The sequence below is a fragment of the Dunckerocampus dactyliophorus genome, chromosome 17 (genome assembly GCF_027744805.1).
Source record: "Dunckerocampus dactyliophorus isolate RoL2022-P2 chromosome 17, RoL_Ddac_1.1, whole genome shotgun sequence".
Classification (NCBI taxonomy): domain Eukaryota; kingdom Metazoa; phylum Chordata; class Actinopteri; order Syngnathiformes; family Syngnathidae; genus Dunckerocampus; species Dunckerocampus dactyliophorus.
In genome coordinates, this window is record NC_072835.1 from 7,157,961 (window position 1) to 7,302,139 (window position 144,179).

At 40.1% G+C, this 144,179-nt stretch overlaps 5 protein-coding genes across 14 annotated transcripts in view; 3 read left to right on the forward strand and 2 right to left on the reverse strand.

Moving 5' to 3' along the window:
- The first annotated feature begins 273 nt into the window (after positions 1-273).
- dqx1 (DEAQ box RNA-dependent ATPase 1) lies at positions 274-29,661 on the forward strand. The gene is made up of 12 exons (XM_054757477.1): positions 274-578; positions 4,332-4,732; positions 6,895-7,088; positions 10,720-11,173; positions 11,527-11,826; positions 15,311-15,410; positions 15,577-15,735; positions 18,451-18,642; positions 18,743-18,868; positions 24,119-24,309; positions 26,053-26,243; positions 28,503-29,661. The coding sequence occupies exons 2-12, from the start codon at positions 4,397-4,399 to the stop codon at positions 28,714-28,716; spliced, it is 2,457 nt and encodes an 818-aa protein (XP_054613452.1). The 5' UTR covers positions 274-578; positions 4,332-4,396; the 3' UTR covers positions 28,717-29,661.
- Positions 29,662-32,391: 2,730 nt separating this feature from the next.
- Positions 32,392-72,521, forward strand: zer1 (zyg-11 related, cell cycle regulator). 2 transcript variants are annotated; one of them, XR_008566520.1, is made up of 18 exons: positions 32,392-32,582; positions 33,380-33,583; positions 33,670-33,820; positions 39,533-39,987; positions 41,649-41,822; positions 41,904-42,018; positions 43,916-44,062; positions 44,144-44,317; positions 45,245-45,460; positions 46,057-46,098; positions 49,145-49,264; positions 49,410-49,525; positions 50,213-50,401; positions 51,846-51,943; positions 55,903-56,005; positions 64,293-64,815; positions 72,167-72,309; positions 72,388-72,521. XR_008566520.1 is itself a non-coding variant. In XM_054757187.1 (16 exons), exons 2-16 carry the CDS (start codon positions 33,417-33,419, stop codon positions 64,378-64,380), a joined length of 2,355 nt encoding a protein of 784 aa, XP_054613162.1. In that variant the 5' UTR covers positions 32,392-32,582; positions 33,380-33,416; the 3' UTR covers positions 64,381-70,442. The 2 variants fall into 2 exon arrangements, 1 of the variants encoding a protein (XP_054613162.1); XM_054757187.1 differs by lacking the exons at positions 72,167-72,309; positions 72,388-72,521 and having other exon boundaries at positions 64,293-70,442.
- Positions 72,522-78,092: 5,571 nt separating this feature from the next.
- sh3glb2b (SH3-domain GRB2-like endophilin B2b) lies at positions 78,093-113,703 on the forward strand. Of its 9 annotated transcripts, none has more exons than XM_054756465.1 (13): positions 78,093-78,264; positions 79,043-79,184; positions 81,188-81,199; positions 84,415-84,543; positions 87,368-87,501; positions 87,608-87,700; positions 92,274-92,336; positions 96,422-96,484; positions 101,304-101,327; positions 105,763-105,852; positions 106,260-106,372; positions 107,067-107,304; positions 110,034-113,703. In XM_054756465.1, exons 1-13 carry the CDS (start codon positions 78,202-78,204, stop codon positions 110,139-110,141), a joined length of 1,272 nt encoding a protein of 423 aa, XP_054612440.1. In that variant the 5' UTR covers positions 78,093-78,201; the 3' UTR covers positions 110,142-113,703. The 9 variants fall into 9 exon arrangements, with proteins under 9 accessions (XP_054612440.1, XP_054612442.1, XP_054612441.1 ...); XM_054756467.1 differs by having other exon boundaries at positions 106,260-106,360; positions 110,034-113,702; XM_054756466.1 differs by lacking the exon at positions 81,188-81,199 and having other exon boundaries at positions 110,034-113,702.
- An 886-nt stretch (positions 113,704-114,589) lies between these two features.
- Positions 114,590-140,217, reverse strand: pip5kl1 (phosphatidylinositol-4-phosphate 5-kinase-like 1). Its single transcript, XM_054756464.1, has 10 exons — positions 140,102-140,217; positions 133,765-133,965; positions 126,847-126,897; positions 126,590-126,744; positions 123,782-123,906; positions 122,487-122,521; positions 122,360-122,415; positions 119,711-119,823; positions 118,885-119,047; positions 114,590-117,799 (listed from the first exon to the last, which is right to left on the reverse strand). The coding sequence occupies exons 2-10, from the start codon at positions 133,963-133,965 to the stop codon at positions 117,370-117,372; spliced, it is 1,329 nt and encodes a 442-aa protein (XP_054612439.1). The 5' UTR covers positions 140,102-140,217; the 3' UTR covers positions 114,590-117,369.
- Positions 140,218-143,571: 3,354 nt separating this feature from the next.
- The window catches only part of dpm2 (dolichyl-phosphate mannosyltransferase subunit 2, regulatory), a 4,905-nt gene continuing 4,297 nt past the window's right edge, over positions 143,572-144,179 (reverse strand). The window contains exon 4 of the mRNA XM_054756476.1: positions 143,572-144,179. This exon is cut by the window's right edge and continues 159 nt beyond it. The gene's annotated coding sequence lies outside the window, so the exon portion shown is untranslated.

Here is a 144,179-nt window from a genome sequence, read left to right on the forward strand (position 1 = left end):
TTAATGTTATAAAATATATGTGTATATTATATAGCCAAAATTAAAGGACACCCTGATATGTACACACAGCCTCGTGAGCACGTGAACGGGGTATTTTACTGATTGTATTTATACGAATAAGAATCTTGAATAAACTTTTGTCTTATATCAGACTAAATTCTGCCTGTGAAATAAAACAGGTTCGTTTTAATTTAAAAATTCCACCAAATAAAATACCTTTTGCTTAAGGGGATTGCGCATGTTCGTCTTAGCTTTTTCCGAGGATCAGTGAACGCAACCCGGGATTTGACAGCACAAGACAGCAAACATGGCGCTTACCTGCTAGACCAACCAGGCAACATCTTCCCCGCCTTGCTGTCATCGTCAGCTGTCAGGAAGGAACCTGGCTGGGCGAGGATTAATGTTAAGTGACTGTGATCAGCTGTTGGCCTTTTTTCACCTTGCCTCGTTTTTATCGAGTTGCCCTGACTCGGAGAAAGTGGCTTATTGTACGAAGTCAAGTGAAGCGACTCAACGGCGTTGAACCGCTGTTACGGACGCAGTTTGGACTTCCTGACATCAAGCGAGATGTTAAACAGGTCGGAAATGATTTTACTTCACCTAAATATTGTAGCGTTGCTCCATATGTGTCCGTGTGTGACTGGATGACACTTTGCTTCGGATGGGGCAGTCAAAGACGAGGTGGCAGTCGTTAGTTTTTGGGACAAAGGCCAGCAAGACACGTTTGTATTTTGGTGGCTTCGTTGGCCACAGCTGTCCGAATGCAAATAAACTTTTTCCTACGTTGAGGTTTCCGCTTGAATAAAATGGTATGTAGTGCACGTAGTGTTCATCGAAAGCAGTTTACAAGAGTTCTGTCTGATGATGTTTGAAATTCCCATTATTGTTGTGGAGAGTGAAACGCACACAGATGATGACCCAGTAATGTACTCTTGATTAAACGGTGACGTCACCACTTCCGACTCTCTTGCTGGGCTTGGGTTGAGCATTTAAAGCTTCCCTCGGTGATCGTTGTCCAAACTGGTGGTGGTGATACATGCCAATTTTAGTGTCAGACCGATACCAAGCAAAGGCAACACTCAGGCAACATCGGTCGCATCTTTTAGCCGGTAAAATCAGGCCTTCAAAATAAAAGCACGACACTTTGTTCCTACCACCTGGCTGAACATTTTTTCTTCTGTCAGATGTAACAATATCAACAAAATAATATAATCTAATTTCTAATCTAGTTTGAGTAAAATAAATTGTGCAAAATAAGTAAGCAAAGGCAAAAACTACTACTGGCTGTCATACAAATTTAAAGCCCTTCTGTGGTCTAGGACTTACAAGTATTCCCTGTGTTGTTTTTTTTTGTAAACACTGTAACAATTATTTTTTTGGTTCATGCCCAAGTTTTTCCATTTATAAATTTTTAGAATTCTGTTTTTTTACCCTTTCCACTTTGCTTTCCAGCATATTGTTTGTACTTTTGTGACAGTAAATAAAATGTACCTTAATTAAATGCAAAAAAACCTTGCATTTACTGATGCAATACATCATTGGGCAATTTTTCCCAGTATTTCAGAAAGGGACGGAGCTTGGCTAACTTTTCTAATGGGATGTGAGCCTCTGCACACATTGCTACTAAATCCTCAACAAACTGTAATGCCCGTGCTTGTGGTTAAGGGAGACGCCCTTATTTTGTTTACACAATTAAACAGGATGTTGCAAACAGCGCTATTATTCTGAAGGCCGTAAGTGTGTTGTGTGTGTTGAGAATGTTTGTTGACTGTTAAGATGAGCTGGGTGCAAGAATAAATGTGCCTCTTGTCCTTGTTTCACTCAGAATTTGCACGTCAGTGGGCATCGTAAAATGCTTGGTTACATTAACGAGCATTAAAACACAACACAGCGTAAACACACTCATACAGCCTGAGTCGCACACACACAGCCGCACTAGCATGCTCTGCTAAACTAAGCCAACCCTGCTAGCTTCCATTCACGTTCCGTAAGGGGAGTTTTTCCTCAACTTTTGCTGGTGTTTCAGGTCGCCGTTTCAACATGTTTGGTTCAGGAGGGGGCGGGATAGTGTTTATGATGAGATTACGCCACGGTTGAGCAGTCCGCTGGGGAAATAGTTCCCCACACAAACATTTTTTCTCCTCATGATGACATCGTTTCATTCACATTATTAAAATTTTTGCAAGATTCCGCTTTTAACACTAGATTCTGTTAACATGGAAAATAAAACCCTACTTACAACATGCTTGGGGATATGATGGGATTTTTTTTTACACGATGGTTGCAGCTATTGAATATTTTAGTATTTGGGTATTCTACTGACAAACCCTTCAAATAATTGAGTAATCAGATAAACATTTTGCTTGGCTAAAGAGCAATAATAAAACACAAGAGAAAATAAGACATTTCACTGAATGAACGACCAATTGGTTTCATTTTTTTAGACAATTAACAGTTTTATTTCTTTAATTCACATTGTGCATAGGAACAAACTGTATTTATCCACCATGCTCAGTGAGTGCATGTATTGAACTATCATGTTGAAAATGCTATTTGTTAGCTCAGCTGTTTGCTTGGGACTACATAATGGTGCTTTGTCGGTAATGTATGCATCTGGGACTGTAATGATTTACTGGAAAAGGAGCGAAATAATAATTACTTTATTGACATTACTAAGACTAAATGACGTATTACATTATGTTGGTAGCTGTAATTTATGAACCCTAAACTTAGCCCAGCTGACTAGAAATAAGCCTAATATTTTTTGCAATATTTTGAGTTTTTGCAGTGTTCAATTTAAAATAAATACACCTACTGTAGCGGAGCACAGTAGTATATTTTATCAATCAACCAGGAGAGTGAGACACACACTTCCTTGTTCAATTACACAGAATCGTCTGCTAGAAATGACCAGCTACTGATAAGTGAGCGAAAATGTTTTATGTTTTCCATCTTTTTAACTCACAGCGCTGTCTTTGTGTAGATTTGTGTAGATGAAATAAACCCCGTATGAAGTCACATTAATCTTAAGGGCACACCATCGTAATAAACTAGTCTAATTTCTCCTATTCTTCCCTTTCGTCGCCTTGTCATTTTCTCTCGCAATCTTCAACTAAACATCACCTTTGTGTGGATGACATAAGCGTGTTGGTTATGTAATTGATGAGACTGAAGTGGCTAGGGTGAAAATCTTCAAGTTCCTTGGCACATACATCAGCGAGGACCTCACCTGGTCTCACAACACCCAAAAAGTTATCAAGAAGTCCCAAAAGAGACTGTACTTCCTGAGAACACTGAGGAATTTTTGCATGTCCACCAAAATCCTCAATTGCTTCTATAGATGCCCTATCGAAAGTGTCCTTACCGCCTCCATCACTGTTTGGTACGGTAACTGTACAACACGTGATAGGAAGGCACTCCAGTGGGTGATGAAGACCTCACAGAACATTGTTGGGGCAGCCCTCCCCTCACTACAAGACATTTATAAATCTTGAGTCCTGCGAAGAACAAACAACCTCATCAAGGATAGCACACATCCACAACACTCATTATTCACACTCCTACCGTCAGGCAGACGCTACAGGAGTTTGAAGTCCAGGACCACAAGGCTGGCAAACAGCTTTTACCCACAGGCCATCAGGCTTCTCAACAAAGCACTCACACACGCCACACGCAACACACGCACACACTCATAGCACTTTATTTATTTATTCATTGGTATTCATGTCTCTTCTGTTCTTGTTGCTTAATTTATTGGTATTAATGTTTCTTATTTTCATATTCATTTTGTTGTGTTTTCTTTCTTTTTTTGGGAGAATGAACAGAACAAGAATTTCATTACATAGCAGAACTACCTGTTTTACTATGCATATGACAATAAAACTCTTGAATCTTGAATCTTAAGTAGTTCCCAGGTACAGGGTATCAGTACCATATGGGTTCAAATGTGACATGTACCCATCCCTATACTATATAGCATTACTATGATGATGATGTGATGTCTCTGCTGGAATTCACCAGTGTGTTTATTTGCATCCTCCACCTAGACCTCCAACTCCATGGCTTCAAAGCTCATTTTTCCTTTACTCTTCGCTCACAACCTCTACCAGACACAATCACAACCACTTTTGTACTTCTATCTGCAAGCGATCATACAAGTAGTAGATCACCCGCAACACGCCCACTGATAGTATATGACATTTATACTTTGCTCACGTAACTTAGCACTGCTTATTTGGGATCTTAGTAGATCAGGCCCTGACTGTGTCTTCAGTGAAGTGAGCAATTTATGTCAGAGTTTAGGAATTGTTTTTTATGAATTCTTTCTGCAGGTAAACTCGAGCCCCTGTGTGAACCACCCTCTCGCTGGTCGAATCCTGATTCCCACCTGCTGGTGATGTCATCACCAGCAGAAAAGTCCTGCAGCACCCTGCCCTGTCCTGAGTCTGGACTTTCAGCCACAATGGACTCTTTGTCCATGTCTTCCCTCTTATCTGGGGACGCAGACAAGAACGGAGTCCAGGGAAGTGAAGGAGGCGAGGACGAGGACGGTCTGGGAGACCTAGAAGTGAACCCTTATGATGGCCTGCCTTTTTCCTCACGCTACTACACCCTGCTGCAGGAGAGGCAACGACTTCCGATATGGGCGCTCAGGCAGAATCTACTGGAGCACCTGGAGGGCCACAACATGGTGCTGATCAGTGCACCGAGTGGAGCTGGAAAAAGCACCCAGGTAAATAAATCAAATATTTGCGCTGGTACCTTTTGTTCTTAATTAGTTCCAAAAGGTCTGAGCAATTTTTCCAATAGGAGATAATGTAACTGTGTTAGGGTAACAGGACTGAGTGAAATAATGGACAGCAATCCCTCGTTTATTGCGCTTAAAGTTGGTTCCAGACCTGACTGTGATAAGTAAATTTCCGCAAAGTGTGATTTTTTTTATTTCTAAATGGAATTGTTTCATAGTTAGATCACAGAAAACCTGTTTATGACCTTTTAAATATGTTTTAAACATTATTAGAGCCCTCTAGATATGAAATAACACCCCTATAGTCACCTTTACACTCATATTACCCAATATAGTAGACATACGGTAATAACAGCAAATAAGACATAAATAAGACAGTGCTCGTTTGTGTTGCTGTAGATGTGTTCCGGTGCTAGGACATCTGAATGGGAGGTTGAACAGGAAGTGACATCGGGGGTTCAGAGTTGAGTTTTAGCTTGGGCTGGTTTACAGCCACAACAGTAGCCTGTGTTAGGGATTATTGTGTCTGCTGTGAAATCATTCAAACCTACAATAAAAGCCTTTTGTTCCGGTGATCAAGTCTAGAGCTGTCTCACCAAACATTACAGTAACATTAATTAATTAATTAACATACTGACGCCTAGTGACCAGTGTAGAATACTACATATCATCACAACATCTTTGAATGTGTCTTCTGAATGCCTTGCATTAGTATTTTACTTCATTTAGCCATTTTATCATATACAGTATCATATCTATCTATTAAACTTCCCCACAACATGATGTTGCCACCACCCACTTCATGGTGGAGATGGTGTGTTTGTGGTGATCCGCCGTGTTTAGCAAATATAGTGTCTAGTCCAGTGTTTCGTGAACCTTTCACAATCCGGAACCCCTTCAGACATTTGACCTGAAGTCATGTAACCCCTATTCTTGCACACTTAAAAAACATAATCCATAATAATCACACAATAAAACTTCTTAATTTGCTATATTTTATTAATTGTCATGATTATCCATCCATCTTCTATGCTGCTTATCCTCACTAGGGTTGCGGGTGTATGCCGGAGCCTATCCCAGCTGGAGCCTATCCCAGCTGACTTCGGGCGAGAGGCAGGGTACACCCTGGACTCTGCCAGTCAGTCGCCAGTCAATCACAGGGCACATACAGACAAACAATCATTCACAGTCAACTATGGACAATTTAGATGTCGCCAATTAACCTAACATGCATGTTTTTGGAATGTGGGAGGAAACCGGAGTAACCGGAGAAAACCCACGCACGCACAAGAACAACATGCAAACACCACACAGAGATGTCCAAACGGAGATTCAAACCCACATCTTCCTGATCTCTTGACTGTGGGGCCAACATGCTAACCACTAGGCCACTGTGTGGCCTATTATGATTAGATAATTGGTTTTTTTTTGGAAGAGTATGTCCTCAGTTGTCCCTTCATGAATGCACATACATCAGGACATGTGCAAGGCCAGTGTAATGTTCACTGACTCATATGTTATGTAGTAGCTATTTTAAAACATTCTCCCTTATGTTAGTGCGTCAAAAAACAGTGTTGGCTGATGCATGGTCAGCACAGTTTTTCGGGCCTTGCTCAAAAATCCTGTTGTTTGTATTATATTATAACTGCATGCATACTAGTGTAAAAAAGAGGGTCTCGGGTGGGTGAGATGCCACCTGGAATTTACTGGTTTAGAGTGGCCAAAGGTATAGATGGATGGGTGTGTGTGGTGGATTTATTTAAAACAAGATGTTAGTGAGGGTATACGGCATAGAAGATGGATGGATGGATAGGTGGTAAGATGTGGTGAGGAGTGATCGTTACGCTCTTTTACATAAACAACATGGCATACAAAGAATAATCAGTAAAACAATCCAACCGTTATTTGCATGAATCTGCCAAACATTGTGAGAAGATAATTAGCATTGAATTGGGGGTCCCCCAAGCGTCATGCCAGAAGTGACACGGCCTGTCTGTAGCAATACTACCTGAACTACTAGTTTTCAATCCGTAACAAGCGGTTTTACATAAGAGCTTATCAGATCCCAATGTTTAGTGTTGTATTTCTTCTTCCTCCTCTTGATGACTTCTCTCTGTCTTCTCCTCATGCTCATGTTCTGCCTCCAGGTGCCACAGTGGTGTGTGGAGTATGCTTTGTCCTATGAGTTTTGTCAGGGCCAGGTGTGCTGTTCCCAGCCCCATTCAGTGGCAGCGGTGAGTCTGGCTCTTCGTGTGGCGGATGAGATGGACCTCAGCCTGGGTCTGGAGGTGGGCTACAGGGTGGCTCATGATGACAGTTGTACACCCGACACCTTGCTCAGGTCAGGACAATGGATAATGGCCGTATAATAATCCAATTGTGCCACTATGTTATTATTATTATTATTATTACTATTAAATATCAGTCCGATGTGAGGAATTTTGACGTCATACCGATAAATCCGATAGAAATAGCTCTGATAACCGATTTATCGATTTTTCAGAACATTCCAATGAGGCAAGATCACCCGTACTGTGCTGTAGGTGTGCTAGGGCAAATCAAACGTTCCTTTTTGTCTATGTGTGACGTGTTTTGGACAAACAGTGTTGATTGACTCCTCACTGCCTCAGACACCTTGCACGCTTAGTTGAGGAACAGCCAGTCAGGACAGCTGATAGTAGAAGCACCCTCTGGTAATATACATTCAGTCCCAAACTTTCCTTTATCTGCAGTGCCGTATCAAAACAATTGTCCTCAAAATGTGCCCAAAGCAATACCAAAGAAAAGTGAACAACCTAACTCCATCTGCTGTTTCAGCAAAAGCCTGCCACACAATAAGCAGGCGTAATATAAAAAAATATGTATAACAAACAATAGAAATTCAACCAAAACGGCACCACAACAATATAAAATCCAATAAAATCCCTAGGCATTTGTGGGTGGGAGGGTTCTCGGAGAAACATCACTTCCTCCTGCTCCTCCAATTTCTTTGCGGAGACTGGTTTCAGTGACGAAAAGTGTAATAAATGGTAAATATTTTAACACTCAAGCACACATCTAACACAAGAAATATGCCTTTCAATGTTATTTTTCACTGTGAAAATAACAAGATGGAGGAGTTCGAGTACCTCGAGGTGAATGAGTGAAGGATGGAACGTGAGATCGACAGGCAAATTGGTGTGGCGTCTGCAGTGATGCGGACTCTCCATCGGTCCATTGTGGTGAAGAGGAAGCTGAGCCAAAAGGCAAAGCTCTCACTTTACCGGTCGATCTACGTTCCTACCCTCACCTATTGTCATGAGTTTTGGGTAGTGACCGACAGGACAAGATCGCAGGTGCAAGCAGCCGAAATTAGTTTTCTTCGTAGGGTGGCCCTTAGCGATAAGGTGAGAAGCAATGTCATCCAGGGAAACTTGGAGTAGAACCTCTGCTCCTCCGCACTGAGAGGAGCCAAATGAGGTGGCTCGGGCATCTGGTCAGGATGCCTCCCAGATGCCTTCCTGGGGAGGTGTGCAGGGTATGTTTGACTGGTAGGACGCCTTAGGGAAGACCCAGGACATGTTGGAGAGACTTAGTCTCTCAACTGGCCTGGGAACGCCTCAGGATCCGCCAGGAGGAGCTGGACGAAGTAGCCGGGGAGTGGGAAGTCTGGGCTTCCTTGCTTAGGCTGCTGTCCCTACGGCCAGGCCTGGGATAAGTGGTAAAAGATGAATGGATGGATGGATGGATGGATGGATAGATGGATGGATGGATGGATGGATGAAAATAGTGTTTTGTTGTCATGAGCACTTTAAGAGCATGAGATCATGTTGCACATTTTTGATTACACAAACCAAAAAGCTCTGTTTTACCTGTCCACACAAAAATGGCATTTTTGAAAGTCTCCACCCTGACCGAAGTTTTTCAAAAGATCAGTTTTTAAAGCCAAAAAGCTATGTTTGCATAGCTTGAAAACACAAAGAAAAAAATGGCTTTTTAAAATATCCGTATTGGTGCGGACATGTCCTTAGCATCAACATTTCAACTTGTTCTCCTCGTTTTACCCATTTTTGTTGTGTTTTTTTTTTTTTTTTTTGCGTTTTTACGATGTGCCAGTAAGAAAAAGAGCTGCGAGCCACACTTTTGAAAATCCTTATCAGCTGTATGTGTTGTCTTGTTTAATGGAACCAATATAGGTCACATCATTGGATGTCACCAGTTTTGTATGATAATGTCACATGATCCTTTTTGTTGTTGTTGCCGCCACACCTTGTTCTTTGTTCCCTGAACTTTGCTCAAGTTCTGCCAAGGTGGCAGTAAATGTATCCCAGCAGTCTAGCAGTAATGTGATGCCTGTAATGCCTTTTTCACTGCACTCTCAAATCATTGAACAAGTAAATGTGTCAGGATCTTTTTAACCTTTCACCTGCCAGTTCATGAGACATTTCCCTAGGAATGATATTTAGGAAGATTTTTAAGAGGTGCTCATTTTTTTGTCTCATAGAAATATTAAAGGAGCTGTTGCGACCTCTGACGTTGGCAGAGAAGCATTGCATTCTGTTACTTTCTGTTACATTCTGAGTACTTTCTGCGGTCAATACACGATGTGGACTAAGTGCAAAATATGTTTATCCAGACATAAACCCCTGCAGCAAATGGCAACTAAAATTCTGTTGTCATTTATAAAGCTGTGTGTCAAGTTGAATGCTTTAATACAAAATGTCCAAAGTGTGGCCCGCGGTTGTTGTTGTTTTTATTGGCCCGTGGCACATTCGAAAAATCAAATTTAACAACAAAAATAGAATTTTATAAAATATCAAAATATTAAGAGAAAGAAGTGAATATCTACCAAGAAAAAGTGGTAGTAATTTTAAGTATTTTTAATTAATAGTAATGTTAATTTTTAATTAAAGTTTAAGTCATATTATGAGAAACAAATAAAACAGCTAATAATTTTGGGGAAATTACGTTGCAGAAGAAGTTAGAATGTTATGAGAATGAGAAAGTCAAAATATTATGGGAATAAAGTCATAATTTCAAGAAGAAAATTTACAAGAAGAAAGTTGAAATAGCTGGGAAAAAAACCAAAACAACAAAACAGCAGAAATGGAAAAATCCACTGTAATCCATTTCACATCAATTGCAAAATATTTGTTCACTTCCTGTATTCCAAATGTTTTCTTTGCTAGTTGAAAATGCATAAAGTAATATGATTAGGTAATATAAGGTAACATAGTGTGACATGGTGATTAATCATGGTTAATTAATTTGAGAACCGTGATTAATCTGATTACAATTTTTAATCATTTGACAGCCCTAGAATAAATAATATTAAGAAAAGAAAATTGATGAAGATTAAGAAGAAAGTTGAAATATTTGGAAAATGGAAAAAAGGTGGCCTAGTGGTTATCATGTTGGCCACACAGTCAGGAAATTGGGAAGATCTAGGTTGGAATCTCCGTTGGGCATCTCTGTGTGGAGTTTGCATGTTCTCCCCGTGCGTGCGTGGGTTTTCTCCGGGTACTCCGGTTTCCTCCCACATTTCAAAAACATGCATGTTAGGTTAATTGGAGACTCAAAATTGTCCATTGGTATGAATGTGAGTGTGAATGGTTGTTTGTCTACAGTATATGTGCCCTGTGATTGGCTGGTGACCAGTCCAGGGTGTACCCCGCCTCTCACCCGAAGTCTCCAGCATAACCCTGCGATCCAAATGAGGATAAGTGGCGTAGAAGATGGATGGATGGAAAAAAAGGGGAATAGGCTTTTTCACTGAAATCACAAAGCTGAAATGCATTTTTTTTTTCTTGAAACATACAGTATATATAACTTTTTAGCACATCTAAAATATGAAAGTGGCCCTTGGTGGAATATGTTTGGACAGCCCTGACTTAATGTAAGTTTGTACGTGCGTGAATAGAGGCACAGCCTGCGTTGTATTTTCAGGGACGCTGCCAATGATGTTGAAGTTGACTTTGGTATCTTCTCCTCAGGTTTGTGAGTGACACGCTGCTGCTGGAGGAAATGATGTCAGACCCCTTGCTGCATCAGTACGGTGTTGTCGTCGTGGATGAGCTCCAGGAGCGCACGGTGGCAACTGATGTGCTGCTCGGCCTGCTGTGTGACGTCTGCCGCCAGAGGCCAGACAACTTCCGTGTGGTTCTCCTCGCTCACCTGAGTCTTGCTCCTCGGCTCGCCTCCTTCTTGGGACCCTCCGTCCCTCTCCTGTCCGTGGACAGCCTCCTCTCCAAGCCCACTACAAATGGGCAGGAAAAGCAAAGTGCGACTGAAGAGGAGAGGGACGTTACAAACCCGAAGAAAGTGGAGACGATGTACAGAGAGCTTTCACCTGGGAAGGAACCTGTGACTGCTGCCTGTCACATGGTTCTGGATCTGCATGGAAGAGGAGAGGAAGGAGATATGATGGTGTTTCTTGCCAGTGCACAGGTGCAACTTTTGCTTCATATGCTTTTACATCCGCTCATCACTGAGCAAAGCCTGTGCTGTACAGTCTTGTAGCTACTTCCATTTTAAGTCTTTTCTTGTACAGTGGAACCTTTATGGTTTTTGGTTTATATTGAAAATATGAGAAAAAATTTTGCCTCTACTCGTGTACGTTTCAAAACATTTTAAAAATGTATATTTTTATGGACGCTACAATTACTTTGTTTTTTGTCATTAGGTGATGGTCCTGATGTGTAACCCCTGCAAAAGGCAGGGATATACTGTAATACAAAAGCTTAATGAAATATTTCACTTTTACAAAGATAACATTGCTGCTTAATATTGTGTTTATGTAGGAAGTAGAGGAGTGTGTTGCCCAGCTGGAGGCAGAGGCCGTGGCTCTGAGTCCTCATTTGGGTTCTCTCAAGATTCTCCCCCTTCACGCCGGGCTGGGTGGGTTGACCCAAAGAGTGTACGAGTCCAACACCGAAGCGTCTATATCCAGGCAGAGTGACACCCCAGAAGAAACGGGCAGCTCGGCGATGGGAGTAGAAGGTCCGAAGAGAAAAGTTATCCTCACTGATGCCCTGGCGGAAGCTTCTTTCTCCGTGCCAGGCATCCGCTATGTCATAGACACAGGCCTTCAACTCAAAACTGTGAGTTTGTCAACATTTTTCACACAAGAAAACACTATGATACATTATCCATGTCCATGGTATTTATCATTTATTCATTTACTCACACCAACACTGCATCCAGCAGAGCCACCTGGCTAAATCTTGCAACCCATCGTGGCCTGCAGGCCAAAAGCTTTGCTCCCATGCCGGCTGTATGCAATACTCCTCCTACCTACAAGACAAAAACAGGGCTGTTCTTTAACGTTGGTGGGGTGCGTATGGCTGGGTAATGTCATTTAGCCTTCCACATAATTTACAGCGTTTGGTGTGCAGAGAATTTGATGACTTTGTGACATTCCTTCGCTTCCTTCTTAAGGCACAAACACAACAAACCGATCACTGTTGCTAGCTCTCACGGCAGAAACAAGCAACCCCTTCTCTGAAAACAAGCCCAACAGACAAACCACCACATTGTGAAAAAGAGGTAGCTTGTTAATTGGTATAAGTATATGCATATAGAAATGTTAGTGGTGCAATGATACACAAAATTCACGCTTCAGATACTTTAGATTCCGATGTGGCTAAAGTTCTTCCACCGCGGGCAACATACTGAAAAATGAAAGGATGCAAAGGCCACTTTTACGTTAAGAAAATGTAAAACCCATGTAGAAATACAAAGTTTTTTTTATATTTAAAGACAAAAACAGCCTGCATCTCCGTTCTGTGTTGTCAGTGGCAAAACATATTATTAGTGTGAACTTTTTCTCCTTACACCTTTTTGCTCATTTTAACTTTTTTATTGTTTTCACAAATATTTCGTCTTTCTTCTTGTACATTTTTCTTACTAGTATAATGTACGCATGGTGGCCTAGTAGTTATCATGTTGGCCACAACATGGGAAGACCTGGGTTCAAATCTCCGTTTCGGCATCTCTGTGTGGAGTTTGCATGTTTTCCCGTGCGTGCGTGGGTTTTCGCCGCGTACTCCAGTTTCCTCCAACATCCAAAAACATGCATGTTAGGTTAATTGGCGACTCTAAATTGTCCATAGGTATGAATGTGAGCCTGAATGGTTGTTTGTCTATATGTGCCCTGCGATTGGCTGGCAACCAGTCCAGGGTGTACCTCACCTCTCGAAAGTTAGCTGAGATAGGCTCCAGCATAACCCCACGACCCTAGTGGTAGAAGATGGAAGGATGGATGGATTATGACGTATATGTTTTATTAATGTAATATTTTGACATTATTATCATGACATAACTGTTACTCAACCTAATTTTCCAAAAATAGAAACGTTATTCTTTGTTTTGCTTGTTTGTCATAATATTATGCCTTAAAAAAAAACACACAAAAAACATATTTTTTTCTTTAATGTTTCATCTGTATGCTATTTTTTCTTTCCTTATTTAATCATGTGTTTAGGATGTGCCGAGAAATAAGAAAAAAAAACAGCCGCAGACCATAAATGTCCCCCGGGGTGTCCAAACCTTTTCCACCATTGGTCACAGAGTGAAAAATGACAGGATGCAAGGGCCACTGTGATATTTTGTTAAGCGTAGTATAGTATAAAGCATAGTTAAGTATAGATAGAAAAAACTGCACCTCAACTTTGTGACATAGGTAAAAAGTTGTTAATATGAGCTTCACTCTTTTTTCCATTTTTGCTGTTAGTTTTTTTAATTTTTAACTTTATTCTTAAATTATCTTTGTAAATTTTCTTTTCGTAATATTATGACTTTTATCCCATCTTTTTTTTTTAAACTTTATTCCCAACCTAACTTTATTTTATTTTGTTTGTTTCTCACACGACTCTAAATTGTCCATATGTATGAATGTGAGTGTGAATGGTTGTTTGTCTATATGTGCCCTGCCATTGGCTGGCGACCAGTCCAGGGTGTAACCCGCCTGTCGCCCGTAGTCAGCTGGGACAGGCTCCAGCATGCCCCCGCGACCCTAAAGAGGAGAAGCGGTATAGAAAATGGATGGATGGATGGATGTTTTTTTTCAATTTCTGCTGTTTTTTACATTTATTTTCCAACTATTTCAACGTTCTTGTAAATTTTCTTCTCGCAATTATGACTTTATTGCGATATTTTCAATTCATTCTCATAACATTATAACTTCTTCCGCAACCAAATTTTCCATAAATTACAACTTTATTCGTTGTTTTGTTTTTCATAATAGTACGACTTTAATTAAGTCATGTCTTTTTTCTTCAATATTTCAACTTCATGCAACTAAAATGTTTTTCTTCAAATTACAAAATTATTCATGTAAAATTTAAACTTTTTCCGTTAGATTGAAACATTTTTCTCTTAATATTTTGTGGAAAAAGTGTGGACACCCTTGCTGTCGGAACATCTCAAAAAGGATCAGTGGAAACAGGATGCACCTGATTTCATTGTTTTCTGTTAAATCTTTATAGGTCACTTAAAAAAACAACTTGTTGTTCATGTTGACATTATGTTGTATCAGAATTTTGACAAGAACTGAGGCTGGAACCAACTGACCTACCATCTGAGCCATGTCACTAAGTGTAGAATATGTGGAATGTGTTGAAAATGGTAAATGCTTTTTCACCAGGAGGGGGCGTCATTTAATTTGTGCATTGTTTGGGGGGAATTTGAAATGTTGGAAATTAAAAATGGAGACTGAATGTTGAAATGTATAAAAAGTTGAAAGATTCAGACGGGATCGAACCAGCAACCATGGGGTTGGAACACAACCACTATACCTCCTGAGTCATTTCCGCCTGCAGAATAAGTGGAATATTACAGTAATGGAAGATGATTTTCCACCAGTAGGGGGCACTAAATATATTGCCCATTCATTTCCAATGGGAAAATTGTCACAGAAAATATGAAATCCAGTAAATGTGTGAATATTTTGAAAAGTCCTGACTAGGTGTGCCACGAGACATTCATTTCACATGACGAGACGATACACGAGATCGGTTCTACAAGAATGAGCTGAGACGAGATTTTGACTTACTTACTTTTATGAAAGTACAATGAAAAATATAAAAAGTGTATGATGATAAACTGCAGTCTACTAATTTAATTTCTACTACGTTACGCCCACTGAGACAAAGACTGACTTTATGGAAAGACTGTTTTATGGGAAAAAAAACACGCCAAGGCCCTGAAACCAATGCACAGAGTGATCCGAAACAGACAGCCATGCACAAATATATTGTGGCGGCAAAATTATGCATTTTCATTTATTGTGTGTTTAATTTATTATTGTCCCAGGCCTAGGCCTACTTTTTTTCTGAATGAGTACTCTTGTCACATTTTAATCTTGTGAAATCTTGTGACACCCTTAGTCCTGAGAGATAGCCAACGTGTTCTGAATGAGCTGAGCATTTTGACACTCTTTCGGTTGAAATTAAATAAATAGATGAAAACTGGTGCAGAATTTTATGTGTGAATGCTTCTTAGCTTTCACACAATGAAGACGTTTCATTAAAAGACTGCTGTGATGAAGGCTGTTGCTTTCTTGATGTGTGAAATTTTCCACCACAGGTTTACAATCCTCAGATAAGGGCAAACTCACAGATCTTGAGGACAATCAGCAAAACACAGGCCGACATGCGAGCTCAAAGAGTGAATAGCCACCTACCTGGTAGGTCAAAGGCTACGGCTGCACAGCACAATGTAGCATTTCCGTGGTTTTGAAATAATTGGAACTGTCTTTGGAAAGTTTCAGATTGGGCAAATTCATCGGCTGTGTGAGTATTAGAATCACCTTTGTCATTACAGTTTTCTTTGTTTTCCTGGTTGTCCTGTAGGGCTGTGTGTGCACCTGTACCCCCAGTCTCTGTATGACGATGGATTGGGGGCAGCTCATTGTCCACGGGTCATGGAGGAAAATCTCAGCCACTTGGTCCTGTTGCTCAAGAGGCTGGACATTGCTGACATGGGACAATGCAAGTTCTTGGACAGACCAGGTATTTTTATACAACACAAAAATACTAAGCTTGTGTGGTAACATGTGATTATATGGAAACAACACTCCAGTTCCTTCTTCTGGGTTCAAGAGAACACAGTCAACACACCCAGTTTAGAAGGACAAGAGATCAGCGGTGTCCGAAGTGCGGCCCGCGGCCATTTGTGGCCTGTTGCTGTTTTTTTAATGGCCTACTGCACATTTAAATACAGAATTTAACAAGAAAAAACAGCAAATGGAAAAATCCGCAATAATTTTACAATAATAAAGTTAAAATATTAAGAGAAAAAAGTTGTAATCCAATGAGAAAAAGTTCAAATTTCACAAGAATGTTATATATTATATATATTGTATGTATATATATATTGTATGGTGTATTATGAAGAAAAATAAAATAAACGTTTTGTAGCAAAGTTGAAATATTACAGAAGAAAGAGCTTATTTTTTGAAGATAATAATATATGATATGAAAAACAAGCAAACAACATAGTTGTAATTTTTTGGAAATTAGGTTGCAGGAAACATTGTAATGTCACGAAAATAAAGTCACAATGTTATGGGAATAAAGTCATATTTATGAGAAGAGAAATTACAAGAAGAAAGTTGAAATGGTTGTACATTTAAAAAAAACTACAGCAACAGAAATGGAAGAAACTGCTGTAATTGTAAGAGAAAAAAGTTGTATACTAATGAGAAAAAAAGTCGCAATTTTACACGAATAAACTTGAAACTCATATCATGAGGAAAAATAATGTCATGTTAGTAGCATGAAGTTGAAATATTAAAAGTTATTTTGTAAGTTGATGAGAAAACAAGTTTGTAAGTTAATGAGAAACAAACTAAACAAAGTTTTTTTTTATCTGGTTGGAGAAAAAGTCAAAATATGATGGGAATAAAGTTATAATATTATGAAAAGAAAATTTATGAACATTATTATTATATTTGGGGGGGAAAAACAACTGCAGAAATGCAGGGGGAAAAGGGCAAAGAGTGAAGTTCATAATAATAATAGGCTTTTTCACCTACATCACAAAGCAGGGATACAGATTTTTCTTAAAATACTGCAAATATAACTTCTTAGCATATGTACATCTGTTGCTTTATAAAATATCAAAGTGGCCTTGCCTCCTTTGATTTTTCAGTAAGTTTGGACAACCCAGCTATAAATACAAAAGTTGTCTTGGTGCTTCTGACTCCAGAAAAAATCAATCAATCAGTTTATACCGGCCTGCGTCTAAAATCTCTGATACAAGCAGTCCATTCCAGACTCCAACACTTCTGTCTAGCAGCGGACGGATAGAGCCCATCCAATCACAAATGCAGCATGTGCTGACAAAGTAGCAAGGCGAAGGAGTGATGTTGGCCATGTGGTGATATTTTTCATAAACGTTAGAAAAACACGTTGCAGCTAAGTGCAAAATTGGTCATTCACAGCTTTCTTGTGGTGGCACAGACTTGGGGAAGTTTAATACAACCTACCTCATCGCATATTTGAAGCAGCGTCACAAAAAAAATGCTCTCTCAATCCGCCAAGGCTGTCTGAAAATGTTTGCATACCTTGAGAAACTACCACGGGACGGCAAAAAGTCATTAGCTATAACGGAAAAGAGCCGACCTCTGTCAGTGGTGAGTAATGTCGGGTTTAAATACTTACTTTTGCTGACTGTTCTCTGTTTGAGTAACATCACTTGATCAAGACTTTTCTACCTAGCATCCCACACTACAAAATAAGTCATAAAAGTATGTATGATTTCTGCTGAATGAGGAGAAGTGGTATAGAAGATGGATGGATGGATGGTATTGGCCTATACTCCAAGTGAAAAAGTTGTATCGGGACACCCGAATACTTGACCTGTATTATATCTCCTATGGAATCTTCCATGTGTGTAGATTGTCAATCACCCAGTTTAATCACAGGTTGAATGGAGGCAGTGTTTAAGTGTGGAGTCTCCTGTTTATGTCTCTGGATGGTGTGTCCCCTAAGCGTGACCACAAGAGGATTATTGTTGTTGTCGTTGGCCAGTGTGGCTCCTTCGCCTTGTTTAATGTTAAATATTGAACTTTGCAGCATTTGAGAAGTTACAATAATTACGGATTTACTTTGAGTCAATTTGTTGTCCACCACTCACCAAACTTGAACGAACATTTTGGAGTGCCTTTGCCGTTTCCCCTGCACAACAACGAGAAAGCCTGCACTTGGGGTGGGATTGTTTCTGTGATTCCATTTCATAGCACAGCGGTAGACTTTTCAAACAAGGCCGGTGAAATAAAATACTAATCACATGTTTTCAGTTTGAACCCTGCCTAAAGGTTCCTGGATCTTAAAAAGTTCTACCCTAATAGAAGGACCCGGAAAAAGACAGGGTCTTCATTTCATGCAGAGTTTCAGGGTAAAATTAAGCATATTTTGGACTTATTATAGGCTATATTCAACCACAAAACAGCATGATTTATTAAATAATATATTTTTGAAAAAGCGTGTATGGTGAAGCTGTGAAATTTGTGGTAAGGGATTACTGTACTGTACTGTCACCTGCTGTCAACGTAAGGGCAAAATAGATTTCAGGTTTCAATGGTGGTAGTTGACTTATTTTATACTTGTATACCTGTTGGGGATATCAATAATAATATTTATAGATGCTGATAGTGGCAGGTAAAGACTTTTTTTCATGTGTAGAAGTGGTGTGTTTCTCAATTCTCCCGTCACCTCTTCCAGCCCCCGAGGCTTTAATGCAGGCCTTGGAGGACCTGGACTACCTGGCAGCGCTGGATGACGATGGCAACCTATCGGAAGTGGGCATCATCATGTCAGAGCTGCCGCTGGAGCCGCATTTGGCTAAAGCGCTGATTGCCGCGTGCGAGTATGACTGTGTTGATGAGCTGCTCACAATAGCTGCCATGCTGACGGGTATGAAGCATTTTTATCGATGGCGCTCACACTGATGATAAAACAATGAAAACACCATCTACTTTTTCACGTGAATGGTGTGATGTTGGCCTTTCGTCAGCTCCATCCTGCTTCTTGACGGCAGAACCCAGCAGAGAAGAGGCTGCTGTTGCACAGTGGCGACCTCTAATGCACAGCGACGGCGACCACATGACTCTCATCAACATCTACAACGCTTACATGGAACGTAAGTACACACTCCATGTGCAGGGTTTTTCTTCCAGAGTACCCACCACCATTGGAGTGTGGCTGAGTAAGTGCTTTCTGTGCTCACCACTCCACCAATACGGCTCTGTGCGTGTTTGTTGAAAATGTTGAAGGTAGGTCTGCTCCGATCAGGGTTTTATGCTGCCGATTCCGATACCGATCATCCATGAGTGAGATTGGCCAATACCGATACCGATCACATGGACTAACTGTACGTTTTTCAATTTATTTATGAGTGCTATTGGCTAGCTAGCTAGAGTTGGACAATTCCTAGGGCCCTTGGGAAATTGGTCATTATTAAAATATAAACTTTTGGGTGGATTGTTGTTTTGTTTTGTTTTTGGCCTTTATTTGTGTGAAACAATATTTGTACTATTTGACACAAACAGGAATTTAACTTGATGCATGTTTTGGAGTAGTACAAATACATGAGAAAAAATAGTTCAATAATATTAAAATAGAATTTTAAAATTAGAATAGAATTTGAAATAGAAATCTGTCCTGCTTAACTTAAAACAGAATCCATTGAGTGTCCGGGTTGCAGGGGCATCCAACTGTCATCACTATTACAGCTGTCAACTATTTGTTTTTATTTATTACTGGCAACATTCAAATTGTACGCTACTTTATTTACCAAGCACATCTCCACTCAAACAGTGTGGCCATCGTCTTTATGCTATTTTGTGGTCATTTGTCATTATGTAAAGACATAAAGTCTGAATTGAACAGTTATAATAAAAAACTGCAAAGAGTTGAAGCAAATATTCTTTGACCCTTTGGTGAGCTACTCAAAATCAGCTGGTGAGCTAGGAGACCCCTATGATAGTATCACCATCGTAAGGCTGGACTCACAATGTGTTTATGTTATGTTCATGAAACAACCACACGCAAATAGTGTTTTGAGGATAAGACATAGTTGGTATAATGACAACAAGAGATTAAACTTGTTCAGTGACACTTGAAAAAGATGTACGTACCCCATGAATGTGATATCCACTTCCTCATGGGATAAAAACGAGCTACGACCGAACCGCCTTGCTTGTTTGTTTTAAAAACAAAATGTCACTGTGGTAAAAGGCCACATTTGGAGTCAGAAGACCAGAAGCTAAGGCAAATAACTCTAGCTGCTAGGCAATAGGTTTGATAAGAGAGTGATCAAATATGCTGGCATTGGTGTAGCCTTAGGCAAGCTGTCAAACTAAAGCCATTGCGGCAATGTGGGACAAAGTGCGCCTTTTGTCGGCTCAATACGGGTGTTGGCAACCATCCATGAGACAGCAGACATGTAGGGTTTGCCGTAGCACACTGATGTTTTTTTGTGATCAACTTTGAAAGGCAGTTATCGGCATATGCCGATCATATGTTTTTTTACAGACATCAGCCGATACTGATTCATGGCCAATCAATTGGAGCATCCCTAGTTAAAGGCATACTAGATAAAAGTCCATGAGATTCTACTATCCAGGTTATCCTAATTTAATATGTCTGAACAAGCTCTCTCGGGTCAATTCCCATTTAACGCATAGTACACAGTACGTCCGGCCTCTCACCCAAAGTCGGCAGGGATAGGCTCCAGCATACCCCTGCAACCCTAGTGAGCATAGAAAATGAATGAATGAATGAATAAAACAGTATGTGTTGGTGAATGATGTTCCTCTTCACCAAAATCCGACCAGAACTGGGCTCACGGGACCAAATTGGTTGTAAATCACCATTGATGCACTACACTGCTGATGGGGGTGTCATACAACTTCATGTCAAAACATCTGAACTATCCAATTAAGGAGGTTCTAAGTAGAGCTTCAAAATGCAAAAAGAAGAAATGGGATTGAGACAAAAACAAATTTTGAGTAAGCAATTTATTGCAAACAAACATTAAACTGAAATAGGGTATTCATCAGCTTATCAAAAGTTTAAGATCATAGCTCCAAAACCCCCCCAAAACCCCTAAAATAGAAATCAAATGTTCAAAAAGGACTCAAAAATGAGTAGCTGCACCATTGTTGTTAATTACCTGGTTAATTGGGCATGCTTGATGCCAGTGTTTCCAGGAGGCTAGTGGGAATGTTTCTCCAGGTGGTGAAGATGGCTTCACGGAGGGCATCCACTGTCTGGAACTGATGTCCATTTTTGTAAACTTCCCTTGCCATCCATCCTCAAATGTTCTCAATTGGATTTAGATGAGGGGAACATGCAGGATGGTCCAAAAGAGTGAGGTAATTCCTCTAGAAGAAGTCCTTTGTCAGGCGGGCATTGTGAACTGCAGCGTTGTCCTGTTGAAAAAGCCAGTCATTACCACACAGACGAGGGCCTTCAGTCATGAGGGATGCCCCCTCCAACATCTCCACATAACCATCTGCCGTTTGACGCCCCTGCACAACCTGAAGCTCCATTGTTCCATTGAAGGAAAAAGCACTCATGATGGCGCCCCCTCCACTATGCCATGTGGAAAACATCTCAGGTGGGATCTCCTTGTCATGCAAGTAACGTTGGAAGCCATCAGGACTGTCAAGGTAAATTTTTTTCTCATCAGAGAATAAAACTTTCTTCCATCTTTCAGTGTCCCATTTTTAGTGCTCTCGTGCAAATTTCAAGTGGCCAATTTTGTGGCGTTGAAGAAGACGAGGCGTTTGAAGACATTATTTCTTCATAAAACCCTTCTCTAGCAGATGCCACGTGATGGTTGTTGGACTGCACTTGGCACCAGTGTTCCCCCTAATATTTCAAGGAGCGGATCATACACAAAAACGACCTGAGCATTCCTTGGACCTCTTTAAGAGCTATCAGATGCGCACAATGTAGCAAACCTGAGAACTGAAACTTCCATTCTGTCATATTTTGAATATGACTGGTTTCAAACAAACGACAAGGAGGGATTCCACAATGTAGCTTTTCTTTCTTCTCAATCTCCGACAAAACAAGCTTTTTCTTGTTTACCATTTATATTGTTAACTAGGTATACTTTAATTTCCTCATTTGACTTTCACTTTCTGTTTTAAAGCAGCCTGTTGTGGCACTATTTCATCCTGGAAATTTACTTGAAATTGGTGCCATATTTTTCAAGTTTACTTTTGTCTAAATAAATAAATTGATATAAAATTAACTCTTAACCGACCTTCCGGTCTCTTCAGCAACACAAACAAACATGCATAGTTACGCAACATATTCAGTCCACGTGTTTCACTCCAAAAACTGGCTTGCTACTTTGGCTTTGCAGTATGTTTTATGAAGCAGTCTTTTCTCTTTCAAAAAAGAAAAAAATCTCACCCAGTTTCACCTCTTGTTCTAATGTTGCCACATATTCTGACAGCCAGTCCACCTTCAAAAATACGGGGTTTTTGTTTGTTTTTTTTTACTTTGGCTTGGTGAGCGGATGTGGTACTGCCCTTTTGTTTCACCATAGTATGGGTTAGCAAGCAGCATTTAGCTCTCTTAACGCCGCTGCACCATTAACTATAGGTTACCCTGCAAAACAGCGGCATGTACTATGTAACACGTTGTTAATGAATTGATTGGCGCAAACAGGATCTTATCATTGGCTGGCCAGTGTTTGTCACTTGGTTATATGTTACCGCTTTTTGTCACCTGTCACTCACTGAGTTGCATTGCAAATGTCACAGAATAAATGATGTGTTTATTTCATTTCCAATTCAGGTTGGATTGTATTTTGTATGCTGCATGGATTTGCTGTACGCTGCGAACGCGAGAACAGAGCACGATTGCACAGGCGTGCAGCGTAGATTAACCAGTAACAACCTTCATTTGGGCTGAGGATCGTCTTGTATTTTGGCGGGCAGCCAATCAGATCCATTGCCTCAGGGCCAGTGAGATTTTTTGGGGGGGTCTACCACCTGACCTTTTTGTTCCATAACCCTCAGGATCTTTGAAGAAGTTTAAAATAACTCTTACTACGTCCAACCTCAGCAGCAATGGTGATCTGTGAGAGGCCTTGCTTATGCAGCTCAACAATCCGACCACGTTCAAAGGGAGAAATATTATAATAAATATAGCCGTGGTCTTTAACTTTTGATCAGCTGATAAACAGCCTATTTCACTTTAATGCTTGTTTGCAATAAATCAGCTCAAATTTTTTTTGTCTCACTCCCATTTCTTCTTTTTGCATTTTTAGGCTCTACTTAGAACAGGGGTGCTCACACTTTTTCAGCCTACGACCTACTCTACCTCCTACGTAAAACATAGAAGATATATATACTATTTAGCATGTATACTGTAGCTATGTACATTGTACATGTATATAAGCGTTGCACACACCTTTTCAGCATGCAAGTTATAAGTCTACCAATTACTATAAAACATATAACATATATGACATCTAAACGATAAACTTTGAAATCACTATACTAAATACTAATGATATTATTACTGGTCATCATAATAGTTTATATCATTCAATAATTCACAATTTCAATATGGCAATAAAGATAATTATACCGAAACGTTAGAGTTCTTTATTCCAAGAAGAGATCAGTCGGAAACACTTTTCTCTATTTCCAAAGTTCAGCGCTGGACTTCATTCCATCAAAGAAGAAGTAAGAAGTCTCGAGTCAGGAAGTGCCTATTCAGTTATGGTATTCTCGAGTCCCGCCCACGCAGGGGCGGTACCCTTTCCCAGTGGTGTGTGGCAATGTGGTTGCATCTACTGTACGTAACGTTCATTAGGGCACACAGTTCATGCATTACGTCCAGTTAGCATTTTCTATCAACCATTAGAGATATACAAGAAATGAAATGATTATTACTGTATATTAAAAAGGTTTCAGCAATGAGCACATTTTCCAATTAATGATTAAATAATAATTTCATAAACAAAAGTGTAGAAAACATGCATTTCTACACTGAAGTTCAGGATACGAAGCCGAGCCAGCAAACTATTGACTTTTTTCTACACGACTAGCCACTACACGTGAACGGATAACTTTTGTTATCGATATAGGCATCTTAGCGCTCAGTTAGTTTATCCGTAATTGGACAGGGCCGCACGGTGGTCTAGTGGTTAGCACGTTGGCCAATACAGGAACAGCCTGGAGATCGGGAACACCTGGGTTCAATTCTTCGATTCCCTGGGCATTTCTGTGTGGAGTTTGCATGTTCTCCCCGTGTGCGTGTGGGTTTTCTTGACAATAACCAAAATCGCTTCTGTTCTTACATCAATAGCTATGGCATTGTGCTGCCAAAAAAGTAAACTCTGGTCTGCATATGCTCACGGCAGATAATCAGGATGAGGCATGGTGCACAACGCATTTCTTGAGCCATGCAGCCTTGCGCCTGGCTGTGGTGATCAGGGCCGAGCTGCTGGAGGTCATGCAGCGAATAGAACTTCCCGTGTCGCCTCCTGCTTTTGGATGCCAAGACAACTGCACAAATATCAAGAGGGCCCTCATCTCAGGCTTCTTTCTCAAAGTAAGTGTCCACTGTTTCAACCAGACAACACCCACCCCAATCCGGGATTGCTGTTCAATGTGTATGAATACATGTTTAATTATACTGTATTCTACAATACAATCATTTTTGCCTTTTTATTTCATTATAGTAAGTTTAGGTACTGAAGTGGAAATAACTCCATTGTGTATTATTGTGTATTACACCGTGCAAAAACCACCACCAGCATTACTGCACTTAACTTTTTGTCATGTTTGTACTTTACTATTTCTGCCAGGGCCCACTTTTACCATTACTTGACCGCACAATACATGCCCGCCTATTGCGGGAAGTACGTTCCGGGACCACCCACGAATGGTGAAAAACCCTGAGACATAAAAATCCATCAAAATGTTTATTTTGGCACTCTAACACAAACCAACAGAACGCCATCAAACCAAGCGCTCCAGTTACTCACGGTACAGCCAAAAATAACACATGTGGAACACACAATATAACTGCACCACACAGACTGTGCAGGTGTCAAAATAAGCACATGGACACTAATATACATGCAAAACAATACTATTTTATACTAATGTATAACCCACAAGGCATGCTGGGTCAAGCTCTCGATGTCATTCCACATCACTCGTGGCTGTCGATGTAACATACACTTCTGTGGTTCATGTGAGTCTGATAATGGAACATTAAAAACATGTAAAATTCTCTATACTTTGATGTATAAGTCGCACCTGACTACAAAGTCGCAGGACCAGCCAAGCCAGGAAAGTGCGGACTGGGGGCCGTTTGCAACCTGCGGCTGTCTTTTTATTGGCCTGTGGCACATTCTGAAAATATAATTTAACAAATTTAAAAAGCGAAAATGTACAAACCAGCAGTAATTTCACAAGAATAAAGTCAAAATATTAAGAAATTGTAATCTAACAAGAAAAAGTCGAGATTATTGTTGTAATATTGTGAGGAAAAATAACGTCATTTAAGAGCATAAAGTTGAAATAATTAAAGAAAAAAGGTATTATTTTTTAAAGTCGTACGTGCATCCCATGAGAAACAAACAAAACGCTAAAGTTGTCATTTTTCGAAACTTAGCTTTGGAAAAAGTTATGTCACGACAATCAAACCAAAATATTTTATGAATAAAGTAAATTACGAGAAGAAAATTTACCTGAATAAAGTTTAAATAGTTGGGGGAAAAACTGCATAAATTCAAAAAACAGCTGTAAAATTACAAGAATAAAGTCAAAATATGAAGAAAAATATGTAATTTTAGTAACATAGAGCTGAAATATTAAAGAAAAAATACGTAATATGAGAAACACACAAAACCAAATGAAGTAATTTTTGTATAACTAGATTTGGGGGGAAAAGTTAGAATATGGGAATAAAGTCATAATATTCCAGAAAGAAAATTTACAGAAGAAAGTTGAAATATTTGGCGAAAATAAACAAGCAACAAAGATGGGAAAAAAGACCGAAAATCGAAAAAGACCAAAAAGAAAGATGGAATTTCACACGAATAAACACCTTCTTCACCTATATCACAAAGCTGAGATGCGGTTTCTTCTTGAAATATGTCTAACTTGTTAGCAAATCTACATGTATTGATTTACAAAATATCAAATTGGTCCTTGTATGCTTTAATTTATCACTGTGTGGCCCTCAGTGCAAAAAAGTTTGGGCTCCCCTGAGCATGAAAAGTGCCAGTCATAGTCCGGAAAATACGGTAGTTTGTTGTTGAATTTGTGCTTCTTTTCTTCCCAGGTGGCTCACGATGTAGATGGTTCCGGCAACTACCTCCTGCTAACTCACCGCCATGTGGCTCATCTGCACCCCCTCTCCTCCTACCTGTGCCGCCAGCCTCGTCCCAGCCACCCATCTTGGGTGCTCTACCACCAGTTCACCATCTCCTGTGACAACTGCATCCGCATCGCTTCTGAGGTCCACCCGCAAATGTAAGTCAGATTGTTCACTTGCAACATTGAAATAACACAAAACTGCGGAAACAAGTTTGTGTTGCGTGTCAAATGGAATACTTCTAACTTCTTCAATCAGAAGACCGTGCATACCGTGCACATACTTCCACATTTGGACCGTGTAGTGCTGTCCCAAATGGGTTTACGGCCGTTGCGCTTATCAGCTTTATCAGAAATGACAATTGCAGTATTTACCCGCTTCTTCTTCCTCTTTTTCCATCCATTTGAATTGTCAAATGCAACCATTCGACTTAACCTCCCCCTCTGCCACATAGCCAAGAGGGCGGCTAGTGAGGGTCTTAAAGGAAAGCTGCACTTTTGGGGGAATTTTGCCTATCATCAACAATCCTTATGTGAGACGTGAACACGCCTTTCTTTTCTGTGCGTTTTAAGATATAAAATCAGATGAAAAGAGACAGGTCGTTAATGCACGTAATGGGACACACTTATTCTGCCTATTAAAAGGCCTCCAAAAACCTCCAACAAGGTTTTCTGGTTTTATATCCATGTGTGACCATGTAGGAACAGGTACATTCATGATAACATGTCATACTTACAGTTTGTTGCCGTACTTTGGTCATTTTAAGCATTACCGCAACTTCTTTCCTGGGTGCATTGATTTCACATAGCAACATAGAAACAAACGCTACACCTAGCTTTTCCCAATGCAAAAATCAAAACACAGCAGCTCCAATATGTAGTGTAAGCTTTCGGTAGTGCATTGTGAGCACGGAGGTGACGCGCAGTTAGCGAATGTGTGTTGAAGTTAGTTGCTAGCCGGCTAGTAGCTAACTGATGTGGGGTGGCGAGGTGTCACTACGCTAGTAATGTAGTTCTTGAACATGGCAATGTTAACAACAATAATAACAAAGTCACTGCAGCTTGGTTAATATGCAAGTCATATTCTGTAAATAGAGCGTTTTGGGCGGTTTTTGAGTTGTGCTACGTGCATTCTTAGCTGTCTCTTTTTTTCTGTGTTCATGACTCACGTAAGAATTGTGGATGGTGGACAAAATTCCAGAAAAAGTGCAGTTTTCCTTTAAGTTTCCATCCCAGCACACTCAAGTGCCACAGGTAGGTGTGCCATGTGTATTACATCATTCCCACTTGGATGCAACTACTAATCCGACACTGTGTGGACGCTTTTTCCCCAACCTGCCAAAAAAAAAAAAAATCCCATGAGCGTTCTTGTATGGCCAAGGCCTAAAAAAGCACCATCTGCAGTAGTGCCTTGGTTAACGTCATTAATCAATTCCAGAAGGTCCAACTCAAAGAAAAAACAGACTCTAACCAAAGCAAATTTTCAAATAGAAAATAATGTAAATCCAATTAGTCCGTTCCAAAAAACACATTTTGTAGACAATAATTACAGTTTTACATGCAGAAAATGATGTAAAAATAATTACAAATGCCAAAAATGAATGGACAACTGAACATTTAATATCGCTTTTACCTAGTTTTTGTTTAGAGAAAAAAAAAAGGCAAAACCATCAATTAACAAAACAACACAAAATAAACACATTATTCTGCTGCAACCACAATTTGCAAAAATGTAAATAACTAAATATGAGCGTTGTAGAACAAATAAAGCTCTACCTTGCTGTTTAATAAAGAAAATGAAAAAAAAACCTACAACAAGTGCTGCCGGAAGTGCGCCGGCAAGGATACGTGTGCTATGTTTGGCTCCCTGCCGCAAACATGCTACAGTAAGTTTGAATGCTTATGCTTTGTTGTTGGAACCAGAAATGAGTGTTATGGATGTAAAATGAGACAGGCAGACACACAGTGTCACTCTCAATGCGCCTCCGGGTTGAGAGACTGTTACGCGGGAACCAGAGTAGACGTGTATGCGTGTATTTGTGTGTGCACTGCAGCCGATGACGGAGCCAGCTCTGGGTCGTACCACTGAAATGACAATGGTCTTCTCTAGCGCTGATATAAACAAACGCTTTTGCTCTAAAATGGCGCCCGCGACCCACAATGCATTGCATGATCACGGGCAAGTATCACTGTTTGGCTCTACGACAACTGAGACGTACTTTTAGCAGTTATTTACGACGAGAATCTAGGATTTGAATCTTGACTAAATCCTTGCATTTCATTGTGATAATTGAATTTTCTTCTGCATAAGGCAAAACCCGTCGAACATGGCTGAACAACACAAGCGCGACCCAAACAATCCAAAGGAGCAATGTGCCATCTAAGCGCCTTTTTAGCGTCTCTTGTCCTGTGCTGCAGGTTGGTGGAGCTGGTGCCTCAGTACTTCCTGGGAAACCTGCCCTCCAGTGACGGCAAGGAGCTGCTGATCAAGCTGAGGCAGAGTGTGGAGCCTTCCTCTCACAAGCAAGATGGAGAACATGACAATTGCGGTCGGACGCACAGAGACACGGCCCCTGATTGGACGGGAGAGACTCCTAATCAGTCCAGTACTGAGCTCTGTGTTGTCCAGTGAACATAATGGACTATGTGATATGCTTGAAATGTACTTTTATCCTTTGCTGGTATTGGAAAACACTCATCTATTATGTTTTTACTGTAAGGAGTAAGCTTTTGTCCGTATTCTGGTGTACTGTTAACTTATCCCTTATCCCTAACGTTCTGTCAGTGATTTTTCCATGCTTTATTTTAGTCTTTTTATGTTTACAGTGGACTTTTTTTCCTTTTGATTCATTCTTAAGAAAATAGTGACTTGTACTTGGCGGCACGAAGATCAACGGTGATGATATTTAAATGAACGTAAAGATAATACACTACAGCAGGGGCGTCCAAAGTGCAGACCGTGGGTCATTTGCAGACCGCAGCTCATTTATTGGCCCGCCGCATTTTCTAAAAATACAGGCACACTAAATTACACTAAGTTGCACATCATGGAACGGGAAAATGTTGACATTTTTATACTAATAATATTGATATTAGTACTTTTAATTTATAATCTAATTTTAAAAATGTTACAAATATGAATAATAGGCTTTGTTGCTGATAAAAAAGCAGAGATGCAGACTGTCCTAAAGCATATCTTTTCTTAACAAACCTGTGTTGGATTGGCTTGAAGCCTGTTTGCAAAATGATAATTTTTTTTTAAAGGTTTGGACATTTTTGCACTACTTTGAACAAACATGCTGCCATTGTTGTACCTTCCACATCTATGCAAGATTCATAGAAAGTCATCTTTTAACTTCTATAGAATGACTGTGGTGTGTGCTGATGATCCTTTCAAACAACTTCAGATGAGGACAGAACATCTTTTTGGTACTATCATTGTTTTTGGACAGTCGCCTGCCTTCCTTTTCATCTCTTGTGGCTTTGTGGCAATAATGAAACACGTCTGCATTCAAAATCAACGAGATGCATCTGTAAGTACTGTGTCACGTGCAAATATGAATTTCAAACCTCCCAACTGTGTGATTTTTTTTGCCCTCCCTAAATTTCTTGTTAAACCTCTGGGATGGTGAGGATTTTTCTGTGAACTTTTTTTTTCCCACAGTTTACCATTTTCGGTGTTGTTGGGCAGACCAGGACGTGACGTGATGGCGCCGTATTGTGTACACACATACAGTACAGTAACACAGAGCTAGTGGGTGGACATGGCTTCAAACTCAACGCTGTGGTCTTCAAAGTTCTAGCTTGGTCTGAGTCTGAATTTGTAGGCTGCATGACGTCATCGCACTTCGTGAAGGCTCCTCCGAATGCGACTGATAAATGTTTCCTGCTCCTCTTTTCAATGGAAGTCTGTATTCACAACATCCTTTGTGGCCCATCATATCCCAAGAATGTGCATTTTCGCCCAGCCCTTTAAAAATGTCAACGTTACGGTGGATAGCGGGGGAAGAAGCCTCAGTATTGATTTATTAATTATTAAGGGTGTCACAAAATCTCAGGAGATTAAAATGTGACAAGACTTCTAATTCCTAAAAAAAACGGCCTCGTGGGCACTAGGCCTGGGACCATTATGAATAAAAAAATTACACAATAAATAAAAATAAACTGGATACTCATGCCGGCCTCAATATATTGCCATGTGCATGCATGTCTTTTTTCCTCATCTCACGCCCCCAAACAGGAGGAAGGTTCAATCTCTGCATTGCTCTCAGCACTTTGGCGTGCTTGTTCCAGAGAACATGAACGGAGTGAGCCCTTTTGTCAGTCATACAGTCTCTTTATCTCGGTGGGTGGAGGCGGGGCCGCTAGCATCCACACAGAATGCACACAGTGGCACCTCACAAGGAGCAAATCAAGGTAATTTGGTAGAAATTAAATTAGTAGATTGCAAAATATTGTCATTTTTTAATATTTTTACTCTTTAATGTTAAAATCTTGTCTCGTCTCGTACACCCAATCTCCTGTACCGTCTCGTGTCTCCCCTATTATTTATTATCGATAAACCATGTAGTAGGAGTCGCATGTGGAGATAATTTGCTTCCAAGGCAGACGAATGTGGCAAAATTATAAATCCACAAAAAGCGACATGCAAACATGCATCCGAAGTTTTCAAACCAAAGGAGGAAGCGAAGCACCTGAAAAGACAGGCACCACAACTTGTTGAAAGATTTCAATGTAAGTTTCAGTTTACTATCACTTGTGTCGCTAAACGTGACCCAAATATACGTTGCGTTATTTGGGCTTGAGAGCCATCTTACGATGCTTGTAGAGAGGCACAGGCTTCTAATACTCACTCGCTCCCTTACATGAACAGCGATGGTTTACTAATAATGTAACAGTACTGTCATTATACGTCACTGAGTTCATGTTATTTGAACTACAATTTTATTTTTCCTTTACGTTGTAAAGCAAGGGTCTCAAACTCGCAGCCTGCTTGACATCAAAATTCAGTGTAAGTGCAGCCTGCCCTCACTGGGATGGTGAGAGGCACTTCAGCTTGCTTAAAGGACGGCAGCTCTTTGATTGGGCAACAATAACCAGCACTGAACTCTCAGTGAGTATTGGCTGTGTGGTGGTAAGCCCGCCTGGGCCAACCGTACATGAAGTCTCACTGCAAGCATTTCTCAAGTTGGCAGCCCTGAAAAACAGATTAGAAAAACAAATCATAACATGTATCATGGACATTACACCATATTTCTGATTTGTTTTTATGTCATATTTCAGATTTTCAAACTTTTGTTAATTGTTGATGAGAAACGGGACAAATCACACGCAAATACTCTGAAGTTCACATTGTGTGTGAATGCAGACGTCAACTCATTTGCATATAGATTTCTTTGATTCACTTTCAGTTACACTGTGTGTAGACTATGCTGTTTACGTTTAAGGAGGTGCAACGATTGGTCAAAGTACATGTTTTCAATGCAGCAAAATGTGTTTGGTGCACAATGAGGTGATACAGTCGTCCCTCACGACACCGTGGCTCAAACATGCGCCCTCACTCTGTTGCGTTTTTTCAAAAATTTATTATTTAATAAATTATCACAGTTTTTGGTGGACTACTGCCTAATTTTAGTCAAAAAGCATAAAAGAATAAAAATGGCTAAACTAATTAACTAAATTAACAAAAATACAATGCAGAAGAAGTGTTCTTATTGCAAATGTAGTATTATAGATTCACCACTAAGTGCCAGTCATTTTTTGGTGAGGGACCAGACACCATTGCCAAAAAAGGCATTTACAGTATTGCTATATCCATAATAATGACACAGGCTACTATAGTAGTGAATATATTGGGACCATTACCCATGACAAGCTAAAACTTAACTCTGAACCACCAATGTCCCTTCCTGTCCCCAAGGGAGGACATTTATAGTAAATACTCAATCACGAGTCTTATTTATGTCTAAAATGGCTCATTTTGTCGTATTATGTCTACTTTAATGAGTAATATGAGTGCAAAAGCGACTATAGGGGTGTTATAACATGTCTAATAATGTTAAAACCCGTATGTAGAAGGTCGTAAACAGGTTTTGTATGCAAACGACGAAAATATTCTGTTATAAATAAGGAATCCTATTTCACGAAAACGACCAATTAACGGCGACAAACGAGGGATTGCTGTATATGTTTGTAAATATAAACTAATATGTTTTTTTTTTTTTTTTTTTTTTTATAAAACACACATACCTGCATGACTGAACCTCCTCCAAAGCCGCATCTGTCATTCTAGGAGTTTCGTGGCCTTGGAAAGCAGAGGAAGAGGAAGAGGATGAGGATGAGGATGAGGATGAGGAAGGAGAGGAACGACTTGTAGTAGAAGTAGGAGGAGTTTGTTTGTTGACATCAGACGACAAGGAATACCAGATGAGCAACGACGGGTGATAATAAGTCCATTTATCGCTGTTCTGAAGACGCAACGCCTTGGCTAAAGCTAAGGTAGATCATAAATGATGGCTCTTTGACATCACAGTGTTGCTTGTGTGTTTCCACACTGATGTGTAGCTAGCGTTAGCCACAGCAGCTAAGTTGGCTAACACTGCGGGGAAAGTCATCGCTAGCTCCAAAGCTAAACTGAACACACTGCTGGTACCGGCTATTGGAAGCCCAACTCCCAATAACAACTTCTACTCGCAGCTATTACGGGGCAGTTGTGAACAAGTAGATAAACATTCGCTGCTTGGTCCTGTCTGGCTATTTAGTGTTGGTGTTATTTGAGGAAATTGTCGCTGACTAGCTTGTCTTAGGACTCATTGCTATGCTGCTAACAACCGAGTGGTATTTATCTATGCATTTAACCTCAGCAGACATGTTTATGCATGATATTAAGGAATAATGTTTGAACAAGTTGTAAAGTAGCCAACTGCCAGCAAGTGTGCAAATGTGGTGTTTTGTACAGTGTCTAAAATTGCATTGTAGAGATTCCGTGGATTGCCGTGTGCATAAAGTTTGGTTTTGACAGCAACATTGTTCCTATGAGCATGCATTTCACAGCACGTCATGCATCATGCAGGATTTCATAAGGCAAATGTCTGCTTATCACTTGAATTTATGTTTGTAATGTCAAGTGTCCCAGTAAAGCAAGTGATGTGTAAAGATACATTTACTAACCCCAATTGGGTAAATGTGTGAAAATAGATCAAGTTGTATCATCTTTAAAGACATGTGCTGATGGAAGATAAAGTTTGGTAAAAGTGCTGTTAAACCTAAAAAAATACTAAACCCTGTGTTTACAGGTGGCCTTGGATCTGAGCTGCCGAGGAAGAGGCAAAGATGGCAGCCAAGGTGGGAGACAACCCCGACAGCCTCATGACGCTGGCAACAGTATTCTGCTTGAAGAACCTCAAAAAGACCATGTGCTACCAGGGTTTGAGGAACAAGCTCTGTCTGCGCTCTGACATCTTTCTTCCCAGTGAAATCTGTGACAAGCTGGTGAACATGTACGTTATTGTTTCATCACTTACCGCATTCTCACTCGTGGGTTCATTGCATGGTTCAATGCTCCGTGCTTGGTTTGTTTCAACAGGTACATGGAGCTGGTCCACACAGACAGCAACTTTGAACCAAAGGAGAGCTTCTTTCAGCTCTTTGCAGACCCTCGCAGCACCAGACTGACCAGGGTGCAGCTGAAGGAAGATTTTGTCTCTGACAGAGACTTGGAAGCCATAAGAAAACAGGTAGGAGGCTTTTCAAGGAAGTGAACATTCATTTTCACAGTTTCCCACAGGACTGCAATGTAGGCATGCTCCGATCGATCAGACACCGATCAGTGTCGGCCATTTTCCGTGGAAAATCATGTGATCGGCATCTGCTGATAAATGTCAGCCATGTGGAACTTAACGACCAACACATGCCATGAAAAGTATCTTGCGGGGGTAGCGCGTTAAAAAGCTTTAAAAGGCTTTAATAGGCTTTTAATAAGCTTTAATTTGAAGGACAAACATGTATGAGTTTGTATGTTTGAGGCTCACGGTGTGATCATCAATCAAGTGGCAGCTAACGCAGCTATGCGTGTGACAGACAGAAGGCTAAGCTAATAATCTGAAATATAATTGAATTCATCGGACGAGATGACCAGCCTTTCTCAGCGGTGGAAGACACCGGGTTCGCCGAGTGCTCTCTCACTCACCTGGATGTCCTGCTAGAGCTCCACCAATGTACTCTCACATCCAATGTCTCCTTAAAGAAGGCATCTCATCCTCTCTAAGTGTCACCAGTCAAATATGTTCTCTTCAAAAAGTAAGTCAAATATGTCTTTGTCTAAATTAAGGTGATTTTATGGGTCCTTTTTTCATATCATATAGCCAGCGGCAGGGGTGCAGCCAGCAATTCTGGGTCCCATGAAAAAAATCACCCCCCCACTGATTTGATTCCACATTTTATTAGTAAATACCTATTTTTTGGGCCCCCTGGCAGTCAAGTGATCTTGGAATTGTCCTGACTTTTCCCCTTTATACGGCACCCCTGACCAATAAGCACTTATCAGAAATCATTTCAAAAATGTACGATTAATCCATGTGATTGGTATCAGCAGATTTCAGTCCTGGTATCGGAATCGGCACCATAAATCCCTGATCAGAGCATCCCTACTGCAATGTATCTGTGGCAGGGGGGCATCATCTAATTTGTACAATTGGCCATGACACGTGCATGCCATTTTTTATGGATGAGGTGGAACACAAAAAGTGAGCAAAAAGCATGAAAAGCAAATACAAATGAGCTTTTCTCTGTCGCCTCTTTGCTGCTCGTTGACAACAGCGATACGCGCTTTCATGTTCGACCTGGTCCGCAGCTATTATGTTATTGGCCCACGTCACATTCTAAAAATATAATTTAACAAGAAAAAAAAAAATTTGCAAAAATGGAAAAATCTGCAGTAATTTTACAAGAATAAAGTCGACTTATTAAGAGAAAAAGTCATAATTTTCCAAGAATAATTAATACTATGAAAATAGTGTCATTTTAATAGGATAAAGTTGAAATACTAAAGAAAAAACAGATATTAAAAAAAAAAAAGTCGTACTAGTATGAGAAATGGGCTCCAGCTTGGCCCCGTGACCCTAGGTGAGGACAAGCGGCATAGAAAATGGATGGATAGAATAGTACAAGAAACAAAGCTAAATAAAGTAAAAATATTATGAGAATAAAGTCATAATTACAAGAAGAAAATTTACAAGAAGAGAGTTGAAATAGTTGGGGGGGGAAAAAAACAGCACCAGCAGAAATTAAAAAAACAAACAAACAGGTGTACAATTTACAATATAATCCATCCATCCATTTTCCTCTGCTTATGTGGGTCCGGGTTGTAGGGGCAGCAGTCTCAGTAGGGAAGCCCACCTCCTCCAGGACACCAAGGCGTTCCCAGGCCAACTGTGAGACATAATCCCTCCAGCGTGTCCTAGGCCAGGGCATACCCGAAACACCTTACCAAGGAGGCGTCTGTGATGCATTCCGACGTGATGCCCGAGCCACCTCAACTGGCTCCTCTTGATGTGAAGGAGCAGTGGCGCTACTCTGAGCCCCTCTCAGATGACTGAGCTCCTCACCCCATCTCTTAGAGGGTGAGTTCGGCCACCCTGCGGAGGAAACTCATTTCAGCCGCTTGTATCCGCGATCTCGCTCTTTCGGTCACGACCTAAAGCTGATGATCATAGGTGAAGGTGGGAAGATACAGTAGATAGACGCTGCACCGATCCGCCTGTTGACCTCACGCTCCAACCTTCCCTCACTCGTGAACAAGACCCTGAGATACTTGAGCTCCTCCATCAGGGGCAGGACCTCATTCCCAACCCGGAGAGTGCAATTGTACCTTTTCCGACTGAGAACCATGGCCTCGGATTTGGAGGTGCTGAGTCTCATCCCAGAAGCTTCACACTCAGCTGCAAACCAGTGGTCACAGCCCGGTGAGGCCATCAGGACCACGTCATCTGCAAATAGCAGAGACGAGATCCTAAGGCCCCCAACCTGGACTCCCTCGATGTCTTGGCTGTGCCTAGAAATTTTGTCCATGAAAATTATGAACAGAATCGGTGACAAAGGGCAGCCTTGGCGGAGGCCAACGTTCACCGCAAACAGGCCAGAATTAGGCTGAATCCCAATTCTACCCATTAGCCCTTCTCCTTCGTCTTACCCCTCATACCCCTTAAAACCTAGGGGCAAGGGGAAGAAGCCACTAAGAAATGGGACACCACTTGACACCACTCTTATTACATCATCAGCCTTCACCGCTTGCTGGCTGTGACATAAGAAGATGAGATAATTAAATGGTTTATAATAAATGTTTCCTTCCGTAAAGTAAGGTGCATACATGTCTACATTAAACAAAAGACACACATTTGTACAAACTTAACATTTATTGCAAAACAACAAACAATTGTAATGAACAGCCTACAACCAGCACTGTAACAACATTTATAAAATTACAAAATGTAGCAAATATACATATGAAATGGAAATAACAATATAACAAACGTCATCAACAAATGTATAAAAATAATTTCAAGGTTTAAAAACCGCCCTGTTTTGGCCTTGCTCTCCTCTTGTCGTTGATGTTCTCTCTGATTGATTTGTAAGAAAGTCCATAATTGAATTTTGTTGTATTGGACTTTTCCGTACTGAGATTGTAGCTTTTGAAAGGTCCTGAAAGGTCCATCTTTTATTTAGCTCACTTCCTGACCATCCATATTTTATGCTGAATACAATAAACATATCGCACCATGACAATTGTTGGTACACTAGGGTTTGCGATTCACAGCAAACAGACTCCACTACAATGTGCTGCTTTGAATGATTAGATTTACACGCAAACGTCACTGTACACCAGGGGTCACCAACGTGGTGCCCGCGGGCACCAGGTAGCCCCCCACGACCACATGAGGTGCCCGCAAGCCTGCTTTTCATTCAGGTTTTCAGTTAATAATGAAAGAACAGTAGAAAGAAATACATTCTGAAATACAAAATGTGAGTTGTGGACACCAGCATTTTGTTAATGTTCTGGTAGAACAAGCATATTCACTTTGTTTGGGTTTAAAATAATCTCTGAAAATAAATGTTACAAAAATGAGTAGCTCTTGGCCATTTTCATTTAGTAAAAGTAGCTCTCACAAGGAAAAACGTTGGTGACCCCTGCTGTACACTCTGGAGAGGGGCTAGCCACCTGCCATGGGCGGGCGGAGTGCCCATGGAGTGCCTCAGCACTGCCACGGAGCTCGGGAGTATAAAGCGGAGTATAAATCATGAGTGACGTTACTGTGAAACTCAATAATTATGCGTAATTACTTACATTTATATGTTTCTTTCAGTCTCTGTGCTTCCATCTTCTCAGCAGGTGTTGTAGCGCTGCCTACCCCTTTGTTTTAAGTGTGGTCGCTTTTTGGTGAAGGGGTTAGTAGACACTTACCCCTTACCCCTCGGTTGAAGGAGAATTGGGACACCACCACCACTTGATTCTCGTGAATGTGCAAAACCTAGGGGTAAGGGGTAAGACGAGGGGTAAAGGGTAAATTGGGATTCAGCCTTATTGCTGACAGTGCGAACCAGGCTCCTGCTCCGGTTGTACAAGGGCAGAATGGCATGTGGTAGCGCGCTACCAATCCCATACTCCTGGACCACCCCCCACAGGACACTGCGATGGACACGGTCGAATGTCTTTTCCAAGTCTACAAAGCACATGTACACTGGTTGGGCAAACTCCCATGTACCCTCCAGTACCTTTGCAAGGGTATAGAGCTGGTCCAGTGTTATAGACTTTTCCAGGAAAGCTGAGGAGTGTGACCCCCTATAGTTGGAACACACCCTGCGGTCACCCTTCTTGAAAAGGGGTACCACCACCCCGATCTGCATATCCAGAGGTACTGTTCCCGACTTTCACGCAATACCTCAGCCACGGTGATGGAACTGTCTGCGTTTGTGTCCTCGGACCCTGCTTCCTCTATGGAAGGTATGTCAGTGGGATTGAGAAGGGTCTCAAAGTATTCCTTCCACCGTCCGACTATATCCTCAGTTGAGGTCAGCAGGCTTATGTCTCCACAATAAACAGTGTGGACAGATCTTTCTGAGGCGTCGGACGGTTTGCCACAGAACCTCTTTGTGACCGACCAAAAATCGTGCTCCACGGTCTCACCGAACTCCTCCCACACTCGAGTTTTTGCCTCGATCATAAACAAAGCCGCGTGGGCTGCTGGTCAGCTGCTTCAGGAGTTCCACAAGCCATCCATGCTCGATAGGACTCCTTCTCTTTCGATTGGACAGCCCTGACCTCTGGTGTCCACCATTGGGTTTGGGGCTTGCTGCCGCGACTGGCACCGACCACGTTGTGGCCGCAGGTTGAGGTTTTCTGAATCACTCTTGGTCTGGCCCGTCATCTAGGACCTGTTTGCCTTGGGAGACCCTACCAGGGGAATATAGCCCTACACTACATAGCTCCTAGGACCAAACCCTCCACAATGATAATGCGGTGATTCATGGGGGAAAAGATAACATACAAGATACAGAGGACAAAATACAAGATAACAATACAAGATAATAGAGAAATAATAATAGAGAATTTTTTTTGTATTTTGTTATATAATAATAGAGAGAAAAGTCGGATTATAACGAGAAAAAAGTTTCAATTTTACTAGAATAAACTCATAATATGAGGAAAAGTAATCTCATTTCAGTCGCATAGAGTTGAAATATTAAAAAAAAAATTTTTAATGTGATAATATGAGAAACATCCATTTTCTATACCGCTTGCCACCTATGCTAGCAACCTATGTCACTAAAGGAATTAAACACTGACAGCGACTCAGTGTTGTTATCTTTTAGCAGTAAAAGTAGAAATAAATACAATAGCAATCAGTGTATTATTTACAGAAGACTGTGTTCATTTAAATAGATAAAGTTTCCATAAAGTAGCCCCTCTCGAGAGGACTGGTTCCAGAGCCCTTGCTGTGTGTCGAGGTGAGTGTGACTATATCTAGCCGGAACTTCTCCACCTCACGCACCAGCTCAGGTTCCTTTCCCACCAGAGAGGTGACATTCCACGTGCCAAGAGCTAGGCTTCTGCAGCTGAGGAAGGGATTGCCAAGGTTACCGCCTTCGGCCGCCACCCAGCTCGCTCTGCACCGGTAATATTGGGTACGGGACCACCTAATTCAGGCGGTTTGTTCCCTGTAGTTTGGTTCGCATTACCGACAATTAGTCGGACCCGTTTCCTGTAAGGGTTGGACTCTGCCTGGGGTGCCATTTGTCACCAATTCTGTTCATTATTTTTATGAACAGAATCGTGAATGAAGAGAAGGGATATGATTGAATGAGCTCTGTTTCTTCCTACTCATTTTGGAACATGATGGTATAAATGTAAGCATGTAATGTTCCTTAATGAAACTTTTGTGTTGTTTTTCCAGGACCTGATTGAGCTTCACCTCACCTACTGCAACAGTCTGTCATCCCGCAGCTTGAAAACACTGACCTGCTTCCGTGAGACGCTGGTCTCTCTTTGTCTCTTTGGCTGTAGCCACATCTTCTACAGGAAGGGCGGTGCCCCACTTGCCTGCAATGAAGATACAGAGGATGAGGAGGAGGAGAGCCCTGTTTCCAGGCAAGCATTAGAGACGGACTTTAACTTCCAGGGCTTCAACCGCCTGCGGTTGCTCAACCTGGGCGGCCTACCAGACGAGGTGGATGCTGAAACCCTGTTGAGACCCTTGAAGTCACTCAGCTCGCTAGACCTGTCTAACGTACAATTACTGGGAACAGCTTTTCTAACTCAGTGGAAAGATAGACTGGCATCTCTTGTTCTCTACAATGTGGATCTTTCAGAGGAGTTGGTCAATACAGTGGAGGAACTTGTCAATCTCAGGTAAATGCTGGTATTTTACATTTTTAAATATTATTTGAAACCCCTAATGGGGCGTTCATCTGTCGCCTTGTCATATCATTTTCTTCTATCTATTACATCACACAAAAACCTTTCTGCACACGTGAGGTGACGTCAGATTTGCTTTGCCTTAACGTTCCTTTACTGAAAACATTGCTCAAAAGCACCTCAGCAGCAGTGCCCGGGAGGCGGACTGCAGACCTGCCAAAATGTACGCATTTTTGTCCTTGGCACACATTTTAATTGTTAACATGAAGAATTTTTATTAAAGGGATAGTTCCGATTTTTTGACATGAAGTTGTATTACATCTCCATCAGCATTGTAGTCCAATTACAGCGACTTACCCCCCACTTGGTCTCCGAAGTCCAGTTCTGCTCAGATTTCTGTGATGAAGAACGTAGTTAAGTAAATTAAGTAAAGAGTTTTTTGATTCAAAACAATATGCGTTCAAAAGATTAAAACATTTGCATCACAGAAATGCCTTCTCAAAAAACTCAAACCTCACGAAACGCTTGGTGTTATGTCTGTCTCCCGCCGTATCCCTGCGCAATGTCGCCTGTGCCATCATGTGAATGTAACACTCACCGAGGCAAATGCGCACACATTGTCATGGCAGCATACCGGACTGTATTGCAAGCTCTCCTCCACAGTTATATTTAAGACATTCATAACAGGAAGCATTAGAACAATTCCCAAATAACCCACCAAGCCAGAATTAAGACGCGCCACTTAATTAATGCCATCGCTTCCCCAAACACAATATAAGAGCAGATGATAAATTGTTGATCGCGTGGCGACGGAGAGACAGAAATGACATGCTTTTTTTGTCCTTCATTTGAAATAAAAGCCATATTTCATATGCTGTGTTCATGTGCAGTATTGTGCCACCTTTTTCCACCCAGTTGGAAAAACAACATTATAACATTAGAAGGTGCAGACCTATTAAGTATAGAAGCCGTTGGCTGCTGCCCGAGTAATATAATGGCAGGGCAACCACTGATTTACAATGTAGTACATATTTTATAGCAGTGATTCTCAGCCTTTTTTCAGTGAAATACACCCTGTGGAAGTTTTTCTTTTTAGCCAAGTGCTCCCAATGAGAGAGAAGCATTTTTGGTTGGGAAAAAAATACCAAATCGCTGTCTAATTTATTCCTGTCCTAAACAATAAAAAAAAATCCCAGTAAAAAACATTTCAAATCACTTAACAATAAAGTGCTTACAGTAATCTTTCATTTATCATGGTTCATTGGTTCCAGACCTGTACGTGATAAGTGCATTTCCGCTAAGTTTATAAATCGAATATTTTGATAGTTAGAGCATAGAAAATATGTTTACAACCTTCTAAATACATTTTTTGTTAGAGCCCTCTAGAAATGAAATAACACCTCTATATTAAACTTTACACTCGTATTACCCAATATGGTAGATATGATAAGTGTGAATAAGCAATTTTTGACAAATGAGACTCATGCTTGTGTGTGTTGCTATAAATATCAATAAAAGTTTTATTTTATTTTTCTGTTATACAACATTGAGGTTAGACAGGCTGTTTGAACTGTTTAAATTGAATTTTGATAACCAACATGTGGGATAATTCCTTGTAGAAGCCCCCCAATCACTAATGAACCTGCATTCCTCAGGCATCTTGACATCTCACGTGAGAGTAGGAGGGCCTCCAAGTTCAAGATGAGCAGGAAGATATTGACTGCTATCGTACAGAGATTGGTCAATTTGATTTCACTGGACATCTCAGGTCACATCATGCTTGACAACTGCACAGTTCCACATTTGGAAGAAGCTATGGGTCGGCCCAGGTGGGTAAACGACATGAAGCATAGCCTACGATGGAGTGGGAAAAAAAAAAGTCATATTTGAGAGCATTTTGTCTTCTCCAGCAATGAGCCATGCAAGAGCAGCATCTACCCTTTTCAAGAGTTGAAGAGGCCCCTGCAGTTTTTGGGTTTATACGACACAACCCTTTGTAATGTGACGCACATCCCTGCTTATAAGGTACTGTTCACTGGAGATGATTTTATGTTGTTTTCACCTCTAAATGTAGTCCAACAAAACCTATCCTACCCAATCTGAAACTGGGTGTAGACATTTAGGATTATTTATTGACTGAATAAGCAATGTAATGGGACACACCTGAGCAACAAAACACACCTGTCAGTCACATGTTCCAATACTTTTGCTCAAATGAAAAATGGGGGGTGTTCAAACAAAAGGTGCTATGTCTAAATTGTGCATCCGATCCAGACGTAAATACCTGGAAATAAAAGCTGAAAAGTTGCTGAAGAGTCAATGTAGTGTTCTTCTGGCGTCTCCCATTAGGGGTTGCTACAGCAAGTGGCTCACATGATATGCTTGGCTTAGTTTTTCACTGGATGCTTTTCCTGATGCAAGTCTCATTTATCCGTGCCACTGGACAGCCAAGAATCTAACCTTATGAAAGGCAACAACATGTACCACTCCACTACCAGTGCACTTCATTAGAGCCCATAAGAATCCTGTATTACAGCTCGCTGAAATGGGAGGTCAGTGTTTGTTTGGTTGGTTTAATGCAATTCCCCTAAGTGTTATTATTTGAGTAAGAGAAGTGATCACTTTCTTCTTGCATTCTTTTGTAATTCAGACCATCCTTTTTTCTTTTTTTTTGTATCTGTGGGCATACAGGCCTTAGTGATATACACTCAACAAATAAAGACATGAAAATTATAATTAAGGTTAAAAGCCAATTAGTTGGTTTATATGAGATTTTACAGTAGGGGTGTCCAAAGCTTTTCCAGTGAGGGCCACATACTGAAAAATTTCAAGAAAAAACTGCATCTCTGCTTTTGTGTTATAGGTGAAAAAGTGTATTATTAGTATCAACTTAGCTCTTTGCTCTTTTTTCCCTATTTTTACCTTTTTTTAAATGTGTATTTTCCAAATATTTCAACTTCTTAAGGAATCTTTGTAATTTTTTATTTATAATATTATAGCTTTATTCCAACAATATTTTGGCTCTACTCCCATAATATTCTATTTCCCCAAAGCAATTTTTCAAAAATGACCACTTTTATTTATTTTTGTTTTGTTTGTTTCTCGTAGCATTATGACTTAAAAAAAAAACAACAACTTTTTTTTCAAATCCAAATCTATGTTGCTAAAATGACATTATTTTTCCTCATAATATTATGCGTTTATTCTCATAAAATTGTGATTTTTTTTTCTTGTTTTTTTCTCTTAATATTTTAACTTCATTTTTTTCCATTTCTGCAGTTTTCATTTTAACTTTCTTTTAGTAAACTGTCTTCTCAAAATTGACTACATTCCCGTAATATTTTGACTTCATTCTTGTAACATTATAACTTTTTTTGCAAGCTAATTTTCCAAAAATTACAACTTTTTATTTTAGTTTGTTTCTGTTAATATTACGACTTAAAAAAACCCCTCCTTTTTTTATATTTCAACTTTATGCTACTAAAATGACATTATTTTGTTCCCCTCATATTATGTTATTCTTGTAAAGTTACACCTTTTTCTTGTCAGATTCCAACATTTGTTTTGTAATGTTTTGACTTTATTCTTGTAAAATTACTGCAAATTTTTCAATTTTTGCTGTTTTTTTTTTTTTTTTTTTAAGTTTTATTGTTTAATTATATTTTTAGAAAGTGCCACGGGCTGCAAATGGCCCCTTGGCCGCACTTTGGACATCACTGACGTACAGATTACTCATTTTAATTTGTTGTAAGCCAAACTTCTCTGGGAAAAATGACACACAGCTGTCATACTTCAGCTGTACAGTATTACTGGTGTACAGTATATTCAGGCCAGGTATGACAAGGTAGTACAGATTATGTGTTATGTGTTCTGTCATGTTAATGGTACAGCTTTGGTTTCATATACTGTGGTGCCTTTTCAGGTGACTGGATCAAAGAATGAAGAGCAGGTCCTGAATGCTATTGAAGCTTACACAGAGTTTCGCCCTGAGTTGGCCCATAGAGCCATCAATCAGCTGTTTGACATTGCCAGGATACAACACTGCAGCCAGCTGCTCCGAGCATTGCAAGTACGGCTCTTCAGAAGAAAGAATGTAATCAAACCTTAAGTTTTTGATGCAACCTCCTAACAATGATCTTCTTTGTTTCAGCTCGTCATAGCTGCATTGAAGTGCCATAAATACGACAAGAGCATCCAGGTGACAGGCAGCGCTGCGCTGTTCTACCTGACCAACACAGAATACCGCAGTGATCAAAGTGTGCGACTTCGCCGAGAGGTCATTCAGGTGGTGTTAAATGGAATGGAGCAGTACCAGGAGGTCACTGTAAGTGTGCTCTTAACCTTTAACGCTTTAAGATCACCCCGCCAATGATTTTGTTTATTACACGCTGCATTGGCTGTGCCGTGTTTATTAGCTGTGTATAAAGCTGCAGGGACTAAATTACAACATTTTGCTGTGTGACAAGGGCTAGCGCAGGGGTGTCCAAAGTGCAGCCCGGGGACCATTTACGGCCCGCGACTGCTTTTTTACTGGCCCTCAGCACATTCTAAAAATACGATTAAGCAATAACATTTTTAAAAAACAACAGCAAAAATGGGGAAAAAAAAGTAATTTTACAAGAATAACGGCAAAATATTAAGGGAGTAAAGTCATTCTTTTGATAGAAAAAAATAGTATAAAGTTGAAATATTATATGAAAAAAGTTGTATTATAAGAAACAAACCAAACGAATTAAGTTGAAATTTGAGGAAAATTAGTTTGCGATAATGTCATGATAATAAAGTCAAAATATACTGAGAATAAACCAAACTAGTATGAGGAAAAAACTGTAAAAGAAGAACATTGAAATATTTGTAAAAAAATTGAAAAAAAAAAAAGTAATCTAAGGAGAAACAGTTCATAATTGTAGTACACTTTGTCACTGATAATAATATATCATATATATATCTATATATACTGTATATATATATATATATATACACACACACACACAAACACACACACATTATATTAAATATTTAGTTTGGGATGGTTTAAAAAAAAACAAAAAAACAAAAAACAGTCCCTGCATCTTTTGATTTTCCAGTATGCGGCCCTTGGTCTAAATAGTCTGACACCGCTGGTCTAGCTTATGATAATGACAGTGGGTGTATCATTATGTATTATAACAGTGAACCCAATTGCATCTAATAAATAAATAAATGTAGAGGCTGTGATGTTTCCTTCTCTCCCCCACTGTCTTCCCACTAGGTTCAAAGGAACTGCTGCTTAACTTTGTGTAACTTCAGCATTCCGGAAGAGCTGGAGTTTCAGTACAGTCGGGTAAACCAGCTGCTTCTGAAAATCCTGGAGCCAGCAAGGCAGGATGAATCCATCCAGAGAATCGCTGTGCATCTCTGCAACGCTTTAGTTTGCCAGGTTGATAACCACCACAAGGAAGCTGTTGGAAAGATGGGATTTGTCAAGGTAACATCAACATTTCGTATTAGATGTTGGACAGCCAGGCTTTCTTTTCCCCAAAAGATGTAAAACTTTTTCAATGAACACAAAAGGCCTAGCGCTCTCAAATACAGTATTGTTCACAAATCTGTCTAAATCTGTGTTGGTGAGAATTCATCAATTATGATTCATAATATATCCACCTCATAGGTGTGACATATCAAGATGCTGATGACACAGCATGATTATTTCACAGGTGTACCTTAGGTTGGCCACAATAAAAGGCCACCCCAAAATGTGAAGTTTAACTGTATTGGGGGGTGGTCCGGAGGGGTCCACCGTTTGTCTCTTAAGATTGTGTACGCCAATCCAGAGTGGATGGAGGCGGGGCTCCACCCCTGCACAGAGTGCAGAAGAGTGTAACATAGAAATTAGTAGATTGCAATATGTTTTTTCATTGTACTTAAAAGAAAAATAACGTTAAAATCTCGTCTCATCTCATTTAGTTCTCGCTGACCCAATATCGTGTATCATCTCGTCTCGTGAACTGACTGTCTCGTGACACCCTTACAATTTTTTTTCCTAACCATTTATTTCCATTAATTCTTGTCCTTCATTCTCAGACGATGCTGAACTTAATACAGAAGAAGCTGCAGGACCGGATGGTGAGTTTTCATTTCACTTTGTTTTTTTTTAGACCTCTTTACGATTCAGAGGTTTATTGCTTATGATAACAGTGCACTGATTTCAGAATGTTAGGATCATCGAGCCAACGCAAAATAAATAGGCATCCACAATAGGGTTGTCACGACAACCGATGCTTTGATATCATATGAATGCTCAAAAAATACATCAATGCCTGCTTTTGTAGGAACTGTTAAAATATTCAACTTTTCCCTCGGTGAGCTGTATCGATTCTTGGCGGAACTGACGTGGCCTGTATATGCGTGTGAGCACTAGTGCTTTAATTGGGCAAGCAATAACCAGCAGTGAACTCAGTGACTTTGTCACTCATTTCACTGAGTGACAAACGCACCGGGAGGTGACTAACAGGGAGGAACAGGGAACACAGGGAGGTGACTAGACAAAACACTACTACAGTCAATTTGCCAACACAAAAATGGAAAAGGAAAAACAAAGAACAGCAGTGGCGTTGCCCCTTCAAGTAAATAAAAAAACTATATTTAAAAAAAATGCTGTTCTTTTTTTAATGTAAAATAGTTGACTATATTTAGCATATTTAGAACCACAGCATTGTTTTCGTATACTGGGAGGGTTTTTTTTTAAATGAAGCGTTACCTCTTCTTTTGTCCAAAAAGATGGTGAAGCACAGAGATATTGAATACTTAACAGTTTTAAATAGTTTTCAATAAAGTAGTGAATGTAAAAATCCATGTGTTCTTTTTAATCATATTTTTATCATATTTTTAATCATATTTTATTGTATAGAGAATCATGGAAATTCACAGGTATTTGTATCGACTATTGACATTTTGGTATCATGACAACCCTACTCCACAATGTAGTGTCATTCTTATTTTCAAACTCATTTAATATCACATTTTTCTATTCCAAAAGGTCCGGTCCAGGAAAATAAATACAAAAATTCCATACCCTTAAGCAGAAGTCTGGAACATGCATTTACTTCCAAATATTTTGTCTATACGAGCATTTATGTCATCTGCAATTGGTGAATAATTACTTTAATTAATTTTACCCCCTGCCAATGACATGCACATGTTATTTATTCTGTGTACCTTATTTGGTGGGATACTGTAGGTTCAACACTGGTGTCCCACCCTCATGAAGACAGGCAGTATAGAAAATGAATGAATGGATGGATAAATAATTTGTATCCTCAAGTAAAACATGAAACCCTTGTGGGTAAGCACAAGGGTCAGATGTTTCTTGTTGGTCACCAGGACCACTCCTCTTTACAGATACAGTACATCCACGCTATTTGCAGTAGGGGTTGCTTTCTAAGACCACCCAAGAGTGTCAAAAACCACAAACGATCCCCACCAAAATGAGGTTTTTAATTCATTTATGGGAGAGCATACGTAACGCTGTCAACCGAAGACCACCTGTACATGTGCCTTCTGAGCAGGGGACTTTAATTATTACAGCAACGTTTTCTCAACTCCCTTGAGATCATGAAGAAGCTCCTCCCATGTACTTCTGGGCTGATCCCTCACCGTCATCCTTACCTCAAAGTGAGTGAGATCTTGCATGGACTTCCAGAGCGAGGACGAGTGACTCTTGTGACTGTCGTGATCTTGTATTTCTTCCATTTTCAAGCTATTGCACCAATAGGGGTCTCTTTAACACCAAACTTCTTGCTGAAGACACTGGACTTATTTAAGTTAAGCATTAAACTATTTGAACTATTATCAACAACTGAACAGGTTTAACATAACTGATGTTGCTGTTATTGTTTCAAAGCATGGTGTCATCTGTTTGCACCACAGACAGGAGCTTTAAAGGCCAAAAAAAGATGACGATGAAAGATGATAAAGTTGCACTTGTAATATTACAAGTGTTAATAATCTAATAATAGGTTAGGGTTGGTATTGAGAGGCGTCTGCCTGGACTGAGGTCAGCCTATTGCATATGTCTTGTACATTGGATCTCCACACATGCATGACTCAGCACTCCTGGTCACGCAAATTGATGGATTTTTGGTCCAAATATGATTTTTTAAAAATTTTTCATCTCTTAAAACAGGCATTTTTTCCAGCAGAAAACACAACTCACTAACCATAAGTGGATCATAATTTCTAAAAACGTGATAATGCAGGCAAGATGTACAGTATGTTTGTACCACTGTTAAGAAAGACTGGAATTTATGCTTCACTGGTAGTTTTTTCCTTAAAGCGTTGAAATTTTGCACCTTGTTCAGCGGTCCTTGAAAGCACTATAGTTGCTGTGAGAGAGGTGCAAAAGTGAAATGTATATACAGTATAAAGCGGAACCTGGGTTAGCATGTTTTTCAGTTAACACTGAAAATTACGCCAAAATTTTGGCTCTGTTAACGAACTTTTTTCCGGTTAGCGTACAATATGGCCCGCATCTTGTCCATGTTATTAATACACTGTGTGAGTCCATCTGTGTTCTTAATGTATTTTTATCTCAAAACATCCTTGGCAGCAGCCTGTTAGCTTGCTAATACATGGAAACAGGAAACAGAAGTCAGCTCAAAGTCTCAAAACTGTTCACACAAAACACATTTTTCTAGTTTTACATGAATAAAACCATTTTAAATGCATATAATTTCGGAATGCAATCAGTAAATTAACATTTAAGGTATTTTTTTAAGGATGCTCCGATGTGATCGTGCTCTAGATGTGATCGCCGTTATAAAGCAAGTATCGGCGTATGCCAATATATCGTGCTTTTTCACAGAAATCGGCCGATACTGATCGGTGGCCGATTGATCGGAGCACCTTTAGTATTTTTACCTTCATTGAAGACATGATGTTTTGACAAAGGAACATGACAGCGAGATCAACACGGACACCACCTTTATGTTTTTCCATGGGTTGTTTTTTGAATTCATTAGTTAATTAATTAGATAGACTTTATTAATTTAATTTTCGGCAGTCGCTGGTGGTCCTGGAGGGTAATCCCGCCAAAAAGGGGTCAAGGGATCTACCTTATAGTATTTAATAAATAGGGCTCTTGTTGAAATGCTGTGTGTTTGTTTGCGCTCAGTGTGACCAAGTGATGGAGTTTTCTTGGAGTGCTCTGTGGAATATTACAGATGAGACGCCAGACAACTGTCAGATGTTCCTCAACTGTCGAGGAATGAGTCTCTTTCTGGAGTGTCTACAAGTGAGTGTGTTGTCATAGCAGTCCCTGTTCCATCCTTATTTTAAATCCATATCAACACTCATCACAATTTTTCTGATCTATGTTGTCATCAAGCCTCATGTTCTGTTGCGTGATTCAGGAATTTCTTTGTGGGATTTTCTTCCAGGAGTTTCCAGACAAGCAGGAGCTGCATCGCAATATGCTGGGACTTTTGGGTAATGTTGCTGAGGTCAAAGCGCTACGGCCACAGCTGGTCACGCCACAGTTCATCTCTGTTTTCAGGTACAGAAAAGTACTTCTTTTAGTAACAGAGTGAAAGGTACATTTGTGTTCTTTTGAAATTTTCTGTTGACCAATCAACAGACTGAGCCTCACTGGCGCCTCGTTAATATCAGAAACAGCAGGAGTTTGTCCGACAAGGAAATACGTAAAAACATCATGCATCACGCATGGTAGCCTTAGGTTAGCAAGTTGGCCACACACTCAGGAGATCTGGAAGATCTTGCTTCGAATCTCTGCTGGACACCTCTGTGTGGAGTTTGCATGTTCTCCCCGCGTGTGGGTTTTCTGCGGGTACACAGTCCCAAAAAGATTAGGTTAGGTCAATTGGTGACTCTAAATTGTCCATAGGTATGACAGTGAGTGTGAATGGTTGTTTGTCTATATGTGCCCTGCGATTGGTCCAGGGTGTACCCCTCCACTCGCCCATAGTGAGTTGGGATAGGCTCCACCATACCCCAGTGACCCTAGTGAGGACAAGTGGCATAGAAAATGGATGAATGGATCATGCAACAGGACCATAATTGTGCATCTGACACATTGCATAAAACGTGTCTAAAACATTACTAAAATGATATTTTTGAATGTGTTTCTTTGTTTTGATTGTCAGGGATGGAAAATGCTACCCTGCACTTTTACAAACATCACATTAAACACATCACATCCTTGTCTGTTCTCCTGTTTTGACAGTAATCTACTGGACAGTAAGGCTGATGGGATCGAGGTGTCGTACAATGCCTGTGGCGTGCTTTCCCACATTATGTTTGATGGACCAGAGGTTTGGTCGATGGAAGAGCCACTAAGAGACACGGTGATGGACAAGATGTGGGATGCAATTCAGAGCTGGGATGTCAGCTCACGTCGCAATATCAACTACAGGTAAATATCTTGTGTTCCTTTTAAATAAACTTGTAGTTGTGGAGAAGATGCATTTTCTGTTTTTGTAAATCACACATTTGTGGGCACACAAGCCGGTCTGTTGGTCTAAAAAAGGTTTGAGACCACTGCTCTATAGGACTCGCTTTCATATAGGCCTTTTGTTTATGAGAGTCAATGTGCCGGCATGATTTCACCCCATGCTCTTTATCGACACTGCAAACTGCATCGAATGCGTGATATTTGCTTTTGATTGATTTCTGAACACATGGCTATTCAGCATAAAAGTAATTTCTTGGAATTCAATTCCCTGTGATCACACTTTGATCTCAGTCTTAAAATAACACAATATTTTTTGTTTTCATAATTTTATTGACAAAATTATTTTATACCCACACAAAAACATTTTAAAAAATTCACTTATGTCGGGAGACAATCAAAATCCACGGAAGTCTTTGCAGAATATGGAAGAATTGGCAGCTCTGGCATAGAAAACATTTTAGAACTTTGAGTTCAGCTAAAAAAATGGGAGCAAAAACAAAAAGTAAATAGAGTGGAATCTCAGTTAGTGTACGTCCGAGTTAACATGTTTTTCAGTTAACGTTGAAAATTTACGGCAAAAGGTTGCGTTCATTTTCCAGTTAGCGTACAATATGGCACGTGCATTGTGTTCATCATACACTGCTTGAGTCCAACTGTGTTCTTAATGTATTTTTATCACAAAATTTCCTTGCTAGCAGCCTATTAGCTTGCTAAAACATGGAAGGAGGAAGCGGAAGTCAGCTGTGTCATCCGTCTATGATGTTATCAGCGGTTCACTCTGGAGTTCTTTGCTAACTAACACAGTTACCCGACGAGTCTCAAAATGTTAACACAAAACACGTTTTTATATTTTTACAATTATAGTGTTATATGCAGAAAACAATTCTAAATGCGTATAAATAATAAATGAATGTGATGACGTGTCTACAAAGACGCAATGTGGCAGCAAGATCAACACAGGCACCTTTGTGTCAGTAGTGTCAATAGTCAAAGTGTTTCTCAAATTATTTATCAACATTCTGGCACTTGCAACTATTTTTGCCTCCATTTTTGATTACTTTGCAACTGTGATCTGAAGAAAAGTAGACTCGTGGCATTTTGAATTGGTGTTCTGCATGTAAAAGTATGAAAATTTGCTTTGTGTTAACATTTTTGGCTTTCTGGAACGGATTAATTGGATTTACATGATTTCTTATGAGAAACATTGATTGGGTTAGAGTACATTCCAGTTAGAGTCTGAGCTTCTGAAAAGGATTAATGACGCTAACCAACGTCCCACTGTAAATATATCTACTTGCGGTAAGGAGCAGAAAAACAGTGTTTCAATTGTACTTCTTGAAGTTGTAGCTTGGGTGTTGACCGGCTGGACAGCTGTCACTCTGTTTAAATGTTAATGCTCTTTTAGGTCATTTGAACCCATCCTGCGACTACTACCTCAAAGCATCTCTCCTGTGAGTCAACACTGGGCCACGTGGGCTCTGTACAACCTGGTGTCGGTTTATCGTGAGTATCTGAAGCCTCAAGCTATCATTTCAGTGTACCATGACATGATTGTCCCGGAATGAGCAATCACACCAACAATGTTTAAGCTTGTTTTCCTTTTGTTTTTGTCACATACAGTTATGCTCAGAAGTTTACGTATACTCATCTTGGGCATTTTGGGACCATTCTTTTTCCAGGGTGAAATTATTATACAACATACATTTTGATGAAAGCTATGATAAAAGTTATTTGTCAACAAAATTAACACTGCGTCTGACCATCAAACAACCAATTCTTGCCAGGCTGAGCCTGGGTGGTTTCTAATTTGCTGCTAGACATCCTAACCAAAGACATTCTATGTTAAAATGTATGCTCAGCAGCAGTCGTGGGCACCCCGACGTAGTCAGAATGGTACAGTCTCAATCATAAGACATTTTCATACGATTCCACTGCACGGTCTATAGTCATATCAAAATCATCTGAATCTTATAGTCGAATATGATATAGCCGAATATGTAAACTGGCCAACTATTGTAGGTTAGTACATTTATTGTAACATACAATCATGACGTTATTAAATTTGACAAAATCAACAATAAATTCAAGTTTGTGCACCCAATTCCTCTTTAGAAAACTCATTGAAGATGAACATTGTATGAACTTTCCAGCTTGGAAAAAGAGCAGTTCAAAGAAACGATTAAGTCCCCCAAATGAAAATCACACACTGATGGCTAAGATGAATATAAATAAACATATGAGCACAACTTGAGCTGTAACTATAATTCATTCCCAGCCCTTTGATCTCACTCTAGTAGGCCCATATACTTTATTTAAGTTGATATATTTTTCTATTTGAAAGTACACTACTCACAATAAGTTAGGGATATTGTGAGGTCCTCAGTGGGTTTCATACATAAAGGTGTTTGATTCACTTCAGTGAGTTTAGGGATAGGGAGGCAATTGTTTTAGGGTGATAGACAGACCTCATTTTGTGTTTTCCACGCAATGGTCTCACTGTGTACAGTGCGCTTACATACTGGGGCAATACCAAAAACTACAAAAAGACAACCCTTTTCAATGTGGCATCATTTTCAACATTCTGGGAGTATAAAAAGCTGGTATTGTCAGAAACGACGTCACCTAACGGACGAGCAGCGCCACCTGGCCATAGCGCGCCTTCAGGTCGGTAGCAGGCAGTCAGATGACACTCGTGAACTTGGTGTGTCTCAAAGTGTCATCAGCAGACTTGGAGCAAGATGCAAAACTACTGGCAGTGTTTGTGACAGACCCAATAGTGGAGCCCCATGAGTGGAGCCCCATGAGTGATGGACCACAATGATGACCAGTACCTAAGGACCTATGCACTCAGACACGTTATGCTACTGCCACACAGCTGCAGGCCTATTTACAAGAAGTGAGGGTTACTAGGGTTTCCCGACAAACCATTCGCAAACAACTCCACCACTTTGGCTTGAATGCAAGGCGACCGTTGCAGGTGACTCCACAGACACCAAGACACCGTTTGCAATGGACACAAGACCATGTGACCTGGACAATTCAGCAGTGGTCTACCGTCCTGTTCACTGATGAGTGTCATGTCACCTTGCACAGAAATGATGGTCATCAGCGATACTGGAGAAGGCAAGGTGAGTGATACACCATGGTCAACATGGTCTCCAGGGCTCGCTTTGGGGGAGGAGGTCCAACAGTCTGGGCAGGCATCACCAGTCAGCGCAAAACAGATTTGGTGATTGTGGATGGCACAGTCACTGCATGTTCAGAGACATCATAGAACCCATCATCATCCCCCAATTCCGCCAGCACACCCCCAACTTTCTGTTTATGAATGGTAATGGCTCCACCACACCTTGCCAGAATTGTCACAGCTCGACTTCAGGAAGTCGGGGTGCCTCATATGGTATGGCCAACAATGTCCCCTGACCTGAACCCCTTAGAGCATGTCTGAGACCAGCTGAATTAGTGACTGGATGCTCGTAGCCCACCCCCACGTGACCTGGCAGAACTGCGTGTAGCACTTCTGGAGGAGTGGAACGCATTGCCTCAGAACAACATCATGAGACTAGTTAGGAGCATGAGACGTCGCTATCAAGCTGTCATTGTGGCAAATGGTAGGAACACCCACTACTGACTTTGTCAATTTTGGTTATTTGGTTTGGTTTGGTTTGGTTTGGTTTAGTTTATTTGAACATGAAGGTTACAATGGAATACATCTCGTGAATCATTTTTTGACAGTTCCACATGTCCAAAAGGAGTAGGAAGAAGCAAAGCTTATGTAATCCTACCCCCCATCCATTCTACATCTAGTACAGTACATGTAGTTCACTTCCTGGATTCCATGTCATGTTTTCAGTGATAGTCAGGATAACACATAATAGATAACGGTGAGATAACCCTCCCCCCAAAAAAAGAGAGAACATTCATAATAATGATAATAATGATGACAATACTAAATAAATAAATAAGAACAAAGCTTTTTTTTTTTTTTTTTTAAACACAACAAAGAAAATTATAAAAATAAATAAATAAATAAATAAATAAATATAAATAAATAAAAATAAAATTTAATTGAATAAATAAAAAATAAAATAAAATAAAATAAAATAAAATAGAAAATAAAAAAATAAATAAATAAAATAAAATAACAAACCTGACAGAACAATCAGGACTCTTCTGCCTTGTATTTAGCAAACATCAACTGCTTGTATTGTTTTTTGAATTTGCTCATCTCTGTACATTGTTTGAGTTCTTTACTCAATCCGTTCCATAATTTAATTCCACACACGGAAATGCTGTGGGTTTTCAGCGTTGTTCTCGCATATAAATGTTTTAGGTTTAATTTTCCTCTAAGATCATATTTCTCCTCTCTGATTGAGAAATACTTGATTAGATTTTTGGGTAACGAGTTATTATTAACTTTATACATTATTCTAGCGGTTTGAAAGTGTACTAAATCTGCGAATTTTAATATCTGTGATTTTAAAAATAAAGGGTTTGTATGTTCTCTATACTTGGCATTATGAATTATCCTCACAGATCTTTTTTGCAGTACAGTGAGTGAGTGAAGATTGCTTTTGTAATTATTTCCCCATATCTCCACACAATACATTAGATATGGTAATACTAAGGAACAGTACAGAGTGTGGAGTGATTTTTGATCAAGAAGATATTTTGCTTTATTCAATATAGAGATATTTCTCGCCACCTTTTGTTGTATATATTTAATATGAGATTTCCAACTCATTTTTTCATCTATTATAACCCCAAGGAATTTATATTCTTCCACTTTTTCAATATCCGTTCCATTAATTTGTATTTGGTCGTACGTGTCCTTTCTACTATTACCAAATAACATTATTTTAGTTTTACTTAAATTCAGAGATAATCTATTCTTGTCAAACCATGACTTTAATATGACCATTTCATCCTTGACCTTTTTAATGAGTTCTTGTGTGCTTTCACCAGAACAGAAAGCATTTGGGGCTATCTTTGTTCTTGTCTAAATTGTTGGGGTAATGAAAACTAATGAAAACCGTGCTTCTTCTCCTTAATTTAAAGGGAACGATTACTAATTTCATTAAAATTCAGACCAAATAGGAAAAGCACTCATGTAAATAACAATATCCCTAACTTATTGTGAGTAGTGTATTTTGCCCTTCTATTTTGAAGCTTTGTGCTTTCACCGTATTCTGCTTTTTCTTGTACTCACCTATGCACACACACATGTATGCACTGTATAGGTGAGAAAATTAAATCATGCTGCAAAATAAAAGCTATGAAATTATATTTTTTTGTGTTTGTTTCACCCTCTTGCTGTATCGAGATATTATGTATCGTAAATCATATCCTATTGTGAGGTACCCTGCCCTAGTATGTACACATATAGCCTGTCATGAACACCTGCGCTAAATACATTTTCTGGTATACAACAATAATTCTTATACATTTTTGTGTATGTGCAGCAAGCAAGTATTGTCCCCTGCTCATAAAGGAAGGAGGACTTGGTCTTCTGGAGAGAGTTTTGGAGTTGGAAAGCTCACAGCCTGAGACCAAGGACATGGCCCAGTAAGACATTCTCACACACTTGTGTTTCCAACTCTGTCAAATGTACATGTAAGTGCTTTAAGCAAGTCCTGACTTTTCATTATACCACTGCGGTCTGTTTCAGTGCAAATACTTCCAGTAATTAAGACATTCAGTCATGGAAAATATTATTAGATCATTCTTGTTTCTTCAGTTTACTGTTCATTTTAAGTACCTTTGTTTGGGCAAATATAACAATGACAACAAAAATAGCTCATACAAGTGAAATTTTTTGGCAGTACAATGCTATAGATATTCATGTAAGAACTTTTAAGTGATTTTGGTTATTATCAACAAAACCTTGGAAGTTGGTAGCTATCAGCTATTAAATTAAACTCTTCTGAGCTATATTTGTTATCATCATTATATTTGTCCAAACAAATGTATTTGCCCCACATTTTTGATGATTTTTCATTTAAAAAATGTATTTTCCCTGAAAATAGGCTTTTTTTTTGTTGCTAAAAATACACATCTCATTCCCTCTAAGTTGGCAATAATGTATAAATATGTGGTGAAAATGTACACCAGCGATGTCCAAACTTTCCCACTGGGGGCCACATAGTGAAAAATGAAAGGATGCAAGGGCCACTTTGATATTTTGTAAAGCAACACATGTAGATACTGTAAGCTAAGAAGTTATGTGCCTATCATAAGTATTCATCCCCTTTGATGGTTTACCCTTTTGTTGCTTTCATAAATCAATCATGGTCAATAAAATTTAGCTTTTTAATAAAAAAAAAATCTTGGAAAAAAAAGTCTTTAATGTCAAAGTGAAAACAGATTTCTATAAAGTAATGTTAATGAAAGAAAATTATATAAATGAAAATAATTGTTTGCATAATCATTCACCCCCTTTTTAATTTAATGGTCTAATTCAATAGAGGTCCATCAAATTGTTGCCAATAGTCTCACAATTAGTGAAATGAAGATCACCTGAGTGGCGTGGGTGTCTTTCAAGTGATTGAGTTGTAAAACACCTGTATCTGAAGGGTCCAGGGAGTGGTTGATCAGTATTCCTGGCTACCATTACACCATGAAGACAGAAGAACACTCTAAGCAACTCAGGGAAAGGGTTATTGAGAAGTACAATTCAGGGGATGGTTACAAAAAAAATTGCAAGGCACTGAACATCCCTCGGAGTTCAGTGAAATTCAAGAGATTCAAGATTCAAGATTCAAGAGAGTTTTATTGTCATGTGCATGGTAAAACAGCAGTTATACCATGCAATGAAAATCTTATTCTGTTCATTCTCCCAAGAAAAGAAAGAAAACAAATGAAAGAATAAGAACATAAGAAACATAAACACATAAACATATATACCAATAAATTAAGCAACAACAACAGACGAGACATTAATACAAGTAAATAATACAAATAAATAAATAAATAAAGTGCTATGAGTGTGTGCGTGTGTTGCGTGCGGCGTGTGCGAGTGCTTCGTTGAGGAGCCTGATGGCCTGTGGGTAAAAACTGTTTGCCAGCCTTGTGGTCCTGGACTTCAAACTCCTGTAGCGTCTGCCTGACGGTAGGAGTGTGAATAGTGAGTGTTGTGGATGTGTGCTGTCCTTGATGAGGTTGTGTGTTCTTCGTAGGACTCTAGATTTATAAATGTCTTGCAGTGTGGGGAGGGCTGCCCCAACAATGTTCTGTGAGGTCTTGATCACCCGCTGGAGTGCCTTCCTATCACGTGTTGTACAGTTACCGTACCAAACAGTGATGGAGGCGGTAAGGACACTTTCGATAGTGCATCTGTAGAAGCAACTCAGGATTGTGGTGGACATGCCAAATTTCCTCAGTCTTCTCAGGAAGTACAGTCTCCTTTGGGACTTCTTCAGAATTTGTTGGGTGTTGTGAGACCAGGTGAGGTCCTCGCTGATGTGTGTGCCAAGGAACTTGAAGGTTTTCACCCTCTCCACCTCAGTCTCATCAATAAACAGGGGTCTATGCGGCTCCTTTTCCCTTGTTCTTGGGTCGATGATCATCTCTTTAGTCTTATCTGTATTGAGAAGGAGATTGTTATCACGACACCAAGCTATGAGGTCCGCCACCTCTCTTCTGTATGATGTTTCAACACCACCAGTGATCAGTCCGATGACTGTAGTGTCATCTGCAAATTTAATGATGCTGGTGTTGTTCTGGAAGGCCACGCAATCGTAGGTGAAGAGCGTGTAGAGGAGTGGACTCAGCACACACCCCTGTGGGGTCCCAGTGCTCACAATTCTTGAGCTGGATGTGCGGTTGTGGACTCTGACTGACTGGGGCCTGCCTGTGAGAAAGTTAAACACCCAGTTACAGAGGGAGGGAGACAGGCCAAGTGTGAGGAGCTTATCTGTGAGTTTGTGGGGGCTGACTGTATTGAATGCAGAGCTATAGTCTATAAATAGCATTCTGACGTATGTGTCCTGGCCCTGTAGGTGAGAAAGGGCTGTGTGGATGGCAGTGTTGACTGCATCATCCGTGGACCGGTTCTGGCGATATGCAAACTGTAGAGGGTCCACGGTTGCCGCCGGGATGCTCTTTTTGATGTGGGTCATGACTAATCTTTCAAAGCACTTCATAACAATAGGAGTGAGTGCTATAGGGCGATAGTCATTCAAGCAGGTCACGTTGCTCTTCTTGGGTACGGGCACTATGGTGGTGGACTTAAAGCAGGTCGGTACAGATGCTTGTGCAAGCGACAGGTTAAATATGTCAGCAAGCACATCAGCTAGCTCTGATGAGCAAACCCGAAGTGCACGTCCTGAGATGTTGTCTGGCCCTGCTGCTTTTCGTGGGTTTGTTTTGTTTAGAACCCTGCGCACATCAGCTGATGTCACCATGAGAGGTGAGTCCTGTGTGCTCCCCAGGTTCAGCCACCCTCTCTGCTCATCAGGAGTTTGGGTATCAAAGCGGGCATAGAACTCATTCAACTCATCAGGAAGTGTGGTTTGGCTGGACGTGGCTACGCTACTCTGCTGTCGATAGTCTGTGATGTGCTGGAGCCCCGCCCACATGCGCCGAGGGTCTGAGGTGGAATAGTAGCCCTCCAGCTTCTGTCTGTACTGCCTCTTGGCCTCCCGTATGGACCTCCTCAGGTCATATCTGGCCTTTTTGTAGTCATCAGCGGTGCCCATGACAAATGCAGTCGAACGAGCACGTAGCTTAGCCCTTACATCACAGTTCATCCACTGTTTTTGGTTAGGGTATTTTCTGTAATACTTGGTGGTGGTAACAGTCTCTATGCATGTGCTAATGTAGCCAGTAACAGCAGAAGCATATTCATCCAAATCAACAGTACAATCTTCCCTCCCCGCTGCAGTTTTAAACACATCCCAGTTTGTGCAGCCAAAGCAGTCCTGAAGTACTTGATCAGTTTCTTCATTCCATACTTTAACTGCTGTACGTACAGGGGGAGCTTTTTTAAGAAGTTGTCTGTATGTTGGATAAAGGAATATAGAGATGTGGTCAGCCTTTCCAAAGTGGGGTCTTGGAACAGCCTTCAAAGCACCTTTCATGTTGCAGTAGACTTGGTCCAGGATGTTATTTTCCCTTGTGGGAAAGCTCACATGCTGGTAATATTTGGGGAGGACAGTCCTGAGGTTACAGTGGTTGAAATCGCCAGATATAATAAATACAGCGTCTGGGTGTTTGGTCTCGTGTTTATCAATGATGTCATGCAGGAGGCCTAGTGCATTAGCAGTGTTAGCTCGTGGTGGGATGTAAACAGCAGTTAAATACACAGCGCTAAACTCACGAGGCAAATAAAAAGGTCTGCATTTCACCATCAGCAGCTCAATGTCCTGCGAGCAGTGCTTTTCCATCGTCTGTACGTCTGTGCACCACCGTTTGTTTACGTAAACACAGACGCCGCCACCTCTGTGTTTACCAGACGCTAAAGTCCGATCTCCCCCAACATATGAAATCAATTGTCAAGAAATGGAAGGAATATGGCACTTGTGTGAATCTGCCTAGATCAGGCCGCCCTCGTAAACTGAGTGACCGTGCAAGTAGGAGACTAGTGAGAGAAGCCACCAAGACCCCTACAACTACTCTGAAGGAGTTACAAGCTTCAGCTGCTTAGATGGGAGAGACTGTGCATGGAGCAACTGCTGCCCGGGTTCTTCAAAGTCACTTCAAAGTCAAACCTTTATGGGAGAGTGGCAATGAGAAAGCCACTGTTGAAGAAAAGTCATATTAAAAACACGTGGAAGACTCCATGGTCAAGTGGAAGAAGATTCTTTGGTCTGATGAGACCAAAATTGAGCTTTTTGGCCATCAGACAAGACGTCATGTTTGGCGGAAACCAAACACTGCACATCACCAAAAACACACCATCCCAACTGTGAAGCATGGTGGTGGCAGCATCGTGCTGTGGGGATGTTTCTCAGCAACTGGACCTGGAAGGCTTGTAAAGATAGAGGGCAGAATGAATGCTGCAAAATACACTGAAATCCTGGAGGACAATCTTTTTCAGTCTGCAAGAGAACTACGTCTTGGCAGAAGATTTATTTTCCAGCAAGACAATGATCCAAAACATACTGCAAAAGCTACACAGGAATGGTTAAACTTTGTCAGCTGGAGTGAGCTTAACCAGCTACAACTCAACACCAGCAAGACAAAGGAGATGACATTAACTTCCAGAGGAAAACATCCCATTTCACACCGGTGAACATCCAGGGAGCAGACATAGTGTCGGTAGACAGCTACAAATTCCTGGGTGTTCACCTTAATAACAAACTGGACTGGTCCGTCAACACCCACGCCCTCTACAAGAAGGGCCAGAGTTGCCTCCACCTGCTGAGGAGACTGAGGTCCTTTGGTGTGTGCAGGACTCTTTTACGGACCTTTTATGACTCTGTGGTGGCCTCAGCCATCTTCTATGCTGTGGGCTGCTGGAGAGGGGGCAGCACGGACAGGGACAGGAGCAGGATCAATAGGCTGATCAGGAGAGCGAGCTCTGTCCTGGACGGTCCTCTGGACTCCGTGGAGGAAGTGGGGGAGAGAAGGATGTTGGCTAAGCTGACATCCATCATGGACAACACCTCTCACTCGCTACATGACACTGTGGGTTCCCTTAGCAGACTGTTACACCCACGGTGTAAGAAGGAGAGGTTCCGCAGGTCCTTCATACCGACCGCTGTCAGGCTCTACAACACCTGCACCACCTGAACCATGTTGTAGTCACTATGTATTCTTTACTTGCGTATCTTGCTTGCTGCTGTAACAAGTGAATTTCCCTGCTGTGGGATAAATAATGTACAATACAATATAATACAATTAAAAAAGAACCAGATAAATGTTCTGGAGTGGCCGAGTCAAAGTCCAGACCTCAATCCCATAGAGAATTTGTGGCTGGATTTGAAAAGGGCTGTTCATGCCCGACACCTGCGCAACCTGACAGAGCTTGAGCAGTTTTGCAAAGAAGAATGGAGCAAAATTGCAGTGGGCAGATGTGCAAGACTGATTGAGACCTATCCACACAGACTCACTGCTGTGATTGCAGCCAAAGGTGCATCTACTAAATACTGACTTGAAGGGGTGACTAATTATGCAAACAATTATTTTCATTTATATAATTTTCTTTCATTAACATCACTTTATAAAAATCTGTTTTCACTTTGACATTAAAGAGGTTTTTTCCAATATTTTTTTGTTAAAAAGCTAAAATTTATTGACCATGATTGATTTATGAAAGAAATAAAAGGGTAAACCATCAAAGGGGGTGAATACTTATGAAAGGCACTGTATATATACATTTTTAAAACTGCATCTCAGCTTTGTGATATAAGTGAAAAAGCGTATTACTAGTATGAACTTTTTTTTCCCCCATTCTTGCTGATTTTTAACATTTATTTTCTTCATAAATAATCTTCGTAAATTTTATTCCCATAATATTATGACTTTGCTCCCATAATATTTTGACTTTATCCGATAATATTACAAATTTTTCCCCAACCTAATTTTCCAAAAATTACAACTTTATTTTGTTTTATTTCTCATAATATTACTACTTATAAAAATGTCTTTAATACACTATGCTACTAAAATTACATTATTTTTCCTTATAATATTACTCATGAAATTACTTTTGTTTGTTAGATTGCAACGTTTTAAAATCGTAGCTTTTTTTCCTCATTATAATACAACTTTTTTTCTCCTAATAGTTTGACTTTATTCTTGTAAAATTTGTGCTGATTTTTAAATTTTTGCTGTTGTTTTTTTTATTTTATTTTTCATGTTAAATTATATTTTTAGAATGTCCTGCGGGCCAATAAGAAAACAGCTGCAAATTGTGCCCTGGCTGCACTTTGGACACCCCTGGTATACAGCATACACTTACTATTGTTAAGAAACAGCCCACAAGTTTACATGTTTATTATGTCTTTATGCTTCACTGATAATGTTAACTAAAACTCAAGTGTTGAGATTTCGTACTTTGTTCAACAGTGCTTGAGCGCACCATAGTTGCTGTGTGACAACTCAAGGAATAGAGTCTTTAGTGGTACAAAAATGCAGCAACGAAAAAACTATGGTGCAAAGATTCTGAGAAGCACCAACGCACGCAACAAGCAGGCAAAAATAAAGAAACTAAAGCTTCCTGAAAGCCAGGTGGACTACTGGATGAGCAGAAAGGTACTTTCCTGCAGCAGATGAGGTGATTAAAGTATTTTACTTAACTTTATTTAACTATCCAGCATGGAACACCAGCATCTACAAAAGACAAAAACAGAGAAGAGCAGCGGGAAGCCCAAAACACAACAAATGCAATGAGAAACCAATGTTACCAATAGTTAATGGTGTTATCAATAGTGCTTTCAGAGAACAGATAGTTCTTGTCCTCGTTAGGCTCACGGCTTTATTAATATACTGTATAAAGGATTTATTATTATATTTGTGATAAACCATAACAGATTGAAGTCATGAAATTTGAAGCAAGAAGTGGCAAGGGATTACTGTATATGAATTTTTTTGTAACAAAAAAAGACAAAAGGAAAACAGCAGGGTTTTTTTTTTTTTTTAATAAAAAGAGGCCTTTTGGAAGGAGAGAGGGATAGGGTTTGCTCTTCGCCTGCTGGCATCGCTCTCTCTGACCTATAAGGTACGTTGGTCCCCCGACGCAGCCAATTATGGGAAGTTGTCGGCCACATGTTGTCCTGACAGTCATAACAAAAAAAAGTCACACACCTGTCCACACGCTTCATCAATTTGCTGACTCCAAAACCGGGGTGTCCAAAGTGCGTTGCAGGGGCCATTTATAGCCTGTGGCTGTTTTTTTTTTTTTTAGTGGCTTATGTCATATTCTGAAAATTTTACAAGAATAAAGTCAAAATATTACAAGAAAAAAATGAATTTTATTACAATAATTATGAGGGAAAAATAACATCATTTTAGTAGTATGAAGTTGAAATATTAAGGAAAAAAATATTTTTTAAAGTCATAATATTATGAGAATGTTAGGATAATGGATAAAGGATAATGTTGAGAATGTTATTTTTAAAACGTTGAAAGTCGAAAATACAAGGTGAAAATTGACAAGGAGAAAGCTGAAATACCTGGAAAATCAAATTTTAAAAAAACAGAAAACTACTGTACTTTCATGCAAATCAAAATATTAAGAAAAAAAGTTGTATTCTAATGAGGAAAAAAAGGCCTAATTTTATGTGCATAAACTCGTAATATTATGACGAAAAGTGTCATTTTAGTAGCATAGAGTTGAAAATATATATATATTTTTAAGTCATAATATTATGAGATACAAACAAAACAAAATAGAGTTTTGGAAAATTAGCTTGCTTATAATATTATGGGAAATAAACTCCAAATATGGAATTAAAATCATAACATTACAAAAAGAACATTTAACAACATTATTTAAGAAGAAAGTTGAGATATATTTTAAAAAAGTGAAAAACAGCAAAAATGGGGGGAAATAAAACCCGCAAAGATCAACGTTTATACTTTTTCACCTATACCACAAAGCTGAGATGCAGTTTTTTTCTTGAAATCTATGTAACTTATTAGCATTGGTTTACGAAATATCAAGTGGCCCTTGCATCCTTTCATTTTTCAGTATGTGTCCCTCAGTGGAATACATTTGGACACCCCTGGTCTAAACAGCGAACCAAAACAAAAGTTAGGAGCACAGTGGTAACACCGATGCACAGCTGTTTTGTTCAGGGACCACCTTGAATAAAACTGGTGGTCCGTGTCTGATGGGTTGCAATCATTTGATGTTACCCACTCCTCAAATCGTTGTCGACCTACCTGTAAATGTTTTCCTTTCTCTCAGGAAAGTCATGGAGCAGTGTGAGAACTTCAAAGACGATCCCATGGAAACAAATCATGCACCAGAGGTAAACTTCGGACAAAGAGGTTGACACGACTGGCAGGCATCGAGCAAACCAACCTAAAGCTCCCCATCATCACCACAGTTGTCGATGTGTGCATTTTTCTCCGTATCATGATTCTTTTTGGTTGGCACAACGGTGTCTCTAACCCTTTCACAGCAGTTTGGACACAAAGGGTTTAGGAGGTGGTGCATGGTGTTTCTACCTTTTGCAGCTCTGTCGGGACGTGGCCCTGGGGGTGGTTGACTGTTAACCGTCAGTGTGTGAATATGTGTGTAAGATTTCTTCTTAGAACATAGCAGCCGGATTGGAAAGGAAACAAGCACGCTCCGCTGTGCGCAACCATGAAACGTGTGGTGGTGTGGCCACTCTCTCTTGGAAGCTCCGGGAGCTGTCATCATGTGTGCAGTGAAGATGAGCCAATATGCAAGCAGGTTGATGCTGGCAGGAGGGAAGTCTCTGCAGGTGGACTTTTTTGTTATATATTTGTAAATATGTTGTTTCCTTTTACTGTGTATGTTTTATAATATAACTGTAAAGACTCAAGGCTATACCCTCTATTTAAATTCTTTAGGCTTAGCAGGCAAACGGGCAGTGCTAAGAAAGTTCATGTACAAAACTCAATCATTCAATTGTAGTCTCAACTTCCTTTAGTGTCTGCTTTTTTCCATCTCATGCTGTCTTATGACATTCATCAGCCAACAACTTGAATCTGGTTTAAGACACAAATAATGATTCTACTTGGCTTTTATTACAGACATCAACGATCAACAAGGTCATGTTTTAATTGATTATGTTATGCGTCATATAATGTTATACATTGTATAATGTTATAATGACTCATGAGAATCAAATTTAACACCAAATCACGTTTGGAAATGCATTGTAAGAATTTTAAATAAAACAATACCATACCAGGTACCTCATGATCTAGCACATACACGTCATCCATCAAAAAGCGTTCACTTTTACATTCAACCTTTGATTTTTTTTTTTTTTTTTTTTTAATGGACAAAACTCAAATTTGTGGTATGCCAAGCTATTTTAAATACCCTATAAAGCCATAAAAGGATGTGATTATTTTGTTGGCAGCATTCTTTGCAAATGTAGAAAGAAACTATTGGACTATTTTACAAGGAAGTTTTTACTTAGCTGCTTGACCTCAGCTTTGCCGCTTTCTCTGAACATGACATTAGCGCAGGGGTTTTCAAGGTCTAACATCGTAGGTCTTTCTCCAAGCAGCCAAACAGCAACAGTGCAGAAGCATAAACCAAGTTAGCTGCGTAAAGCCTGGTTTACTATTCATTGCATTCACATGAGACACCGTGCCTGATTAGCAACGAGTGTGGTGCTCATCAGCAACTTTACATACAATGGATGTTAATATACCAGCAGCTCGATGCCTGTAATACCAGAATAAGTTCAGCTACTTTATACATCTCCAAAAGAAATTCCCATTTCCAGCAGCTCTGCAAAAATGTCCTAAAAAACTTAAACACTTAAAAATAAAACAAACAAGGCAAGGTAGGAGAGATATAAAAAATAAGAACATAGAATAAGAATAAATAAATACAGAACAGATCACTTCACATTTGTAGTGCAAAATAATACCCAATAAGGTAGTAAGTCCAGTCTTGTTTGTGTTTTTTATCGCTCCCTCTCTGTTGTGTTGAAAAGCACGCAGGGTTCTTCATACCATTAGCGCAACAGTGTTGAATCGAGGCAACTGGACTATTCTTGTTTATTGAAAATGTTTTACGTTTACAGTAATCCAAAAGGGTTTAGTGTGGAGTCTCCCTATTTACTGTATGTCTCTTGAGGGTTGTGTTCTCTGGGGGTCACAATACCGTTGTTGTTGTTGTCGTTGTCTGGCATGGCTGGTGAACAACTGTCCTGCATTACAACACATTATTTGCCTGTCTGGTGGCATAAAAGCTCATTAGTGTCCCCTTCCACTCTTCCAGTGAAATGAGACAATCTTTGGGAGACAGATATTTGGACATTAGCATTAGCAGACAATATTAATGCTTAAAAGAAGTCCTGACATCTCTCCCCCAATTATTGTATCAGCTTGTTAGGGACCACTCTTTCCGTGAAATAAGACAATATTTGGGGGCAAATGTCAGGGCATTGTTGTAAGTGGACAAACTTAATGCTTATAAGAATGACCTGACATCTCTCTCCCAAAGACTGTCTCATTCAACGGGAAGAATTCTTTTAAGCATTAACATTGTCCGCTTATGACGATGTCCTGACATATTTCTCCCAAATATTGTCTCATCCCACAAGAAGAATGGTCACTAACAAGCTGTTATGATATGATATTTGGGGGAGACATGTCAATATTTCGTTAAAGTGATAATATCTTTTGATTATAACAATGTCCTGACATCTCTCCCCCAAAGGTCAACTCATTCCGCTGGAAGAATTTTTTAAACTGTTGATATCGTCCACTTATACCAGTGACATCTCTCCCCTAAATATTGCCTCATTCCACAGGAAGAGTGGTCATTAACAAGCAGTTATGATATGATGTTTGATTGAGAGATGTCAGGATTTTTTGAAGTGTTAATATCATCTGCTTATAACAATGTCCTAACATCCCTCCCTCAAAGATGGTCTCATTCCACAAGATTTTTGTTCAAATCCAATGTTTGATGTAGTTGTTCAAACAAATGCCACTGCTGTTTTGCAGTCAGGAGAATGACCTATTGTTATATGGGACAGTTGTTCACCAGCCACACTGGAAAACAACAACAGGGACACACGCACCAGAGACTCCACACTTAAAAAATTAGAACTGAAGAAGCATTTTGGATTAAAGATGAGATGTCTTCAGCAAACAATAACAGTCCAGTTGCCTCCGTTAAACCTTTGTGGATTACCAATCTACACAGATAATAGTGTTGATTATTGATATTCAAATGAGCATAACACATCTACAATCACAAATATCAGTGGTTTTGGTGACAGGGCCCAAGACAAGTTGGTTACATCCACAAATCATGCAATGACTATTTTTGCTGTCCTCCCCATAGGTGATAGTTTGTCATGGCAACAGCTGGCAGCCTTTCAGCCTCATGTTAAAAATAAATTATTTTTAACCACGTGTAATGGCTCTGCTCTAAATGAGTTGCTTCAGTCATGTTCATAAAAAGTTGTGTATTTGACGCAATGTCTGGCTTAGCGGGTATAACTTCCTTTAGGGAGGAAAGAAGATTATAATTGATTCCCAGTCAGTTTTTGACCTAAAACAGGGGTGTCCAAAGTGCCATTTGCGGCCTGCAGCGCATTTACATAAATAATATAATATCATATAATCAAACAGGGCGCACATCGAAGCATTACAAAGAAGGTTGAGGGCCACACTGAACAGGAATAAAGTTTGCATAGTATGCGCATGTTTACCTACACTGCTTAAAACTCTAAATTAACATTGATAGTGACAATTATGAAAGTATTTTTATGTTTCTGTAGCGCTTAATAGACTACAGTAATACCTCGTTTATCGTGGTTTGGTTCCAGACCCAACTGTGATAAGTGAATTTTCGCTGTACGCCAAGTAGGATTCCTTTTTATAAATTCAATATTTTCATAGTTAGAGCATAGAAAACCTGTTTACAATCTTCTAAATATGTGTTTTGTTTTGTTTTTTACATTATTAGAGCCCTCTAGACATGAAATAACACCCCGAGAGTCACCTTTACACTCGTTATACCCAATTATAGGAGTAATAATAGAAAATAAGCCATTTAAGACATAAATAAGACTTGTGCGTGTGTGTGTTGTTGTCAATGTGTTCCGGGGCTAGTAGAGCTGAGTGGGGGGAGGCAAGGAAATGACGTCAGGGGTTCAGAGTTGAGTTGCAACATTAACCTGTGTTTTTATTAGGGATTGTAATCAGGGATTATTGTGCCTATTGTGAGATAATTCAAACCTGCAATAAAAGCCTGTTGTGCCGGCGATAGAATCTGGCGTTTACAGTACCTTTACTGACACGTGTAGAATACTACCTACTGTATCATCACAACATCTTTGAATGCATTTTTTGAATGCCTTATATTTCTATTTTACTTCAGTAGCTATTTTTACACTTGAAAATGTTTAATTTAGGCCACAAAATATTTAAAATTTGCTTCTATATGCATATTTTGCCATAATGAACCACAAAACAGCATGATTTATTCATATATTTTTGAAAACCATGATAGACTGAAGCTATGAAGTGGTGGGGGACTACTGTATATACTACTGTATGTAGAAACTCTAATACCTAAATTATATTTTAATTAATAGTAAAATATGAGCGTTGTAATTCATTTATTTTCAAATTTTGTGTTTTACAAAAAATATCCTGGAAAAAAAAGTTCCAGTAATGCTTAAAAGGACCAAAATATGGCCGTATTTTTTTAATTGTAAGTATTACTTATCATGAATGTACCTGTTGCTACATGGTCACAGCATGTATGTAAAACCATAAAACCTTGTTGGAGGTTTTTTTGGGGGTGTTTAAATGGCGGTCTTTGTAGACAGCATAGGTTTATACCATTACATGCATTAATGAGCTGTCTCTTTTTACCTGTTTTTACATTTTGAGAACACACAGAAAAGGGAAAGACATACAGTATGTGTTCACTTCTTACATAAGGATTGTTGATTATGGGTAAAATTCCAAAAAAAGTGCAGTTTTCCTTTTAAATTGGAATCACGTTCTAAAATGTTAGCTTTGGTTCAAGAGTGGTGATGAATAGCAAAGGTTTTTGCCACATCTTTATTATTTTTCTGTATGTGGCCCTCGGCAACAAAGGTTTGGACACCCCTGTTCAAAAATGACTCTTAGCTTCTAGAGTCAAAATCATGCTTTCAAACATTTCATCATTTTCTCTTTTGAACGTAATCCCATTTTGCATGTTTGCATCTACTGTATACACTCGCCCATGCATAACGACATGAATGTATTTTCTCACAGGTCTTTTTTACTTCTGCCATTTAGTGGTAAGCTATTTAACTACAGGTGGTCCTCACTTTACGACTTATCACGTTCCAACGTTTCATGGTTAGGAACACGCTTCCATAAATTAATTAAAAGCTTAATTTTGTTCAGGAAACATGAGACTCACTCGAGAACTAGTAACAGCACACACAGCTACAGTGAGGAAGGATAACATTGCGTATTACTTCACTTTTTGCTATTCCCAAACAACAGTGCGTCAAAGAAAAGGAATGGAAGTGAAAATGAACATGATAAAACACTCTCAGAGAGGAGAAATGCCCACCAATATTGGCCGCTCAACCGTCACGACCATCATTAAGGATAGAGATGATTCAGTGCTCATGAATGCTGGAGGGGAGATGGATTCCGTGCCGCTGTTACAAGAAGATCTGGGAGGACAGCAGGAGGTTATCCTTTAAGGACTTTTTATGACTCTTATTTCATTCTTGTATTTTTATTACTGTATTTTATGTCCTGCATACAGTATGTGTTCAGTGACTTTGGAGTTCATTGAGGTATCATGTGGGTATAAGTTCTGACTTACACTAAAACTCCACTTACAAACTCGTTCGTAACCCGAGGATCACCTGTATATTTTATTGCGGTTAATTGGTTCCAGACACAAGTGAATTAGGATTCCTTATAAATGGAATATTTTCGTAGTTAGAGCATAGAAAACCTGTTTACAACCTTCTAAATACAGTTTTTAACATTATTAGAGCCCTCTAGACATGAGATAACATCTCTATAGTCACCTTTACACGCCTATCACAAAATGAAGTAGACCTAATAGGAGAAAATATGACATAAGACATAAATAAGACTTGTGCTTGTGTGTGTTGCAATAAATGTGTTCCGGATGTGTGGAGGACAGGACATGAGGTCGGGGGTTCAGAGCTGAGTGCTTGCGTGGCGTGGGTTACGACCGTGTTAGGGATTATTGTGCCTGTTGAGATAATTAACACCTGCAATAAAAGCCTGTTGTTCCGGCGATCAAGTCTGGCGTTTGTGTCTTACCGAACATTACAGTAACATTACTGACACCTAGTGACCAGTGTAGAATACTACGTACCACGTCTTTGAATGTGTCTTCTGAATGCCTTATATTTGTAGTTTGCTTAATTTAGCCATCTTTATGCTTGAAAATACTTAATTTAGGCGAAAAATAAGAAAAATCTGCATAAATATTCTTATTTGTTGACTAATTGGCCATTTTCAACCCCAAAACAATGATTTATTACTACAGTATAATATAGTTTTCAAAAACTGTGATTGAGCGAAGCCGTGATATTGGAAGCGCAAAGTGATTACTGCATAGATAGATCTATAATGCTGCCTCCTCAGTAAACTTGTGTTGAATGGTATTTTCATGACATACTTCGGGTGTCCAACTGGGACATTCTTCTGGTTTCATGTTAAAATGCACTTTAATGAAAAGCAACGTCTTGCTCACATATGTAATAAATGCACAATTCAACAGAATTCTCTTTACTTGAGCCTAGTGAGGCATGGACCTACCGAATGACCAAAACTGCCCGCTTATGATTAGCATTTGAAAAATACACCATAATCAAAATTTTGAAATAAATTGTCAAAAGAGCATTTCAAATCATGTTTGGAACTGATGAATGCTTTTACAATAAACCTTATGAGATGAATTATAAATGCCATTTCAGTGTATTGGCAAGTCATACAAGTGATTTTGTTTAAAGTAGGTAAGTCATTGTTATGTGATTTTAGTGGAAACACATACCCATCATAAGACCTCTGAGCAGTGCAATATTTCCTCTCTATCCAGAATAGTCTTGTTCCCTCAAATACTATACTCTAAGTACTATAAATTATGTTGTTTACTCAAAGTTCTTCTCGTATGTAAATCACTTTAATGACATCCTTGGAGGAAGAAGGTGTTAGTATTTATGTGCAGCACCCAAACTAATCCATTGGGGTGTCCAAAGTAGCCCGCATGTCCTTTTTTGATCGACCTGCGGCTTATTCTACAGGTAATATTAAACACCACCTGCATTTAGAACAGTACACAGAAAGCAAAGAAAAACTACAAATGGGCCAAATCCACTGCAAAAGGCAACCTGAAATTCCAGACACACAGAAATTCGCAGAATAGGCTCTTTCATGATTTTTGTGTGTACCAAGATTCCTGTCAGTCGTACACTTTTGACACGTATTTCTCACTCTCCAGTGGGCGCTGCTGAGCAGGGGCTTTTTTTCCGGGGGCCCCAGTATACACTGGAACGTTAATTAGTTCTAGAAGGTCCGACTCTAACCTCTAACATATTCTAACCCGTTCGATTGTTCCCATAAGAAATCATGTAAATCCAATTAATCCATTCCAGAAAGCCAAAATGTTAACACAAAACATGTTTTTATAGTTTTACAATTATAATTTTACATGCGGAAAACAATTCTAAATGCATAGAAACACATATAAATGATGAATGAAAGGATGACAGGGATAAATGAACGTTTAACGCAGAGGTCGCCAACCCATCGATCGTGAGCTACTAGTCGATCTTTGGGACTTTGCTGGTTGATCGTGAGAACATTTTGAAAAAAATGTACTGTCATATCAGTGCCATCTTGTGCAGGTTCACGGCCAAGACCAGGGATCTTGGTCTCAAAAAGGTTGGTGGCCACTGATTAAGGTCACTTCTACCTTCATTGAAGACATGATGATGTGTGTTGCCAAAGACACAATGTGGCAGCAAGATCAACACAGACACCACCTTTGTCTTTTGGCATGAGTTATTTATTGAATTCAATAGTGTTTCTCATCTCAGGTCTCTGCTTTTCTTTTGATCACAGCTGCAAAATAAGCCAAAATGGTGCCAAAGAACGTTGCAATGTTGCAAGTGCCACTATTGAATTCAGGAAAAGGCAAAACATTAAGGCGTTGTCGGTGTTGCTGCCACATTGTGTCTCCGGCAACAATCACATCTGCGATGAAGGTAAAAGTTCCCATATATGTTAGAATTGTGTTCTGCATGTAAAACTATAAAATTGTGTTTTGTGTTAACATTTTTCAGACTTGTGGTGTAACTGTGTTAGCAAAGAACTACAGAGTCAACCACTGATGACATTATAGACGGGAGACTTACTTCTGCTTCTGCTTATACTTCTGTGAACAAGTATTAAGCTGCTAACACGGATTTTTTGTGATTAAAAATACACTAAGAACACAGTTGGGCTCACTCAGTGTATTAATAACATAAGACGTGTGCCATAATGTACGCTAACCGGAAAATGTATGCAAAACATGGAAACATTTTGGTGAGGTTACATTATACTCTCATTTTGACAATGTACACATGCTGGCAAGATTTGGCAGGTTTCTGATTATGTTAAAGCCCTCAAAAAGACAATTTAGGGTAACAAATAGGTTGTCGTCTCATCCACCGTATGTGGGTAATAATGTATAAATATGTGATAATACACATCAAATATACCACTGTTTTTTTTACATGTTTATGTATATGCTTCACTGATAATGGTTTTCATCAAGTGTTAAGATTTTGCACTTTGTTCGGTGGTCCATGACCACCTCACCGTTTGTTTGGCGACAGAAGTGCTAGCTTTAACAGTCAAAACTTGCAGCGAGGTGAACACAAGTTAAGATATGAAGTCCTTACTGGAAGGCAAGCAGTGTGGATTATGCTGACACGGCTTGGAGGAACGCTGTGCCTTCTCTGACTGCTAGCCTGACGGCTACACCGTGATTCCGTGTGTTCATGAATCATCTTCATTTATCATTCATTAGTGGTGAGTAGCTATACATCTTTTACTTTAAATGTGTTTAATAAGTGTGTGAGGCATATGTTGGGATTAAACCTGGATTGTGTCTCGAGTGAACAATGGCAATTGAAGAGAGTGGGGTAGGATTCTGGAACTGAATCTAATCCAATAATTACAACAGTCACTTTTATTGCAAATGTTGAATCCAAACTCCTGGACGGTAACCCCCATGAAAGTGCATTATTGCCACTGACAGCAGATGGACTGTGAAATGCACATTGGTGTGTAGTGGGGGCTGGTTCCCATTCTGAGCTAATCCCTATGGAAACAGTGCAGCATAGGTAAGAGTTATTCATTTTTATTCCAGCCATGTTATATTAGTTGATAATCAATGTTTGATTTGTCATGTACAGTTTTGTGTGCTGTAAGGCAATCTCTCATTGCTCCCGCATTTGGTAAGTTGTACTTTTACATTCATGGGGGTGACGCTTTAGCAAGCACTTCATATTTCTGTCACTTTAGCACTTATACACGTGTTCAAACTGGGAGTTTTCCGTTCATAGAATCACAAATGCTAAGCTTCTCTTTTTTTAATGTGGTGAGAAAGTTCATGGTTGTTGGCACTGTTTGGGCTATGCGGATCACATGAAGTTATTTCTACTGCAAACCGGACTCTCATTTCCTAATTCCATCTTGTCATTTTCTCAATTGGTTTCTTTGCTCATTGCAAATGTGAGTGAATTTGATGATAGTATACAGCTGTTAGTGTAAAGGTGAACAAGCAATAAAGATGGAGTGGTAGACAAAGTCTATGTGTGCATTTTGAATGAAATCATTCATGCGCTTGGTGTGGTTGATAGACGATTGTTCGACATTATTATTAGTACATCTTTACATCCAGTCTATTAGTGCAGTACATTTTCAACCTAATAGCTCTTACCTATGGCTGATGGAAAAATACTGGGGAAAGAGGCATACACAAAAGAGGCATTGTTCTCGCTCTCTCACACAAGCTTAACTTTCACCTTGTAGAGAAGCGTGAGAACTGCTATATAGATTGTGTTCTTTCATTCTGGGCTCTTTATCAGTCTTCTTTGTCGATGCTAGAGTCCAGCACTGTATTTTTTAATACAGTGTGAAAAGCTTTTAAATTGTGTGATCATTGACTACTTCTCCGATAGCGACGCGGTCCCAAGAACGGGGAAGAAAAGCTAAGAAAAAGAAAAAGCAAACGGTGGTAATTTGTTTATTACAGAGGACCCGTTTAAGTTGACTAAGTCATCAAACCCTGGTCCACCATGTCTTATTACTAAAAAGTGCTCGCATAAACCAACGTTGACTGGTCAACATAAAATTTGTGATCCAAACAGGTTAATCCCCAATTGAACTGTGTTCTAAATGTATTTTCTGTATGAATCCAGTCATATTGAATATTTTCTTAAATGAAAATTGCTGAATTTACATTTACACGTTGATCAAATACAGGGCAGAAACCAGAGATGAGGCTGCCGCGATCATTTCCTCTCTGCTTAGTGCACAAACCGTCTAAGTACATTCAGTGAGTGCACTGATTTGGATCATGGCGCCTGCCTGTTTGTGTTTATCAGCATGTGGCTAATAATATAATTTTGCAGAATCATTTATTATACACAATAACTTTCTACAGCCTGTGTAATGTTTTTAATGCGTGACATCATTATTCTTGCTCATCCCACAATAAAATACATGTAATACAGACAATGTCATACGGTAGGTGATGCAGTACTCTCTTCATCCTGAATGGGTGGGGGCGTGTGTGAGCTGGAAGGTGCTTGTCACTGCCGTCCTTCCATAGATAGGAAAAGCTAGCGCCATCTGGTTTTTTGAAAAACTTTATTGAAATACAGTGTCAACTAGAGGCAGCACTCAGCAACAAGTCAAATGCAACAAAGATATTTTGATGCTCTGCTGAATGAATGAATGAATGAGTGGATGTGACTGCCAAAATGGAGGATTATATACCAAAGCTCAAACACATATCCAAACTGGACTTTCAGACAAAGCAGAGGTTGATCAGACTTTTACAACAAAGTAACAGGAGTTTGTATACAAATAAAGGTAAGTTTAGTTTTATAAAAATAAATAAGAGACTAAGAAGTATTTGGAATTTTTCTCATTTTTCTCAATTATTCTCATTTTATGGTCTTCATAAGCAAACTGTATTAACATAAAAAAAAAACTCAAAAATGGAAGTCGTTCAAGTCCAGTGAATAGCTTGAAATGGTACAAAGGTAAGTGGGGAAGTGCCAGAGGTTAAAAACAAAGGTAAGGTTACCCAAAACTGAAAAATAATGTGTATTTCAGAATGATACAAAAAGGCCCGTTTCAGGGACCACAAAATGGGTCAACAATTTAAAGCTGTTCTGCAGAAATGGAGGTTGACCAAGCATTGGCAGTTGGTGCCACTAATTCCTACACGTACATTCCAAGTACTTACAAGTACACTAGGTCCCCAACTTACGAACATCTGACTTGCGAACATTCCAAGATACGAACACAAGCTGACTGGTCTATTTTTTCATGTATTTTGCCTTGTAGTAACTCAATATTTATACTGCTACATGGTTGACCAGTAGAGGGCACTGTGACACTGGTAATGGGACCAACAGGTAGAGGAAGACGGTGGGGAGCGAGTGTAAAGGAGAAATGCAAAGCTAAACTGTAGCTGTACATGCAACCCGGACAGAGTGTGTGATTAAAGTTTATGAAGAGTTAATAGGCCTGCTTAATTCTACACCACCCACGGAACACTACCTCTTTTAGAAGAGTCTAACGACGACAACGATTTGTCCTTTTTTCAATAATTCCTCCTCCACCACAACGACGTATGCTCAACCACTCCTCTTCAAAGGTAAATAACATTTATCATTACGTATTATTATATCACTTTTATTATTATTGTTTTTTTTCAGTAATTATCCTCGTTTAATATTACTACTGCATCCAAACTCATATTTACATACATACACATATACTGTATATGTATACACGTACATGTAGTACCTATATCAGTGGTAATATTACCTTTTGTTGGACAAAATCGACTTGTGAACAGTCGTCTGGAACCAATTGTGTTTGTTAGTTGGGGACCTAGTGTAATTACTGGAGTACTTACTACTCTTCTGTCTGCATAAAAAACTGTGGTACTATACCCTTGTGAACATCAGTTGAACAGCATTTTACTGGAGAAAGTAATTGGTTACTACAAAATTGGCAAGAAAAAAGGGAATTAACAATCAACCATCTTAACACTTAAAAATGTAGGTTTTTCCTCCAGAGAAATTTGAGTTGTTAAACTTTTGACTGGTAGTGTGTGTATGTATGTACATACACACACACACACTAAGTCCCCAACCAACGAACACAATTGTTTCCAGACGACCGTTCTTAAGACAAATTGTTCTTAAGTAGGGGAAAAGGTAATATTACCACTGATATAGGTACTACATGTACGTGTATACATATACACTATATGTGTATGTATGTAAATATGAGTTTGGATGCAGTAGTAATATTAAACGAGGATAATTAATGAAAAAAACAGTAATAAAAATGATATAATAATACGTAATGATAAATGTTATTTACCTTTGAAGAGGAGTGGTCGAGCATACGTCGTGGTGGAGGAGGAGGAGGAGTTATTGAAAAAAAGGACAAATGGTCGTCGTCGTTAGACTCTTCTAAAAGAGGTAGTGTTCTGTGGGTGGTGTAGAATTAAGCAGGCCTATTAACTCTTCATAAACTTTAATCACACGCTCTGTCAGGGTTGTATCATACAGCTACAATGTAGCTTTCTCTCCCCAGCATCAAACTCTTCCTCTGTTGGTCCCATTAGCAGTGTCACAGTGCCCTCTACTGGTCAACCATGTAGCAGTATAAATATTGAGTTACTACAAGGCAAAATACATGAAAAAATAGACCAGTCTGCTTGTGTTCGTATCTCCGAAAGTTCGCATGTTGGATGTTTGTAAGTTGGGGACTTAGTGTATATACAAGTACTATACTAATACTATACTAATCATATACAGCCCATATTTGATGTATCAATATATCACAGGTATATCACATATATATATATATATATATATATATATATCTCAAGAAACACCTGTGTCTCAGCTTTGTAATATATCAAATATGGGCTATATATGATTAGTATGAAAGTCACTCTTTCCCCCCGCATGTTTGCTGTTGTTTTGTTTTACTTTCTTCTTAAATCTTTGTAAATTTTCTTTTTGTAATATTCGGACTTTACTCCCATATTTTTACTTTAATCCCATAATATAACTTTTTCCCCAATCTAATTTTCCAAACATTACTTTATTTTGTTTTGTTTCTCATAATATTTCGACTTTTTTTTTTTTAATTTCAACTCTACTAACATGAGATTATTTTTCCTCATAATATGCCAAGTTCAGGCTTTCCAAGTTTTTTCTTGTTAGAATACAATCTTTTAATACAGCAACTTTTCTCTTAATATTTTGACTTTATTCTCCTAAAAGTACATCTTTTTTCCGTTTCTGCTGTTTTTTTTTAATTTTCCAACTATTTCAACTGTCTTCCTGTAAACTTTTCTTGTAATTATGACATTATTCACATATTTGACTTTATTCTTGTAAAATTATAACTTTTTCCACAACATAATTTTTCAAAAATCACAACTTTTTAATTTTTTCCTTTACTATTTCAACTTTATACTACTAAAATAAAAAAAAATTGTAGTAATATTACATTATTCTCATAGAAGTATGAAGTTTTTTCTGTTAATAATTTTACTTCATTTTTGTATTATTGCTGTTTTTTTTAAGTTTTAAATTATATTTTTAGAATGTGAAGCAAGCCATTAAAAAGAACAACGACGTGCCACAAATAGCCCCCGGGCCGCACTTTGGACATCCCTGGAGTAGCGAGTCGTGACTTGCAGCCTGGGTGCCTGTCTCTTTAAATGCAGGGTGCAGTGTCGATTTCCGATCGTGGATGAGGCGGATTACTGCTCCAGTCTGCTGCTGCATCATCTCAGCTGATCCAGAGGATTCCCTCTTCGGGGAAACAAACACGTCCTGAGCAGCATGGATTTTAACGTGAAAAAACTGGCTTCCGGTGCGGGTGTTTTTTTCACCAGGGCGGTTCAGGTAAGCCAAGTCATCTGGACAGCCCTGCCGTAGGATCCACATCGATTTACCGTCACCGCATCCTCCGCGTTCGACGCACCAGCTGCTTCGTATACTGTGCTAGTGAAAAATGTTTTTATTAGCAAAACTGCGCGGCTTATTGTAAGACGATAAAGGTCTGTTAGTCTGGCATCCATTATTGATGACAGCTGCTTGAGTGTATGAGTCACTTGAGTCCCTGTTCCGCTGCGCACCATCAACAGGAAGAACGAGAAGGCTTCATTCACCCACTTCCGTACTTTTTAAGTGCTTTAGCGCCGTCTCACACACACACACACACACACACACTCGCAAAAGTAAACCGCCAGTACCCGGATGTTGCACTCAACACGCCCCAAATGATGAGCGTGAAGGGCTGGACACTTACCACCCTTAACAGTCGCCATCTTGGCGAGATAATGAAAGGGGAGGGACTAACTGGAGTGGTTGTAATTCACAATTCAAATTGGTAGAAGGAAAAGCAGATAAATAAATAGCCATTTACAGTAAGTGTGCAACGACAGTAGCCGATTTGGGACAGTGCTACATTGTCGACATTCACACACACAGGAACTAAGTGCACAAAGCATACTGTACTTATTCAAGTGTAAGTACAGAAGTGTGTGTGTGAATGTAAGGGGTCAACGGCTCCCCCTACCTGCTCTTGCTATTGACTGTTTTAGCAATACAGTGTGATTAACGTCATGATAACAAGGCAACACCTGATGTTTACATTGAGGGCACTTGCATCTGTTTGTAGTTCACAGAGGAGAAGTTGGGCCAGGCTGAGAAGACAGAGTTAGATCCTCACCTAGAGAATTTGATTACTCGGGCTGACTGCACCAAGAACTGGACTGAAAAGATCTTGCGACAAACAGAGGTGCTCCTGCAGCCAAATCCAAGTAAGGCCTTTCATGGTTTCCAGAAGAACCACTGAGTTGCTTTTCAAAATTACAACCTTCATTCAGGAGAACTGTCCCTAAAAGTATATCCGTGACTTTATAAATATATTGCAATTTTTCTTGACTGAATTGAATTTGCAAGCAATGATAGTGACATTACATGACAGGCATTGCTTCATCAAGTGTGATAATGAAATACTGTTTTTTGACCATGTAAGTGCAAGCGCTCGTACTGTAGATCCCCACTTTTCAATGGGGTTATGATCCCGGACTTGCAGCCCATTGCAAAAACTGCAAGTAATTGATACGCCCATTAAAATGTCTATTTTGGACACACTGCTTGCTCCTCCCCTCTCCAAACCCTCCGGCTAGCTTGATGTTGACGTTCTCCGATATTGGCTCAACGTTTGCAATAAAAGTGATTGTTGGAATTGTTAATTAGATTCAGCTTTTGAACCCTCCCCTTCTCTCTTCAATTGCCATTGTTCCCTTGCGACACTATCCACGTTCAATCTGTAAATATTCCACACACACTTATGAAACACATTTAAAGTATTAAATGTTTAGCTACTCGCTACTAATCATTGATAATGTAAGATAATCAATGAACAGATGCAATTGGAGTCACAGTGTATACACACTACTACGGTGCGTTCAAGGACCACCAAACATTGTGGGAATTCTCAATGCTTAATGGAAAGACATAATCAGTGAAGCATAAATACATAAACATGTAAAAATGGTGGCCTTTGTGGTACATGTAAGCTGTACATTTTACTTGTATTATAACATACTTATAAGTTATTACCCACTTATAATGAATGAGATGTGTTTTGTATGGGGAAAAAGACAGACTTTCAGGGCAAACAAATCAAAATGTGCAAATTTGCGGGGCCGTAAAGGCTGAATAGAGAAATGTGTGGGGATCCACTGTACAGGCTTCATATTGCCACACTGGTGTCTGTTTTCCATCAACACTGTGTTAAAATCGATCAAAGTGTGATTGCTGTCTGCACTCGAGGTGCCCACGAGCCTGCTTTCATTCAGTTTCAGAATGGGAGATACACGAGAAAGAAATGCTTTCTGAAATACAAAATGCAGACAGACAGCATTTTTTGTTGATTTTTTTTAATATAACATATAATAACATACTCACATAATATAACATGTAAGTTGTGGATACCATCATTTTGTCATTGTTCTGGTAAAACAAGCATATTGTTTGGGTTGAAATACTTTTTGTTTGAGTGGAACAGGGTGGATTGTAGTTGGCCAAGTCATTGAAGAGCTACACAATTTTGTGTAATTGGGGTCATGCTTGAACAGCAAGGGCTCCGGCACACTGGAGATCAGGAGGAGGTTAGCGAAGGCAAGGGATGCAGCGCAGAGATTGGCCACTATCTGGAAAAGCCGAGGGAGGAGTGTCTCTCTGAAGGTCCGGTGTTATTTTATGTTTAGAGGGCTCCAGTAATGTTAAACCCTGCATTTAGAAGGTCGTAAACAGGTTTTCTATGCTCTATGAAAACATTCCATTTATAAATAAGGAATTCTGGAATTGGTCTGGAACCAATTAACCGCCACAAATGAGGGTTTTAGTGCATGCAGGGATCCACTGTCTTTGTTATTGTTGTGGGTAATGGCACGGCCCTGGTTAGCTATTTGGTGGTCTGATTGCATTCTTTATGGGCAGCCAGTTTGCCTGATGTTGAAATCCACAGAGGAAGCCCATGGTGCACTTGCTAGCATATTGGGCATGTGTGTCATATCATATCAGTCATTAACGATACCGCGACTTTGCACAGTTGAAATAAACACAGTTCACATGTGACTGTGCTCTTTTGCACATGGATGTGTCGATCTAGTTTGGACAAAAAAATCCGTCATCAAAAGTTATGCCACTGGACAGAAAGAAATGTTACGCTGCATAAGTTGATCAAAGCGTGCCATCATGGTAGAAATGTCCTACTATTATTAACCTACTTTTTTCACCCTCCATGCTTCAGTTGACCACACTGGTAAGTTCTGGCATTTGAGATGACATGCAGTACATTCTAGTAAAACAAGCACTGCACTGCTCAACCAGCGTTTGAACTGAAAGAAAAATGAGTCTTTGTCAAAGCTTTTTTCATTCTTAACATGACCACTTTTATCCTTCTTGCCTTACAACTTTTGCTTCTTTCATTGTGGCCCTAAAACCCCTTTTTACCAAAATACACATTAGGGCTTCTCAGTTTTTCTGTGTCGGTCATCATTTTAGTGAAAAAAAAAAAAACATTAAGATGCACAAATGACTGATTACCACAGTGACTGTGTCTCAATTCATGCATCTTGGGGTGTCCAAACTTTTACCTGCAAGGGTCACAAACTGAAGATGAAAGGATGCAAGGCCCACTTTTGTACTGTATTTTGTAAACAAATATGCTAAGAAGTTACTAATATTTCCAGAAAGAACTGCATTCCAGCTTTTTGATATACGTGAAATGCTACTAAAATGACATCCACCATAATATTTTAGGTTTATTCTCATTAAAATTAGACCTTTTTTTTCTTCATTTCATTACAACTTTTTTCTCTTAATATGTTGGCTTTGGTCTAGTAAAATTACAGCTGTTTTACTCAATTTTCTGCTGGGTTTCTTTTTTTTCGCAAACTATTTCATTTAAACTTGAAACGGAACTTGAAATCATTTGAATATTAGAACTTTTTCCCCAACAAAATTTTCCCAAAATTACAACTTCATTCTTTGTTTTGTTTCTCATAATCATAACGTCTTTTTTTAAGTCTTTTTTTTTATATTTCAACTTTATGCAACTAAAATTACAATATTTTTTCCTCATAATTGCAAGCTCCTTCTTTTTTTTTAATATACACTCCTGATCAAAATCTTAAGACCAGTTGAAAAATGCTAGAATTTGCATTTTGCACATTTGGATCAAGAAAGGCGAGTGAGACAAAAAACATTTTGAAAAAGTAATTTATTGAAAACAACAATTAAACTGAAATAAGCTGTTTATCAGCTGATCAAAAGTTTAAGACCATCGCTCAAAAAATAACAAAAAACTCTCCAAAACAGAACAAATGGAAATGTTCTCAGTAGGATTCAGTAATGAGTAGCTCCACCGTTCTTGTTAATCACTTCAAAAATTGGTTTGGGCATGCTTGATGCGAGTGTTTCCAGGAGGCTAGTGGGAACATTGCTCCAAGTGGTGAAGATGGCTTCACCAAGGGCATCAACTGTCTGGAACTGATGGCCATTTTTATAAACTTCCCTTGCCATCCATCCCCAAATGTTCTCTATGGGATTTAAATGAGGGGAACATGCAGGATGGTCCAAAAGAGTGATGTTATTCTCCCTGAAGAAGTCCTTGGTCAAGCGAGCATTGTGAACTGCAGTGTTGTCCTGTTGAAAAAGCCAGCTGTTACCACACAGACGAGGGCCCTCAGTCATGGGGGATGCCCGCTGCAACATCTGCACGTAAGCAGCTGCTGTTTGACGACCCTGCACCACCTGAAGCTCCAGTGTTCCACTGAATGAAAAAGCACCCCAGACCATGATGGACCCCCCTCCACTGTGCCGGGTAGAAAACATCTCAGGTGGGATCTCCTTGTCATGCCAGTAACGTTGGAAGCCATCTGGACCATCAAGGTTACATTTTTTCTCATCAGAGAATAAAACTTTTTTCCACCTTTCAATGTCCCATGTTTGATGCTCCCTGGCAAAGTCTAAACGGGCATTTTTGTGGCGTTGAAGGAGACGAGGTCTTTGAATTCCTTTTTTGTTTTTTAAACTCTTTTCCCGTAGATGTTGTCTGATGGTTATTGCGCTGCAGTCGGCACCAGTAAGGGTCTTAATGTGGGTGGAAGACCGCCCTGTGTCTTGATGGACAGCCAATCGGATCCTCCTGCTCAGCGCAGGTGTGATTTTTTTGGGTCTACCACTTGACTTTTTTGTTCCATAATGCTCAGGATCTTTCAAAAAATGTAGAATGACTGATTTACTGCTCCCAACCTCAGCAGCAATGGCACGCTGCGAGAGGCCTTGCTTATGCAGCTCGACAATCAGACCACGTTCAAAAAGAGTAAGCTTCTTATCTTTACCATCAGGAGGGCATGACAGTGTGAATGCCTGACAGAAAATGAAAAATTTGAGCACATTTTGGCTTTTATAGCCTGTGGTCTTAAACTTTTGATCAGGTGATAAACAACCTATTTCAGTTTTGTTTGTTTGTTGTTGTTTAAATTACAGGTTCCAAATGTTTTTTGTCTCACTCCCCTTCTTGTTTTTGCATATTGTAGCTCTACTTAAAACCTCATTAAGATCCAAATGTGCAAAAGGCAAATTCCAGCAATTTTTCAACTGGTCTTAAGATTTAGATCAGGTCTGCATATACAGTATGTATTCTTATATTTTTCTTAGCTTTCATATTTTAACTTTATTCTTGTAAAAAGTCTGTTGTTGCTTTTGTAATAACTTATTTTTAGTATATTATAATATTATTTTCTAATATTTGATCTTTCTTCTTGTAATATTTTGACTTTATTCACGTCATATAACTTTGTTCCCAAACTAATTATCCAAAAATTACAACTTTATCCTTTGTTTTTTTTTGTTTCTCGTAATATTAAAATAAAATTCATGTTTTCTTTATACTGTTTCTTTATTCTTGTGAAATTATTGCCGATTTTCCCATTTTTGCAGCTGTTTTTTCTTTATTGTTCTTGTTAAATTATATTTTTACATAAATAAAAAAACAACCATGGATCGCAAATGGCCCCTGGGCCGCACTTTTGGACGCCCCCACTAAGTAAGGGGTTTCAATGCTATATACTGTATAACCTCATAGCATATCTTTCCACAATATCAGCATCCTTTCACTTCTCATGATGTGGCCCTCACTGTAAAAGGTTTGCTGTGCATTACACATTACACTGCATTACACTGTCATACTTTGCTCCCTCAACTAAGTACACGTATACACAGTAAACTGTACTGTTGAATTGTACTGGTGACTCCATTTGAGATGCGGCCACTGTATTATCAGATTTGATTCAAAGGGAACACACCTGTGATTAATTTTTTGTTAGATTAGTAAATTAGATTCATGGAAGGAGTCTTTCCAAATGTTGTTTATTTTCCTTTTGTGTGATCTTTGAAAAAGGCTCTTTTATCAGACATGAAGCCTGCTGTAAGTCTTTCCACTTGATGTAGTGACTCTCATGATTCACGCAGGTGCTCGAATAGAGGAGTTCATCTATGACAAGCTGGAGAAAAAGCTTCCTTCCAGGACCACCAATGCAGAGCTGCTAGGCCAGTACATGCTGGATGCTTCCAATGAATTTGGTCAAGGGACACCATACGGTCAGTGGACATTCATACCATTGAGGCTTATCTTACTTTGGCATGTGGTGATGTTGCAGAGCCTCACCTGTCATGATGAATCATAAAAACAACAAATAATGATAACTAGGGTTGTCCGATAATATCGGCCCAATATTGGCATTAAAATGTGATATCGGCCAACATCGGCATCGTTTTTTTCCCCTACATTGAAAACCGTTACACAGCCTTTAGCACCAACATCACAAAATTGCAACATTTGTAGTTACTACTGTGCCGCTCACAAGCCTGGAGAAAGAAGTAACTATCTAATTAGCATGCAGAGTAAAGACAGAGCTCACAATGAACTTACCAGCTCCATCGCAGAGGGGTTACGATTCCACATACCATTCTTACTGACGGCGTATTTAAAGAAAGAGCTAAAAAAACAAACAAAAAACCATCACATAGCAACGTAATAGGTAGATAACAACAGACAAGACACTACCAAGGAATAATGCTGAATAATACAATAATGTGAGCCCTAAACGTGTAACTTAGCAGCCATTTACAGGACAGCAAAGCATGCTGGGAAACAGGAAGTGCTGTGGTCAAAACCATACACGTAGATGCTGCATCGAGCGCTGAGCCTTACGTAAACATCGCCACCATATTGGATGTGGCAAGGCTGCGCTGTAGGCGAAAACAAATAAATGTACTTACTTTCATAAAGCGCCTTTCTACAAAGAAATTGAAGTTAATGCCTTTCGTTTATACATTCACACACGCACTAATACAAGTATACTTAGGAAACAGTTAGACACCAAAACAATGTATTTGATCTTCTCAGGTGGCTAAGATAAGAACTTTATTGAGCACAAAGTAGTGCCGAAAAACCATACAGTGTGTGTGTGTGTGTGTGTGTGTGTGTGTGTGTGGGTGTGTATTTTGAGCAAAATATGAACGTGAAAGTTATCAATCAAAATCCCTTTAATTAAAAATAAATTAGATCTTAAATAAAGGCAGAAGAAACATAAAAGTATGTCATACATGAATTATCTACTCAGAGATGGATGGAGTAGCCAACAAAAGAACTGTTCTCATCTAAGAGTATTGTTACTTTACAACAATTTTACTCAAGAAAAAGATATGTGATGTGAAGGTTTTTAATTCAGTTCAATGGTTTTCTCAAATAAAAATGGCTGAATGTACATATTTACACAGATGAGGTAAGATGAGCGTCTCCTCTCGGCTTCGTGTGCAACCTTTAGTGTACACGCTCTGACTTTTACAACAAAGTACTTTTCCTGGAGAAGGATAGAGTGCATGTAATTCATACACAAATAAAAGGTAAGAACACAAATGTTGTGCAGTTAATTAACAATAAATAAATAAATGGGACTAAGAAGTATTTGAATACAATTTTTTTAACAAAAGTGAATGATTCTCTTTTTCTGGTTATCCTCTTAATGAGCAACCTGTGTGCTGTCCTCAACACGTCACTGTATGCTGCTAGGCAGCCAGCGAACCAACAAAGAAAACTTCGTACACAAGGCTTACTTTTCTTGCTTCAGTGAAGCTTTCTTTGCCGTGCATGTATGCATGCAGTAACTGTAACATACAAAGATGCCATTACTATCTATGAATGTACATTACATATGCTAACACAAGTAGCTATCTAAAACACATAGCTAACAGCTACATCACACCATCGAGTTTACAAACACATTCAAATAATAATTCAGGAACATTTGAGATCCATATTTTAAGTACTTTGTACACAGAGATGCTCACAAAGACAAACGTTTCCCAAGGCTCAAACGTTTTAGAGCAAACAGAGCTTGTTTAAACTTCCTTTCTGCATTGCTAGCTTGTGCTTCACAGAGAGAAAAATGTCAAAGATTGTATACTCGTGAGAAGAGCACTCACTCTTGGTGTCACTGAAACAATTCTTTTTGGAGATGTCTCACTTTAAACTTTTCAACCATAGCTTTTAAACCATTTTTACTATACATTTTAAACATATTTATTTACCAGCTATGAACCCGTTTACACATTTGAAATAACTCAGAAATCACATGAAAACACTGTTTTTGACCCAAAGACATGACAACCTGTATTAAAGTAAAATACTCCAAAGGAGTCAGTGCCTCACCAGCCACAAACCTCACCGCACGTCACTGTTGGCATTGGTAGGGGTGTCCCGACACATCTCGCTTCTGATACGATACTGATATTGCAGCCTTGAGTATCAGTATCAGTTTCTCTGCCGTGCTGCAAACGGCCTGCCGTAACTTCCCCTGAGCTCACTTGTAAACAAACGTGGGGTCGATGGTGTGGGACTTCTCACTGTTTGGTTACGCTTCAAATGGAAACATTCCGCAATGAGGGAAAAAATCATCGAGGTTCAACACATCAAACCTTATCAGCTTGAAACGTCAGAAATGCTGCAACGCCCAGGGTTTGTTCTTATCGCCTGGGCAGAGGGCTAAAGCGATCTGTGATTTGGATGAATGACTGGATGGCCAGGCCTTTACCATGATTGAAGATATCGGCTTTTGTCAGCTCGTAAACCACTTGGAGCCATGGTTTGTAATTCTGAGCCACCGCTATTTTAAAATGTTTGTTTAATAGTAGTGATGTCATGATACTTGGTAAGGGCGAATCTACAAGTACAGTTTGTCAAATCCAACTTTCAGTCATTCTTGCATCCAGGTGTGCACAAACTACACTTAAATCTAAGTAAAAAAAAATAGATATAAAAAGTTATCGGTATCAGTTTTGAGAATCAGGAAGTTTGTGCATACCGAGAAAGAACAAATGGAAACAGCGTGTGTCTTTCTCTATACGCTTGTGGTTTCCCCAGGCAGCACCTTGGTCACAGTAGGAGAATACCAGAAAAGACTTGGATCAGCCGAGCGAGAATTCATTCAAACCTCAGCCGCCACGTTCCTCACGCCATTGCGCAACTTCTTGGAAGGAGACTGGAGGACCATATCAGTGAGTACGACCTCCCGCCACCATTGTTAGCACCCGTTTGCTTTATGGCATGCGGTGCTTGGTTGCAAGGATTATTTTCAGAGTGGATCCCACCCCTCCTTTGCAGAAAGAGAGGCGGCTCCTGGAGAATCGACGGCTTGATCTTGACATCTGCAAGACACGCTTGAAAAAAGCCAAGCAGGCGGAGGCCAAAGCAGCAGTGAGTTATTTCATTTTCCATCCATACGTCGATTTTCTATAGCGCTTGTCCTCATTAGGGTCACAGGTGAGCTGGAGCCTATCCCAGCTGACTTTGGGTGAGAGGTGGGGTACACTCCGGACTGGTCGCCAGCCAATCACAGGACACATAACACACCTATGGACCATTTACACTGTACAATTAACCTCACATGCATATTTTTGGTTTTGGAAAGAGGGAGGAAGCTGGAGTACCTGGAGAACTTGCAGATTACACACACAGATGTTCCAAGGGAGATTTGAACCCTCGAACTCCTGACGTGTTAACCACTAATCCACTTTATGTTTATTTTGACTTAGACCATAATCCCTTGTCCCTTCGCATTTCAAATTTTGCAGCTTTACTCTATAACGTTTTTTCTATAATATATTAATGAACAGATCATGCTGTTTCCTGGTTGATCACAGTTTATTATTATTCCAAAAAATATGCATGTTAAGCAAATGTTATGGTAATTCTTGGCCTAAATGAAGTATTTTTAAGCACATAAATGGATAAATGAAGTAAAATACAAACATAAGGCATTCAGAAGACATTGTGATATGTAGTGTTCTACACTGGTCACTAGGTGTCACTAATGATACTGTAATGTTTGGTGAGACACACAAGCAGCAGACTTGATTGCCAGAGCAACAGGCTTTTAATTCCAGGTTTGAATGATCTCACACCAGGCTAAATCATCCGTTGAACTTGAAACTTGAAACTTAAAACTCAACTCTGAACCCCCGATGTTACTTCCTGTCTAACACAGGAACACATTTACAGAAACACACACGAGCATGAGTGTTATTTATGTCTTAAATGTCTTACTAATGTCTTAAGCCAAGGTCATATGATAAGTGGACCTGGCAACACTGATGTGTGTGAGTCTATATTATGTCTTATTTTTTCTTATGTCTAGGTCTATATATTATTACTATATTGTAATAATAGGAGTGTAAAGGTGACTATGAGGTGTTATTTATTGTCTACAGTGTTCTAATAATGTTAAAAAAAACATATTTAGAAGGTTGTAAACAGTTTATCTATGCTCTAACTAAAAGAATACACTAAGTCCCCAACTAATGAACACAATTGGTTCCAGACGACCGTTCTTAAGTCGAATTGTTCTTAAGTAGGGGAAAAGGTAATATTACCAATGATATAGGTACTACATGTACGTGTATACATATACAGTATATGTGTATGTATGTAAATATTAGTCTGGATGCAGCAGTAATATTAAACCAGGATAATTAATGAAAAAACAATAATAAAAATGATATAATAATACGTAATGATAAATGTTATTTACCTTTGAAGAGGAGTGGTCGAGCATACGTCGTTGGTGTGTTAGTGGTGGAGCAGGAGGAGGAATTATTGAAGAAAGGACAAATCTTCGTCGTCGTTAGACTCCTCTTTGTAATGATAGTGGATGCCATTGCTACAGAAGTCTTCACATGTTCCATAATTCGAACCTTGCCTTTGTAAATTGTTCCTATGGTTGAGCGATTCACTCCGAAAGCACGCGCTACATTAGCCATTTTCTCGCCACCGTCCAACTTCCTGATGATGGCCACCTTTGTTTCTATAGAAATTGCTTGTCGTTTCCTGCCACTAATACTAGCACTTGAACTCGATTTATCAGCCATGATAACGGATAACAAACGTCTCGAAAAAGTATCGAATGGTGTACAAACGGCGTGCTCCAAATGTTATCAGCGACAAGTGCAGACGAACTGAGAAAGATCGCGCGAGAGGGATGCTGCTACCCACCATTCATAGCGACGTAATGGCGCGCAACACAAAAATAGCGCCTTTGTATTTTGGAAAAATTTAAATGACAAAATATGGCAATTTTCGAAAAAATAGACCAGTCGGCTTGTTTTTGTATCTACGAGTGTTCGCACGTCGGATGTTCGTTAGTAGGGGACTTCGTGTATTCCATTTATAAATAAGGAATCCTATTTTGCGGAAATTCACTTATCACAGTCAGGTCTGGAAGACTTATGAGACTTTAAATCTGTTAATTACTGTTGACTTGCAATTGGACACTTTCAAACTGCAAAACGATATTGGCTTGGGATAATTGGGGAAGAAAACTGATCAGCTTGCTGGTTGCTTCAGCAAATAATATGAGAGGCAGAATTTGCAGTTAAGTCAACAGACTCGGGCTGTGTTCACACTTGTCATGTTTGCTGCAGATAAAATGAGCTCTTTTAGTTCGGTTATGCATATGCTTTTTTCTTTTTTTTTTTTGCAAGACAGCCTTTGTCTCATGACAAAAATGCCTGTGTGGGGGTGTGGCGGTACAGTTGGATACAAATCGCGCTTTTAAGGTCGCAGTTCAGTTAATGTGGCTACAGTAATCTGTAACAAAATGCAAGACATGAAATATCTTAACTTTTGGGCAGTTGGACTAACGGATTTTATTAATAACATGACAAGATGTGCGGCACATTGTACGCTACCCTGATAATGTGCACAAAAAGAGTGAATTTTTTATGTTAACCGAAAAACACGCTTTCTCCAGGTTCCAGACACAGGAGCTTGAGGTTAAATGCTTAAGATTTGGAATGTAAGCAATATTTTCAAGAAAAATGTGTCCTCTAAAGTCGCAAGAACTTGGGAATTTGCCACTGCCGTGCAAAACCCCAGGAAAACAGGAGGTTTGGCCATCCTACACTAGCCATGACTCCTGCTAGCCAAAGACTAGCTTGCAGTGTATTTGTTCTCTTGCCATCACTCACTTTTAATGTGTCCTGTGTGGGAAATCGGTATGCCTGCGTATTGAACCGAAAGTTCTGTATCGAAAGATCTGATTACGGATGCATGTACCGCTACACCCCTGTGCTTGTGTAAAGACAAAAAAAACATACCAAATATGTTGACCGTGCATCTTTTTATAAAATGTTGGACCGTGCCAAGTTGGGCCAAAGCGCAGTGACAGCATGCACAGAGTTGAGGATGATGATGTTGGTTTGGCATGTATATGTACAGTGGTGTGAAAAAGTGTTTTCCTCCTTCCTGATTTCTTTTTTTTTTTTGCATGTTTTCCACACTTAAATGTTTCAGATCATCAAACTAATTTAAATATTAGTCAATGACAACACAACTGAGCACAAAATGCATTTTTTAAATAAAACATTTTCTTATTAAGGGAGGGAAAAAATCCAAACCTACATGGCCCTGTGTGAAAAAGTGATTGTCCCCCCTGTTAAAATATAACAACCTGTTAAACATAACTTTAACGTGAACATTCCCAGGAGTGGCTGGCCAACCAAAATGACCCCAAGAGTGCAGCGACGACTCATCCACGAGGTCACAAAAGACCCCACAACATCCCAAGAACTGGCCTCACTTCCCTCAGTTGAGGCCAGTGTTCATGACTCCACCATAAGAAAGACACTGGACAAAAACGGCCTGCATGGCAGAGTTCCAAGACGAAAACCACTGCTGAACAAAAAGAACATTAAGACTCTCAGTTTTGCCAGAAAACATCTCGATGATCCTCAAGACCTTTGGGAAAATAGTCGGTGGTCTGATGAGACAAAAATTGAACATTTTGGAAGGTGTGTGTCCCATTACATCTGGTGTAAAAGTAACGCCACATTTCAAACAACATCATACCAACAGTAAAATATGGTGGTGGTAGTGTGATGGTCTGGGCTGTTTTGCTGCTTCAGGACCTGGAAGACTTGCTGTGATAAATGGAACCATGAATTCTGCTGTCTACCAAAAAACCCTAAAGGAGAATGTCCAGCCATCTGTTTGTGAGCTCAAGCTGAAACCAACTTGGGTTCTGCAGCAGGACAATGATCCAAAACACACCAGCAAGTCCACCTCTGAATGGCTGAAGAAAAACTAAATGAAGACTTTGGAGTGGCCTAGTCAAAGTCCTGACCTGAATCCTATTGAGATGCTGTGGCATGACCTTAAAAATGTGATTCATGCTGGAAAACCCTCCAATGTGGCTGAATTACAACAATTCTGTTGTAAAAATGAGTGGGCCAAAATTCCTCCACAGCGCTGTAAGAGACTCATTGCAAGTTATCACAAACGCTGGATTGCAGTTGTTGCTGCTAAGAGTGGTCCAACCAGTTACGTATTAGGTTTGGGGGGCAACCACTTTTTCACACAGGGCCATGTAGGTTTGGGTTTTTTCCCTCCCTTAATAAGAAAATGTTTTATTTAAAACTGCATTTCTGGAACATTTAAGTGTGACAAACGTGCAAAAAAAAAAATTCAGGAAGGGGGCAAACACTTTTTCACACCAGTGTACAGGTATATGTATGCAGCATTGGTGTGCATGATGCACTGAGTCATGTGGTCCTCTCAGAAGCTGCTGCATGCATTGCACTTGCAAGCTTACCATTAAGGTAAATCAACTGATTGATGACGTATTGCTGCTATGGATTGTGCCTTTTAAAAAAACTCACCCACCTTGTTGAGAGCAATGCTTTTGTCCAGTATTTTATTCAAAGTCTTTTGCTATTGCTTTTGTTTTGCTAATGACTGCAAATGCATGACTCTGTCCCCCCCATCTTGTTTGTAGGCTGCGCCTGATTTTCAGGAGACAAGGCCTCGAAATTATGTTCTGTCTGCCAGTGCTTCAGCGGTAAGGATCACAAGCATAAATAATGGGGCATGCATGGTGTGTAGGGCACTTCCAGCCAAACCAGTAACCACACTGGTCATGGGAATGGTTTCTTTGTTTGGGCAACACCACATGTTTGCACAACACCACATTTTTGCACTTGCACAATTCCACATTCATATATGAGCTACAATTTAGTCGTTACTTGGGGTGTAACGGTACGTCATAATCATGGTTCGGTACGTACCTCGGTTTCGGGTTAATTCTGGATCCAGTAAGAGAACACAATGCAAAACATAAATCGGTTTCATAAAACAGAAATGTAAAAAACTGCTAACTGCTGGTAGGTAATACTCCAATAACTGCAATTCTCAAAAAAAAATATAGCTGTAGCATTCAGAAAAAATGAAGGATGTGGGGAACACTTTGATACATTTTGTGCATTAAAAATGCTGTAAGATGTAGTATGTGTAATGTATTATAAGCTATGTAAGATGTGTGTTATACGTAGGTAACAAAGCAAATGAGCGTAATATCTACTGTCATAATACAGGATATAGTGGAACCTTGGTTAGCGTCATTAATCCATTCCTGAAAGTCTGACTCTAACTGAAATGTACTCTCATCAAATCCCTTATTCCCATAAGAAATCATGTAAATCCAGTTCATCCGTTCCAGAAAGCCAGAAACACAAAACATAAATACATTATGTCCCCAACTTACAAACATAATTGGTTCCAGACGACCGTTCTTATGTTGAATTGTTCTTAAGTAGGAGAAAAGGTAATATTACTAATGATATAGGTACTACATGTACGTGTATACCAATACAGTATATGTGTATGTATGTAAATATGAGTTTGGATGCAGTAGTAATATTAACCGAGGATAATTAATAAAAAAAACAATAATAATCCATCATGGACAACCAACATCATCCAATGCACAGCATCATCTCCTGGCAGAAGAGCAGTTTCAGTGGCAGATTACTATCACTGTCCTGCTCCACTGAAAGACTTAGCAGATCATTCCTTCCCCACGCCATGCGACTTTTCGAAAATGTATGCAAACTGAGGCAAAATTTCGGCATAAATTTTCAACGTGAACTGAATAATATGCTAACCGGAGGGTACTCTATCCAAGGTTCCACTGTATCTCAATAATGTATTAAATACAGTCATGGAGAAAATGATTAGACCACCCTTGTTTCTCCAGTTTATTGATCCATTTTAATGCCTGGTACAACTAAAGGTACATTTGTTTGGACAAATATAATGACGATAACAAATATAGCTCATAAGAGTTGAATTTAAGAGCTGATATCTAACAACTTCCATGGTTTTCTTGATAATCACCAAAACCATTAAGTTCTTACAAGAATAGCTACTGTATATAGCTTTCAACCTGTAGTTGTATCAGGCATTAAAATGAACAAGAAACGGAAGAAACAAGGGTGATTTAATCATTTTTTCCATTACTGTATATTTTAGACATTGTAGCGGTCCAGTAAAAACGAGTCATGGGCCGAAGATGCTCCCTTTGGACAGCCCTGCTTTACAAGGTTTCTTTTTAGGAAGGTGCAAGGATGCAGACAAGTGTAGCATTATGAGGTAACGATAAAGTCCTGTCCCTCTGAACCAAACCGAAGTTTCCGTACCGAATAATCAGATTTGAATCCATGTACCGTTACATCTCCACCCAAGAATAAACATGTTTTTTTTTTTATTTCTTACATATTTAGTCTTGTTGGGATTTTGATGTCGACACATGTAGCAGTAATGTATTATCAGTGATACAGTTGTAAAGGTGACCTAAACCTCACTTCCAAAACATTTGACATATTTTAATGTCAAGCATTTAAAAAAATGATTTCCGCATAATTAAAAATAGTCATGTATAGTTGCTCACATTCAAAGTGAAACAATGTTACACAAGATTTGCATAAATGCTGCTGAAAGCCAGAAACTAAACAGAATGACATGGCGTTAATGGCCAATAAAAACGGAATCTACTGTTAAATTAACAATGAAATGTGAATTAAATGCTGTAATCGTGAGGAGAAAGAAAGTTAGTGTGGGAAAATATTTTCCCAGCGGGCCGCTCATTCATAGCAGCATGTCCTCACAAACACGAACCAGCCCCCTCCTGAACTAAACATCGGCTAAGTCGGCGAAAACACTTTGAAACTCTTACTTGTCACCGAGTGTGAGCATGAGCTCATGTACAGCAATAGGCAGTGTAAGCTGGCTGGGCTAGCTTAGCCTAGTGTGGCTGTGTGTGCGCCACTCAGGCTGTATGAGTTGCGCTTTAGTGCTTGTTTATGTAACCCAGCCTTTTAGGATGACCGCTGATTTTGTGCAAGTTAAAATAAGGACGACGGCTCCAAGAGCCACTCAGCTTGGCAACAGTCAACATACATGTCACTACGCAACCCGTATCGGAAACGCAATCAGTTCTACGCATGTGCAGAACGCATCTCCATCCCGTCTGCCTATTTTTCGGCAGTCACGTGTTGTCACGCATGTGTAATCTCCGTCATCCGGTAGTTACAGAGCGTAAATGTTCGCTTTCTACTGCGCGTGTGCAATATATGTGACACCCCCCCACCCCAAAACATGTTAAGATTGGAGAAATTACAACATAATCGATCTTTCTTATATCATATCTGTGGTCCAAGTGGATAAATTATAAGACCTCTTTTCTTGGTTCCTTAAATTTTATAGTTATTTATTCGCCACTGAAAGAAAATAGACAAAAACATTTGCCAGCAAGATATGTTTAGAAAAAACCTAGCTTAATTCTCTAGATTAATCCACGTCTGCACTCTGCTTACGGTTGTTGACATTCAAATATCACGGTATTTTATGTTTTGTTTTATATAGTACATTGTATTTGTATTTATTCATGTATATTATACGTGACCGGATATGACATTTACATCTGTGGCGCATCTGCGCATGCGCTACGTGCATTGTGCAAGTTTTTATGTAGCTCAGTCTTGGTGAATGAAGACAAGAGAAACATCTGCATGCTAAAGAAGTCTTAAGAAGAGTCACTAATACAATAAACCCCCAATATATTACATATACGAAGTATGGTTATTGACCATTTATGTTCATGCATTTAAAAAATAACTACCGCAGCACGTGACGTTGCAGAAGCGCTGTCGTAAAAATATTGCGAAAGGAGGAAGTGACGTTGTAGCTCTCGTGCTGCGCAGAACCGATCGCATTTCCGGTACGGATTGTGTAGTGACAATACTTTTTCAACATACACCACACTTAAAAATAAGAACGGCACACATCCTGTCTAATAGTGGTAATAAAATAAGGGTGTCATAAAAATATAGCTTAAATGAATAAAGCGATTTCAGTTGCATCCACAATTACGACTTCTTTAATGACAACGTTTGTTGAGGATTTTGTAGCAATGAAAAGGTAGCAAAGCTACAGTATATCCGTTTCTGAAATACTGGGCATGATGTATTGCATAAATAAATGTACCGACATTTTATTCACTGACACAAAAAACGCACAATCGTGATAAATAATTGTAATAAGTAAAAAAAACAGAATTAAAAAAAATGTAAACAGAAAAAAATGAATTTTGGAAAAAATAAAACGGATTTCATAAGGCCGTACAAAAGGTTCGCTGAAAACCGAAACATATGAAAACCGAAGCAATTTTTCCCATAGGAAATCATGCAAATCCAATTAATAATCCAGTTAGTTTTTTCGAGAATTTAATAATGTTTCTCCCGTTCTTTTTCAAATTCCTCCCACTCGTAACTTCCTTTGGCCCCATGGCGTGTTATTTAGCAGTCACAATAAAAAATGCATAGACAGTGAGTCGGCAACACATGGGATGCATTGTTTGGCCAATTGATTCTGCTGAATGATATGCAGGCAAATGGACTGGTTTGTTAGGAGCAATATTTTGCCATTCAATAACCGAAATGGTGGACAAAAACCGGGGCAAAATTTGCGTTTGAAAGCCGAGTTTGATTGTAATTATGTATTTCCAGTAATGCTTTTAGAATGATGATTTCTTTTTAGATTCTGTTTTTTTGTTTGTTTTTTTGTTTTTGTTTTTTCATAATTGAACAGTTGCAGAGCGGCTGGGAGAGTTGGGATGTGGACCCAGGGACTGGGATATCAGAGCAGAGCAAGGTTGTAAACATGGGCCTGCAGTAGTAAACCAGGATTGTGTGTGTTTTGTAGCTGGTGACGTGTTTGTAGAAATGTAAAACCTTTTTGATGTGTGGTAGGTTGGTTACACCCCTTATGCCACTTGGTCTAGTTGGAAGTACTACAGTAGGTCTTTATGTCTCTCTACATAAATACAGTATAGAAATACAGTGGAACATTGGTTAGCATCATTAATCCCTTCCAGAAGGTCCGAATCTAACCGAAACTTACTAACCAAAAGACAGACTAAGCTATAGGCTAATTGGGGTTCCACTTTATTCCGTAAAACATTGGAGGGGAAAATCAGTATTTTATCGTAGGTTTACCCCCTTACAAAGAGATTAACAGTCCAGAATCTGAATATTAAGAAGGAAGGCTTATTGGAACTGAGAATATGGAAGTAACACGTACTTGGTGCAGAACCCTTATGAACCCCAAGCCAGAGAAACATCCCCAAGCAGAATGTTTCCACCTCCATGTTTGACAGTAGGGATGCTGTTGGTGGACTCACCATTTCTCTGCTGAGTTCACTTGATGCATGTAAAGAGCATGCAAAGATCCTGGTGTCACGTGACCGCATCACATTCTCCCAAGCCTTGTATGAGTCCTTCAGGTGTTTTCATGTCAAACGTTTAGACAGGTCTGTCTGTACATGTGTCTTTTTGAGTGGGGGGACCTTGCGAGCACTGCAGGTCTCAATCTGTAACAGAAAAGTGTTTTACTAATGCTTTTCTTCCTGACTGTGCTCCCAACTCTCTTGACATCATCACCCACCTCCTCCCTTGTCATTCTGGGCTGCTCCCTCACCTTCCTTACAAGGTGATTGACTGTTACCTTGGATTTCTTCCATTTACCAATGATGGCACAAATAGTGCTCTCTTTCCCATCAAGCTTCTTCTTCATGCTCTTGTAGTCCATTCCAGTCTTGTGTACGTCTACAATCTTGGTGATGGTCTTGTAGTCCATTCCAGTCTTGTGTAGGTCTACAATCTTGGTGATGGTCCTGTAGTCCATTCCAGCCTTGTGTAGGTCTACAATCTTGGTGATGGTCCTGTAGTCCATTCCAGTCTTGTGTAGGTCTACAATCTTGGTGATGGTCTTGTAGTCCATTCCAGTCTTGTGTAGGTCTACAATCTTGGTGATGGTCCTGTAGTCCATTCCAGCCTTGTGTAGGTCTACAATCTTGGTGATGGTCCTGTAGTCCATTCCAGTCTTGTGTAGGTCTACAATCTTGGTGATGGTCCTGTAGTCCATTCCAGCCTTGTGTAGGTCTACAATCTTGGTGATGGTCTTGTAGTCCATTCCAGTCTTGTGTAGGTCTACAATCTTGGTGATGGTCCTGTAGTCCATTCCAGCCTTGTGTAGGTCTACAATCTTGGTGATGGTCCTGTAGTCCATTCCAGTCTTGTGTAGGTCTACAATCTTGGTGATGGTCTTGTAGTCCATTCCAGTCTTGTGTAGGTCTACAATCTTGGTGATGGTCCTGTAGTCCATTCCAGCCTTGTGTAGGTCTACAATCTTGGTGATGGTCCTGTAGTCCATTCCAGTCTTGTGTAGGTCTACAATCTTGGTGATGGTCCTGTAGTCCATTCCAGCCTTGTGTAGGTCTACAATCTTGGTGATGGTCTTGTAGTCCATTCCAGTCTTGTGTAGGTCTACAATCTTGGTGATGGTCCTGTAGTCCATTCCAGCCTTGTGTAGGTCTACAATCTTGGTGATGGTCCTGTAGTCCATTCCAGTCTTGTGTAGGTCTACAATCTTGGTGATGGTCTTGTAGTCCATTCCAGTTTTGTGCAGGTCTACAATCTTGGTGATGGTCTTGTAGTCCATTCCAGTCTTGTGTCGGTCTACAATCTTGGTGATGGTCCTGTAGTCCATTCCAGTCTTGTATAGGTCTACAATCTTGGTGATGGTCCTGTAGTCCATTCCAGTCTTGTGTAGGTCTACAATCTTGGTGATGGTCCTGTAGTCCATTCCAGTCTTGTGAAGGTCTACAATCTTGGTGATGGTCCTGTAGTCCATTCCAGTCTTGTGTAGGTCTACAATCTTGTTGATGGTCTTGTAGTCCATTCCAGTCTTGTGTAGGTCTACAATCTTGGTGATGGTCCTGTAGTCAATTCCAGTCTTGTGTAGGTCTACAATCTTGTTGATGGTCTTGTAGTCCATTCCAGTCTTGTATAGGTCTACAATCTTGGTGATGGTCTTGTAGTCCATTCCAGTCTTGTGTAGGATAACAATCTTGGTGATGGTCCTGTAGTCCATTCCAGTCTCGTGTAAGTCTACAATCTTGTCCCTGAGGTCAGCTCTTTGGTCTTGCCCATGGTGGTAGACAGGTTTGAAAGGAAGAGAGTGTTTGTGTGACAGATAATGAGTCGAGATTAGGAGTAATTTCTTAAAGGGACAGGACTCTTTTGTGTGTTTCATGGACACATAACTGGTAAGAACAATCAGAATGCTTGCTAGCTGGTAGAGAATCAAAGCGTTTCTTTTAATCAAGTCCAAATTAATGTATAACCTTTGCTTATTTTATTTCTTTTAATGTTTTTTACTTTATGTTTTGTATTGATCATGTTTTTATTTGATATTTTCATTGTATTTATTTATTTATTTATGTTTACATTCTGTCTCTCGTGAGTGCCTCAGGGTCTTATCCCGCTGCCATGAAAAAGAAGTCTGCCCTATCAGTAGATGAAGAACTCCTAAAGATCTCTGCCCCAAGGTGGAGACATAGCAGGCATCAGCTCAATAGAACAATCTTACAGATGATGGGGACATAAAGACGTGGCTTAATACTTCCTGGAAGTTGTGATATCCTTGGGCAGTGGCCATCAACTACATCTGCCAAGGAGCCAGAATTGTTCTCAGCGGACACTGTGAGGGCCACAATTGAGGGTTATGGCGTTCCTAAACTTGAGGTAGCTTGTCCAACTGCAGGATATGGAAGTGGATCATCTCATGATGGTTATAGAGAGATAGATACTGCAGTGTCATCAGCTCTCGAGCTGAACTGGACCCTGACACCCCCATACGGACCACCTTGCACACTTTAGCAGGAAAAAGTAACGTTGACCAGGCTGGCATTTTTCGCTCCCACTCTGCAGCGCTTCAGAGATGAACCCTTCCTGTCAGGTGATTAATGGCGAAGGCCACCTTTAATCACCTTAGCAAACGTATAAGGCTGGAAACAAACAGGTTGGAGCAGTTGGCGATGAAGGGGTGGTCGTTCTCTGGATTCCCAGTGTCAGCGTAGCATTCTTAAACGCCAGTTAGGGGCGCATGCAGCACATCAAGCCTTGTCAGCCATGACAGCGTTTTGCTGCTGCAAGACACTCCCAATCCACTCAAAAGGACACAAATGCAACACAACATACAGTCCAGGATGTTAACACATTTTCTTCGAAATACGGAAAAGGCTGAGTGGAATAGAGATTCTGGGTTATTTTAGGCAGAGCAGTTGGGAAAACAGACAGGGACACACCGGTGTAGGTGTGTCAGCCCATGGACTAAACCTCATCGAGTAGATCTGCATATGTTTGAGGTTTTAAAATGCTACTTTAGGAAATGTATAGAATTAGCCCTCTGATTTATGCCGTAGTCACACTAGAGGCAGAATGAGACAGAATTCCATCAGAATGAAAATATTTCTTTTTATTCGAAGTACATTGTAAAAATTGTGAAATATCAGGGCCGACCCGAATGTTTTTAGCATGTCAAAAACTTTCGAGGTGGATTTGAAGTGGAAAAATACTGAACAGCATTCAAAAGGTATTCTAAAAGCACTCTGACCGCATTCTAAATATTCTTACAGTATTATAAATACTCTTACGGTATTCAACATTCTAAACATTCTGATCGCATTTAAAAAACAAAAACCAAAAAAAGCCAGCTGCCGCTGAAATGTCACTGCGTTGCCTTATTTCCCTCACACATTCACATCGCCGCCAAGGGAAAGTGGTCAAGTTAACTCCACCAGCGGCAGCCAGTGAGGACAGCGCAGAGATGCTGAAAGTTTATTGCCTTTTTTTCTGCTCTTTGCACATTCTCTATCTGCAGCTGTGAGAAAAGATAGACTTACTTTTCATCTTTGCATGAGCTTCTTCTCTGGAGTTCAATATCTTGTAGGTCCCTTGCAAATAGAGGAGTTAATGAAGCTATAGGGGCAGTGCCTGCTGTTGGGTGACGTCACGCAGGACCAAATAATGCCACGACTGCGTCACGTGTGGGGTGGGGTGGTCCATGCGGGAACAATGCGTGTTGCTCATACTATTGGCATGCACTAGACGTAAACACTACTTGACAAGGTGTCAATCAGTCGTGCAGGAGCGTGGTCTGTTCGTGCCAACGTGTAGCATTTTCGTTCGTGCTAATTGTATAATTTATGCGTAAACAGAACGCAAACAGTGCGCAAACTAGTCTTCAGGATTTTCAGGTGTGCCATGAATTAAAAAAAAAACACGCATTGCCACGGCAAATTGTGGGACAGTGCGGAGGCAAGATGTGTAAAAGTGCAAGCGCCGCACCACCGGCCGCCGGCGTGCACAGTACAGAGGTGCTGAAATCCAGGAAGACCCTGAAGCACCAGCTCCTATTCCTGATAGTATTCCAACTGCATTCAAATCCTCCCCCGAATGTGGTGCAAATTTGGGAATGTTTTCATTCTGGCTGGTTCTGCTTGATTCTTGCTGATTCGTGTTTAGTGTGAGTAGATATTATTCTTCCTTATTGTAGATCATACAGGCTCACATTTGCAACTCACTTTTCAATGTTAACATGATCTGTCTCCTTGTTTCTCCTTTCTAAGCTGCTGAGTGAAGAAGTGGACAAAGTAAGTCATTTTCTAGGCCCCTTGCGCCATCAATGTAACACAAAAACGTGTGCGTGTGTGTGTGCATGTGCGTGTGTGTGTCATACAGTAGCTTGCAAAAAAAACTGAAAAAACAGGAACCACTATAGCTTCTCAAGGGACAATAAAAATAACATATGAAACTTTGGGTATAACTTAAGAGTGGTCAGTGTACAGCTTGGAAAGCAGTATAGATTTACTGACCTCTGAAAAAACTCAACACACTGCCGTTATTTAAATAGCTGTTAACACAGGTCAGTGCAGCACAAGCGATACCTGTACCTGTACACGTCATTCAAACATGCAAACCTGTCACCACCTGTTCTATTTGTCTGACTGGACCATCCAATGTGTTTATCATGGATTTAAGCTGTTGTTGGGCAGATATTCCAATCTGGCCACTGTCCACAAAGATGGCCTAGGCTGTTAGAAGATTAATGATGCACTGAAACTGACCTACACCACGGCAGTCAAGGTCATACAACGGTTTTCCAAAGCGGGTTCCGCCCACACCAAGCCTCACCAGCCAAAGAAGTCGAGTCCTCTTGGCCTGTGCCATATCCAGAGGTTGGCTTCACAAAACCAATGCCTTAGTGCATCGTTGCAGATGTTGAAGAAGCAGGAGGTCAGCCTGTCGGTGTTCAGTTGGTCAGCATGCTTGTCATCCCAGGAAGCTGCTTCTGAAGATAAACCCGAAAAACAGTTTGGTGAAGACAGTTGCCCAAGAGCATGAATGACTGGAACCGAGTCCTGCCGTCTGACGAGACTGAGCTCAAGCTGTTTGGCAGGGATGATGTGTAGCATGCGTGGCTGCATAAGTGCTTCCAGCACTGGAGAGCCGTGGTTCACTGAGGGGAACATGGACTCCAACATGTAGTTTGACATTCTGTGGGTGTGTCCCTGGGAGTGGTCACAACGGGTTGTTATTGTGTTTAGCGTGGCCCGTGAACAGACATTTCTTTGAGGACAATGATGTCCACATTCTGGATAGAGAGGACCGCCATCTACATCAAACTTGAAAGGCCCACCTCTAAACAGAGGAGGAGGATCGCGAGGATCTTGTCCAGACTTCTCTACTCGAAGAGTCTCTCATTCTATGGGAACAACGGCCACCAACGAGGTGTTTGCCACCAGCCAGGTGAGGGATTCTATCCCTATGCAAGAGGGTCATTCAGGGGCCACGCTGACCCCCACAACAACCTGTGGTGACCACCCCCAAGGACACACCCACCAGGGGCATATAAACACGGGAACACAACACCTCAAGTTTAAAACTGAATATTTTTTTTAATTTAAAGGTGAAACGTCTTCAACCAAAAAAAAGTCCAGTTGCCTCGATTCAACAGTCTACGGATGTGAATGGAATGCTAACAAAATTATTCTACCCAAACGACGGTCATCGGCTGGGCATTTGGCACCATAAACGGAGAAATCATTCTTACGTGGGGGTGCCACGACCGTAGAGCAGGGGTGTACAGACTTTTTCTCCACATAGTGAAAAATGAAAGGATGGAAAGCCCACTTTAATATTTAGAAAAGCAGCTAAGATATTTCAAGAAAAAAAAACCATCGTAGCTTTGTGACATAGTATGAACTTTGGTCTTTGCTGCTTTTTCTTATTTTTTTATGTTTTTTTTTCCCTTTCCAAGTATTTATTTTGAAATAATTTTTGTACATTTTCTTTTCCAAATACTGTATGATGACTTTATTCCCATGCCCTACGCCATACCCAAAGCGTGACGTAGGGCAGGCGGGATCCTTATCCCAAAGGAGAAGGACGCATCAAACATCAGCCAGTTCCGCCCCATTGCCTTGCTTAATGTGGAGGGCAAGATATTCTTTGGAGTCATTGCACAATGGATGGTCCAGTACCTGCACAGAAATGGGTACGTGGACACATCTGTGCAAAAGGCAGGAATATCGGGCTTCTCTGGGTGCCTAGAACATGACAGCATGATCTGGCACCAGATCCAAATGGCAAAGTTGGAGAAAAGGGATCTCCACGCGATCTTCCTGGATCTTGCAAATGCCTTTGGCTCTGTGCCCCATGAACTCCTCTGGACTTCCTTCGAGTTCTTTAACATCCCGGACACCATCACAACCCTAATCAAAGCCTACTTTCAGGACTTGCAATTTTGCTTCACTACGCCTGAATTGACCACCTCTTGGCAGTGCCTTGAAGTAGGCATCATGGCCGAATGCACAGTCTCTCCCTTGGCTTTCACCTTGGCGATGGAAGTCATCATCCAAACCTCAAAGTGGGTTCTCGGAGGACAAAGACTCGACTCTGGCCGGCGCCTCCCTCCCCTCAGAGCCTACATGGATGACATCACCACCCTGACTACCACCATCCCATGCACCAGAAGGTTACTCAGAAAACTTGAGGAGAACATCAGCTGCGCCCGCATGAAGATCAAACCAACTAAGTCACGCAGCATCTCAGTGGTGAAGGGAGCGCTTACTGACTTGCAGTTCTTCATCGGTGATGACCAAATCCCCACCATATCTGAGCAGCCAGTTAAAAGCCTTGGAAGGCTCTATGGTGCTAGCCTGAAAGACAAAGACCAGGTAAAGCAACTGCGTAATGACATCAAAGCAGGCCTACAGGCAATTGACAAAACCCAACTACCTGGGAAACTAAAGGCCTGGTGTTTCCAGTTTGGTCTGCTACCCCGGGTGTTGTGGCCCCTGGCAGTCTGTGAGGTGCTCATCTCAATGGTAGAGAAGCTAGAGAGGCAAGTCACTGTCCACATCAAGAAGTGGCTTGGAGTCCCGTGTTGCCTCACCACCATAGGCCTCTACGGAGACAGTGTGCTCAAACTACCCCTCACAAGCCTTACAGAGGAGTTCAAGTGTGCCAAAACACACATGCAGATGACCTTGAATGAATCCAAAGACCCAGTGATCAGAGAAAACGCACCGACTTTGGCTACTGGGCGCAAGTGGAGACCCGCAAGAGCAGTGGCGGAGGCAACAGCAGCTCTTAGACATGCTGATATCGTAGGGAACGTTCAGCAAGGAAGGGGAGGCCTTGGCCTAACAACTAGCCACCCAGCCTGGAGGAATGCCACTGCTCCAGTGCGGAGGAAGATGGTGGTGAAGGAAGTGGGCCAAGGCAGTCGCCCTTGGCAAACAGGGACTGTGGACACGGTGGGAGAGTGTTGAAAGGAGGAGGTTGAGCTGGAAGGATGTGTGGGCCATGGAAGCAAGGGGCCTGAGCTTTGATCACCCTACAGCTGGCCGCCTCTGGTGAGGGTGTATAGTGTAAAAGGCCAAAACACCCTATGACCCAGAGGAACACTACTAAGGATGCGTCCCGTAAATTTCAATTCTTCCCACAACCTCCATCAAGTCTACTGTCCACTAAATTATTTGCGTGTGCTCGCACAGGAAATCTACATCTCATCTTGTGTTGTTTGGAACCTTATGACTTTATTCCCATAATTGTATAACTTGTTCCCCAAGGGAATTTTTCAAAAATTACAACTATTTTGTTTTGTATGTCTCATAATATTAAGACATTAAAAAATAGTGACTTTTTCTTAAATTTCAATTCTGTGCTATTAAAATGACCTCATAATATGACGAGTTTATTCTCGTAAGTGCAACTTTTTTTCTGGTTAAAATTATACTTTTTTGTCTTAATACTTGGACTTTGTTTTTGTAAAATTACAGTTGTTTTTTTCCATTTCTGATGGTTTTTTTAAAGTTTCCAACTATTTCAATTTTCTTTTTGGAAATTTTCTTCTCGTAATTCTAAATATGTTGACTTTATTTTTGTAATATAACTTTTTCTGCAACCTAAATTACAAAGGTGTTGTTTTGTTTGTTTCTCGTAATGTTATGACTTTAAATAAAACATTTTTCTTTCATATTTCAACTCTATGCTGCTAAATTATTTCTTATTACAAAATTATCATAAAATGATGACTACTTTCTCTTAATATTTTGATGTTATTCTTTTAAAATGACTGCTGATTTGTCTTTTTAAAAATATTATATTATATATTTAATTATACTTAACCTCTTTGTCCAATTGTCCAAGAATGTTTACCTTGGCTGCAGATGGCCCCCGGGCTGCATGTTGGACATCCTTGCCTTAGAGGATAAACACTCTGGTATCCAGTCAGACTAGAGCTGTCTTATCTCGTCTTTGAGCATGAACTGATGAAGACTGCTCGGATGAGAGGCGAAACATCTTCGTCCAGTTGCCATCCATTCAAAGCCCTGAGAGTACAACCATCTGGATGAATGAGATGAATATTCACAGGCCGTTAGTATTGTCCCTTGAGAAGATACACGTATGGTGAAATGGCTGCTGGAATGTGAGGGCTGTACTGGCTTTTGTGATATACTTGATGTTATGTCAGCCATGAAAGGTACGATGTGTCAATGCTGCTTTCTTTTTCATTTGTAGGCAGAACACGAGCTTCGTGTCGCACAGACGGAGTTTGACCGCCAAGCTGAGGTCACCAGGCTGCTGCTCGAGGGCATCAGCAGCACACATGTGAGCGTGCAACATGAACCATGTGACTCAGTTTTTACTCCTATACTCATCATTTACTTTTTACAAGGCTGTTATTTGCTATTTACAAGGCCCTTTTCAAACAGCAGTGTTTCATTTTATAATTCTCCCACGTTCCTCGCATCTTGGGGGCCTGAACAAACACAAATCATAAAAAGTCACTCAGTAGAGCCCCTTTTCAATGTTGAAAAAATGTGCCTGTGCCACCAGTTTCACTGATAGTCATGAAACCTATCATCAAGACAAAGCCAGGGTTCATACTTTGATTTCATATGCACATCTTGTAGTACTTCCTGTATTGTCCAAGTGGATCCAGCTCTACTGTGGGATGATAGAATATGGCTGCCATAATGGTAAACCAACTTGTGTGTGCGTCTTTCTCTCCACAGCTGAACCACCAGCGTTGTCTTCAGGACTTTGCAGAGGCTCAGGCCACCTACTATGCCCAATGTCATCACTACATGCATGAACTTCAGAGGGAGCTCAACAAGTGCGTGCCAGGGTGAATTACATTCCATATTACATGTTCACAATTCAGCATTCGCAGCCCCACAACTTCGCAGGTCCAAAAATATAATTAAAGAAAAAAAAAATCTCCAAACATCGGCAGTTATTTTCAACAGAAAGCACATCTCAGTCACCGTCAGTGGGTAATAATTTATACATTTGTGATCATTCAGGTAAAATCATGGACCAACTAACTCTTTTTTACTTAAGTGTTTTTATCCTTCGCTCATAATGTTTTTTCCTCAAGCGTTGCACTTTGTTTGGCGGTCCTTGAATGCACCATAGTTTTGAGTCAGTCTGACCTCAAAACGTGTTGTGAGGTGAACACAAGTTCACACACATTTGATGGCAAGTGCTTCGTGGAATTACAACAGGCAAGCCTTATCTAGCCTGCTAGCCTCTCGCGCTAGCCTGACGACCAGGCTAAAGGCTACACCGCGACTCCCATTCCGTCTGTTCTGTCATCTTTACATTATCATTCTTTAGTGGTGAGTAGCTACACATTTTATACTTTAACTCATTCAATCCCACCCATTTTTTAAAAAAACAACCCAACCGCTTCAGTATTTAGGCCATTTTAGACCATTTTGACAGATTTTTTCAAGGCACACAGAATATTGTGTTCTATGGCTGGATAAACATGGAACCTACCAAAAGAAAGAATCAGTTTGTCTGCAATCTTCATGCAGGTGCGCTAATGCAGTTGGCACCTCCTACCAGTCTGCTGCGTGTCCTGACCCGGTCTCTGCTGCCTTCCCGTCTGGACCACTCTCCCCTGGCACCACAGCGCCCGCCTCCTCCAGCAGTAAGCCCAAAACACTGGCCATGGAGCAAACGCAGCTCCCCATCACCGGCACCAGAAAGGCCAAGGTCCTGTATGACTACGACGCCCACGATTCCAGCGAGCTTTCCCTGTTGGCTGATGAGGTACAGCTGTGCGTATGCAAGCACTGGGGCCATGCACAACCAATGTCATACCAGGGATAGGTGAATTTAACATTTAACATCACTTTTAACTTTACTGAAGACCCTTGTTGGAAGACTGTGAAGACCAGTGAGGGAGGAGGGCAGGGGTAGGGCAGGGAGGGGATCCAGACCATCAACAACGATCTTCTATCATTTGTCATCTCTGTTTTGTTAACACCTTTACCTCTTTCGCAACATTAGCTTCCTTGATTTGCTTTTCTCGGGCAGGAAGGAACTTATCCTACATCCTTATCGTACATCCTGGCGATATCGGTCATCTTTGTACTTTGCAATGAGTTCTTTCTTGAATTGGATCATGTTTCTCACCTTCTCTATGAAAGTGCTGCCTTGGCATCATGGTGGGTTATTTAGCAGTCACACCCCATGAAAATGCACGGACCGTGGATCAGCAACACGTTGGGTGCTTTGTTTGGACACCCGATTTCATGGAACGATACAGTTCAGGACAAAACACACTAGTTTGTTACGTGCAATATTTGGTTGGACAAAAAACGGTTTTGGTTGTGTACCAGAACCGGGACTACTTTTACAAGAATAACATCAAAATATCAAGAGAAAAAAGTTGTAATTTTATGACAATAATGCTGTAATATTAGGAGGAAATATAACGTCATTTTACTATGAAATATTAGAAAGAAAAGAAAAGTAATATGTGAAACAAAACAAAATAAATTTGTAATTTTTAGAAAAAAAGAAAGAAAGTTGAAATAGTTTAATTTAAAAAACGAATAAAGTGAAAATACACTAATATTCTGAAAAATTATCTCATTTTAGTAAGCATGGTGATTAAATATTAAAGAAAATATGTTAAATATTGTAAAATTAATGGTCGTAATTACAAGAATAAAATTGACAAGAGGAAAGTTGAAATACTTGGAAAAAAAGAAATAAATCAGCTGTCATTTGATAAGAATAAAGTCAAAATATTGAGAAAAAAGCTGCAATTTTAATTGGGAAAAAAAGTCATTTTAGTAGCAGAGTGTTTAAATATTAAAGAAAAAATAGGTTTTAAAAAAAAGTTGGAAAATGAGAAAAACAAAATAAAATGGTAATTTTTGGAAACTTAGGTTGTGAAAAGTTCATAATATTATGGGAATAAAGTCATAATATTACAAAAAGAAAACTTTGGATAAGTTATAGGGATGTAACGATTCGTTTCGATAACGATTTGATTCGTATCATGATTCGTGGTTGCGGATACGATTCAAGGACGATATTGGTTCCTTTAGAACGATACGATCCCAAACGATCCAGTAACTTCAAATGGATTCAGTAACTTATTAGCCAAAAATTCAACCAGTGTGACTGTGAAATAAATACTTGGATGCTGGACAGTGCAGGTGAAGTTTCCGACATTCCCGTGTCGTACGCTTCCATGCAGCACATGAATGAGGCATCGTTTCCGCTCCGACTCTTGCCACATCCAATATGGTGGCGATGTTGCTGTACAGCTTAAGAAGAAGCGAATCAATTGCGTTTCACAGGTCCACTACAAGTCCCATGACCACCACATACCCGGAAGACGATGACGTCACTGACAGGCAGACTGAATCTAGTAACGTTTAACGTCAATCATTAAAAGTGGTAAAAAAAAACACATCATGTAAATAAAGCCTGCCGTGCTTAAATCGATTATCTTTGAAGCAATTTTAGATCGATATGTATCGTCCTGAATGGAAACTTCCATCCAGCCATCCATTTTCTATGCCGCCTATCCTCATTAGGGTCGCAAGGGCATGCTGGAGCCTATCCCAGGTGACTTCGGGCGACAGGCGGGGTACACCCTGGACTGGTCGCCAGCCAATCGCAGGGCTGAATGGAAACTTGAGAACCCAGATTGATGTAGTTCAATCGCAGGAATATAAATCGATGCATCGATGTAGTGAATGAATCGTTACACCCCGAACCATTTAAGAAGAAAGCTGACATATTTGGGGGGGAAAAAAACAGCAAAAATTGCGGGAAAAATGTACACTTTTTCACCTGTATCACAAAGCTGAGATGCAGTTTTTCTTGTCATGGAAAAAATGATTAGACCACCTTTGTTTCTTCAGTTTATTGATCCATTTTACATGAATATATAACATTGGACTGCCAAAAAATGTAACTCTGATGAGCTATTTTTGTTGTCATTGTTACATTTGTCCAAACAAAGGTACTTTTGGTTGCATCAGGCATTAAAATGAACAAGAAACTGAAGAAACAAGGGTGGTCTAATCATTTTTTGCATGACTGTATAACTTGTGTTGCTGTACAAAATATCAAAGTGGTTCTTGCATCCTTTCCTTTTCAGTATGTGGTCCTTACTGGAAAAGGTTTGGCTACCCCGAGTGTATACGTACAGTATGTAAACTTCTTTTAGCCTCTTTACAAAGCTAACATGATCAAAATGGCCCCCGTACCTCTATGTTTTCCCAAATGTTTCTCTCGGTGCAAAAGGTTTGGACAGCGCTGTCTTCCAAGAGCTACAAAGCGAGAGGAACACAAGTTGCTTTTCTTCATTTTTGTGGGCTCTTATTGAATTCTCTCGTATTGCATTGCATTTTATTGTTATTATTGTTTATTGTGTTTTGGTTTGATTTGATCATACGGCCATCTTAGATCGAAAGATTGCGTGGGTCGGGTTCTTATGAGCTGTAATAAAATGTTTTTTTTTTGTTGGATTGCAGCTGATCACCGTCTACACGGTGCCAGGCATGGACCCTGATTGGCTTTTTGGAGAACGAGGCAACGAGAAGGGGAAGGTTCCTGTCACGTACCTTGAACTGCTGAGCTAATGGACGTCGTCATGTCAGCAACATTTCTAGCATTTCTTTAGTGCACTTCCACTTCTGTCCATCTGCAACACACATTCAACAACACATGGATGAATACACGGAAGCTTTGCAGCTTCTTGCTCGGTTCACCTGGCAACACCATGGCGGGATTTACTTTCTCCTCACACGTTTTCAGTCTTAGCATCTGACAGGTTAACACACGCAGCTTTATTTCATTCTTCTTCTGGCTTTCCTGTCTCGTTTCCTTTTACACGTCCTTCACTGATCCATGGCCACTAATAAAAAAATAGCAATAAAGTGGCACATGCGTCACACGCTACCTGGACGCACGCACGCAAGAACTGGAACTAGCGTTTGGCACGTTGTTATCAGTCCTTGTGTAGTTCTTGGACTAAGACTGCACGTGTGTTGAGTCGGTGCCACCAAGTCCGAGCACGAGCGATTCCGCATCAAAAGGTAGACAAAATAAGACTATTACAGTAATCCATCTCCACTTTGAGCTTCAGATATCACGGTTTCACTCTATCGCCGTTTTTCAAAATGATTACCAGAATAAATAAATAGGATGTTTGTGGGAATTTTGGAGATGTGGAAAATGGTTTGTCTGAATGTCCTGAAAAAGGTATTTGGTTGGGTGGTAATGAGCAATACAGTCATCCCTCACTGATTGTGGTTAATTGATTCCAGACCCGACCGTGATAAGTGAATTTCCACAAATAGGATTCCTTATTTAATAAATGAAATATTTTCCTACTTGGAGCATAGAATTGTGTTTAGGACCTTCTACTTGGGCTGGGCGATATGGACCACACTCATATCCTGATATATTTAGGTTGAATATCGATATACGATATATATTCCGATATTTTTTCCACAAAGTGAGCTTCGAAAAAGTCGAAGCCAAATATGCGTGCAAAGTTGTTTTATTAAAATGGAAAAGATCTTATAGAAAAATAGCCGCTGTAATAAAATAGTCCATTCTCTTTTTTTAAATACATTTTTAAAAAGTGAAATATAATCTTCAGTCTTAATCAGGCAGCGCTCATGGTAGCCCCTCTGCACACTAGCGCCGTTAGCTCTTCCATCTTCCAGCATTGGGGAGAGATCTCACGTTCTTAGAGCCCTCTGGGCATGAAATAACAGCCCTATAGTCACCTTTAGACTCCTACTGTCCAATATAGTATACATAAGAGACCATAAGCCATTTAAGACATACAGTAAGTAAGATTCGTGCTCATGCGAGTGGAATTTTTGTTCGGCTTTTAGTTTTATTTTTATCATTCAAACCTGCAATAAAAGCCTGTTGTTCTGGCGATCAAGTGAATGTGTCTTCTGAATGTCTTATATTTGTAATTTAGTTTATTTAGCCATTTCAATGCTGGAAAATGCTTATGCTAAAAAAAAAAAAAACTGTCAAATCAGCTTAAATGTGCATATTTTTGAGTAGTGGGCCATAGTCAACCACGAAAAACAGTCATTATTCATTAATGAATATATTTTTGAAAAACTGTGATCGAGTGAAGCCGTGAAGTTTGAAGCGTGACGTGACACTACTGTATTTTGTTTTGACCTTTTTAAAAATGACTTGCCGATTTTCTGGCTACAATACACTAACCTGCAGGCTGCGATGTGTAGAAAGAATTCATTTATGTCGGAAAAAAACCTTTTGCAACTTGTATTCTTTCATTGTCCCTTTTCTTTCACTTAACCTGTTCAGGGTCATTTTATTGAACCTGATTTGACTTAAAAATCCTATTTTTGAAGCTGTTGGTAAAGGTAGTGACATTGAAAAGTCTGACAGTCTGTTGGTGTCATAGTGTGACTTATGTTGTGGAAAATAAAGGACGTAGTTGTTTGGATTGTTCCAATGTCTGGCAGTGTGAGGCAGGGGTGTTCAAAATGCGGCTCGCAGCTCATTTTTTGGTCCACGGTTTGATTTCTTTAAATCGCGTTTGCGGATTCCTCATCAAAACATTTTTATTTGCGGGAAAAGCCGACTTTGTGCGCTTATTTTCTCTTGGAGATGGATAAAGTATCTACGTAATTAGCTTGTTTATTGGTGGAAAAGCATCTCACGTGCACTACACGAGTAACGCTTGAGTGACAGGAAGTAGTCAGAGGCAAACGTCAAACTCGAGTGTTCTTTCTATGCAGCTTGATGTTTCCACAGCGGCCCATACGCTCCCTCACTCACAGTGCAACCACGCACACGCTTCCTCAACCTGGAAGTTATCCAGCATGCCTTGCGGGTTATAAGTGGGTATAAAAGTGTTTTGTTTTGCATGTACGTTAGTGTGTAAGTATTTATTCCATACCCGCATAGCCCGGGTGGTGCGGTTACACTGTGTGCTCCAAATGTGTTATTTCTGGTTGCGCCGAGAGTGACGGGTTTGGTTTGATGCTGTCCTGTTGGTTTGCGATGTCGTTTCAAAATAGACTCAAATTATCCACGGTGAGGTCTGAGAACACATCAGAAAATGACAAAAGACGATTAAGGTTCCTCACAGACAAAACCAAAAAAGGGTCAAATGTTAAAGGTTAAGTGTTGGATTAGACACACTAATAGTCCAAACTATCCACTTTGTCAGCAAGAACACAACTCTAAAATGTGAAGTACTTCATTGCTTAGCAGGTCTTCACCGACACTGACTTGTTGGCCTGTTTAACAACCAATAAAAAGAGTGAAAGACGTTTTCTATCTTGGTGGAAACAGCGGTGATGTGCGCGTCATCATTTGAATTCATCGTGAAATGATTTGACACGGATTGTCCAAGCGGCTTTGCGACATTGCAACATGCACGCATTGCCGCACCACATGGAATGACTGTTCCTTTAAACCACGGGTGTCCAAACTTTTTCCCAGCGAGGGCCACTCTGCTAGATTTTGTGCATTAAAAAGGGTAAATGCAACCCAGTGTAGGTCAGAATATGCAAAAGTATCTGAACAAAACATCCACTTAGTTTTGTGTTAGCTGACAAAGTACATTTGTGTAATATTTCCTAATATATTTCATGAATGATTTTTTTAATTTTTACCAGATGACACGGGCCAATGAAAAACGAGCTGCGGGTCTAAAATGGCCCTTGGGCTGCACTTTGAAGAGCCGTGGTTTATAGCATCAGCCAATATTCGTATCAATTCTATGTGCGCACCCGTGTGTTTGTGTATGTGTGTGTGTGCGTAACAATGGAGGGTTTGTGGTCACCATGGCGCACACATTCCTGTTGCTGTCATGTTTTTTTATGTTGTGTGTTTCCAAACATCTTATTGTCCCATTTTTGGCTGGCTTGCTGTGCAATAAACTTGCATGTGTGGAACAGTACTATGAAGGCGTACCTCGTCATTGTTGACACTAACACTAACCTGAAGCACTACAACACTAACCTGCAAAGTCTTTTAACCCCCAACCCCCCAACCCCATCATGTGCAATATGAACATTTACAGTTTGTTTATCTTGTATGGTGTATTTAAAACACACACACGCTGAGATCGAGGCGTAATAAGTAAGGTGGTGCTGGCGCTCCGCGCGCGAAAGGAATGACGTCACACGCCAACCCGGGATCCTTGACATCCGGTGTTTACGGAGACTAACTTTTGAATTACATCCTAACTTCTTCCACTTTTTGAGGGGATTCCCTGTCACCCGTGGAGTACTGGGACACGGGGATCACCGCAGGGTGGATTTATAAAGTGGATGTGAGTAGAATGCGGCTTTCACTTTAAACTGTGTGCATCCAGTTGCATTGTTAAGTTTAATTTCTCTTGTTGACGGGTGGGTGTGGGAAATACGGGGGTGGGGGTGTTGATACGTTCGTTGGGGGGGGTCATGTTCGGCATTTTTTTTTCGTTCTTGTGTTTTTCTCCCAGCCGATCTGTTCCTGGTTTATTCGATGGCGTAATTGTAGCTTGGTCGCTTTGTCAAAGTAAGTCCGATTTTAGTGCTTTATCCAGTTTAAAATATATATTTTCAGAATCAAGACCGGATGTAATATCTGAATTAGTTCAGTCGATATTTTGATTAAAGATGGGAATTATTGTTACATTTGGGTGCCAGCTCACATAAGCATTCTATGAAATTCATTAGCAAATATCATTTTTAGCATCTCAATCCACGCACTCATCAGAAGGTGATAATAAATACATTTAAAATGAATCACTGCATTGAATTTTATGTAAATGCATATACATTTTGGAAATGTCTGTGGTGGACACTAGGGGGCATGCCTCTCACCCAGTCGGGGTGGGCGTGGTTAGAGTCCAGGTTTGGGCGCGCAAGTGTTAGCGCCATAAAGGAGATGTTCCATCTACGTCAGGAGAGTTGTGTGCAGTTGGAGGATAAAGCTCTGCATGAGACCAAACCTTGAGTCTTCCTTGCAACTGCCACAGGCCATTATTTTATTCCAAAAATAATATACAGTTAGAAATCCCACAGTCTTTGCAAGTTTATGCCCCACGTGAACTGCCCTTGAACGCACCAACTAACTTTCTCCCACGCTGCACGGATAAGTGAAATAAGTGAAATCTGCAAAGTAGCCAACTTTATTTGTTTACAGTTATTATATGTGTTTTAAGGCTGTAAAACCCCTCACAATACACTTTATACTCTTTTCTTTACACACAGGCATTAACATTTTCTCACATTTTAAACACTCTCAAAGTTCAAATTTCGTTGGAATTTTAATGATCAATCCACTAGGTAGGACACAAGAAATGATTACGTGACTCACACGTGACCATGCTTCCTCCTAGCGCCTAACTAAAAATTCATTTAGTTAGTTTCTTCTTGTTCTCCTTGTATTGTTTATTGGCAATTATAGCAAGCAGCTCATGCAGTTAGGTAGCCAAAGGAGATTGATTGACAATGGCCTACAGCCAATCACGCAGAACACAATGAACGGGTGTCCCTTCGCCAATAAGGGCTGTTGTGGCTCTATATTTAGCCGGGTACTGTCTACTGTGGGTTCCTAATGTGCTGGTACAAGCACGTAAAAACACTGTGACAGGTGGAGCTGCACACGTCTTCAACATGAGTGTACTACACCCTCTAGTGGTAGCAGTTCTAAATACAATAACAGACACAACATAGAAGTGATAGATCGCTCTAATTCACTGTTAAAAATGCAAAATTGCACTTAAAAATCGGCAAAACAGCGAATCCATGAAAAGTGAACCATGATGTAGCGAGGGAATGCTGTATATATCCCCCCCCTTTTTTTCACCTCATATTTAGTTCCAAATGCTGCCATGCATTTAGTTTGGTGTTCTCCCCGAAGTGCTTGTGTGGTCGGTCACGTGAGCCGAGTTTAACGTCATTGATGGAAGTTTTGGTGAGCGCTGATGTGTATATTTGTGTGGCGCACCTCTCTGAAAAACAAACTCCAGCCTCCTGTTGGTGGATGGTGGCTCTGTATTCATTTAGTGCTTTTAATTTGATGTTGTTCCTGCAATAGTTTGACACAAAACATACGGTAATAAATAAGATCAGTTACATCGCTATAATGTATGTATGTTTTATTGATGTGTTGAAAATCTTTGCCAATAACTAGCTAGTGCACTGATAATGCTATTTTGATCCATTCCTGTCTTGCTGGCATGCTCAACAATGGTTTCCGTGGCAGCCCAGGCTCTGGCGTTAGAGACGCGCTTTCAACCAGTTGCTAGTCTTGTGATACCCGGTGCATGTCCTTCCAATCAATTAAATCTATGGATTTATGACTCTTATTGATTGATTTCTTCCTTTCCAAAATCCACTTTGGTAACTTTTTAATACTTCCTTTGATTCCAAATGATAAACCAGTCTCTCAATTGGCTCAGTTACTGGTGCCGAGTGCAGTCCAACAGCCATCCAATGGCATCTGCGAAAGAACAAAATTGCCCATTTGGAATTTGCACGAGAGCACCAAACGTGGGACATTGAAAGGTGGAAGAAAGTTTTATTCTGTGATGAGGAAAAAAGTAACTTTGATGGTCCCGATGGCTTCCAACATGACTGGCATGACAAGGAGATCCCACCTGAGATGTTTTCCGCACGGCACAGTGGAGGGGGCGCCATCGTGATGTGGGCTGCTTTTTCCTTCAATGGAGCTTCAGGTGGTGCAGGGGCGTCAAACGGCAACTGGCTATGTGGAGAGGTTGCAGGGGGGCATCCCGAATGACTGAAGGCCCTCGTCTGTGTGGTAATGACTGGCTTTTTCAACAGGACAACGCAGCAGTTCACAATGCCCATCTAACAAAGGACTTCTTCTAGAGGAATAACATCACTCTTTTGGACCATCCTGCATGTTCCCCTCATCTAAATCCAATTGAGGATGGAGGGCAAGGGAAATTTATAAAAATGGACATCAGTTCCAGACAGTGGACGCCCTCCGTGAAGCCATCTTCACCACCTGGAGCAACATTCCCACTAGCCTCCTGGAAACACTGGCATCAAGCACTCCCAAACCAATGAACTACTGTAGGTGATTAACAAGAATGATGCAGCTACTCATCACTGAGTCCTTTGTTGAAGATTTTATTTCTATTTTAGGGGGGATTAAAAATATATTTTTTTTAGGTGTGGTCTTAAACTTTTGATTAGCTGATTATTTTTGAAAAGGTTTAAGGTAGAAAATAAAGTGCAACTTGTGTCCGCATGGCACCATATGACACGACAACAACCAACACGGTGTATCATTTAAAGCAGGAAAGGCTCTTACGCCAACTTCTGTGAATTTTAATGCAAAAAATGAGGCTGCTAACTGAGAGTATTGGCAAATTGTTGGTTTTCAACCCATTTTCTTCCTATTTTATGTGCACTTTTCTGATGTGGGCTGACAGCAACCCTGTTCCGGTTTTGTTCATCTTGCTTTCTGTGTCACTAAATCAATGAAGGTAGTGTTGTTGCACTTGTTTACCTGAGGGGTGGAGCCTGTTTGCTTGAGGTGGAAAAAGCCGCAAATGAGATCTGTTTGTCAGGATCGCCATTAGCTCTGCTCTTAAAAAATTATGAAAAAAACCATTTGACTATTAGTCGACAATCAAATTGAAATTCTGAAAGTCCTTCGTCGAAGACCCGCCCTACTGTGTAGAAAACATTGGAGCACACATCAAACACAGGAGACGTGCCTTTCAGTGTTATTTTTCAGGTTGAAACGAACAAGATGAACATGTGTTTTGGTGTCATGAGCACTTTAAGCAACAGAACATAAAGTGGTTCATGTGAACACATGAGAACACGCGAGCGGGTACTACTTGGTATGGTCCTGCACCCACTGACACAGCCTGGCGCAGTACGCCTGTGGACTGACAGTGGAGAACGTTCGGCCGGGATGTCTTAGCCGCTTCCACCAATGCTCCAGTCTCTTCTTGAAAGTGTAAACGGTAAAAATGTCGATGATGCCAATGAAGTAGCGTTGGTCAGGGCCATCGATGATGTGCTGTGCATTTTTTAAGTTGAGCAATAAACGTCTGTTTTGGACCCTGAGGTCTTGAAGTCCTCCTGCTTCACTGCCAGCTTGGCGCTGGTGATGTGTTGCTCCATGCAATCCATCTCGTGCTTGCCCGCGCTCCACATGCGCACCATCCCTTTCAGATGAAATGAAAGTGTCGTTTTCTTCCGGCACGGTTCCGGGTACAGATGGGATATGATGGCTCGGGCTGGTGCTTGGATTCACAGATCTAAAACAAACCAAAAAGAATATGAACACAACTATGTAACGATGCGCTGTAGTCAGTCCACATTCAAATACTGTAGCACCTACTGGATGAAGTACGACGCAATCTGAACAATATTTTTGCTAATGCCAACATTTTGAAGCATAAATACGAGCTCTGCATCTCAGCTGTGTATTATAGATGATGAAGAAAATTAGTGTAATATCTGACAATAGATTCATGAATCATTTATTTTATTTTTACAATATGTTGAAGGCCAATAAAAATGAGCAGTGGGCTGAAAATGGCCCCCGGGCTGCACTTTGGACACCCCTGGTTTACGAGGTTTCTTTTTACTACTGTAAAGTAAGCATGCAGGCAACCGTAACTGTCAGGGTTTGAAGAGCGTGAATGCATATTTTATTTGTAGTCAAATAAAGCTTCTTATTGGTTACAGCAATGACATGGGAATCTGAATGTCATTTGGACTAGATAAGTGTGCACAAATAATATCTAGACAAGAGGAGATGAAACAACAGGCCTCCAAGAATACAACAAGATGCCCCCCCATTCCATTTACTGTATATACTATAAGGAATCCTACTTTTATGGAACCAATTAACTGCGATACACGAGGGATTACTGCACATCATCCATGATGTGGTTTGTGGTTAGAGGAGTCGGGAGTCTGTTTTTGTCTGGCAAGCACCTCAAGTCCAGGGTTTAACAGGCTAAATATACTTCCTTATGCTTTCTGTTGTCATTTTTACGCTGCTCCGTGCAGCGTTCACACTTCCACTTCAATGAAGGTGCAAGTGGACCCAGAGCACCTCTTCAAGCAGTCTCCATCGGCTTGTTGGATCAGCTGGGGTTCTGGATGATGACGAACCACACCCTCCTAGCAAGTGCAGTCAGTTTTAACTAAACTAAGCCTGTCTAACCCGTCTGGTGTGCCTCTGCGCACGACCAGGATCCACCAAATGACAGTCGAGAGCACGAGGCACCGAGTTGAAAGCTGTTAACTCCATGCCAGCAAGACTCTTAAGGTGTCAGAGAGTGAGCCGGCCTCCGTTACACCTGAGGAGTGTTAAGAACCCAACCTTACTAACCGTTTAGTTCTCTTGATAAGTGAAGCAAAAGAGAGCGCATGGTGACGCTCATCTTGCTGTAAAGGCTGATGGGCGAGGAGAAGACTGTAATCCAACACATTGAGGCTTCGGAGAAAGTCCGTATCGATCTCCAACTGCCGCAAGAGCCAGGAACACTGCTGGCCTGTGTGCAGACATGCAATATTTATTAGAACATTTGTAAATACAGCAAATCCCACAAATGGCAAAAAAACTATTAACTGAGATGCCCCAAAAAATGCCAATTTTTTTGCTGCTCCATCCAGGTGCCTCAGAACGTGGAACGAATTAGCTTCAAGAAGTACTCTTTATTTGCAAGACATCTGCTCAACATTTACACCCTTAATCCAAGGGCGTCCACATTTTTTCCACCGAGGGCCACATATTGAAAAATGAGAGGATCCAAGGGCCACACTGATATTTTGTAAAGCAACACATGCTAAGAAGTTCCATATACTTAAGAAAAAACAGCAACTCCGCATTGTGATATCGGAGAAAAAATAGTATGAAATTCAGTCTTTGCTCTTTTTTTCCCTCCAATTTTGCTGTTTTTGCTTTTTAAATTTTCCAAATATTTACCTTATTTTTAAATAATCTTTGAGTTTTCTTTTATACATCATACATTACGGTACCCGCGTCTACTTGGATAGTCCCATAATCTGTGTGGTACATTTTTGTTTTCCCACAAATAAAAAATAATGCTTTGATCAAAAATCTGTGAATTTGCTGGGTCTTGAATGCTGAATCCTAAATATGTGGGGATCTACTGTATACGCATTTATGAAATACAGCAGAATCTTTCACCTACCGAGAGTGATGTACTGGCCTTCAAAGTTGAGGTCTTTGAGAACCACAATAATCTGGCATCCCTCAGGCACAGGGTTTGTCCAGCGACTCACTTCACAACCTTTAATATCGTACCTGACAACACACAGACCACACAAACACAAATCAGACAACAAGTTATCCCTCGCTGACCAGCTGTCAGCAATGTTACGTTAGCCACCGCAAGAAGTCCTGGAAGTAAAAAAAGAAACAACAAGAAGGAACTCTCCCGATGTTAACATTGTCTTATTTTGTCTTATTATGTCTAGTTATCTACGTTATCTATCTCATACGATCATAAAGGTGACTATGGGGGTGTTGATTCATGTCTAGAGCGCTCTAATAATGTTTAGTTAATGTTAACATTTAACTATTCCAACAGTAAAAGCATCCCTCTACTGCTAAAATGTGCTGAACAAGCAGAAAAAGGTATATTTAACATCTGCAGTCGTTCCTCATCACTTTGTGCTTTGACTTTTGCAACTTCACTCTATCACGGTTTTTCCAAAATATATGAATAAATCCTGGTTGATGGTTGAATACACCCTCGTTAGTAAAATATGCATACAGTGCTGTGAACAAGTGTTTGCACTCGTCCTGATTTATTTGTCACACTTAAATGTTTCAGATCATCAAACAAATTGAAATATTAGTCAATGACAACACAACTGAACAAAAAATGCAGTTTTTAAATGAAACTTTTTATTATTAAGGGAAAAAACCTACATGGTCCTGTATGAAAAAGTGGTTGCCCCCAAACCTAATAACTGGTTGGGCCACCCTTAGCAGCAATAAAAGCAATCAAGCGTTTGTGATAACTTGCAATGAGTCTCTTACAGCTCTGTGGAGGAATTTTGGCTCGCTCATCTTTGCAGAATTGTTGTAATTCAGCCACATTGGAGGGTTTTCCAGCATGAAGCGCCTTTTTAAGGTCATGCCACAGCATCTCAATAGGATTCAAGTCAGGACTTGGACTAGGCCACTCCAAAGTCTTCATTTAGTTTTTCTTCATCCATTCAGAGGTGGACTTGCTGGTGTGTTTTGGATCATTGTCCTGCTGCAGAACCCAAGTTGGTTTCAGCTCGAGATCACGAACAGATGGCCGGACATTCTCCTTCAGGATTTTTTGGTAGACAGCAGAATTCATGGTTCCATTTATCACAGCAAGTCTTCCAGGTCCTGAAGCAGCAAAACAGCCCCAGACCATCACACCACCACCACCATATTTTACTGTTGGTATGATGTTGTTTTTCTGAAATGTGGCATTACTTTAACACCAGATGTAATGGGACACACACCTTCCAAAAAGTTTGACTTTTGTCTTGTCAGACCACAGAGTATTTTCCCAAAGGTATTGGGGATTTTTAAGATGTCTTCTGGCAAAATTGAGACAAGCCTTAATGTTCTTTTTGTTCAGCAGTGGTTTTGGTCTCGGAACTCTGCCATGCAGGCCGTTTTTGTCCAGTGTCTTTCTTATGTTGGAGTCATGAACACTGGCCTTAAGTGAGGCAAGTGAGGGCTGCAGTTCTTTGGATGTTGTTGTGGGGTCTTTTGTGACCTCTTGGATGAGTCGTCGCTGCGTTCTTAGTGTAATTTTGGGCAGCCGGCCACTCCTGGGAAGGCTCACCACTGTTACATGAACATGTTTTCGCCATTTGTGGATAATGGCTCTCACTGTGGTTCACTGGAGTCCCAACGTTCTTGAAATGGCTTTATAACCTTTTCCAGACTGGTCCATCTCAATTAAGCTCAGTTAAGTTATGTTTTAACGAAGGGGGCGGGGGTCAACAACTTTTTCATACAGGCCCGTGTAGGTTTGGATTTTTTGTCTCCCTTAATAAGACGTTTCATTTAAAAACTGCATTTTGTGTTGGGTTGTGTTGTCATTGACTAACGTATTGACTAATACTTAAATTCGTTTGATGATCATTTAAGTGTGACAAACATGCAAAAAAAATAAATTAAGCAATAACTTATTGTCATGTTCAAAGTATCTTGTTATAATGAGCTATTATGCTAGCTTCTGCTGTTACGTAAGTAACAAGTCATTCATTGGCAAATTAGTGTTGCTGCTGTATTTCTTGCTGCATTTGCCATCCCTCGTTCTCATGGGTTAAAGTTGTGTAATTGTTTGACTTCCATGTTTTCGAGGGGTATTTTTATTCGTATGTGTTCCACAGCAATCAGCCCGCTGGTACACGAGACCCTCATTGACTCTTCATCCGCGCATGTAAACACTGTGGAACACACACACAGCAATGGACAGGCGGCAGTGCACAGTGATACGACCGGAGACAAAGTTACACTGAGCGATTGTGAGGTCAGATTTTTTTTTCGAGGAGGCATTTTTGTGATGCAAATGTATTACTCTTTCGAATGCATATTGTTTTGAAAAGCCAAATTCTTGACTTAAGAGCCAACTAATCGGAACTACGCTCCTCCTCACCGAAATCCGACCAGAACTTCGCTCATGGAACAAAGTGGGGGGTAAGTCACTGTTGATGCACCACACTGCTGATGGGGATGTCATACACTTCATGTCAAAAAATCCAAAAGGTCCCTTTAATTGACAGAGAAGGTCTCACTTTGTGTTGGATTTAATCATCTTCTACGAGCGAGAAGCAAATCTTACCTGGCACTGATTCTATCATCTGGATAAAACACACTTTGCATAACAAGGAAGTATTTCTGCAAAGTACAAGGAAATGTGTGTTACAAAATTATACTTGTATACTCAAAAATGTTGATATTTAATGTACCTTTCGCCTGTATGGAATTTTGATCCCGTGAACACCTTGCAAAGACAGAAAATAGACACAAGACTGCTGGTCATTGACATGAATAAAGGCTGGATATACACCAGGGCCCATTGGGGTGGGGGTCACAGAAGCGTAAAAAAATCAAAATACATATGGAATAAGATTTATCCTGTAATCTGGAGCTTTTCAGATTTGGATAACAATTTTTAATTATTATTAATTTTTAATTAATGGTTAATTATTAATTATTGTTACTAATTATTAATGCAGGGGTGTCCAATCTTTTTCCAGCAAGGGCCACATAGTACAAAATGAAAGGATGCACGAGCCGCTTTGATATTTTTTTAAAGAAGTTATACATAGTTCTATATACCGTATTTCAATAAAAAAACTGCATATCAGCTTTGTGATATAAGTGAAACAGCATATTATTAGTATCGACTTCAGTCTGCTATTTTTTTTTCCCATTTTTGCTATTGTTTTTTACATTTTCCAAATATTCCAACTTTCTTCTTAAATAAGATCTGTACATTTTCTTTTCGTAATATTATGACTTTATTCAAATATTGTAACTTTTTCCCTCAACCTAATTTTCCAAAAATGACAACTCTATTTGTTTTGTTTGTTTCTCATAATACTTTACAAAAAAACATTTTTTCTTTAATATTTCTACTCTGTGCTATGAAAATTACATTATTTTTCCTCACAAAATTCAGAGTTTATTCTCGTAAAATTGCAGCTGTTTGTCACATGAGAACAGGAGTAGGGACTCTTGCTCGTTGCCCAGATGTGGCTTTTTGTTCAACTTCTGCTGTTGTTTTAAACATTTTTTTTAACAATTTCACCTTTCTTCTAGTTTTTTTTCTTCTGGTCATTATGACTTTATTCCGATAATATTTTGACTTTATTTGACATAAATATAATAAACTTTTCTGCAAGATAATTTTCCAGAAATTAACAACTTTTTGTTTCTCATAAACTTTGAAAAAAACTAAAATTTTTGTTGAATATTTCAACTTTGTGCTACTAAACTTTATTAGTTATTTTTCCTCATTATATTACATTATGCTTATAAAATACCTGTGAGAGTACAACTTTTTTCTTTATTATTTGTACTTTTTATTATAATTTTTAAAAATTATAATTTTTAAAAATTGGCCCCCGGTCTGCACTTTGGACACCCCCGGTCTAAGTTAACCGCATTTAAACCTGTGATTCAACCAATGGTGAGAGATAAAAGGCAGAACGTTATGATTTTTATGGATGACATATTGCTTGCGTGCGTGTGTGCACACCGAGCAACTTCACCAGCAGTGAATGGGGATACGTCCTCATATGTTCCATGTAGATCTTCAGGTTGTCGAGAAAGAATCGGATCTCCCTCTCATTCTGGGTCTTCAGAAAGAAGCGCTTATCATTGCTGAAAGTTTAGAACAAAGAGAAGTACAAATGTACACGTCAAAGGGACTATCAGGCTTTGCTGCTGTAAATTCAGCAACAAATGTCTGTTGTCTAAATTGATGGAGCAAATGATTGTATTTACAACAAATACTACAGGTACATCTCAATAAATTAGAATATTGTGCACAAGTTATTTGATATCAGGAGTTCAATAAGACAGATAGACAAATTGTTGTTCTTTTGCTGACTAGGCGCAAACCAGTACTTAATTTGGCACTTGTGTGACATTTTATGAGATACTGAATTTGGGTTTGTTATTAGCTGCAAGCTATAATCATCAAAAATTATTGAGAAATTAACAAATACATTCCTGAAGTATTTTACTGTGTACATCAGGGGTGGCCATTACGTCAATCACGACAGCTGACATTAAGCTCCCCTCCTGATTTGCGCTTGCTCCCCCGCAGCGTTTCAAGCTACACACGAAGATGCAACAAAAGTTATCTGTTCACTTGTAGCGGCTAGCTACGTAGTGTATTGTTTACTGGCTTTGCTTGGCGTCATGAACTCTACTATAGAAATCAGTGTTTTCTACACGTTGGCTTCTTAAACTATTATTTCATGATGAAATTCAAAATGTGCCCATTGGTGGAACCTTTTCAATATGTTGCCTTGACTTCGGCTGCATTGTCTTTTGCATCATCATTTTAAATTCTTGTATGTGGCTAATGTTTGATAGCAAATGCTAACTGGATGTAATACATGAAGTGTGTGCCCTAATGAACGTTACATAGCTAATGTGACTGACATATTAGCAGTACTCAGGTTATGTACACAACTATTCAGGAGTTATGTGTATTATCTTTATTTCCATATTGAAGTGAATTATGATAGCAACTACTTTGATTGCCTGTAAACTTTGAACATGTGAATGTGAAATACTAATCATTCATATTTACAATAGAATTTCAGAGTTTACTGGTTACATTTTGTATATGTTTTATGTTTTATAGAAAGAGGTAGATCATTTTGACTTGTACTTGCATGCTGAGAAAGTGTGTGCACTCCTGATATACGTACATGTAATACCTACATAAATACCTACTCAGATTTTATTAAAATAAATATAGTACATTTATATACTTCTATATTTATAGTAGTAAGTAGATCTTTGGGACTTGCGTGTCATTTTAAAAGTAGCTCGCAGGCTAAAAAAGTGTGAGCACCCCTGGTGTAGAGAATGTAATAGTTTTGTTTTTTGAAGTCAACGATGTAAATGAATGAATTTTTCAAAGATGCTTTCATTTATTGAGATGCACATGTAAATCAAATCTTAAATGTATTACTTTCTATTATGTCTCCTACGTTGGGTAATATGAGCATAACGGTGACTATAGGGGTGTTATTTCATGTCTAGAAGGCTCTAATGTTAAAAACATAATTAGAAGGTCCATCCATCCATTTTCTATGCCGCTTGTCCTCATTAGGGTGATTAATGCAGCTGACTTCATCCATTCACACAACCATTCACACTCACATTCATACCTATGGACAATTTAGAGTCGCCAGTTAACCTAGCGTGCATATTAGGGTGCATTAAAAAAAATAACATTTTAAAATGTTGATATGGCTAGGTGGGTGCTAAAAGTGTTCCAATATGTTTTAACTCATGCAAAATGTTTTTCCAATACATGAAGCAGCAAGAAAAAAGACCTCACCTCACGAAAACTGATGAGATATTTTATATTTTTGTGTTGGGTATTTATACTCTTATTACATACTGTACTGTATAGTTACCTTATCTGCAGCTGTTTCTTTGTATATTCAAATACTTGTGAAATGTAGTGAAATGTAGTCATATTTAGAGGTATTTGGTGGTCATTATACATATCTAAGGTTAGCTTAGCAGTTAGCTACCTATGTTATCTAAGCTATTTCGCTTATCATCAACAGTATTTTAGAGTAGTTTTATATCATATTCAGTGTATTGATGTCATCTTTTATTGAGTGTAGCTGTTCAATTAACATTTTAAATAAAGGTTTATTTGTGAGTGCAGCTAGTTACTCTGGTACTGATGTTACTCCAAGTTCTCCTTGTAATGATGAAGTTACACTATGTAGAGCAGGGGTCACCAACGTGGTGCCCCCCCACGACCACATGAGGTGCCCGCAAGCCTGCTTTTCATTCAGGTTTTCAGTTCATAATGAAAGAACAGTAGAAAGAAATGCATTGTTGTGGACACCAGGATTTTGTTCATGTTCTGGTAAAACAAGCATATTCACTTTGTTTGGGTTTAAAATAAGCTCTGAAAATAAATGTTACAAAAATGAGTAGCTCTTGGCCATTTTCATTTTGTAAAAGTAGCTCTCACAAGGACAAACGTTGGTGACCCCTGCTGTAGAGCTTAATTTGAGGCTTATGCATGCATGGTACATCATAATTGAGTGATATTAGGAATGATAACCGCGAAAATATTCCATTTATAAAAAAAGAAGTCCTTCTTAATTCTTCGGGGTCTGGAACCAATTAACCGTAAAAAACGAGGGATTGCTGTATACCCCAAATCTAGAGAGCTGAAAGTCAAACTGAAACGCAAAAGTCCAAATGATTACTTGCAACAATCTCAGTGATCCAGAATGAAGATGGGGTTTCATTTTCGGCATACGGTGAACTCATGAGGTCAGTGAAGAAAAGTACTCACGTGAGGAAGAAGTCAGCCTTGCTTTTGGAGTTGCTGATGAACTGAAGGTAGCACTTGTCAGAGCAGAGTGACTGCTGATACTCCTGTTCTGTCACACCCAAAGAGCCACGTAGCTTGGCAAACACTGGGCCTGCAAATGTTTCTAAAGCAAAACCCTACACGCTCACGCAGACACACACAAGTTAGCAAAGCATTAGAGATTATGAATGCTATAGTGACAAGATGACTGGGATTGTTAGCGAGACCCATCTACCTACCTGATGAATCTGAGTGACCTTTGAAATGAAATCTTCTTCTGACAGTTGATTCTAAAGTGAGAGTAAAGAGTCAACATGGTCTTATATTAGGGCCAATACATTTGAATTTGAATTTAAGGATGAACTTAAGGAAGAAACTAAATAGCCTTATCTTATTTACATGACAGGATGTCATTTCCATCTCTACATGATCACATTTACAGTTTCGCATGCGGAGAAGCAATCGCATTCATTAAATGACATGTCCAGGGCTTTTTGTGGCCTACTAAACGAACACATACACACAACTGGTCTTTCTTCTCTGAAGTAGAGCAGAGGGTTGCAGCATACACGCTGAATACGTTGACTAATTTAGTGGATGTTAAAAGACTGTTGATTGGCAATGATCCTCTCAGAACCTGATGATGGGGGTTCGACAAATGCAATGAGGGTGTTTATGTAGCTTGCATCTCTGACCATGCCGCTATCAGCCAAACGAGTCCTCTAAGTAGGCGATGTCAACGTTTGAGAGTTTCTTGTCGATTTGCTGCAGGTCAGCAGAAAGTCGTTTACACGTTCTAGCTTCCAAATCCAAGTGCTGGAAGAGGGTTCTTCAAGCTCCACGCACCCATTGAAACAGGCAGGCCATGCAAGACAGCACCTAACTGGCTGGGGGCTGCTCAGTTTAACGTGGGCAGGAGCTGTCTAGTGACATACAAAGACCTCCCCAACTGTCACAAGTGACCCCTGGCACTCGTTTCCTATGGCAATCGTATTGAGTTTGTTACCTTACCTGTCGACACCTTACAACGTCGCTAGAGTGCCTTCTCCAGCTGAGCTACAAAGCTTGGGCAGGGTAGTATACATCTAACTTGGACTAAACATGAATACTGTGCAGCTTTATAATTTTCAATGTAAGTAGAACCATGTTGTCTCCTGTAAACGTCACTGCAGTTCAAAAGATGCAATGTCAAGGTTTTCTTATGACTATCTGGTGGGTGGCTGCCTCTGTCATCCACTCCTGGGCCCCAGAGATGTGTGTGTTCTATTTTTGGGATAGATGGTGCAGTCATGAAACAACCTGCTGAGTCAGCAGGCTGGGTTCAACTGGGATTAGCTGTGAAGTAGCAGTATACAACCATGTGTTGCAGACCATCCATTCAGCACTGCTGCTGCAAACACTGCATTTCAATTAAGGGTTATTTCTGTAGTTCTGGAGATGCCAGATGCCTTATTAACACCATTTCAAATCCATTCAGTCAAGTCAAATCAATGCATTTGCTGCCATACTGCTGTTATCTCTGGAAACTTTTACATGGAACAGGTCAAAGACCATGTTTTTAAATTCCTTTCCTACCCTCCTAGAGAGATGGGCATGTTGCATTCAGTTTTTAATTTGAAAACATGCAAGGGAAAAGGCATACTGTATTCCTGTGTTAGATGTGTGCTAGAATGTTTAAATGTTTTTTATTTTGTATCATTTCCGTCACTTCATCTGTGTTTGGAGAAGGCAGAGCAAGTGACGTCATATCCAGACAGTCCCACCCAGAACTTCTGTTCCACTACAGTGTATTTCTAGCTGAATTTCTGTCTTTTGTTATATATTTATTTATATTATGCCCCCTCGACGTGTTGAAGGCTTTTGCTGGAACACTCTAGGAGACAGTGTATGCTTTTTCACATTTCTAAAAGACACCATTTGCTTTGTCAGATGCGTCTGCAAACTTTGTGGAACAAGTGTTACTGCCTCGCAGATGGATATAAAAAGTCCAACACCCACAAGGGTCGCGTGGGCAGCAGTCTCTGTAGGGAAGTCCAGGCTTCCCAGTCTCCAGCCACCAGCCACCAGGCCAGCTGTGATCCTTAGGCCCCCAAAGTGGACTCCCTCGACGCCTTGGCTGCGCCTAGAAATTCTGCCCATGAAAATTATGAACAGAATCGGTGACAAAGCGCAGCCTTGGCGGAGGCCAACGTTCACTGAAAACAGGTTTGACTTACTGCTGGCAATGCGGACCAGGCTACTGCTGCAGTTGTACAAGATTGGCACGTAGTAGCACGCCACAATCCCGTACTTCTGGAACACCCCCCACAGGACACCGCGAGGGACACTGTCAAATGCCTTTTCCCAGTCTGGAAAGCACATGTAGACCAGTTGGGCAAACTCCCATGTACCTTGCAGTACCCTCGCAAGGGTGTAGAGCTGGTCCAGTGCTCCGCGACAAGGACAAAAACCACACTGCACCTCCTGTAGTCAAGATTCAATGGTCATACCCTTCTGTTCAGCACCCTGGAATAGACTTTCCCAGGAAGGCTGAGGAGTGTGATCCCCCTATAGTTGGAACCCACCCACTTTGGTCACCCTTCTTGAAAAGGGGGACCACCACCCCAGTCTGCCAATCCAGAGGTACTGTTCCTGACTTCCACGCAATGTTGAAGACACGTGTCAGCCAAGACAGTTCGTCAACATCCAGAGCCTTCAGGAATTCAAGGCGAAACCTGTCCAGTGTTTTGAGTACCCCAGATACCTCAGCCACGGTGATGGAACTGTCCGCGTTCGTGTCCTCAGACTGTGCTTCCTCTATTTCATTCGGATTGAAAGGGGCCTCAAAGTATTGCTTCCACCATCCGGCTATATCCTCAGTCGAGGTCAGCAGGTCTACGTCTCCACTGTAAACAGTGTGGACCGGGCACTGCTTCCCCTTTTTGAGGTGTTGGACGGTTTGCCAGAAACTTTTCGGGACCGACTAAAAGTCATGCTCCATGGCCTCACCTAACTTCTCCCACACCCGAATTCTTGCCCCGACCGCCGCCGAAGCTGCATGCCACTTGGCCTGCCGGTACCCGTCAGATGCTACCGGAGTCCTATCCATGCTTGATAGGGCTTTTTCTTCAGCTTGACGGCAGCCCTGACCTGTGGTGTCCACCATCGGGTCCGGGGCTTTCCGCCACAACTGGCACCAATCACCTTCGGACTCAACAATGAAGGTACGGAATTAAACAGAAAAGAAGTGGGGCCTGGGAAGTGACCTCTGTGACGTCAGCTACCTAGAGCTGACGTAGCTGAGTGCTAGCAGCAGGTTAGCAGTGTAGAGAGTGGCCGACAGCAGCTACCGTGTGAATGTTCACCGCACGTGTTCTCTGCTTGTTTATACAGCGATTGAAGTGCATCGTGCCACTCCTAAATTATAAACAGTGGCAGTAGAGTAGAATTCTACACTGGTCTCGAGGTGTCAGTAACGTTACACTAAATAGACAATAGCCACCAGGAAGTATGCTATCAATGGTGACGTGTGAGGCTCCTATCTTATTTACCGTAAATTTCAGCCAAGTTCTAATCTCGAGACTGCAATGATGTCAGCCTCCCTGTGGACTCCTCTGGCTCACTCTGGTGGACAGAGGCAGCATTGCTGCACCCTTCATTGATACAGCACTTTTCTATGGCACTTGTCCTCCAATGAAATGGTATGCTCAGATGAAATGCGCTATGGTAAAACATTAAAATTGTTGTTTTTTTCATTTTAATCTCGTATTTGTACTTGTATATTTCAGTGTTAAGTTGCTGTGTGATGAGTTTAATGTTCTTTGTAAGATGACACCATGGTTCAGATTGTTATATTGAGTAATGACCTCCTGCAATTTCCAATGGGTTGACAATGTCTTGGTAAGGTGTAATGTTGCGACTCCTTCAGAATGCAGAGACCGGGAACCCAGTGCAGGTAAAATGTATTTCTTTGTTAATAATAATCGCTGCCGTGCAGCGGCAAGGATCAAACCAAGAGCAGTTGCAAACACAAACAAGAATAGCAAGGCTCCAACGCCAGACAAATGCCAGAGGCTAGATTAACTAATCAAACACAAAAGGAGATGCAGGTGCGTTGGAACATGAAAGTAAAACAGGCAGAAAACAACACAGGCAAAACAGGAAGAACTACAAAATAAGAGCATAAAACCAGAAATGAGTCAAAAAGTGAAACTAAAACTGTCACACAGGCTACGACAGAGTGTTACAGCTCATCCCCTCTTAAGGATGGATCCCAGAGAAGCTAAAATTCAGAGTCAAAAGAGGAGTGGGTGGTGGGAGGACAGGTCACTGGCGAGACCCCTTCAGGGGACAACTGGGACGGTGAGCCCGGCGCAACCAACAGCACCCCTCTAAGGGGACGGCCGGAGCGTCATGACTGCAGGGGGCCTCAGGCCCGGTGCCGTGACCGGCTTGAAACGGCATGGGGCGGGGGGACACACCAGGAAGGTGTGAAGCTCGAGAAGGCGAGCTGTACGCTCCAAGAGGGTCTGTGGCCTCAATCAGCATGGCGCGGGCCCCGGGGGGAACAGAAGCTTGAGGTGGTGTGGTGTAATCCTGAAGTGTCGGGAAACAACGCAGTGTGAGCTCCGGGGGCGTCGGAGCACTCATGTGGGGTGTCTGAGGCTTTGTGTGCCGAGGTGCGGGAACGGGTGGCGGCACTCAGCTCCTCTTGGCATTGCACAGGAGACAACGCGGATCCGGATGAGGCGAGCGGCTGAAAGGCGTGCTGACGTTGAGTCGGGCCTTCGTCGATCAGCACTCAGGAACAGCATGTGTGGATCGCTGCACCTCGGCTTGGTGTGGCGGGGAGAGAGAGCGTGACTGCACCTCGGAACAGCGTGCAGGCTTTGCCGGAGTGACGTGAGGTGCGCACTTGCGCCGTGAGTGGTGACGTTGGGTATACCTCCATGGAGATCGGCTTGCCGTCCAACCCCCGCACCATCGTCTGCCGCTCCTCCGGCATGTACTGTGCTAACTCGGCCTCCACCGCGTTAAATACCTGCTGGGTCTCGGCAACAAACTCTGAAAAGTCATCTTGTGGTTGGAGCATTGTGTCACGTCTAGGAATAGTCTAATGTTGCCACATCAGAATGCAAAGATCAGGAACCCAGTGCAGGTCAAATGTATTTATTTATAAACAATGATTGCTGCCGACCATTCCAGCTGCAAACGCAAACAAGAATAGCAATGCTCCAACGCCAGACAAACGCCACAGGCTATAAAACCGGAACTAAGGCATAAACGTGAAACTAAACAAACTACCAGGCTACGACACTGAGCGTGACAGTCGTGAGGTTTTTCATAGCTTACGATTGGCTCCTGTCAAATAAAGAGCTGCCAGATCATCACGGACTTGTGCGTGCCACAATATGCCATTTTATGACGTGGACATGTGCAGGTTATAGTCCAGTGCGGCTTACATAAGTACAAATGTGTTTTTTCCTCTAAATTTAGTGGGTGTGGCTTATAGACCGGAATTACGGTATGTTTAACGTGGCTTATTTTCTATTATGTCTACTATTTTGGGTAATACGAGGGTAAAGGTGACTACAGGAGATTTATTTCATGTCTAGAGGGCTGTAATAATGTTAAAACAACGTATTTAGAAGGTCATAAACAGGTTTTCTATGCTCTATGAAAATATTTCTATTTATTAATATTGAATCCTACTTTGCGGAAATTCACTTATTGCGGTGAAGGCTGGAACCAATTAACCGCAATAAACAAGGGATGACTGTATATTAATTAAGATATCATGCTGTTTTGTTGTTGGATATGACAAACAATTTGAGCAAATTGTACGTCTTTTTTGCCTAAATTAAGCATCTTCAAGCAGGAAAATGGATATCCATCCATCCATTTTCTATGGCGCTAATCATCATTAGAATCGTGGGGGTATGCTGGAGCCTATTCTAGCTGACTTCGGGTGAGAGGCGGGGTACACCCTGGATTGGTCGCCAGCCAATCGCAGGGCACATATAGACAAACAATCGCTCCCATTCATACCTATACCTATTAACCTAACATGCATGTTTTTGGAATGTACGCACGCGGAGAACATGCAAACTCCACACAGAGATGCCCAAGTAGAGATTCAAAACCAGGTCTTCCTGATCTCGCCTTGTGTGTGTCATGATGTGACCCCTGTATTTCCTCCAATCAGCTCTCTCCTCCCTTTTGTGTCTAACACAAGTGTGTCTTGTTTTGGAATTAGTCTGTGTATTAGTCCCCAGTTTTCTGTCTTGTCTTTGTGTGATGGTCTGCTCCAAGATCCAAATTCTTATTTCCTTGCCCCTTGCATGTCCCTGTGTCTGTTACATGTGCTTGTTTAGGAATTCACAAATCCAGAACTTTGCATGTTTGTATTTTTGCATCCTGAGTTGCCGAATAGCTTTCATTAAAGCCTTTTCGAGCAACACTGCGCTGTTGCTGTCATTGCTTTCCTGCACTTGGGTCCACAAAGCCTTACCTCCACATCCCGACTGTGACAGTTTACACGCCAGTTAGCATGTTTTTCAGTTAATATACAAAATTATACAACATGTACACTAAAATATTGCCTCAGTTTATATATATTTTCCTGTTAGCATACAATATGGCAGCACATCTTGTTGTGTTACTAATACACTGTGTGAGTCCAACTGTGTTATATATATTTTTATCACAAAACATCCTCATTAGCAGCCTATTAGCTTGCTAATACATTGAAACAGGAAGCGGAAGTCAGCTTCGTCGCCCGTCTATGATATTATCAGTGGTTGACTGTAGTTTTTTGTGAAGTAACACAGTTACGCCACAAGTCACAAAAATGTTAACACAAAACATCTTTTTTGTAGTTTTAGAATGATTGTTTCACATGCATAATACAATTCTGAATGCATATAAATGATAAACAAAAGGGATAAATGAACATTTCAGGTCACTTTCTCATTGAAGACATGAGTTACTTCTTGAATTCAATAGTGTTTCTCACCTTCTTTATTTTGGCGCATATTTTTGACTTTAACCGAAAAACATGCCCACCATGGTGTGCGCTAACCGAGGTTCCACTGTATATATTCTTTTTGTAATTATGTGTAGTCATTTACGAAGTTGCTGAGGTGAGACAAACATTGCGTGTGCTGAACTGTACTCACCGCGGGCGCATGCTCACTCGTGGTTTGGATTGATGTTGACAATCCTTCCTTTATCATGCGAGTCAGGCTGTAGAACTCGTGTTGCTGAGTGATCTCAAATAAGCCCAGAAGCTCCCACTGCCGCCTCAAACCTTGCCATCTTTGTCTTTTTGCTGTGCTTGAGTGCTTGCCAAAGCCACTTGGAGGGACCGACCTCTCCATCTGAAAAAAAAACCCACACAGAACATTGATAACAGGTACCCATGTTTGCTCCAACTGAGAGAAATAGAAAAATAAGTAGGAGAGAAGAAACGCAAAAGAATGTCTGAGTCTTGAATAAATTCACCCTGGTGACCAACACAAAGAAACTTAAAACTAACCAGGAGCAGAGGTCACCTACAGTAAGTGCCGTAACCAAAATCAATCAACAATATTGACTGGTGAAAACATAAATCTGATCAAAATGCTTTATCTTGGTCATTATTGATAAGATAAGACCTTACTATAATATATAAACTATAACTAATATATACTATAACATTAGGCAAGGAGTAGCATAAGAACAGTTGCGCTGCAAGTCCATCTGGTCGAGGCAAAGACCAGGAGATGCCTTCACTTCACTGTACAGCTGCCAGGTGCTGTGACGTATTGTGACTGATTTACCATAATGACACATTTATCACTGGGATTATTTCCATAGCTCAAGACTTACTCTCATTTCAAAATAACATTGCACATACATTGCCTATCCAGCTACAGCTGCGATGTTAAATCATGATGGAAATATGAATATTTGTCCATTGGACTGTATTCTACATGTGTTTTCTGTATGATTCCAATCATTTGGAAAGAAACATTTATTTATTAAAAAATGTCTGAATTTGCACATTTGCTGATCAAATACATTGCTTCGGAGTGCACTCAGTGAGTGCACTGAGTTGGATCGTTGGGCCTGCCAGTTTGTTTGTCAGCATGTGGCCAATAATATGTTGCAGAAACATGTAATATTCACATAGACTTTCTACAGCCTGTGTCTTTCATGTAAGCATGACATCATTATTCTTGCTCACCCCACAAAAAAATAATACAATACACACAAATGTCATACGCGGAGGCACTGCAGTACTTTCCTCATCCTGAAGGGGTGGGGATGTGCATGGCCTGGAAAGTGCTTGTCACTGCCGTCCTTCCATAGAGAACAAAAGCCAGTGTTTTTGTTGTTTTTTTTTTAAACTGGAGAGCAGCAAGTCAGAAAGACATTTTTATCCTCTGCTGAATGAATTTGATGGCCAAGATGGAGGATTATATACCCAAGCTCACCAGAAGGTGATCAGACTTTTACAACAAAGTATCAGAACTTTTCCAGAAGGATAGGCTGCATGTACTTTATATTAGGGCTGTCAAATGATTACATTTTTTAATCAAACGCATTCATTTTCAAATTCATTAATCATGATTAATCACCATTTGCAACTATGGGTGACATATGACCATTTTTGCATTATTTCATGAACACAAATGATAAATGACAGGACATAATTATACATATTTGTATGTAGTAACATGTTGTATGTAATCAAGCTAAAAGATAGCACACATGTTGTCACGTTCCACGTTCTCTTGCTTTGCGCCCCTGTCCCCTCCCTGGAGGCGGAGCTACTGAACACACCTGAGGTTGATTGCCCATCCATTTACTTATGCTCACTGCTGACTGTTGGGCCATGCCGGATTATTCCTTCTTGCAACCCACCACATTTATGCTGCGTCTCAGCTACTTGTCCCCTAGCCTTGCTGCCGTTTGTAGACGCGTTCTGTAGTCGCTGACTTCAGCCAGGCCTGTATATACTGTACAGTATATTCTCTGTTTTCTATGGTGCCCCTTCTTTTTTGCGGACACGGTAAATTGCTTAACTCGCCTCATCTGCCTCTTGCCTCTGCGTCCGGGGTCCAGAGCAAACCAGCGCATGACATATGTCTGAAAATGCATTTGCCTAACACAAGTCTCTTTAATAGTAGCAAATTTTTTTTTATCATTATTATTAGCCATTGAGGATTATGTTCGTAGACACCACGTCATTTAAGTTTAATTCAATGTTTTGAGTGTATTTTCTGGGATTTCTGGGCATACTTAAATGCAGCAAATCGTACTTCTGCATTAAGAGTTGCAAAGTGAGTGATAAAAATATCCACTTATTGTTTTTGTTTGTATTTCTGTTTATTTAGACCACACATACATGCATGATAAAGACTTTGTGATGTTCGGAGTGTCTGTGAATGCATCTCGCGGTCGTCTAGAGACAATGAGGAAGTGTCTTTCCCAGGACGAGCTGAATAGAGATGTGTTTGTGAGTTGGAGATACATGTATGGTGTTGGAATTGCACTGCTGTTGGTGTGTTCAAGTCAGAATAAAGCAGACTCTGTGTGACTGTGGTGACGCTATTGTGCCTCCGTCTGCCGTCATAACAGAGAGATGTGGCTTGACCTGATGCACATGTGTTAATGACACAAAAAATTGTAACATAATTAATGAAGTAAATTAATTACCGCCGATAACGTGCTATTTTTGACAGCCCTGCTTTTAGCCATGGGCTTGCTGGTTTCAAGGTATACCAAGGTATGAAAAAGTCACGGTTTCAACACCGCTAAAATAGTCCTTCATACTGTCCTATGTTATGAGAGAAAGTGGAGGTCTAGCGCTGTCACTATGTGAAAATACTTTGTCATGTTGTGTGTTATTACTTGCAGTTAAAAGTGGGCTTTGATGTGCTGAAACTACGGGCATGAGATGTGTTGAACTTGCCAAAAGTCAGCAAATTAAGCATCACGGCATTGCTGCCTCGTTAGCATGGAGTGGCGCCGGTGTAGCAAGACCTGTGCCCTCATAGTTTTAGTGTGTATTTTACATGGCTTTGCAGCTATCGAAACTAATGTTTAAGCACATTACACTCTTTAAGTACATTTCCAACATGTTAACGTGAATATAATAACCTAATAAATCACAAATGTCATCGTTTAATCGCTTGTAGTATAAACAAACACATATTGACACTACATGTTGCAGCATAAAACGTATGGTATATGACGAAATATGGTAATATGCAGGCCTGTCACGATAGTCAAATCAATCGCACGATAAATAAAAACAAAGTCAATCATTTTGCCTCGATATATTGACGTGCATTCATGTTTGTTTTCCTCCTCTCTCTCTACCAGAGGCTGGATGACAGTAGGTTTCACTCTTTGCGTCTGTCTCAACACCTGGGCATGTTGGTTCTATAGCGGAATGAACAGATTGAGTGAACCCTCCTGTCAGTCATTCAGCCTCTTTGTCCCAGTGAGGAGAGGCGCGCTACGTGCTAGCGAGTGCACTACTTGCTAGCTGTGTGTGTCGTGTGCTACACGACTGAATACTTTCTTTGTGCCTGTTGTGTATAAAACACGATGTGATGTCAAGTTCAGCCCATTTGAGCACCGTCATTGTGTGACATGAAAAAGTGTGTGACAAAGACAATGAAATAAATTATACGGTGGAACTTACGTTTCAGCTGCCTTGATTCCCGAAGTATAACACTTCATTGTGCACCAAACGCATTTTGCTGCAACACATGTACTTTGACCAAACTGCGACAAAACATGACACCTCATTAAACATAACCAGCGTATTCCACACACAATGTCGCTAAAAGTCAATCAAGGAAGTGTATATGCAAATGAGCTGACGTCTGCATTGACACACAATGTGAACGCCATAGTATTTCAATGTTGTTTCTCAGTTGTTGTTTTTGGTCAATATCCAGATAAGAAGAGACTGAGACATTATAATGCCATATATTACCATTAAATTAATGAAAAAATGGTCTCAAAATAATGTTGACAATAACATCGTTTATCGTCCATAATTTGTGGGACAATTATCGTCCAGCAAAATGTATGGTGACAGGCCTACTAATATAGCATTACTAAGTGAAAACATTGTACTCACGTGAAAGATTCCTTCAAAAGGGATCCACATTTACAAGATTTACTCAGTTTACCACAAGTTTCCTTGTATACACATGCGCAATGCCGCACTGTTATCATCGTTGGTCGACATATTACTCACGTCGAGGGTCACCAAATGTGGAGATGTGATTCAGAACGAGACAGAGGCTGAGGATAAGCCGTATTAAACTGTTTATTCTCCGCTGAACGACAAGCAACAACTACTTAGCAACAGTTGCTGGCAACAGTCACATAACCCGGAAATGTAAGTGAAACTTGGTGACCAAAGCAAATTTTTAAAAACTCAGCAAATACACAATCCAACAATTCTAAAACACTGTAGACGGCATTTTATTTATTATTTATTTTAAAATAATTCTGTTATTTTTTGTGATTTATTTTAAATGCACGTGTTCCACAGTATTGTTTAAAAATGACTGTTCAACAGAAAAGTTTTTTACTCTTCTTTCAATAAAAGTATGTCACAGCAACACATTTTAAAGCTTTAATTCTAACACTGTGATATTTTTGACCAAGGTTATCATACCGTCAGAATCTCATACCGACCCATGCCTACCTACTTTAGATACAAATAAATAGACCACAAATGTTTTTCAGTTAATAAAAAAAAATTAGGGCTGTCAAAGTTAGAAGTTACAAGCCCATTATAGCGATCCAATTGATCTTATTTATGATGTATTGTGTAAAACTATGACAGGAACAACATGAAATTTAAAGCACGAAATGAATACAGAGCCACCGCCCACCAGTATGAGCCTGGACTTTGTTTTTCAGAAAGTGCACCATACAAATATACACATTAGTACGCAATGGGTTCATCAAATCTTACCTTTATGCATTCCCAAATAGTATCAGCATTTGGGACCAAATATGAGGTGAAAGAAACTGGGGGGAAAATACAGTTTAGTAGCCTAACTGTGCAGCGTGGGACAAAGTTAGACGGTGTGGTCAAGGACCATCAAAGTGGGACAAAATGCCACTCACATTAAAAATGCTAAAACTGTGGAATTTCTAACTGTATATTATTTTATAAATAAAATAATGGCCCATATTTACAAAATTGATGTTATCGTTGTAGTTGTGGATTGAATCGTTTACCACAAAGAGATTACATCCTTACTTATTATAGATAAACTTATTTCCATCTGCAATTAAGTGTGATTAATTATGAGTTAACTATAGACACATCTGATTAATCATGATTAAATACTTTAATCCAATGACAGCCCTAAAAAAAATTTAATAAATGGGACTAAGACGGGCCGCACGGTGGTTAGCATGTTGGCCACACAGTCAGGAGATCGCGAAGACCTGGGTTTGAATCTCCGTTGGGTATTTCTGTGTGGAGTTTGCATGTTCTCCCCGTGCGTGTGTGGGTTTTCTCCGGGTACTCCGGTTTCCTCCCACATTCCCAAAAACATGCATGTTAGGTTAATTGGCGACTCGAAATTGTCCATAGGTGTGAATGTGAGTGTGAATGGTTGTTTGTCTATATGTGCCCTGCCATTGGCTGGCAACCAGTCCAGGGTGTACCCCACCTCTCGCCCGAAGTTAGCTGGGATAGGCTCCAGCATATCCCCGCGACCCTAATGAGGATAAGCGGCATAGAAAATGATTTGATGGATGGACTAACACGTATTTGAAAACAACAAATTTTCACAAACGGGGATTATTCTCTTATTTGTTCTTGTTAATGTCTCGTCACTGCACGTCACTGCCTTCAAGTCATAGTTTACCCACGCCTGGTCTACTATTCCCTCTATAAACCAGGGATTGCTGTATCTGCTAAACTATGTGAACAAAACATTCACATCTTAGCTTTGTGTTATATATATACAAAGCAAATTTGTGCAATATCTAATAATATATCTCATTAATGAACTCATTTAACTTTTAGGAATATGCAGAGGGCAAATAAAAAATGAGCTGCAGGGGAAAAATGTCACCAAGCTGCACTTTGGACACCCATGCTCTGAATTAAACTCATCAAAATTTCTCATTGTAAGCATTAACGTTTATCTACGTCTGATAAAACATGAGAAAACACACAAGCTTCACTGTTGGGGAGATAACGTGAAGCCTCAATCAATCATGTCAACAAGTTGACATGTCCTACGATAAACAAAATGTCTAAACTAGACTTTTTACACATGTACGTAACAGTTGTACACAACAATAGCCGACTGTCAACCTTACTTGCAGACCGAGAAAGTCGAAACGTAGCATAGAGTGGCACTTGATGTAGCTAATGTAACTATAAACGCCATAAAACTGCATATGCTCGTCATTTTCCTGACAATTTTATATTTGGATTTCTGTGTTTAATAACAGCAATTTCGAATTAAGAAGTCTTACCGGCTTGTTGTGGAGGACGAAAACGGCGGCTTGCTGAACCTGGTATTTGTGTGTGTGCGTGTGTACCAGTCAGTATCACATGTCCGCTCACGCTTGATGGTGTGAAGCGGAGTCAGGCTCACTTGTTCAGAGGGGTGGGCGATACGGCACATGTTGGTGTCGATCCGATACCAAGTAATTTTTGGCTCCCTATTGCGGCTACTGATACGGGTAATTTTACAATACATTTTAGGGCATTTCATTAATTTGCGGGTTTTGCCTTTAATTTGTTGACCATGATTATGATCAGAATAAAAACACAGGACAAAGATTTGGGGCAAACAAAGAAAAGGTCAACAAATAAATATAACAATACAGTTGTTCCAAGTTTATAGTGGTTAATTGGTTCCAGACCCGAACACCATAAATGAATTTGATATAGGATTCAGTGGTAATAAATGGAATATTTTTCTAGTTAGAGTACAGAAAACCTGTCTAGATACGGTTTTGAACATTATTAGAGCCCCGTAGACATGCAATAACACCCCGTAAGTCACCTTTACACTGGTGACCACAGGGGTGTTATTGCATGTCTACAGGTACAAGTTTTTTAAACAGGTTTTCTATGCTCTACCTACTAATATTCCTTTTATTATTAAAATTGAATCTTCGTGAAAGCTTTAATAGTGGTCGGGTCTGGAACCAATCAACCGTCACAAACCGCGGATGACTGTATTGTGTATGTGACAGGGGCCAACACTCGCCAAAACTGTGAACACGAAACCCATCTTTATAGTTTTGCAATTATAGTTTTACATGCATAAAACAATTTGAAATGCATTTAAATACATATAAATGAAAGGCATAAATGAACATTGAAGGTTACTTTTACTTTAATTGAAGATGTGATTGTTGCCAAAGACACAATGTGGTGCAAGATCAACATGGACACCAACTTCCTGTTTCGCTATTTCTTGAATTCAAGAGTATTTCTCACCTCAATAACCCAAAAGGGAGCCAAAGAAAGTTGCACGTGCCAACATTTTGATAAAGAAGGTGAGAAACACTATTGAATTCAAGGAAAATAACTCATGACAACACAAAAAAGGCGCTTCCACATCTTGTCTTTGCGAACAATCTTCAGTGAAGCTAAACGTAACCTTAAATATGCATTTATCCCTTTCATTCATCATTTATATAATTTCAAATTGTTTGTGTGTGAAACTATAATTGTAAAACTCTAAAATTATGTTTTGTGTTCACTCAACCACAGTCAACTGCTGTTGACGTCACAAACGAGTGACATATAGTTCCTGTTTCCATGTAGTTACAAGCTAGTAGGATGTTAACAGGGACATTTTGCTATTAACAATACTAAGAACAAAGTTGGACTCGCGCAGCTTCTTAACAACACAAGACGTGCACCGTATTGTACACTAACAGGAAAATGTAATCTAACAGAGGCAAAATTATGCCGTAATTTTTTGATGTTGACGAACCTTGATTAGATAACAACATGGATTTAATGAACTATAAACACAGAAGTAAAACAAAGAAAAAAAAGTGAGTTTTATGAATCAGGTTAACCACATAGTTGGACCCCAAAGCCGAGACCCGGCAAAGTGCAATGTCCTGTACACGTACGTCATTTGCTCTACTTGACGAGTGAGCCACTTACTTGTTGGAGTGGACAGCACTCAACCACTAATTGGGGCAGCGCATTTATTAGAGCAGAGGCCACTATGATGGTAATGGCAAATATGCTAATTCATACACAATGAGAAGGAGCATATTTTGCAGAACTATTTTACATAATACAGTGGTGATTTCTGATTTCTTTGTTTGTCACACTTAAATGTTTTAGATCAAACAAATGTAAATATTAGTCAATGACAACAAAACTGAACACAAAATGCAATTTTTAAATGAAACTTTTTATTATTAAGGGAGAAAAAAAAAATCCAAATCTACATGGCCCTGTGTGCTTTTCTACTTCTAAAATGACCAAGTCCCAAAGATCTACCTCCTACTATAAATATAGAAAATACATATTTACTGTCTTGATAAATGAGTATTTATGTACATTGTACATGTATATTGGGGTGCACACACTTTTTCAGCATGCAAGTCATAAATTGATATTATCCATCTCTTACTATAAGACATATAACTAATATATAAAATCTAACCGGTAAACATTTAAACTACTATACTAGATACTAATTATTAGTATTTCACATTCAGTTTCGATGTTTAAAGGTAATCAAAGTAGCTGATATAATTCACAATTCATTTTAATATGGCAATAAAGATAATTACACATAATTCCTCAATAGTTGTGTACATAACCTGAGTACCAGTAATATGTCTGGTAATATATCAAACATTACCGAGATACAACAAATGAAAATGATTATGCAAAAGACAATGCAGCCGAAGTCAAGGTAAAATTAAAACGGTTTCAGCAACGGGCACATTTTCCGGTTCATCATCAAATAATAGTTTAAGAAACGGAAATGTAGAAAAACATGCATTTCTATAGTGGAGTTCATGACATGAAGCCAAGCCATCAAACAATTCACTTTTTTCTACACATCTAGCCGCTACAAGTGAATGGATAACTTTTGTTATAGACATAAGCATCTTACAGCTGAATTTGTTTATTCATAATCGGAAAAATATAGATCCAAGTTGCATCTCTGTGTGTCGTTTGAGACGTGTTCACTATTGCCACGGGGCAGCAAGAGCGAATCAGGAGGGGAGCTTAATGTCAGCTGACTGATGTCAAACGACATACACTAGGTACCCAACTTACGAACATCCGATTTGCAAACATTCGGAGACACGAACGCAAGCTGACTGGTCTATATTTTCATGTATTTTGCCTTGTAGTAACTCAATATTTATACTGCTACATGCTTGACCAGTAGAGGGCACTGTGACACTGCTAATGGGACCAACAGGTAGAGGAAGAAGGTGGGGAGAGAGTGTAAAGGAGAAATGCAAAGCTAAATTGTAGCTGTATGATGCAACACGGACAGAGCGTGTGATTAAAGTTTATGAAGAGTTAATAGGTTACTGCATAGTAAAATAAAAAATAAAATAATGTAATTAACGAGAGCACAGCAATATGTTTTATAACGAGTAGCGCACTGCAGCTACATGCTCTGAGCCCATGACGTGCTATTCGCCAAGGTGGTGACTACAGTAAAGAGCGGTATGAGGAGAACGATGGACGATCACATGGATCGCTTGCTGCTGTTATCGGCTACTGCTCTTGAACTGTTAGCCTAAATCACATGTGTCAAACTCGTGCCATGGAGGGCCGAGACGCTGCAGGTTTTCTCTCCAACCAGCAGGTGATTTCATTGATGAGCTCCTTCCCTCAAACTGAAGGTGTTGATCACTAAAATCACCTGCTTTAGTGACCGGCTGGAAAGAAAACCTGCAGTGTCTCGGCCCTCCATGGCACGAGTTTGACACCCCTGGCCTAAATGGTAAAGGTTACCTATTTTTGTACTGCTGGGTGCGCATGTCCAAAGCTGCACTGCTATGCGCCTCGCATGTGCGTGATTCACGTGCACTTTGGATGCGGACAGGTGTAAAGCTCCGCTATGCTCTCAGTGTGCCACGGGAGCTGACTGTGCACTGACTGCTTGTGACAGCTTCGGGGCGGGCGGACCTCTCGGCAGCAGCCGTTGCTGCTCGATGAGAACAGAAGCTGCAGAACAATACGTGCATTCACTTTTAAGTCTGCAAATACCAGAAAACTCTCGAACGACACCAGGAAAAGTCGCTAGATTTGTCGCTAGTTGCTTTTGAGAAAATAAGTTACCAAGAGGGTTTGGAAAGTCGCCAAGTTGGCAAGTTGGTATGTAAATATACATCGTGTCACTTTATGCACAAGCATTCAAATACAAGCCACCAAATGTCTAAAAAGGGTAAAAGTAATGACGTTCTTTAATCAAGAAGAGAACAAGCAGTATTGTATTGTCAGACATTCTTCAAGAGGAGTTCTACTGGATCCAAAAATACTGTCTGTAGCCTGTACTTTTTCAACTTATTAATAACATTTACATTAACAGTGGAACCCCCAAAT

Excerpts from the sequence above, each read along its gene's own strand:
- sh3glb2b (XM_054756465.1), top strand. The coding sequence starts at position 78,202 with ATGGATTTTAACGTGAAAAAACTGGCTTCCGGTGCGGGTGTTTTTTTC. Across the intron at positions 87,701-92,273 it reads AGGCGGAGGCCAAAGCAGCA|GCTGCGCCTGATTTTCAGGA; the intron begins GTGAGTTATTTC and ends TCTTGTTTGTAG. Across the intron at positions 107,305-110,033 it reads TTTCCCTGTTGGCTGATGAG|CTGATCACCGTCTACACGGT; the intron begins GTACAGCTGTGC and ends GTTGGATTGCAG.
- zer1 (XM_054757187.1), top strand. The coding sequence starts at position 33,417 with ATGGCAGCCAAGGTGGGAGACAACCCCGACAGCCTCATGACGCTGGCA. Across the intron at positions 33,584-33,669 it reads TGTGACAAGCTGGTGAACAT|GTACATGGAGCTGGTCCACA; the intron begins GTACGTTATTGT and ends TTGTTTCAACAG. Across the intron at positions 45,461-46,056 it reads GAAAGATGGGATTTGTCAAG|ACGATGCTGAACTTAATACA; the intron begins GTAACATCAACA and ends CTTCATTCTCAG.
- dqx1 (XM_054757477.1), top strand. The coding sequence starts at position 4,397 with ATGTCATCACCAGCAGAAAAGTCCTGCAGCACCCTGCCCTGTCCTGAG. Across the intron at positions 11,827-15,310 it reads CAGGCCTTCAACTCAAAACT|GTTTACAATCCTCAGATAAG; the intron begins GTGAGTTTGTCA and ends TTTCCACCACAG. Across the intron at positions 18,869-24,118 it reads CTACAACGCTTACATGGAAC|ATAATCAGGATGAGGCATGG; the intron begins GTAAGTACACAC and ends TGCTCACGGCAG.
- pip5kl1 (XM_054756464.1), bottom strand. The coding sequence starts at position 133,965 with ATGGAGAGGTCGGTCCCTCCAAGTGGCTTTGGCAAGCACTCAAGCACA. Across the intron at positions 123,907-126,589 it reads AAGGCTGACTTCTTCCTCAC|CAATGATAAGCGCTTCTTTC; the intron begins GTGAGTACTTTT and ends CTAAACTTTCAG. Across the intron at positions 122,522-123,781 it reads ACTGCTGGTGAAGTTGCTCG|GTGTTCACGGGATCAAAATT; the intron begins GTGTGCACACAC and ends TGTCTTTGCAAG.